General features: G+C 35.5%; 2 protein-coding genes across 3 annotated transcripts; both read right to left on the bottom strand.

The window, feature by feature from the left end:
• Positions 1–16967: 16967 nt before the first annotated feature.
• On the bottom strand, positions 16968–17951 carry LOC115521246 (securin-like). The gene has a single exon (XM_030326330.1). It carries the CDS (start codon positions 17637–17639, stop codon positions 17034–17036), a length of 606 nt encoding a protein of 201 aa, XP_030182190.1. The 5' UTR covers positions 17640–17951; the 3' UTR covers positions 16968–17033.
• A 16708-nt stretch (positions 17952–34659) lies between these two features.
• SPAG16 (sperm associated antigen 16) lies at positions 34660–141567 on the bottom strand. 2 transcript variants are annotated; one of them, XM_030326326.1, is made up of 10 exons: positions 141412–141567; positions 131261–131307; positions 129999–130094; positions 126726–126844; positions 120195–120332; positions 94596–94703; positions 87001–87118; positions 79610–79679; positions 74069–74178; positions 34660–36369 (listed from the first exon to the last, which is right to left on the bottom strand). In XM_030326326.1, the coding sequence occupies exons 1-10, from the start codon at positions 141536–141538 to the stop codon at positions 36133–36135; spliced, it is 1170 nt and encodes a 389-aa protein (XP_030182186.1). In that variant the 5' UTR covers positions 141539–141567; the 3' UTR covers positions 34660–36132. The 2 variants fall into 2 exon arrangements, with proteins under 2 accessions (XP_030182186.1, XP_030182187.1); XM_030326327.1 differs by lacking the exons at positions 34660–36369; positions 74069–74178; positions 79610–79679; positions 87001–87118; positions 94596–94703 and having other exon boundaries at positions 119949–120332.
• Positions 141568–144179: the final 2612 nt, after the last annotated feature.

The following is a 144179-nucleotide window of genomic DNA, read 5'->3' as shown; positions in this document are numbered from 1 at the left end:
GAATGTGTATTCTACTGTTTTAGGATGGAATGTTCTGAATAGTCTGTTAAGTCACTCTTGTTCAGTGTGCCCTTCAAAGCCATTGTTTTCTTGTTGATTTTCTGCTTAGATGATCTGTCTATTGTTGTATGTGGGGTATTAAAGTCCCTTACAATTACTGTATTATTTTCAATGAGTTTATTTACGTATTATTTAAGTATGTTATTAACTGATTTATATATTTTGCTTCTCCCAAGTTGGAAGCATAAAAATATTTACAATTATTAGATCCTCTTGATGGATAGACCCATTAATTATGACAAAATGCCCTCCTTCACCTCTTGTTTTAGTTTTTGGTTTAAAATCCAGTTTGTATAATGTAAGTGTAGCTACTCTGGCTTTCTTTTGGTGTCTACTGGCATGATAGATGCTCCATCCCATCACTTTCAATCTGCCAATGTCTTTAGGTCTAAAATGAGTCTCCTTTGGCAGTATATAGATGGGTCTTGTTTTTTTTATTCGTTCTGATACCCTGTGTCTTTTGATTGGAGCATTTGTCTATTTGCATTTAGGGTGAGTATTGAAACATCAGTTTAATGCAATTTTGTTACTTGTAAAGTTGGTGTTTCTGGTGATGTTAAGAGTCCCCCCCTTAAAATTTCTTACAAGGCTGGTTTAGTGGTCACAAGCTCCTTCGGTTTTTGTTTGTCTGGGAAACTCTGCATCTCTCCTTCTATTCTGAATGACAGTGTTCCTGGATAAAGAATTATTAGCTGCATATTTTTTTTTCCATTTAGCTCATTGAATATATGTTGCTATTCCCTTCTGGCCTGCCAAGTTTCTGTGGACAGATCTGCTATCAACCTGATCTGTCTTCCCATGTAAGTTAAGGATTTTTTTCCCCTTGCTGCTTTCATAATTCTTTCTTTGTCTGTGTATTTTGTGAATTTGACTATGGTATGCCTTGGCAAAGGCCAGCTTTTGTTGAATTTAATGGGAGTTCTCTGTGCTTCTTGGATTTTGATGTCTATGTCCTTTCCCAGATTAGGGAAGTTTTCAGCTATAATTTGCTCAAAAAAACCTTCTGCCACTTTTTCTCTCTGTCTTATGGAATTCCTATGATATAAATGTTATTCCATTTTAATAAGTCACTGAGTTCTCTGTCCCTTTTTGTTTCCCTCTTCTTTTCAGCTTCATTATTTTCTATAATGTTATCTTCTATATCACTAATTTATTCCTCTGCTTCATCCATACTTGCTGTCATGGCATCCATTTGGGTTTGCATCTCAGTTATAGCATTTTTAATTTCAGCTTGACTAGATTTTAGCTCTTTTATCTTTGCAGTAAATGATTCTCTAGTATCTTTTATGCTTTCTTCAAGCCCAGCTAGTATCCTTATAATTGTTTTAAACCCTAGTTCATATATCTTACTTATGTCTGTATTGATTAAACCCCTAGCCATCATTTCATCCTGTTCTTTCTTTTGGGGTAAATTCCTCTGTCTTGTAATTTTGGAGGGAAAATAATAATAATAAAATAAAAATAAGAAAGGAGGCTAGATCCTAGGTGTGTTTTGGTCTGCTTAAGGAAAGCTTGATAGAAAAAAGTAAAAAAAAAATGTGAAAAAAAAAACATTTAAAAAATAAAATAAAAAAATTGTTCTTTATATATACAAGAAAAAATAAAACAAAAACAGAAAGAAAACAAACAAAAACCCACAGGAAGCTGGATCATATTTCCCCTAGAGCTGAAGCTTTGCAGTACTCTATGATTAGTAGACAGCGCATGGGAGGGGTTTGTGCTGGTCTTCTGGAGAAAGAGCCTGAAGCTCTGATTCTCAGGCCAACTGGTCCTAATGAATGGAATGTGCTTGGAGGGCACGGGGCGGTGGGGGGGGGGGAGGGCAGGGGTTGGTGTAACAGCTCCATTCTGCACCTGGTGGTGTTGTTTACCTTACTGAAGTCAATCAGTGCTGGTGGGCTAGGGGTAAAAATGGTTTCATCCTGCTCTCTAGTCTCTGGAGCAGGAAGTTCATACCCTCATAGACGCACAGTCAATTACCCCTCCTGTGTCCCCAGCTTCCATCTGTTCCCCACCATCACCTTGTGTCCAAGTTATCTGCCAGGTGGTGCCACCCTCCTGGGTTTTATCTCAGGCATGGTTGTATTTCAAAACCCACACTTTAGAGGCCACCATGCTCAGACCTGTGCTGATCCTCTGGGGGAAGGTCTTGCTGCACTGTGGCCAATGCTGGTTTGTCCCAGGAAACAGTTGTTTAACTTCCCAATGGCAGTGGCTCAAAGTTTATGGTAAATCACAATACACCACTGACGCCAGGGTTTGCTGCCCTCAACTAGTGTCTTTGTTCCTATACTGGTGAATGGGGCAGCTCTATGGTGCTAGATGGTTCTTTTGCCTGCAGAGAGGCAATATAACCTCTACCAAACACTCCAAGCAGGAGAACTCCTTCTCCCCAGGCAACCCAGGAGATCCTCAGACTGAGCTGCCTGCTCCCAGGGCTCTGGAGGAAAAGCATCTTTAAATTGGAAATTTAAAAGTTAAAAGAAAATGGATTTAAAAAAATGAAAAAATAAGTTGAGTAAACTCAAGAAAATAATAGAAGAAACAGACAAAATTATCTCAGAAATGAGAAATAAATTACAAGACACCTAAGAGAAAACAGATTCAAGATAACATTTAATAAGAAACACTGAAGGGGCGCCTGGGTGGCTCAGTCCATTAAGCATCCAACTTCAGCTCAGGTCATGATCTCATGGTTTGTGGGTTCAAGCCCTGTGTCAGGCTCTGTGCTGACAGCTCAGAGCCTGGAGCCTGCTTCAGATTCTGTGTCTCCCTCTCTCTCTGTCCCTTCCCCACTCTCACTCTGTCTCTCTCTCAAAAATAAATAAACATTTTTTTAAAAAGTAACAGTGAAGAAAGGTAGAGAAACCACCCAAGAGATGAAAATGAGAGAAAGAAAGTAGTTCAACATTTCAAAGAATGTAGGGAAAATGGAAGACAGGCAAAGAAGGAATAACACTTGCATAAGTACAGTCTCTAGAGAAGTAAAATAAAAGAATAGAACAAATACTAGTTAAAACTAAAATTCAAAACAAATTTCCATAAACTTTAAAAAGGCTCAAACCTACATATTGAAAGGAGACCAATGAAAATTGAAATCAACCAATTAAAAATAAGTAGGAACAAATAATTTAAAATGCAATTAAACTGTTCTTCAAATATTAAGGCTGTATAAATACACTTTTAAACACAGAATTTAGGGAATTCTGTACCCATATGCCATTTTCAGGAATTTATTAGAGCTTCGTTCAACCAAGAGATGTATGGAAATGCTCCAGCAAAACAAGGGATGGTGATAATTTAATATATATAAGACTAAAAAGTGGGACAAGAGTGAATGACTGATATATAAATGGAATATATAATGACAAAGTAGAAATGAAGCAACCAAAAAATGAAGAAAGGGGACAGAAAGAAGATAATGGAAAAGCACACTGATTGCTGAATGGGATAGAAGTTCCCAAAGTTTCTCAGTTTGTGGCTGCTTCAGTGCCTCAGGAAATTTTTCAGGCATCTCTAGGCCACAAACACACACACACACACACACACACACACACACACATTATAGTATGTTTACTGAAAAGTTAGTTTTATCTTTTTTTTTGGGGGGGGGGGGACAGAGAGAGACAGAGCATGAACGGGGGAGGGGCAGAGAGAGAGGGAGACACAGAATCGGAAACAGGCTCCAGGCTCTGAGCCATCAGCCCAGAGCCTGACGTGGGGCTCGAACTCACGGACCGCGAGATTGTGACCTGGCTGAAGTCGGACGCTTAACCGACTGCGCCACCCAGGCACCCCAAAAAGTTAGTTTTAAACAACTCAATAAGTATTTATGTTTGAAAAAAATAATAGTACATTTGAGAAAAATACAGAGAGGCTAAAAAATATTTTTTTTTCATTCTTAAAAAATAACTATTACTTAATAATTGTATTCTGGGCCCATTGAGCAGAACACCACTTCTCAACCTTGGATCAGGTTGGATTCAACCACTCTCAGTTCCAGTTCCACAATGATTTTCATACAGTATTTGCCCTTTTGAATCTATCTTCACAAAGATACGATATCATTGAAGCGATGGTAGCACCATCTAAGGATAAACTATCTCATGTCAGCAGTTTGTGCAGCACCCAGGAAATGCCACTGTGTTTCCCTGAAAATTTAAAATACAGGACAGAGTCTCTGTGAGTTTACTGTGGTGCCCCAGATCATAGTTGGCTCTCAATTTGGGAACAGTGGGAATAGTAAGTAGAGAAAGTTAACGGATATAGTTAAAGAATAAAAGAAAAAGATAAGAACTTAAATGTGAAAATGGGAATAAGTGCATTTAAAAAGTTTTAAGTTCAAAGGTAACCACAGAACAAAATTACAAACTTCAAAAAAAATATTCTTTGAAAGAGAAAAATACACACCTTGTAAAGAAGAAAGAATAGCAACTTTCTTCTGCAGTTGAGACAAAACATAACAGAGTTGAGACAAAACATAACACCCATTTCAATAAATATAAGTGGGCTTAACTCTTACCTTAAAATATTTTTTTGACTTGGATCACAAGGCTAGATGCAACATTAACATAATATGCAATTACCACATCTAACATAAAGTGATTTAATAAAACTAAAAGAGGGGCGCCTGGGTGGCGCAGTCGGTTAAGCGTCCGACTTCAGCCAGGTCACGATCTCGCGGTCCGTGAGTTCGGGCCCCGCGTCGGGCTCTGGGCTGATGGCTCAGAGCCTGGAGCCTGTTTCCGATTCTGTGTCTCCCTCTCTCTCTGCCCCTCCCCCGTTCATGCTCTGTCTCTCTCTGTCCCAAAAATAAATAAACATTGAAAAAAAAAATTTAAAAAAAAAACAAAAAAACAAAAAAAACTAAAAGAGATGAACAATAAAAGAGATGAACTAAAATAGGCAAATTAAAAAATAAGAAAGCAGGAAAAATGATCATGATCAAAGTAAAATTTCAGTGAAAAACATTAAATGGAACAAAGAAAGGAACTTTTTAATACTAAAAGCCACAATTCACAGCAAAGATATAATAGTTACTTATATCTATGCACAAATTAACATAGCAGCTACTTTTATGAAGCAAAACTTTAAAATACACAAAGACTTTAAAATACACATAGAATCAAATGACATATTTAAAAATGCTCTTAGCAACATTATGTTTAATAGCCCCAAAGAGAAAATAATAAGATGCCTATCAAGAGAGGAATAGAAAAATAAATCCCAACATATTCGTATAATAAAATACTAAACTGCAGTCAAAGTACACATACTATAGTTACATGCAACATGGAAGAATCTCACAAACATATTTTTGAGTATGAGAAGCCAGATACAAAGGCATACATGCTATATATATTTCTACACGTTTCAAACATAGGAAAACATGACGCAGTGTTTGATGTCAGGATAGGGATAGGAAGTTAGTGTTAGTGTTAGGGAGTGTTAGGGAGAAGGAAAAAGATGGAAATTAGGAGGGGCCATGAGGAATTAGCTATAATTTTGTGTCTATTGTTCTGAATGGATATTATACCTCAATTTGAAAAGTATGCTTACAGTACTACCTTAAATAACAGTGGTGAGAGTGGACTCCCTGTCTTGCTTATGACCACACAGGAAAAGCTCCCAGTTTTTCTCCATTCAGGATGATATTAGCTGTGGGTTTTTCATATATGGTCTTTATTAAGGTTGTGCTATGTTCCCACTAAACCTACTTTGTTGATGGTTTTTCATCATGAATGGATGTTGTACCAGTCAAATGTTTGTTTTTTTCTGCATCTGTTGAAATGCTCATATGGTTCTTATACTTTCTTTTATTAATGTTGTATATCATATTGATTGATTTGTGAATATTGAGCCAACCCAAGGATAAATCCCACATGATCAAGGTGAATGACTTTCTTAATGCATTGTTGGATTCAGTTTGCTAGTATTTTATTGAGAATTTTTGCACCAATGTTCATCCATGTTCATTCACACTGGCCTATGGTTCTCTGTTTTAGTGGAGTCTTTATCTGGTTTTGGTATCTGGTCAATGCTTGCCTCATAGAATGAATTTGGAAGTTTTCCTTCCTTGTCTGTTTTTAGAATGGTTTGAAAAGAATAGGTATTGCCTCTTCTTTAAATGTTTGATAGAATTGACCTCTGAAGCCATCTGGATGCTTTGTTTGTTGGGAACTTTTTGATTACTGATTTAATTCTTTGCTGGAAGTCCTAGCCACAGCAATCAGACAACAAAAAGAAGTAAAAGGGATCCAAATCAAAAAGGAAGAAGTAAAACTTTCACTATTTGCAGATGACATAACACTGTATAGAAAACGTGAAAGACTCCAGCAAAAACTGATAGAATTGATAAATGAATTCAATAAAGTCTCAGGATACAAAATCAATATAGAGAAATCTGTTGCATTTCTATATAACCATAATGAAGCAGCAGAAAGAGAAATCATGGAATCCATCCCATTTACAAATGCACCAAAAACAATAAGATACCTAGGAATAAAACTAACCAAAGAACTGAAAGACCTATACTCTGAAAACTATAAAACAATTGATGAAAGAAAATGAAGATGACACAACGAAATGGAAGGACATTCCATACTCATGAATTGGAACAACAAATATTGTTAAAATGCCTGTACTACTCAAAGCAATGTACCCATTTAATGCAACCCCTATCAAAACACAAAAAGCATTTTTCACAGAGCTAGAGAAATTCTAAAATTTTTACACAACCAAAAAATACCCCAAATAGCCAAAGCAACTTTGAAAGAGAAAAACAAAGCTGGAGGTATCATAGTTCTGGAATTTAAGTTATATTATAAAGTTGTAGTGATAAAAACAGTGTGGTACTGGCACAAAAATTAACATACACCAATAGAATAGAATAGAAAACCAGTAATGGATCCACATTTTATGGTAAAGTAATCTTTGACAAGGAAGGAAAAAAAAATATCTGATGGAAAAATAATAAGTCTCTTCAACAAATGGTGTTGGGAAAACTGGACAATAAAAGAATGAGACTAGACCACTGTCTTACACCATACAAAAAATAAATTCAAAATACATGAAAGACCTAAATGTGAGGCCTGGAAACATAAAAATCCTAGAGAACACAGGCAGTAACTTCTCTGACATTGGCTGTAGCAACTTCTTTCTAGATATGTCTCCTGAGGTAAGGGAAACAAAAGTAAAAATTAACAATTGGAACTTCATCAAAATAAAAAGCTTCTGCACTGTGAAAGAAACAATCAACGAAACTAAAAGGCAGCATATGGAATGAGAGATGATATTTGAAAATGACATACTGGAAACGGTTAGTATCCAAATTCTATAAAGAACTTATCAAATGCAAGACCCCCCAAAAATGAATAATCCAGTTAAGAAGTGGGCAGAAAACATGGATAGACATTTTTCCAAAGAAGGCACACAGATGGCAACAGACACTGAAAAGGTGCTCAACATCACTCCTCATCAGGGAAATACAAATCAAAACTACAGTAAGGTATCACTTCACACTTTTCAGAATAGCTAAAATCAACAACACACACACACACACACACACACACACACACACACACACACAATAACAGATACTAAAGAGAGTGTGGAGAAAGGGGAACTTTCTTGCACTGTTGGTGGGAATGCAAATTGGTGCAGTCATTCTGGAAAACAGTATGGAAGTTCCTCAAAAAGTTAAAAGTAGAATACCCTATGATTCAGCAACTGCACTACTAGCTATTTACCCAAAGAATATAAAAATACAATTTCAAAGGGATACATGCACCTTGGTATTTATAGCAGCATTATCTACAGTACCCAAATTGTGAAAACAGCCAAAGTGTCTATTGACGGATGAATGGATAAAGAAAAGGTGGTGTGTATATATATTTTTTCAGCCAGAAAAATAATGAAATCTTGCCATATACAATGATTGGACGGAGCTAGAAAGTATTATGCTAAGTGAAATAAGTCAATCAGAGAAAAACAAATACCACATAATTCCACTCATGTGGAACTTAGGATACAAAACAAATCAGCAATGGAAAAAAAAGAGAGAGGGGGCAAACCAAGAAACAGACTCTTAACTAAGAGGACAAACTAATGGTTACCAGAGGGAAGGGGAATAGAGGGATGCAGGAATGGGTTAAATGGGTGAAGGGGATTGAGGAGTGCACTTGTAGTGATGAGACCGGGTGATGTATGGAATTTTTCAATCACTATATTGTATACCTGAAACTAATATTACACTGTATGTTAACTACCTGGAATTTAAATAAAAACTATTTTTTTTAAGTATGGTTATAAAAAAAAAGGTGGGGAAAAAGTCCACAATAGAGGTTACTGAGATCACTAAAATTATGAATAAGTAGTATCATAAACACTTGGATTTGCTCAGTCTCTTACTTCCGGAAATTCACCTTCCTCTTTTTCTGAGCCATAGAATCTTTTTAGCTTATTCTTTCCTGCTTCATCATTTTGATTATTTTCTTTAAACTTGTTCCTCTGCACAAACAGCCACCTTTCTTTTTTCACAAAATTTCTCCCTTACTTTCTAGAGCACCAAGTAGTTTTCTGTTTTTATATGGGGGTGTTTGCTAAAACGTCAAAGACAGACTTTGATTATAAAACAATGCACGGAAAAATTTGCTGAAAATTACTTGTATGATGTTAGTAAGATGAAATTTTGTAGGCATATGCATATGAGTATAGATATTTCAATTCTGAGGAATCTAAAAGACTTATGCTCACACATAAGATGATCTACCATGGCCCTTCCAACAAGGATCTTGGCGAGGGTGGATGTATGTCTGTTGCAGGTTGGGACAGAGAGAAAAGAAGGACTTCCTGTTGCCCATTTAAGGTTTAATCAGTATGACTTATTTTGAGGGGAAGGTTTTTAAAATTTTTTCATGATTTTCTGGAAACAATATTTATCCATTTATACTAAGATGTTTTGTTTTGTCTTTTCTGGTACTGTACCCAAATGTTCTTTCACACATTGTGGTGCATGAATAAAACGTGTTACACTTCTATAATAATCATTTGGCTTCAACCCATTTCTGACTTCAATATGAGAATCCCCATTCCCTCCCTGACCCATGCAAATGCATATTCTCCTTCCATTTACCAAATCGACTTCCTGGCCATTGATATTCTCAGTCACAGTGATTTCCCCAGTCACACATACTCAGTAATTCTCCCTTAGCAAAGTTTGGGATTAAAGTGTATACCATTGATTATTTGAGGTTTTCCAGGCTATATAGATCACAAATGGAGTAGAAGAGGTAAAGACTTTGGGGAACACTTGAAATGCAAGAAGAACATGATTTAAAAAGTACATAATTACAGAATTCAAACTCTTCCAAATATACGACCAGCAAAAGATGTGAAAAATCTTAATAACAATACTATTATGAAAAATAATATAATATTTTTTAAATGCCTTATGCAAAAAAGTACATTTAAATTTTTCATTTCCTCGGGTAATCTTTGGATTACAATAATAAGTTTTATCACATTCTTTAATAAATTTAATAAATCATAAGAGAACATCAAGGCTCTCTTTAGTTACTAAGATAAGAAAAATGGGTAAAAATTCAAATTTTGGACAAATTTTATTATCTAGCATTTGCTAAATAGGTAGGTCTGAAATCTAGATTTCAAAAAATAAAACATTGAAATGACTTTTTCCACTAAATTAGAATTACTTCTAGATGTTTTCATAGTCTTTAAAATGAGCCTGAAAGCTTACAACACAGAATCAGTCAAAACCATCAGAGATAGACAAAGTACAATTTAGACCTCTAAAAGAAGTGTGTCTCTAATATACAGGAAGAATATGTTTCAGAATAGAATGAAACCATAACTGATTAGTTGAATGCAATCTAATGAAGCAACTTGTACTTGGGTTACAAAATTTCATCCATTCTAATCAGGCAATAAAAAACAAGGTAATAAGAGATATGATTTAAACCCAGGGGTATGCAGAAGCTGACCACTCCATTTTTAGGTCTGGGTGTGCATTATATAGTAACTTTGAAAGAGATCAGCTTGTAATGAGACTTATGAGGAAAAACTGCCTTATGTGGTGGCAGTAACAAATCTTGCTACCTAGCCAGAATCAGGCTGCTCAGAAAGTCACTCCTAAGCAAAGTAATTGTCCACCTGACAAGCAAATATCTTTCATTCTAAGAAAAATGTGACTGCTAATAGAGACGAAGAAATAAATCTAACCTATGAAATGAATTTGGGGTCATATTCCAAAGATATTCTGAAGATATCACATCTAGAATACAAATACAGTGTCAACTTCAATCATATTAACTATTTTTAAGTATGTAGAAAGCAAAGTTATAAATTGCAAGACGATAATTTTGATACTTTTCTACAGAATAAAAGAAAAATATATATTAAAAACCAAAGGAAATAAATAATATTTAAAATGTTTAAGCATTAGGGGATCCTGGGTGGCTCAATCAGTTAGGCATCCAACTTCGGCTCAGGTCATGATCTCACGGTTTGTGAGTTCAAGCCCCACGTCAGACTCTGTGCTGACAGTTCAGAGCCTGGAGCCTGCTTTGGATTCTGTGTCTCCCTCCGTCTCTGTCCCTCCCCTGCCCGTGCTCTGTCTTTCTCTCTCTCTCAAAAATAAAATAAAAACACTTTAAAAATTTTAAATGTTTAAGAATTAGAATCTTGGAATGAAATATATACTATTATCTTAAAATAATAGACCAAAAACAAAGCATTGAAATTATTACAGAAAAACTTTTCTGGATTTTCTGTTACATAAAACTATTATAATAATCTACATAGTGAACAGAAAAAAAAACTGCAGATAATATGGCTATGACCTCAATTTCACTGGAAGACTACGGTTATGCATTTCCACATGCCATTAGGGAAGGGTATAGTGGGGATTCTTGCTGTGTATATTATTTTCATACTAAAGTATTAATAGTCACCATAAAGACATGAAGGGTAAGAGGGAGGAGGAAGAGAGGGATAGGAATAGGAAAGAGGGAAAGAGAGACAGATGCAGAGAGAATGAGAATAGATTTTAAATTCTGTCAGAAATCAACTCACTTTTTAATACAGAATCACTTCTGCTTCCTCCTGAGATGTTTTTGGATACAAGTGCAAACAACGTAAAATCTGCCTATATGTTTCCCCTGATGTGCTTATACTCTTCCTGTGGAACATAGGAATAATTGTCATTCACTCACTTTACCCATTCTACTTTGAGTCTGGGCCTGAAGAGTAAGATAAGTTCTTACTCTTCCCCTCAGTCCCCACCTGGTGCCTGAGTCCCTCAAATATCAGAGCCAGGGGCCTTTCTCTGCCCTCTGGCCTCTCAAACCCAGCCCCAACAGACAGATATCCACTGCCCCTATCCTTAAAGGTCTCATCCTTCAAAATTCTGCACATGCACCCACCATCTCACTCACCAAATTCCTATCTCATTAATATTACAAATTATAAAACAATGTGATTAAACTAAAAAGGCTAAAATTTCATACATTGATTTTGAGTATGTCCAGAAACAATATTACACATTGATTATGGTAATTTGTTATTATAATATGCTAAACATACACTGCCACTGCAGAATAGCTTTAGAGTCAGATCTAATTTTAAATCCCAGTTCTCTCACATAATAGTTCTTTATATTCATACACTCAAAAATCATTATTGTAGCCAGATACTATGATAGTATTGGATAGTATGATAGGTTGGAGAAAAAGCAACGAGCAAACAGATATCGGCTCTCTAGTCTTTCAGAGCTTAGAATGAGGGAAAGACACATTAATCAAGGATTTTACTAATAAATGAAGAATTATAAACTGAGATAATGTCCTAAGAAGAAAAGAAACAAGGGTGTAGGTTCTGTGAGGTAGAGAATAACCAAAGAACCTGACCTAGAGTGAATGATCAGGGAAAAATTTCCCTGAGGAAATGATGTTTGTGCTGATATCTAAAGGGAAATAGAATGAATTAATTAGAGCCTTTAAAGTTGTTAATTCAAAAAGATCTCTCCAAAAGGAAACTCAAATTTTAATATTTTATATATATATATGTATATGTATATATATATATAGCAATATATATATATATGTGTGTATATATATATATTGCTTACTAGATTGCTAGTTCATTAAAAGGGGTATTAAAGAATATGAATGAACTACCAGATGAAGAGATACCAAATGCAAGATATGCCTTTGGAGTTTGAGGCCTGGGATGAGGATGCATTCTGGTTCACCAACCTGAAGCTTCTGTGCTGTATTTTTTCATTTTACATAAATAATAATAGACAAAAAAAATTTATTTGGTGAATAAGTTCTACTGGGCTAGTTGACACAATATGCCACCTTTCAAAGGCAGGTGATTTTAAGTTGGGTAAGGACATATGCAAAGGCTTGTCACAAGGAGGGAAATGATATATAAGACCACCTGAAGAAGGACAATGGGAACTTGGTGAAAGATTTGGTAAGCAATGGTAGGGCCAGAACTTCTTACTAGCACATATCTGAAAATAAAACCGAATTGGGTCAGAGAGCCAAAAATTGAGATAGATTGAAAGATAAAGAGAGACAGAGATGCAGAGTTGAAGAGAGAAAAAAGCATGATAGCATTGCTTGAACCTTTCAGATTCAACTTCCTTAAATCCAGAACTGGCATGTGAGATTCTCAATCACATTAATGAATGATTTCCCATCTTTTAGGTAAAAACAGCTACTTGAGTTTTTATTCAAGCTAGTTTGAGATGGGTTCCCATCACTAGCAACCAAAAGAATGTGAACTGACAGTGATTGAAGGGCCCAAACTTTATACTGTATTAACTAATGAAAGCTAGATAACCATTCTGCATTAACATAAAGTGAGCAAGAAAGACAGCATGAGGAATAAGATAAAGTAACAGGCAGGGAAAACCCGTTGATATCAGTGTGCAATAAATCAAGATTTACCAAGCATCTGCCTAATTCAATCACTCAAATTTCTCCAAATATGCAAAATATATATATATTAAGGAATGACGGTGGGGTTGGGGTACAAACATATAGCTCAATGAAGTAGAACAAGTCAAGGACCTGTAAGATTGAAGTATTTATGGAGACACTGAAGTCACCCTTATTTTGACAGGATCTGTGGTAGAATAAATTGGGTTTAAGAAAGAACACAAAGCTTAAAAAGGGAAATGACAAAAATATTAAGAAATAATTTAAAAACATAGGTTCTTATTATATAGTAACAATAAAAGGCTTGCCATGTTCTGAGTTACTGACTAAATGCTATGCAGACACTTTAGTATTTAAATCTAATAAAAGTTATTAAAAGCGGGATATTATAATCCTGATTTTATAGATGATAAATTGAAGGTCAGAGAAATTAATTTCCTCAGGTCCCAAAGTTAGTAAGGGACAAGGCATGGACAACATGACTCTAAACCTCATACTAAACCTCATCAAAAAGCTTAAAGACTAAGAGTGTTAACCATTTTTGCATAGTATTTTGTTCTCTGCTGAGGATGAAAAGACTTCAAATCAAGAAATGTAAAAAATTTAGTCCAAGGGTGCCATTAGTGACTAGTAATGCAAATATTCCCATAAAAGAACCAAAACTTAATAGTATTTAAAGAGGAATTAAATGGTATTAGGAAAGGAAAGTCATTTCAGATAAAGATTTGCTGGTTATGGGTAACATGAAAAATTCAACGTATAATACAATACGACTAGTATTTTGACCCTCAAATAACTCATAAGCTACCTGAGTGAGTAAGACATTACATTTAATGGCATGATAAGAGTGAAGCAATCTAATAATACAATTTTATTAAAAAAATTTTATTTGTGTTAAATTATATAGATTCAATGATACAGTATCAGAAGTGTACAGTACTACACATTTTTCTAAGTGCCCAATGTGTTCATTGTTTGACATATGGGGCTCAAATAAATTTGACTGTTTTCAGAAGAAAGCAACACTGATCTTTTCTGTCATCTCCCTTCTTTCTCAAGGCCACCACTACCCACAGACATTTCCTCTCACTAGCTCAAGTATTAAAACCCCTAAAATTATTTTCAATTGCCACTCACATCCTACACATCACTGATGAAAAGCTGTAGCAAAATGTGTTTAAGTAATTTAAACAGCTGATAAATAACAGTTTGGACTAAAACTCAGGGCTTATGACTCAAAGACTTTCCGCTGTACTTTGAGCTACATCTGACTGACTGGAAATTTGAGAATGACTTAGGTCTCAAAACTCTAGTTCATCAGCACATAGGAATTAAAAGATACAAAGGATATAGGGAATAAAAGACATTTCTGCCTTTTATAGAAGGGAAAGAGGGTAATAAAGAGAAAGTTGAACTGGTTCCAAAGACTAGTGTTAAATTATTTGTCCAAGATTACAGAGCTTGCAAGTAGTACTAGGATTATTAAGAGAGCATGGACATACATCTTAAAGATTGCCTACTCTGGCCCTAAATATATATTGTATGACCTTGTTATTTGATGGAACACATTAAAATAAATAATTTGATATACTCAAGTGAGCTCAGGCTTGTTTTCAGTCCCAAGTGATTGGTGCAATGTGATACAATTCTGTCATTTTATTTTACTTTATTTTATTTTATTTTATTTTATTTTTCAAAATTTTGTTTAAATTCTAATTAGTTAACATATAGTATAATATTTGTATCAGGAGTAGAATTTATTGATTTATCACTTACATATAACACCTGGTACTCAACACAAGTGCCCTCCTTAATACCCAACACCATTTAGCCCATCCCCCACCCATCTCCTTTTTGAGAAAGGAAACCATCAAAATCATAGAGGACAACAAAGGCAGCAATCTCTTTGACCTTGGCCTAAGCAACCTCTTCACGAACATGTCTCCAGAGGAAAGGGAAACAGAAGCAAAATAAAGTATTGGTACTTCACCAAGATAAAAAGCTTCTGCACAGTGAAGGAAACAATTAACAAACCTAAAAGGCAGTGTAAGGAATGGGAGAAGATATCTGCAAATGACATATCTGATAAAGTGTTAGTATCTGAAATCTATAAAGAACTTATCAAACTCAACACACAAAAAATAAATAATCCGGTAAAAAAAAATGGGCAAAAGACATGAATAGATGTGGGGAATAAGTTTAGGATTTCCCCAGGCTTGCACTGATGGGTTAACAAGACATAAAGAATTAGAAAGCCATAGGATGTTCACACCCAAGTTTGGGTAAACAAGATTAGTGAATAGGTATAGAGAGGGCAGGGCAAAGGCCCCAATATAGAACAAAGGTATGTGAGATAAACAAGATTAGGTATTCAGGGTAGAAATGCCCCCCAACTTAGTACTATAAAAGAAAGCTGCTTTCACAGGAAGGAAGGACAAAATTAGGTAAACAGGTAAAATAGGGCTAGAGACCATTGGGGTGGAGGGGCAATTGCCCAGAGCAGAGCTGATTAGCAAAAGAAAGGTGCCTTATTGACCTTGAGATAGCATGTACTGTCTTTCTAGTCCCCTAGACAAGTTTAGGTAAACAGAGGTGGTGCCTCATGTCTGCTGTAAACAACTTCCCCCCAACCCCCACCCTCAACAGGATTTTGTTTTGTTTTAACCCAAACCCCTAACCCCACATATCTCTAAAACCTTTTTTCCCTCACTCCCATGAGTAAATGTTCACAGTTTCATTGTCTCTTTGCGCATGTCCATCACCATGTTTATAAGCCTTCTAATCCGAATAAAAACGGAGCAAAGACCTTTAATCAGCATTCTTGTCTTTTCCTGGACATTAGTCATCTCTCGAATTTTAATTCTTCATCCTGCTTTCTTGTTGGACAAGAAAGAAGTCTAGATGCAAAGTCTATGACAAATAGACACTTTTCCAAAGAAGACATCCATATGACCAACAGACAACGTGAAAAGATGCTCAACATCACTCATCATCAAGGAAATACAAATCAAAACCATGATGAAATACTATCTCACACTTGTTAGAATGACTAAAATTAACAGCAAAAGAAACAACACATGTTGTCAAGGATGTGGAGAAATGGGAACCCTCCCATATTGTATATTGGGAATGCAAACTGGTACAGCCACTCTAGAAAAGAGTATAGAGTTTACTCAAAAGTTAAAAATAGAACTACCCTATGAGCCAGAAATTGAACTATTATTTACCCAAAGGATACAAAATACTGATTCCAAGGGGTATATTCACCCTGATGTTTATAGCAGCATTATCAACAATAGCCTAATCATGGAAAGAACCCAAATGATGAAAGGATAAAGAAGAAGACATTGTGTGTGTGTGTGTGTGTGTGTGTGTATACACATATACATACAACGGAATATTACTTAGCCATCAAAAAGAATGGAATCTTGCCATTTGCAATGGCATGGATGGAGCTGGAGTGTATTATGCTAAGTGAAGTAAATCAGTCAGAGGAAGACAAATACCATATGAATTTAAGAAATAAAACAGATTAACACAGGGGGAGGGGAAAAAAAAGAGAGGGAAGCAAATCATAAGAGACTCTTAACCACAGAGATCAAACTGAGGATTGCTACAGGGGTGGTGGGTCGGGAATTCTCAGTCTTTTTAGATTTAATAAATATTAAATCAAATTATATTGAGTGCCATGTGCATGAAAAATAACCAAATAACTAAATTAAATAATCATTTATCACTAAGTACATTTTACCCCGTAGTTTTTCCATATCAGCTTTAATTATTTGCTTAATTTAACTGCATAATGAGACAGGGGCTTTTATTTTATGTTTGTTTCAAGTTTTTATTTAAATTAGATTTAGTTAACATATAGTGCAACATTGGTTTCAGGAGTACAATTTAGTAATTCATGACTTAAATATAACACTTAATTTTTTTTTTTTTAGGAAGAGTCTATTAAAGAATTTCTTTATTAATACAAAACATACAAACTATTAAGTGCTAAGAAATTTAAATATCTGAGTCATAGCAAACAGGTGGCAATTCAACATCCAGGGTCGACAGAACGCTTGGAGACTGCAACAGATTAGACTCCCATGGTTGAGAGGGCATCTTCAGAGGTGAAGGGGGGCCCAGGTGTAACAGCTTTTCAAGTTCCCTCTCCTCATCAAGGATCATGAGAGGCACTCCATTCAAGGGGAGGTGTGCAATCTGGTGCTCTTCAGGCAGGTCAAAACTCTCAAAATCTAAAGGATTGAAGGGAAAGAATTTTTCTATTTCAGGATAGGTGTCACCCGAGGCTGGAACAGTGCTTTTTGCTTTGACAGTCTTCTCTGTTACCTTTTTGGCAGAGAAGTTTGGCTGCTTCTGTTTGAGAGGTCCATTGTTCTTTACTGAATTTTCAGTGGCTCTGTTGACAGTTCCCAAAGCCTTTCTGGTAACTTTAGGCAAGGTTGCTTGAACATCCAACATTTTGCCTACTTGTGGTGTTGAAACCTGAGATCTCCCACCTAAAGTTTTGACTGGAGGCTTAGACCGCAGCTTCTGCCCGTCCCTGGGAGCCACACGGGTGCCCGGTTCTCCATTTTCCTTATCAACAAAGATCAGGGTAGCCATTCTGGATCAGGACCACTCGGTTCGCCCACGTAAGAGCCAACAATAGCATTACAAGTAGAGTTTTTATTTTCTGCTCAGCACTATTTCCCTCAAGATCACTATCTAGAAAATAAGATGCACCATTTCTTAGATGAATTTTATATCCAGCAAAGAAAGTTAGATTTGCACTGGATATTTTAATGTTAGCCATTTTCCAGAACAATCTTTCATGAACTATCATTAAAAATCACACAAGATATTCAGTTTTGACAACTAGAGTTGGGATACCCTGGAATATACTCTTATAATTTAATATAGCAATTATCTCTGAAGAGTAGCATCATTGTCCTTGCTTTTAATGCTTTGAGGAAACAAATCCAATATGAATTATTTGAAATTTAATCTTTAACTTCATTCATATTAAAAGGGGAAAAAAACTTTGGCCATTCATTCCAGGAACAAAATATCAAGCAAAATATTTTAATAAGCATGACCTTTTAATGGGTGTGGCATATACATATATGCCAATTCTAAACTTTTAAAGATCAGTTTATGGAGAAAATTTATGGAGTTAATGGTAATACAAGAGAAGGTTATAATATCTGCCTTCTAGAAAGAGAGTAAAAATATGGATAAAACATCATTATAGAAACTAGTCAGCAGTGCTAATATATAAGTCAAATTTTTGTGAACATTTTTTCTATATAAATTATAGATTTTCTAAATCTACAATCTAATGAAAAATGAGCCATAGGAAAGAAGAGAGCTGGATTTTAACCTCATACCAGATATGCCAAAATAAATTCCAGATAAACTAAAGATACAAATGTAAAATATAGGGGTGCTTGGGTGGTTCCATCAGGTAAGTCAGACTTCGGCTCGGGTCATGATCTCCCAATTCATGGGTTCGACTCCTGCACTGGGCTCCGTGATGACAGCTCAAAGCCTGGAGCCTGCTTCGGATTCTGGGTCTCCCTCTCTCTCTCTGCCCCTCCCCCACTCATGCCCTCTCTCTCTCTCTCTCTCTCTCTCTCTCTCTTTCAAAAATAAATAAACATTAAAAAATTTTAAAAAAGCAAATGTAAAATATAAAATTATAAAAGTATCTGCAGAAAATTTTGGTGATTATTATAGTATTTGAATGAAGAAGAACTTTTATGAAAATTTCAAGAAAAAATCCAATAAAATGACAGATGAATTTGACAAAATATTAAAATCTTCTTTGGTGAACACTATCATAATACAATTGAAAATAATAGTAGAAAACTGTCAATAAAATTATTTGCATTATACATAGAAGACAGGAGGTTAGTATCCTTATTCAATAACTAAAATTTATAAAATAGAAAGTAAATAAATGACGTGCAAATATTTCATTAAATATTAATTACAAATGGCCAATAAACATAAGAAAATGTTTAATTCACAAATAATCCAACATTTTTCTTTTGTCCTACTGCAAATTTGATAAACACATATTGGTTAGAACTGGAAAAATGAGCACTTCCTCCTTTTTAGGAGAAGTATATTTTCTGAGGTAAATTTTGCAGAGTATACATATTTTACATGAATATACTGCTGGACAGAGAAATTCCAGTTAGAGAAAGTTATACTATGATAATGTAGCAAAGGTCTTCATATTTGCCATTCAACTCCATTTCCCCTTGTCCTGGTCTCAGCAGTTATATTGTGCTTGAAGAAATTATTCCTGTATTAGCAAGCAGTCTTGGTTGGAGTCATCCAAGACATGGTACCTTCCAAGGACAGACCCAATTTAAGCTGGCAAGATACTTCTCTGTAGAAAGTTAACATTGAGCCAGTTGACATAAAAACTGAGAAAGAACAGAATTTAGTCATCCCAAGAGTACAATACTGTGGCTTCTCTTCTTTCAAACTTTTATTTGTATGACTTACTCATTTCCTTCCAATAAATTGTTATCCTTTCACTAAGTTGACTAAGTTTATGCTGCTTACAACCACAAAGCCATGACAAAGAAATCAATAATTGACTAAAGATATATGTGCAAGGGTTTTAGTGGCACTTATTTACAATGTCAAGGAAATATAGAAGAAAGCTTATATATTAAAGATTTATGTTCTTTTTTTTAATGTTTTTTTTTTTTTTTTTTTTTTTTTTTTTGAGAGAGACAGATCATGAGCAGGGGAGGTGCAGAAAGAGAGAGAGAGATGGAGATACAGAATTCAAAGCAGGCTCCAGGCTCTGAGCTATCAGCACAGAACCCAACATAGGGCTCAAACTCATGAACTGCAAGATAATGACCTCAGCTGAAGTCAGACATTTAACCAACTGAGCCACACAGGCACCCCTCAAAGATTTATGCTCTAAATAAATTATGCTACACCCAAATAATGTCATGCTAGGCAATTATTAAAGACAATTATGTGAAACAGCAGTGACTGACATGGAAGGATGTACTTCTATTACTTTGGAATTCTTCTACAATAAAGTGTTGTCCTTTCTCCTTTATATACTTATTTAGTCACCTGTTTAAGTTTATTGATAACAGTACTGACTCGTGTATATTTATTACTCTTGGAGTTATAAAACAATACCATGTTATTTGTCCAAACTGTTACAGCTTTGGTTACTGGTAGCTCCTTCAAGTTAACTTCTATTTCCTGTGTCCCTTTGATATGCCCACGTGTTTTTGTCCTTTGCTTTCTGGCAATACAGTATACTACAGTCTCATTATATATATGTTCCTGCTCCAACCCTAGCATCATTTCTCCAGAGAACCCTGTTCCCTTTCATTGATAAATGGATACCACCATTTTTTACACAGTAAAATAACATATAAGCATATAAAACAAGATTACAGATCTTTAAAACTCATTAATTAATGAGCTAAGAAATCATATAGAATGTTAACATAATAGTATATAGAATGTTAGTATTACAGTAAAAGTAGAGATATAGAACTTTTGCTGCAACAAGGTTAGACATCAACCACACATTCTCCTCCTGCCTTGAGTGTCTCCTTTATTTCTGACAAAAACACTAGACAAATTCCTGACCCCAAAGGCCACAATTCCTGCTTGTTTTCAAAGACTCTCTGAACTAACTATAAACGTTCCCCTAACCCATAGTAAGGAAATCAATAAAATTTGCAGGCCAGATTCCCAGCCTACCAGAAGTTTCCTTCCTAAGCAAAAAGCCAAGGAGGAAGACAAGCCCCTGAACAAGACCTCTAAAATCCCAGGTTCTCAAATGTCAATTTCTGTAAGGATGTCTTTAAAAAACTGAATAGTATAGTATCTCTAGAGTGGGTCTCCATCTGTGTAAACAGAATATCAGCCAGCTCATACTGGTATGTAAATGTGCCATGTATTTTCATATCATTAGAGTCATTTAGGTATCAGGAAATCAACATGTTCAAAGTTAAAGATTGGCTATTAAACAAAAAATAGAGAGGTATACTTTAAAATAAGCTATAGTATCTAAAAAATGATAACTCCTTCAGTAAATTAGCTATAAAGAGAAGACTGCTCATTTCATTAATTGAGGTTTTTTCAATAATGTATTTCAATATGACTCTGCTAATTCAAAGAACAATTGTGTCCATCTTGTCATATTAAGTCATAAAGTCAGGTTTTAAAATGAGTATGATTAAATGTAGATTGAAATTGTTGGGTCTATAATGGGTAAAATGACATATTCTTTCACAGAAACTATTTCATTTTTAAAAGACATTTCATCTTCTCTTGTGTCTGCTGATAATAATGACTTGGCCTAAAGTATCTTATGAAGCACCTAAGTGTTTTTGAGCCCTTCCTTTCCCATACTTCTTCCCACTTTTTGTTTTTTCCAATCTCTTTTCTCATGTTGCCCCTGCAAGGCTCAAAGCATTCACTATAGTACTGAGTGGACTTACTTTCCTCTAAAATAACCCCTTGCTCCATCTCCTTTTCTCACTATCTCTAGAGTAGGTATATAGGGAAATAAAGTTTTCCATGTGAAGTGCCCTTCAAGCTCCTTCATCATATCTTAAAATTTAATAACCTTTAAGGCTAATTCTGAATACAGGAAATGTACACAGCTAAAATGCTCTGTAAACATAAGGTATCTTTGATAATACTAGTTTTCACTAAGGACCTTCATTATAATAAGGCAAATGTGGGAAAACTGTAATGAGGAGAAAGCAAAGGCTTTCTTGAGGCAGTCTTGAATTTGAGCTTAGCTTTGCCCCATACTAATTGGATGATCTGGAAAAAATTAATAAAACTTCCTGGGCTTTAGTATCCTTATCTACAAAATGGAAATAACATCTCCTCTTTCAGGACTGTTGAAAGAACCAAAATTAAATAACATATTTAAAGTATCTGTATTGGAATTGCAATTTTAGTGATAACAGCTAACAACTGAGACAGAAACTGTTATAAAACAGTTTAAGCTTCACAACCACGATATGTGGTAGGTACAATTGTTAGCCCCTTTTCAGAGATGAAGATATGAAGTCACAGAGGATCTAGTTAATTGAACCAAGGCCACACAGCTATTATGTGAGCAATCTAGCATCTGAGTACAAGTACTATCACTCTCTCCAGAGTCTTTGATCTTCAAAACACTGCTATACTGTCATTAATTTTACGGCAACCTTGCCTTGTGTTGAAATATTTTAGTATAGTAAATAAATACTAAATATTTTAGTATTTATTGGGTACGTCTAATATTGGGAGTTGAACATAAAAAGAGTAAAGCTAGGTTTGGTCTATGTATGGGAATTTCCTTCTGCATATTCATTTCTATCCTTGGAGAAATAGGAGCTAAGACATTCAAGTTTTAGGTAGCAAGAATGTATTAGCTCAAAATGAAGCACAAAATAAAAGTCAATTTTGTTCTGGTCAACCAAACCCAGAGAGAAGAATGATCTATTTCCACAAATAGATGCTAAACCAATGGTAACTAAACTGTGATTCTTCAGCCTGAGTCTTGTGAGGAAATAGGTCACTAAAAGACACACCTGTCATATTTGAAGCAACAGCCTGGAGAAAGAAGTACTAGTAAGAAGATAGCCTTACTGTGATAGATAAGAGCTGAGGCAGGGAGGAGAAGTACTTAGAAAGTGTGAGCTGTTATAGACTGAGGCTGCTATTGGTGATGTTATTTCCACTTCTGGAGGCTAAGGCTCTGAGATCAAATGCTAGCCCTCAGGTTTGCACCAAGATGAGAAAGATGGTACACAGAGGGCTAACCTTTGATCTAGAGAAAACATTAACTCCATGACAGTCAAGGAGTAAAATACACAATCTACAGGAATCTTCTATATTGGGTCCGTAATTAGAAATGGCACACCAGGGTGTATGGGGGCAGTCATAGAAGAAAGTGGCACTGTGATATCTGGTACCATTTCATGTATTCCTATCCATGTACCAAATAAATAGCCAGGCGGTTCTCTGTGTATGTGAACAGGTATGCTTAGGGCTATTATTTCCTTTTTTTTTTCTAAGTGCTTTTAGAAAAGCATGATTAAATTTTGAAAAAGAATTTTTAAAAATGAACCAAAAGTTACCAAAGTTAACCCAGAAGACATTCTATAGCAAATATTTAATGCTTCTAGAAGCTCTAAAAGGGTATTAGGTTATTAAAAGAACTATAAGAGCCTTATGTAACAGAATAATACAATATATGGTTGCACAAAATAACCTTGGGAAACTTATTTAATTCTTTCAAGAGTATTAAGGCAACTCATATTCCTATATTCGCTCCTTCATTGCTGCATAAATTCTAAAATCCCTTCTTGGCGTTTGTCTTTTAAAATAAAAATATGTATATATGTCTTCCAGTTTACAATAACAATCTTGTGAGTGATAATGCACTCGTTTTGCTTCATATAGCACACCATTTTCTTCTGCTCTCTTTTTGTCATCTCAAAAATGGGCAATATCTGTCTCTGAAGAAAAATACAGCATATGAAGTATGAGCACACTCTCTAAGGATTATCTGACAATGTCTTGTGATAGATTATTCCAAACAATACATATAACTGCTCTTATCCTTCATCATCACATCAAATGCATCATTTATCTAGGGTTTATTTTTCCATGAAGAGTAAGTTCCAAAAGAAGGCAATAAACATCACTGCAATTTTGACATGCATTACAAATGTCAGCGGGAAATACGTCACGTGTTAGGCAACAATGGAACGAAGATATGGTATAAATGAAAATTTTAACTAATATATATTGCTTTTACTATTGTTTCATATTTGATAAAGTGTATGTATAATTTAACTTTATCCTGTATCAACTGAGAAGGCAATAATATCCTTAGGGATTACTATAAATGCAATATCATTTGTTAATATGCTTTAGGAGCAGGAAGAAAACTACATATTAGTAGTTGCCCTACTCCATTATTTCGAATGTGAAAATCTCACCTAGAGATCAAGTTACTGCAGTAGTTGAAATAAAATGTGTCCTTAATATGACTTGTTCACAGTGATCTCGTACATTATTAAATGATCATTTTGACGTTGAACATGTTTTAAATCACACTTTCAGTTCAAAACCTATAATCTAATGTACCAAACCACAAGGTAGTCCATATAACAATAAGCAGTAACAATTAGCATATACATAATGTAAATGGTTACTAGTGAACTAGGAATTTATCCAAAGGATACAGGAGTGCTGATTCAAAAGGGCACAAATACCCCAATGATTATAGCAGTGCTTTCAACAATAGCCAAATCATGGAAAGAGCCTAAATGTCCATCAACTGATGAATGGATAGAGAAGACGCAGTTTTATATACAATGGAATACTACTTGGCAATGAGAAAGAATGAAATCATGCCATTTGCAGCAACGTGGATGGAACTGGAAGGTATCGTGCTGAGTGAAATAAGTCAGAGAAAGACAGATATTCTGTTAAGTTTCTCAAGTTCCACATATATATTTTCACTCATATGTGGAACTTGAGAAACTTAACAGAAAACCATGGGTGAAGGAAAGGGGAAAAAATAGTTACAGAGAGGGAGGGAGGCAAACCATAAGAGACTTTTAAATACAGAGAACAAACTGAGGGTTAATTGGCAGGTGGGAAGAGGGGAAAATGGGTGATGGGCATTGAGGAGGGCACTTGCTGTGATGAGCACTGGATGTTGTATGTATGCAATGAACTATGGGAATCTACCCCCAAAACCAAAAGCACACTTTACACACTGTATGTTAGCCAATTGGACAATAAATTATATTAAAAAAAAATAGCCATGAGTGGCTTTAATGCACAATTATTTTAAAGGGAAAAACAATATTCATTCTAAAAAAAATGTGCACCTTTTAAATGTTATCGGACCTCATTGTTTCTTGAAGACCCGCCAGGTCACAAGCGCCATACAAATATTATAAAATTCAGAATATGATCCTTTTTTATAAATACCTTCCTTCTTGCCCTTATTTTTATTTGGCCTCAATTCATGCTACTAAAATAATCTTCTAAGTAAGAGCATATTAGGGAGAAAAATGGTGGTATAATGGGAAGGGCAATGGATAAAATATTTAATATAAAGAAAAATAAAAGGTATAATTCCACAAAGATAAAGAAAACAAAATGGAGAATCGAGAACAAGAAAGACTGATTGAAAAATACTGAGACAGGAAGCAAAGAAAGGGAACTTCAGCCTAGAATTCTCACAGAGGGGGTACAGTTCAAAGAGAACTACCTTGATCTACATATCCACAGAGAGACTGGGACTAGGAAAAAGCAAGCAAGCTTTAGAATAGCAGTGAGAAAAGGGGCTAAAAATATAGAGCTCACTGCTCTACACAGAACAATTAGCTCCTCTTTACTCCCATTTCTTATCTCTATTCCTACCCCTACCATACTATTACTGCATCATAGAATGATCAGCAGCTAGGTAATTAGATCTTGAGGGGAAAAGTGTTCTTTTCTAAAGAACTGATCAAAATGCTGGAAAAACTAAGAACTAAGTCAATCAATAATTAGTATAATTAATATAGATGTTGGTATCCCAAAGCAAAGCCCCCTGAATTCTGTCATTTAAAAGCCCTAGAGCAAATGATCAGCTGCTTACCCATGCATCCTATATCAAGTTTGCCAGTGGACAAACCCAACTAATCCACCAAGAGATCCGGCTGAGGTTTTATATTGAATCATTCTTAAAAGAAAACATACAATCAATAAACAGAAGCCACTTAAGAAGAGAATCCTGCACCATTACAGAAGGCAAAACATATTTAAAAAATAATAGCAAGATTCCAGATAAAAGAGTAGTGCCAGGGTCAAAAGATATTACCAAAAAATCTAATTATTGCATTCATTAAGAATACATTGCATTCATTAAGATCAAGTAAGCAAGAATAAGAGGTCATGGAAAAAATTCCAAAATAAGAAAGAACTACCTGAAATAAAATGCCTCATTCTCAAAATAAAAATTTTCAGTAGAAACTAAGATGTGAAATACAAAAGAACATATAAGTGAAACAGAGGATTAATACACAGGAAGACTAAAAACAACTAAGAGTTCCAACAAAAGAGAACAGATAAAAATATAAAAAGTATTTGTCAGACAAATGAATCTACAAAGTCGAATTGCCCTCCTAAGTGATAAATAAGTTGACTTAAAAAGGGAAAACAAAAACCCTAGCATCTAGACTTATAGTAAAATTTCTGAAAACCACAAGTCACAAAAGAAAAGAGGATTTGATTGGTTTCAGACTCACTATTAGCATCATTGGATGGTAGAACACAGCAGATCCATTCATTCAAAATTCTTTGCCAAAATTTTTCAGTCTGGAATTTCATCTTTGGCCAAAATTTAGATTAGCAAAAATTGCATATTTTCTTACAAAATTAAGAAAGTACATTAGCAAAATGCAAATGAACCCCAGTAAAAAGGAAACAAAATATCCACCCAAGAAAGCAGCAAATGGAAACACCAGGATGATATCTGAACAGCAGACCTAGGGAGTAACCACTCCTGACAGAACTGGAAGGAAGAAGATCTCCAGGAAAATGCTAAAGCCAGACAGTGTGAAGAGTAGATTTCATAAACAAATAATGATATGACTGAGAGTTTGCAAAAACTTTAGGACACAATAAAGGAACAGAATAAGAGGAAATACAAAGGCAAAGAGAAACTTTTAAAAAATGAAAATCTGCACTGGAAATTCAGCATCCAAATATAAATCAATCAATTGTTATTAGAACAGAAAATCAGTGGGCTTCAAAAGAAAAACGTAATATACTCCAGGTACTAGACATAAAAATTAGAAGTATGGAAAATAAGTATACATTTCTTCTTTCTACAGGAAACTATAAAGGTAATTACAGCTTTAAGTTGAAAAATCTATACCAAAAAAAAAAGCATGCTACAAATATGAAGAAAACTAATATCTGGCTTAATTTTGAGTATTCACTGGGGTGTGAAAAACAGGACACTATATACGTGGACATTCTATTTTGAGTATCCCCAAAGATCTGAAATGAAAGGAAAAAAATTTATTGTCAGAACTACTTGGCTCCATAAATATATTATATATATATATATATATATATATATATATATATATATATTATGACAGCAATAGAAGAGGAGTTCGCTACTGTTCAATTTTTAGAAACAACCTACAGACAGAGAACAAAAGTTGTAAAAATTGGTTGCAGATTAGAATGTAAATGTTATCAATCTTGAAAAAATAGAATATCGCTGCTAACAGATGTTAGGAAATGGAAGGGAGAATGAGAGGTAAAAGAATGGAGAGGAGCTGTAATAGTGTGATCTTACAAAGGAAAGACACAAGAAATACTATAGTTGCATGAATACAAAGATTTAAGTATGTCAGCTGTTATTAAGCATTTTATTCCATTTATAAGGAAAAATAGAGTGATATAACTATATCAAGAGAAGAACAAGAAGGTTAAAATAGTAAGTGATCTAAATTTTCAAACAACATAGTAGAAGTCAAGTAATTAATAATATCTGAAGTTAGTAAGTCAAAAAAAAAACACTAAATTGGAAGGAAAGATCATTGATTTAAATAAGAATCAAGGATACACTTTTTCATATGAAAACACAATAAGTGAAAAAGGTGTTTCCAAATTAGGCATAATATGGTCCCATTTTTGCGAAACCAAAATAAGCAATGCATATGTTAACAGTGCATTAACAATCGTGTACTTTTAACACATATATTGCCACCTAAATAAAGAGTGAACTATTTGCTCAAATGATAATAATAACTACCTCAGAGTTTCATCACACAAAGATCTGCCCCTAATGCATTTTGAGAATCTGCGTAAATAGCAGTGTATGGCTCACAGACAATTCATGTGTGTGTGACAGAATCAGGCAATACTCAAAGTCTCCCCCTCTTCTACAGACTAGAATGTTGGAAATATAACTTATTTAGATTCCTTGGAGAACTTAAAATCTTTCCCATACTCCACCCCACCCCACCACCCTACTCCCCCACTGAGTAAGGGGCTTCTGGTGCTTCTGTTTTCTGGAAACTTCAGGCCAGTAAACTCACTAAACATGGTGTCCTGAACATCCAGGTGACCATTCAAGATGTTTGACCCTTCTGGCTTTCTACTCTCTTGTCTCTTCATCTCATCTTCATACTCTTACATGTTTGATCAAACCTTTCCATTGCATGCTCAAATCATTCATATTCTGTGGTTAACACACTCCTCTGTTCTCAACATGTTCACAAAGTACTATCTTTAGCTTAATGGGAACCAGTTTCCATCCCACAGGCCCTCTTCTCTCATTGCAGTGGAGGGTCTTCATTTCCTCATACCACAAAAATTAAATTTCCAATGAGAGTAGATAAAATAATAAAGTAACTGCATGCAGTTTATAAACCTATTCTTCCACTACAAAGTTTCCACTATCTGACTCATGAGAAGAAGTAAAAAAATAATTTTTGGAAAATAGAAAACTACTGAAAAATGTGAGAAAATGGCAGTAGGTAGGAACAGGGATACCAAGGAAGAGGAAGAATCTTGGTTTTGAGGATTTTACATGCTAGATCAAATGGTTTTTATACTCAGGAAGATAAATAATTTTATCTATTTGATTCTAAACTGCCAACTTTGGCATGTAAATACAAATATATATATACTAATATATACTAATATATATACTAATATATACTAGTATACAATATATACTAATACTACATTATATACAAAATAGACTAATCCACTATTCTTTTGCCATTAGTTGAAAGAAGTTGAACTTAAGGCAAGCTCCCTTTTGATGACCTATAATTTTATTTAACATTGTGCCTCTTCTTATTATCTAAATCTAAAGTTCCTTTTTCATATTACTTCAACTCTTAGAGACTTTATACTAAGTAAATGTACTTCCCAAACTCATCTTTTTTTTTCTCCACTTATCCTTTCTAGGATAACTCTAATTAAAAGCTAATATTATCCATTGGATATAAAATATTTTAGTTCCAAATAAAACACTTAAATTTGTTATGATTTTCCTTCATAGATTAAAAATAGATAACCACTTACTTGTATTCTCTCAAAAGATATCAAATGGGAATCATAATTGCTAAATTAAATATTGGGCTTTTGACTGCAGCAATATATAACTAAATATTCTGAAGAATATTTCTACTAAAAAACTAAAAACTAAGTTAAAAAATACACACACACACACACACACACACACACACACACAATACACACATGTTAAGATGGGTTGCTAGGATGACAAATACCAAAACCAGAACTGCAATCCTGAGACTAAGCTTGAGGTCCACCATACTATAGAGAATCAGAATCTTAGGGACATTTAAAGAAATAAAAGAAATACAAACAAGTACAAGCAACAACAAACTAGCAATAATTATCAAGAATAGTCTTAAAAAAACCAATGTAGCTTTTATAAGTAAAAGGCAAACTGTTTACATATAAAAACATAAGGATAGAATTTAAAAGAAATTCAACATATATAGAGAACTAGAAGAATGAAGAAATTTCTGAGAATGCAGCACAGGAAGACACAAATACAAAATGTGTAAAAAAGCAGTTAAGAAATATAGAAGATAGAGTGAGACAGTATAACCTATATCTAATTGTATCCCTAGATAGAATGAATTTTTAAAAATGGAGGAAAAGCAATATTTACTGCAATAATACCCAAATACAGGAATCATAATATATTCCATGGAAAATGAAATAATATTATACCTGTTATGAACAAAGAAGACAAAGATGAAATAAATATATTAAGTTTAAAGCTAAAATAAAATAAAATAAAAATACAGATTTTTATCTCAAAGAGATTGAGATCATACCATGCAAACTTTCTGACCATAATGCTATGAAACTTGAAGTCATACATGAAAAAAAATTTGGAGAAACCACAAATATATGGAGGTTAAACAACATGCTACTAAACAATGAATGGGTCAGCCAGGCAATCAATTAATTAAAAAAAAATACATGGAAGGAAATTAAAATGAACACACAATGGTCCAAAACCTTTGAAATACAGCAAAAGCAGTCCTAAGAGGGAAATTTATAGCAATACAGGCCTACCTTAAGAAACAAGAATAATCTCAAATAATCAACATAACCTCATACCTAAAAGAGCTAGAAAAAGAACAACAAACAAAGCCTAAAGCCAGCAGAAGAAGGGAGCTAATAAAGATTAAAGCAGAAATAAATGATACAGAAGCTAAAAAGATAAAATAAAATAAAACAGATGAATGAAACCAGGAGCTGGTTCTTTTGAAAAATTAATAAAATTGATAAACCTCAGCCAGACTTATCAAAAAGAAAAGAGAAGGGGCCAAAACAAATAAAATCATAAAAGAGAGAGGAGAAATATCAATTGACACCATAGAAATATAAACAATTATTGAGAATATTATGAAAAACTACCAACAAATTGGATAACTTGAAAGAAATGGATAAAGCCCTACAAACATAAAAACATACCAAAACTGAAAAAAGAAGGAACAGAAAACTTGAACAGATAGATAACCAGCAATGAAATTGAATCAGTAATCAAAATTCTCCCAAGAAGTGAAAGTCCAGGGCCAGATGACTTCACAGAGAAATTTAAACATTTAAAGAAGAGTTAATACCTATTCTTTTCAAACTATTGCAAAAAAAAAATAATAATAATGGAAGGAAAACTTCCAAATTAATTATATGAGGCCAGCATTATCTCGATACCAAAACCAGATAAAGACCCCACTGAAAAAAAGGGAACAAGCCAATATTCCCAATAAACATAGATGCAAAAAAATCCCAATAAAATACTAGCAAACCAAATCCAACAGCATATTAAAAGATTCATTCACCAGGACCAAGAGAGATTTATTCTTGAGCTATAGGGGTGGTTTAATATTCACAAATTAATGAACATGATACACCACATTAATAAATAAAGGATAAGAGCCATATGATCCTTTCAATATATACAGAAAAAGCATTTGACCAAGTACCACATCCATTCATGATAGAAACCCTCACAGAGTAGGTTTAGAAGGTACATGCTTCAACATAAAAAAGATCATATATGAAAAACTCACAGCTAATGTCTTCTTTAGTGGGGAAAAACTAAGAGCTTTTCCTCTATGGTCAGGAACAAGACAGGGATGTCCACTCTGACAGTTATTTAACATAGCTCTGTAAGTCCCAGCCACAAAAATCAGACAACAAAAAGAAATAAAATAGACATCCAAAAGAGCAAGGAAGAAGGAAAACTTTCACTATTTGCAGATGACATGATATTCTATATAGAAAACCTGAAAGACTCCAGCAAAAACTGCTAGGACTGATAAACAAATTCAGTAAAGTCTCAGAATACAAAACCAACATACAGAAATCTGTTGCATTTCTATACACCATTAATGAAGAATTAGAAAGAGAAATCAAGGAATCAATCTCATTTACAATTGCACCAAAAAATATAAGATACCTAGGAATAAACCTAACCAAAGAGGTAAAAGATCTGTACTCTGAAAACTATAAAACCCTGATGAAAGAAACTGAAGATGACTAAAGAAATGGAAAGATATTCCATCCTTACGGTTTGGAAGAACAAATATTGTTAAAGTATTTGTATTACACAAAGCAATCTACACATTTAATACAATTCTTATCAAAATACCAACAGCATTTTTCACAGAAGTATAACAGATAATCCTAAAATTTCATAGAACCACAAAAGGCCTCTAATAGCCAATACAACCATGAAAAAGAAAAGCAAAGCTGGAGCTATCACAATTCTGGACTTCAAGTTATATTACAAAGCTATAGTGATCAAGACAGTATGGTACTCGCACAAAAATAGACACATAGATCAGTGGAACAGAATAGAAAACCCAGAAATGAATCTCACAATTGTATTACTAGGTATTTACCCAAAGAATACAAAATATACAAGTTCAAAGGGATACACACACCCCAATGTATATAGCAGCGTTATCAACAACAGTCAAATTATAGAGAGTCCAAATGTCCGTTGACTGATGAATGGATAAGAAGATGTGGTATATATATATATATATATATATATATATATATATATATATATATAATGGAATATTACTCATCCATAAAAAAAAATGAAATCTTGCCATTTGCAACGACATGGATGGAGCTAAAGAGTATTATCCTAAGCAAAGTAAGTCAAAGAAAGACAAATACTGTATGATTTCAGTCATATGTGAAATTTAAGAACAAATCAAATGATCATAGGGGAAAAAGAGACAGAGAGAAAAAAACAAGAAACAGACTCTTAACTAAGAGAACAAAATGATGGTTACCAGAGGGGAGGTGGGTGGGGAGATAGGTGAAATGAGTGATGGGGATTAAGGAATGCATTTGTGATGAGTACTGGGTGTTGTATAGAAGTGATGAATCACTAAATGCTACACCTGAAACTAATATTACACGAACTGGAATTTAAATTAAAAATAATAGTGATTAATTCTTTAAATTTTTTTTTTCCACGTTTATTTATTTTTGGGACAGAGAGAGACAGAGCATGAGCGGGGGAGGGGCAGAGAGAGAGGGAGACACAGAATCGGAAACAGGCTCCAGGCTCTGAGCCATCAGCCCAGAGCCCGACGCGGGGCTCGAACTCACGGACCGTGAGATCGTGACCTGGCTGAAGTCGGACGCTTAACCGACTGCGCCACCCAGGCGCCCCAATAGTGATTAATTCTTTAATTAATTGAAAATATTCCCCAAATGATTTAATTATACTAAAATTATTATAAAAAACATTGAGTAAAAAGAGAAATTGAAGGCCAGTTTTATTCATAAAATAGAAGCATCTTTTAAAAATAGTGAATTAAATCCAGTGATATATAAATCAGATAACAGATAATGAATAAATTTAGTTTTATTCCAAGAATGAAAGAGAATGTTTACATTAGAAAATCTATAATGTCACTTATCACATTAAAGTATTAAGGGAGAAAATAATTTCAAAATCAGAAAATTCAATATTCATTCATGATAAAATTAAACACTTGAACATGATAAAAAAATTCACAATTCATTTATTTTTACCAAAATCAACACTAATGCATGTTAAAGCACAAATAAACAAGCTTAGCAAACATGAAAATAAAGGTAACTTTTTTATACTGACAAAGAATATCTACCAAAGACTTAAAATAACTATCATTGCTCATGTTAAAATATCAGATTTGTTCCCTTTAAAATCCAGAATAGAATAAGAATGCCCACTCCAACCACCTTTACTCAACAACTTTCTAGAGGTCCTAGAAAATGCACACAGATAATAAATGTAAATAAAATTTTCCAGGCTTGGAAAAGGAAAATCACAACTATCATTACTCATAGATGATATCATTATAAGCAATAATTTTTTTTAAAGAGAAACTTGAAAGGGAGAGTTTAGAAAGGTCACTATATTTAAGTTCAACTTAGAGTAATCAATTTTAGGTCTGTAGCATGCCTAACAGCAACTAACATTGTTTTTCATTTTCACAAGTGAAATATTTACAGTATTTGTGAATGAAATATTCATCATAATGAAATCAAATACAAATATTTATAGATATTATTGCCAATCATGATTTTATACTGGGAATATATCAGTAAATAAAACAGATAAATATCCCTGCTTGCATGGAGCTCACATTCTAGTGGGGAAGAGGTACAATTAACAAGTTAATAATAAGTAAAACACAGATATGTAAGAGAAAGATATGTAAGACATGTACAGGGAAGGGGGAAGCAGAAAGAGACCAAGAAAGGATAATGGAATGAGGAAGCGCAGCATTAAAATTCAGATTGGTAACATTTAGATTGGGTGGGTATAGACAGTCTCTTTACAAGGATATATCTAATTAAAGCTCTAAAGGAAGTAAGAGCAAGAGCCACTTGGATTTCTGAAGGAAGACTGTGGGCAGAAGAAACCTCAAGTAAAAAGCTTAGAAACAGGGGCATGCCTAGAGTGTTCTCTAAATAGGTAGGTGGACAGTATGGCCACAATTGAGTAAAAAATAGGAAAGTAGCAGGAAATGAGGTCAGAGAGATAAAACAAGGCCATATCAAGTGATGCATCAAGTGCCATAACAACTTCACTTAAAATAGGAAGCCACTAGGGGCACTTGGGTGGCACAGTCGGTTATGTATCTGGCTCTTGGTTTCAGCTCAGGTCATGATCTCATGGTTTGTGAGTTGGAGCCCCACATCCGACTCTGTGCTGGCAGTGCAGAGCCTGCTTAAGATTCTCTCTTCCTCTTTCTCTGCCCCTCATTCATATTCTCTCTCTCTCTCTCTCAAAAATAAATAACTTAAAAAAATAGAAATTCACTAAAAAATTTTAAGCAGATAAATGTTATGGAAAGACTTATCTTCTGTTGTTGTTTCATTATTTTAAAAACATTTTATATGTATTAATTTTGAGAGAAACAGAGACAGAGTGCGAGCTGGGGAGGGGCAGAGAGAGGGGGAGACACAGAATCCGAAGCAGGCTCCAGGTTCTGAGCTGTCAGCACAGGGCCTGATGTGGGACTCGAACTCACTAATTGAGATCATGACCTGAGCCAAAGTTGAATACCCAACCGACTGAGCCACCCAGGTGCCCCAGAAAGACTTACGATTTAAGAAAATCACTTTGGCTTCTGTGTTCAAAGAAGACTGAAAGAAAACAAAGACAAAGCAGAGTGACCAGTTAGGACACTATTGTAATAGTTCAAACTAGAGGTGACGAAAACAAAAACAAAAACAAAATAACAGAGGGCAACAGTGTTAGTGGAAAGGAAAGATGGAACTTTCCTCCTAAGTAACTAGAAGAATGGAGTTCCCAGTAATTATGATGGAGGAAACTCCAAAAGATAGAGCTTGAGAGGGGAATTAATTATCTAATTGCATGTGTCGAGTATGCAGTTGGACATATAAAACAAGAGTTCAGAAAGAGATCTCAGTCTAAGATGTGAATTAAGGAGTTGTTAACACATGGGTAATTTAAAACCATGAGACTGGATGAGATCACCTAGAGAGTCATGGCAATAAATGGAAGAGGCCCAGAACTGAAGTCTGGAACACCTCAACATGCAGGGATTGGGAAGATGAGGTTCAAACAGCAAAAGAAATTAAAAATTATGGCAGCTCTTGCCAATATCAAGGCCTAGGAAATAACCATAAAGTGAGTGACTGAGAACAGAATAGGATCCCTAAAGGAGAGGCTATCAAGGAACTGAAAGTCCAGAGTCATGAAGAATTCTAGCAGGTATCATTCTTAAGAAAGTAACAATGTCACAGGGATTTAATTTACAAAAAAAAAAAAAAAAAAAAAACCTGAGAAGAAGTGCCTTATTAAAAAGTTATAGTGAGTAGGACAATCTGATGATATGAGAGTTAAGACAGAGTATTTTCATGAAGGAAGGAGAGGAAAGGGACTGAAAGCAGAAATGAGAAGCATAGGGGACACTTATCTTACCTCCAGGTCCAATGTTATAGTTGAGTGGAGAATAGAGAAAAGTTCCCCTTTAGAAGTGCCGCAGGCCAGGGTGAGCTGGAGCTGGCTCATATTAGCTCATGATTGTTGACTGTGGACATAACTTCCCAACTACACATTTGGTAAATTATGATGGTAGATGAATGGCTTTGATGTATTTATAGCACAGAAACTGGAAAACACTACAAATCAAGGTGTTTCTTCCAAAGAACTGATTGTTATATTTACTAGTAACCACTGTCTGCAGGAAAATTATAACTAGGGAAAAGCTAAATTCCCATTAGCACAGAAGGGGAAGGTAACATTCACAGTAGAAGTTAAAAATACAGAGGATTTTGCTGACCAGTTATCTTGAGTTGCAAACAGTACAGAGAAAAAGTTTCAGAGTCAGGAAAAGTAAGAAGAGATTGGATCAGAGAAAGTGATATAAGGAACTTTAGGGAGAATTAGTATTCTGGAGTAAATGACCTGGGAGTCCTGAGCTCCTCATAAAGACTAAAAAGCACACCGTTACAGAAAGAGAGGATTAGAGAAGAGCAGGACAGAAACATGTGTTGCTCAGAAGCTCTCATTTGGCTCCTGCTGACAAAACCATGTCCTGTATATGTGTGGTCTTATTCTATGTGCTCGGGTACTCTGTTGTCTCCTGCCAATGGTGTCCAGCAGAGGTGTGGTCTTACTCCAAGTTTGAGTGTTCTCTCTCCACTCCCGCTGATGGAAGAGGTATGGAGTCTGACAGAGTGTTGATCCTGCACTGAGCTCACAGGCTCCTTCTTGATTTCTGTTGAAGGAGGCCTCAAAGTCGACAAAGGGATAGGTTATTTATTTTAACTACTTGAAAATATTTATAATAGCATAAAATCATAAGGCATTTAGAATTACATTTAACAAAAACATGTACACGATCTGAATGAAGAAAGTCTAAAAATGTTATTGAAAGACATTAAAGAAAATATAAATATTTGGGCAGATAAACCCCATTCATTCAGGCTTCAAAACACTCAGTATGGTAAAATTGGCAATTATCACTACGATGATCTATAAAACCTAAGCTATTTCAATAAAAGTTCCTAGAAATTTTATTTTAGAAATTTAGGAAGATTATTTTAAAATGTATAGAGAATTATAGAATATGTAAAACTCTTCTAAATAATATAAATAAGATTCAGAAAACTTCCATAAGACATAACCAAACTTATTAAAAACTATAATAATTAATGGGGCACCTAGGTGACTCAGTCGGTTAAGTATCCAACTCTTGATTTTGGCTCAGGGCATGATCTCATGGTTTGTGAGACTGAGCCCCGTGTCAGGCTCTATGCTGACAGCACAGAACCAGCTTGGGATTTTCTCTCTCTTGCTCTCTCTCTGCCCCTCACCCATGCATACTCTGTCTCTCAAAATAAATAAATTTTTTTAATTATAATAATTAAAGTATGGTGCTGCCACAGGATAAACAAACTCACCAATGAAACATAATATAAAGCAAAGTCACATATTATCTAGAAATCCACAGAAAATAGTTAAATGGCAGAACTGATACCACAACCCATTGTGGGGGAAAAAAATAATAAATTGTGCTAGGACAAACAAATATCTTAATAAAACTAAGAAAAATTAGATTCCTATTACATTCCACATTTTTAAAAATCTGATTTCAAGGTAACTAAATATATTAAATTGGGAAGCAAAATTGTATGAAGAGATGTCCAGTCCAGATTAGACATGTAGATTCATCTCTTTTCTTGTTTTCCCTTGCTAAGTACAACTATAAACCCTAAAATAATGCAAGACACAACCAAAGTAGCACTCTGAAGAGTGGAAATAAGAATATAAACTGCTTAGAGATGCCAGGATTGGAGAAATAGTGCAGCAGCAGAATATTTTACTATCTCCAACACAAAGAAACAAGATGCCACAGATCTAACCCTAACCTATCGATAAAAGGTAATGTGTTCTCTGATCATAATCAAATCAAACTAGAAATCAATAGCAAAAAGATAAAAGGAAAATCTCTTAAACACATAGAAACTACAGAGCACACTTATAAATAATCCATGGGTCACAAAGGAAGTCTCAAAAGAAATAAAAAGAAAAATACATAGAATTGAATGAATATGAAAATAAAACATATCAAAATGCACGATGCAGCTAAGGCAGGCTGAGAGGGAAATTTATAGCACCATATGCTTACATTACAGAAAAAGAAATGTCTTGACTCAATAATCTAAGTTTCTACCTCAAGAAAGTAGAAAAGGAAGAGCCTTAAGAAACTCAAAACTAGAAAAAGAATAAAGGAAATACTGAATATGATAGCAGAAATCAATGAAATTGATATAGGAAGATACTTCAGAAAATCATGAAATAAAAAGCTAGTTCCTTTTTTTAAAAATGGCAGTGAAACTGATAAAGCTCTATAGACCAAACTGACAAAAATAAAAAGGGAGAAGACACAAATAACAAATATCAAGAATGGAACAAAGAATATCACTACAGATCCTGCAGTCATTAAAAACAGAATAAGGGAATACTATAAACAACGTTATGCATAGTCATAAATTTAACAGTTTATAAAGGACCAACAATTAAATAAATGGAATAGCCCTAAACTATTAAAGAAATTGAATTTATAATTAAAAATCTCCCAAAAAAGAAATCCCCAGGCCCACAGTGTTTCACTAGAGAATTCTGCCAAATATTTTTGAAAGAATTAGCAACTACTCAGCAATAAAAGAAAGGGAAAACAATTGATCCATGCAACAGCTTGGATGAATCTCAAGGGAATTATGCTAAGTGTAAAAATCAACCCCCAAATGTTAAATATCATAGTACATTCAAATAACAACCTTGAAGTGACAAAATTATAGTAATGGAGAACAAATTGTTGGTTGTCAAGAGTTGAGAACTGGGAGGGGGTAGGATGGAGGGAAATAGGAATGATTATAAAAGGGCAACACCAAGAAACTTTGTGGTGATGAAATTTTCCACACTTTGTTTGTATCAATGTGAATATCCAGATTGTGATATTGTACTTTGTTTTTTCAAGACGTTACCCTTGGGAGAAAGCAGATAAAGAGTGAAGAAGATCTCTTTATTATTTCTAACAAGTGTACACAAATCTATAACTATCTCAAAATAGAAAGGTTAGCCTAAAAAAATTACAGAGATATTAGTGGAACACAGTAAAATTTAAACATATTCTGTAGATTAAATAATAGAATGGCATAAATTTTGATTTCTTGATTTAAATAATTATATCGCATTAATGTAAGAGAGTGTCTATGTCTAATGTCGTAGACTCTAAGCTAAAGTTCTCTTTTGGCCAGCAAAAGAGCGGATGCAGGATTAAAGCCAGAGCTGGCCAATATCCAGGAAAAGACAAGAGCCCAGAATAAGGGTCCTTGCCCCGTTTTTATTAGGATCAGAAGGCTTACAAACATGGCGATGAACGTGCACAAAGGGATAATGAATCTTTGAACATTAATTTGTGGACGTGAGGGAAAGGGAGTCTTGAAGATATTTGGGATTAGGAGTTTGGGATAATACAAAACAAAATCCGGGCGCCGGCAGTCCCAAGGAAGGTTGTTTACAGCAGACAGGAGGCAGCACCTCCGTTTACCTTAGCTAGCCTAGAGAATGAGACAGGGGAAATAACCTCAGGGTTGACAAGGCACCTTTACTTTTGTTAATCTTCTCCACTTCAGGCTGCATGGTCTGCAGCACAGAGGTCCATAGTCCAACTCACCAATTTACTTAACCTGGCCCTATTCTCCTATGAAAGCAGCTTTCTGCTATAGTATTAAATTTGGGTGCTTTCACCCTGAATATCTAATCTTGTTATTCCTATGTATTGGGCACCTTTGCGCCATTTCTATTCCAAGCCTTTGCCTCTCTCTATTTTGGGGGGCTCTGCACCCCCTCCCTATTTTGGGGTGCCTTTGCACCTCCCTACTCCTGGCACCTTTGTTCCTCCCTATTCTCGGGGTGGCTTTACACCCCCCTATTCTTGGTGTGCCAATGTGGTTTACCCAAACTCGGGTGTGAGCATTTTATGACTTTGTATTTCTTTATGCCTTGTCAACCCATTGGTATAAGCCCCGGGCGATTCCTAAGCTTATCCCCCACAGTCTAGAAATTATGCTATAAAATATTTGGTAAAGGGAAAAATAAATAATATACAAAAATATATAAGCAAAGCATTCTGATCTTGGAACAGGAAAGGATCAGCAACTGTCAATAAGTTTTCCATAAAAGAAAGTATTAATAAATTTGACTACATTAAAATAAAAAACTTTTTGGCATCTTTTTAAAATAAACATTGTACATATTTAAGGAATAAAGCATGACAAAACTGAAGAACTATTCACTAAAAGACACTATAAAGAAATAAATGTAAGTCATCATCTGGGACAAGATATCTTCATTGAGATGACTGATAAGGAATTATTATCTAAGACATATTGCAAATATACTTAAGATAAACAACCTAATTGAAGAGCAGACATAATGTATGAACTGACATTTCACAGAAGCTAGTGTATGGATCGCCCATAAACAAAAGAGAAGATATTCAATTTAATTATTAATTAGAATAATTACGACCCAACAGGTAACATATTTTACTAATTAGATTGGGAAAAATTTAAGAACATTGGCAATATCAAGTGCTGGAAAGAAAAGAGTAATAGAAACTCTGTGTTTGGGTTTGTAAACATATTCAAACTAATTTGAAAAAGAATATAACACTATCTAATAATATCCTCATGTCCAATGACAAAAATCCCACTCCTATATTAGTATCTTACAGAAAATCTTTCACATGAGCACTTGGAAATATATAAGAATATTTGTGGAAACATTGGTTATTAGACCAAGACTTTGGAAAAAATTGAATATGAGTTAATAATAGGACATAAAAGTAAATATTGTGAAATGAACTATTAGTCACATATGACAACAAACTCCAAAAGAAAAGTCCAGGTGCAGAAGACTAGTACATAGTGTGTAATTTGCATTTATGTTATTTATATATTTGAAGTATATATTTACATATTATATTCAAATATACACATAAAATATTTAAATATAGTAAATATTACTTGACAAGACTTATTTTTTAAATTGTGGTATGTTTAATCAACATATATGAATGGAAATTCACAATTTTTAATGTGTTTTTTAAATACAGATAATGTAGATATTGACTAAAGTTTTCAAAATGCTGTAAAATCCTGAGCATTTTTTCATTGCAATCTCATTTTTGTATTTTCTAAATGATCCATGCTTATGCATAATTCAAAATAAACAGTATAGTTTAAAACCCGAGAATAATTAGTATTTTTAATTGCTTTTATTCTGATTCATATTTACTTCTTTTTATATAAACAGCATATATTTAGTGTAATAATGTACGTATTTCCATTTATTTGATTTTCTACTCAGAACAGAATTATAAACAAGTTGTCTTAATCCTTATGTATTTAACATAGCACAATATTATGAGTAAATATTTTGATTAATATATTTCCTCAGGGATTTTTAATGAATTATTTCAACTGTTGAAGACATTCAACATTATTATCAAATTATAGGCATTAAAATTCCCATTTGCACGTGGTTAATACCTTCCAATTTTCAAACTCTAAAGAAAATGCAAAACTAATTTTCTTTTTTAGCAACTTATGTCTGGTAAATAAACTGATTTAATATCCTAATGTAAGATTCACAATTACTGGTAAAACGTCAACCAGATCTTTGATTAATGCTAGAGTTATAATGATGCTTTAGGCAAAAAAAATAATGACTACTGTATAACAATATTCAAGAATACTATACAAAATGCAACTAAACTTGCTCCAATAAATTCAAAGTCTCCCTATGTAAGTACAACCAACTGCTCTTGAAATGCACCATTAGCATGCCCAGTGTGGCATAACACAAGATAATATACACTGTCATATCAGAGCTGAAGAAACCCTTTCTCTCCTTTTCACATTTTATCATTATATTTATTTTTTTTTTAAATTTTTTTTTTCAACGTTTATTTATTTTCAGGACAGAGAGAGACAGAGCATGAACAGGGGAGGGGCAGAGAGAGAGGGAGACACAGAATCGGAAACAGGCTCCAGGCTCTGAGCCATCAGCCCAGAGCCCGACGCGGGGCTCGAACTCGCGGACCGCGAGATCGTGACCTGGCTGAAGTCGGACGCTTAACCGACTGCGCCACCCAGGCGCCCCTTTTTTTTTTTTTTTTTTAATTTTTTTTTTCAACGTTTATTTATTTTCGGGACAGAGAGAGACAGAGCATGAACAGGGGAGGGGCAGAGAGAGAGGGAGACACAGAATCGGAAACAGGCTCCAGGCTCTGAGCCATCAGCCCAGAGCACATTTTATCATTATATTTAAACTATAATCATTGGCAGATGTCATGACAAAGATATGAATTAAGATCATTTTTTGATTAAGTGAATCAAAATATAGAATAGACCAGAAAGAAGTTGAAGTTGTGTAAAATTTTTATGGTCATACCAGCACTTTCAAATACGTAACAGGGAATATGCAAACAACAGAACATCAGAATTAGCCATCATTGTGCTATAATTTCCATACCTCTGTTTGTATATAATCTGAATTGGGGAAACCACGCTGATAATCATAGAAAGTCACTGCAAAATTATTCAAGTTTTTATATGATGAAATAACAAAAAATGCTTAAAAGGAATGAATCTGGAAGCCTTTAACAGACTTCTATTCAGTGTTACCATTATCATATCTAACATAAGAGAATAAAATAGTATTAATAATTATTATTTATCTCCTAGTAAATAACCTTTTCCAATGAAACACTATATTTTTATAAGTATCAATTCTGCAAAAGGTACAGTGCTAGATATATTACACATATTATTTAATTGAATCATCACAAAAACCCTTTGATGCATACATTATTCTTTCCAGTTTATAGAGATGGAAGCATAGAAGTTAAGTAATTTGCCCAGGTTTGTACAAGTAATAAGGGGGAGACCTGAATTAGAGACACAGGTTAGGCTTTAAAATAATTCATACTCTGCCAAAGTACATTCTACAGTGTGTTAACAGATGCCATACTGAAGGAAAAAGGATTACAATAGTTAACTTATGCAAGTATAGTTATAAAAGTACTAAACTAAGGCTAAAAAATTAATTTTTTGCTCCCTTAACAAAAGATATATATATATATCTCGATATATATATATCGAGATATATATATATCGATATATATATAGATATATAGATATATAATTTCTGAAGATGTAAAAGAAGTTAAGATAATTAGGAAAATATGAAAACTCATCCATAGCTTATGAGAAAGTAGTTTAATAGCTACATTGGTAGTATAAGCTAAGTTATGGAAAGCCATTCTTAGATAGCATATATTATTGGTTAATAAACTTATAAAATCAAACAATTAGCTAAACAAAATACATCAGAGAAAGACAATTACTATATGATTTGACTCATAAGTGGAATTTAAGAAACAAGTCAGATGAACATAAGGGAAAGGAGAAAAAAGAAAGGGAAACAAAACAAAGAGACTCTTTTTTTTTTAATTTTGTTAATGTTTATTTATTTTTGAGACAATGCGAGAGACAGGAACAAGTTAGTAGTTTCTTACTTTCTTAATTTGCTCCCATTTTCTTGAAATACTTTCAATGGTATTGTTTTTGTTTTACTTTGTATTTCATTTTTCCTGCATGATCACTGAGTACATAGGTCAGGACACAAGATAAGTGATAGGTTTTTAATACATAGGAATTGTAATATATAAAAACTTTAATTGCAAGCTTTAAATTTAACTCTTCAGGAAGTCATTAAAACAACAGATTTGAACTTTATTGGATGCCATATAATTCGTTTTCCCCTCCACAATGAAAAATAAATTCTACACATAAATATTACCTTTCAAAATTTCCAAATCTATATGGAATTGTTCCATTCTGCTTCTCTTTAATAAATATGTTGGCACACTGAAAGTTTCATATGTATAATGACCAAAGTTTCAATAAACCAGTAATTTTTTATCTTAAATGTGACTTATGTGTTTGCAAAGTATCCCATTAATTGCAAAATGCCTCTTACTTCCTTTAGGGTAAAATATATTTCACAGATAGAAGGAAATTATGTTATAATGTATAGTTATCTTTACAAAAACTATCCCATGGACTATTTTAGTAACCCACTGATTACCTTAAAAACAGGAGAAAACTGTTTTCCCAGTATTGACTCAATTTTTTCCTTATTTCAAGAAAAATAGTTTAAACCATAAGAATTAGTTTCAAAATATAATCTCATATTAACTTTATAGAACGGATTTTATAATGTTATAGAAATATATGATATAATTAATATGGCATATCAGGAAGTCACATACCTAACTAGTTTGAGAAGTAAACAAATACAATTGTCTAAGGAAGATCAGTATACAGTGGCTAGTTTCTGAAATACTTAATGCCACACAGAGTAGACTATTGGAAAACAATCTAGGAGGCTGCTAAGGTAGTCCATGAAGACCAGTTTTATAAGGGTGGGAATAAAAATTAAAAGGAAAAAGAAGCAATTAAATTTGTGGTTTGGGGTGGTTTTAAAAGGAAGCGCCTCATAATCTCCACCAGATCCCCCAAATCCAACCAGCATTTAACTTAAGTAAATTTGTTCCACAAATGAAACTTCTAGATAAGTTCCTTAGGCCCTTTCCAACAAGATTTTAACCCCTACCTCTCTCACACCTCTCCCCGTCATTTAGAAATTCAGAACTTATAATGTAAAAAAGCCATAATGACAGCTTGAGAGACACCAGAAGGATCAAAGATGATGCCATAATTTTGAACTGAATGAATTGGTAGAATGGAGACACTATTAAAAGCCATTTCAAAAATGAAGAAATTAGCCTATTTGGGAACTAAGATGAGATTTGTAAATTAAGTCATGTTAATTTTGAGGTAATGGTAATAGTTCAAAATGGAAATTCCTGTAGATAGCTAAATTATTGCTGTAAAGCTACAATATGGTAATACGAGTGTTTGAAAATCATTGGCAAAGAAGTTATATTGAAAATAGATTATAAATTAGGAAAGTCATTTTAGGAAAACCAACTCTAATTATAAAACAGATTTTATGGAGAAAATTTATCCTGAGTTCCAAAAAGAGTTTCAGAATACAACCCAATTTCATTTGAAGCCATCTATAGTATTTGTGAAATAATTTTCTTTTTTAAAGTTTTATTTTGATAGCAAAAGCACAATTTTGTTGAAAAGCATGGGGAAAAACATTTATAATAGATAGAGATACTATGGAGAAATCTGAGATTTGAAAATCTTGAGTCTTCAGATTTCCCTGAACTCTCTGGACCTGCAAACAAACAAATAAACAAACAACAACAACAACAAAACAAAAAACTGTTCTTCCCTGTTAAAGGCTAGCATGACTTCCTTGATCAAAGGCAATTCTATCCTCTACCTTGAAAGACAAGTCCTGCCCCTCTTACAATATATTCCCTACTTCTTCCCTGGCTAACTTAACAAATTCCATTTAAGTCACAATAAAACCTAGCCAGGGAAGTATTGACGCTGTTCCCAAAGGAACTGCAGGAACTAGCCAGCATGTACCTGGGAGTGCCAGGAGAGTACATGTAGGTCTGTATCCTGAGGCTTTTGAAACAAGGAAGGTAGAACATATAGTTGGACAAGGGAGAGTTTATTAATATTTAAGCATTCTCCTATGAATTAGTATCCTGTCAAGGACCCCATGTTAATATGATGCTAGGATGGCTCTTACAAACTGAAAAAATGATGGCCTAAATGAAGAGACCTGCCAAAATTACCAAGACAAATAATGCAAGAAGGATCAAAAGAAAGAAGTGAGCATGCAGGAGTGGACATACCATGAAACCTGAAGAGCCCACAAGATAACCACTGAAGGAGCAGAAGACGCACCAATTACGAAAGCCTTAAGGATTGTAACTGTAAGAGGAACAGCAACATCACTGAGTAGCTCAGTTGTGGCTCTCCTCTAGTGTGATGGTAGATATTATGAGAGAATGAGGCTCCTTAAAAGCAACTGGGATGATAGGAGCCCTGATAAAAGAGGGGCCAGTTGGGAGCACTTACATGTCAAAAGCATGGTAGCCACACTTATGGAAAAGAGCAGAGTAGCTGCCAGGAGAGCTGATCAACAGAGAGCTAGGGAGATATTTAATAGAACATAATACCATTAAAGGCCAGGAAGATGGGAAGCCAATAAGGGTAATTCCAATCTTTACAACCAGATGAAATCAAGGATGAAAGGTCAGCCACTCCATAAAAAGTCACAATCTCTTTCCTGACCCAGTTTCCCAGACATTGAACCTACTGACTCAAGGAATGACCAGGTCTCCAGTAAGAAGTACCCTGCAACACCATGGTGGCAGGTATGTAATAATTTATTCAGGTAACTATATACTAAGGCAGAAGGAACACCCAAACATTTTGAGACCACTGACATAGGTTCTAGCATGGTATTGATACTCAGGGACTTTCAGTGTCATGATGCCCCCCGTCAGTAGAATTGAGGAATATGGGCACCAGATAATAAGTGGAGTATTGGCCTAGGTCTGGCTCACAGTGAGATGGGATTCATTAATCCATCTGGTGGTCAAATAAGTAATTGAAACAGACATACTTGGTAGTTTGACAAACTCTCGCATTAGTTCTTGACCTGTGGGATAAGACTTATTATAGTGGGAAATGCCTGGTAAAATCTTCTGAAACTGCTTCTTTCTCTAGTCAAGATAACCAAAAATAAGACTGCAAACTGGAAAGCAGGGAGGGGGCGTGTTATCAGAGATTAGCCAAAAGATGTAGATGTAGCAGTTTCTCATATTCCCATTTGATTCTCTAGTCTAGTCCCTATAAAAACAGTGATCATATATATTAGGTACCTAGATTGGCCAAATTCATAGAAACAGAAAGTAGAAAGGCGGGGTTTTCAGAAACTAGGAGGAGGGGATTATGGGGAGTTAGTGCTTAACGGGTACATAGTTTCAGTTTGGGAAGATGAAAAAGTTCAAAAGTTAAAAGACGTGATGGTTGCACAACAATGTGAATGTACTTAATGACACTAAACCGTACACTTAAAGTGGTAAATTTTATGTTTTGTATATTTCATCACCATGAAAACAACAAGGTGCTGTTCCTAGTTAAACTTAAAAAAAAAACACAGAGATCTTAGAGGATGGCACTGGACGACTGCAAACTCAAGCAAATAGCAGCCTAAACTGCAAGTGCAGCTGTTTTGCCTTATGTGGTATTTTTGCAAAAGCAGATTAACATGTTCCCAGGCACACAGTGTATCCCTGTTTTGTACCATCAGAAAAGAAAGAAGGTTCAGAAAAGATCAGTAAAGATAAAAAACAAGTTGCCTTTACATGGCAAAGACAGCAGTACAACTTAACTCCTCTGCCTCAGGGTCATGTAAATTCTGCTTTCTATCAAAATATAGGAATACAGAAAATAATCCTAATCATCTTCACATTCCACTATACTACTGAAATCACCCTAAATGGGCCTGATAAGCAGAAAGTGGTAAATATCCCAGATATCCTAATAAGACACATAAGTGCCAGAGAAAAATAAACACTAAGAAAATTCTGATGTCTGGAGCATGTTAAGACAGTAATTCTAAGTAAAAAGTTGCTACATATTATATCATCCATCATGAAGAGAGAACATTGTTTAAACAATGTTTGGATGAAGCTAAGTTTTGCAACAGGTCCAGAGCACAATGTAAGACATCATACCTGCCTTGGTCTTACAGCCCAACAGATCCAATAAGGATTCTGTAACCGATAATAAGCTACAATAGAAGAACTACAGTAGTGACCTCTACACTCCCACAGAATAGTCACGCCCATCTCTGTTGATAACTATTCCTAAATTCTCCTGTTAGGAGTCAGCTCTAGTATGCTCATGAGCCCTAGTAGAGAATAAGGACTTATAATACAAAGTGACTATATGACCTGTGCTGTTCACTATGAACCAGGAATGCTATCTGTCCTTAAAGCCATGATTCTGGACATGCAAAAAATATTTCATCTTTAAAAGAAATAATTATAGGGTGCCTGGGTGGCTCAGTTGGTTAAGCATCCAAGTCTTCATTTTGGCTCAGGTCATGATCTCAAAACTTGTGAGACTAGCCCTGTGTCAGACTCCATATGCTGACAGCATGGAGCCTGCTTGGGATTCTCTTTCTCCCTCTCTCTTTGCCTCTCCCCCATTCACACTGCTCACTTGCTCTCTCTCTCTCAAAATAAACTTTAAAAAATAAAATAATAGGAACAATTATAATTGAAACTGTGCTTGAATACATCAGTGAAACACAAGTAAATTGCATGAACAAGTGGCTTAGAATTCCAAACTTCTATTTATTATTAATTTTTTTAATTTCTAATTATTTTTATTTGAATGTATTTGACACACAATGTTACATTAGTTTCATGTACACAACACAGTGATCCAACAACTCTTTTATGCTATGCTCACCATAAGTATAGCTATTATCTGATACCATACAACACTATCACAATATCATTGACTATATTCCTGTGCTGAACCTTTTATTTCCATGACTTACTCATTCTGTAAGTGGAAGCTTGTATCTTCCACTTCTTTTCACCCATTTTGTCCATCTACCTACCCCCTCCTTACATTTTAGAGTGGTTAGTGATTTGTTTTCACTGAACAAAATATATATTCATTATACCATGCAGGATTCACTCAGGAAAACCAAAACCTGACTGTAAATCTTTCTTCAAACCTTCCCCAAAAGGACAGCAAGAATATACACAGGCAACTCTTTTACCTCAGACCTTTTAAAGATTAATTAAACATTAGCTGTGAATGTATGCCCTTTCCTTGGGATGCAAAAAACACATCCAACAGTTAAAATAGAGGCTAATGACAGCCTCATGATAAGTGATGTTTTCGCGCATGTCTGTTTCACAAGACCAGTGGGTTTATGGACCCATCCCCTGGTCATTTCCCTAGTCTCTACTGTATAATTGGACTAAAGGTACTAGTCAATTACTAAAATCTAGTCATTAGCTCCCTGATTTATAAGACAGTAGAAAGTATTGAGTGGTTGATCCTAGAAATTGACTGTTTAGCTATGAATATTTTTGTTACATATATATTAATTAACGATTTTTTGCTTATACTTCCCTAGGTATTATGTGATAGAAGTTCCTTCTCTCATACTCTATCTTCCTTCCCTTGTTTCAACTCCTAATAGGCAGCCTCCTACTTAATAGTCCTCCTATCAGATTCCGGATTCTAGTAACACTGTTCTCCCATGATGCCTCCAACATAAAAGATGGTGACACTGTCCTGTTGTTGACAATCTCTGAGTTGTCTCTCTGTCCCCTATTTGACATCTCAGTTCTTCTATCACCTATGTAACCAATTCCATGTATTAAAGTTATTTTGTTCAGAAGATCTAAAGTAGTTCTTTCCTACTTAAATCTAAATGCTTTCCTGACTTTTTCTGAATGAAGAAGCAAAACATCAGAAAAATGCATTATATAACTGCTTTCAGAATTGCAAAGGTAAAGAAATCATTCTTCTGTCTATATTTCTTCCTCACTTTTATACAGAGGATACATGATAAGGCTTCTGCATGTAGACTAAAACCAAAGAACTGCTCCCAAAGTAGGCAAACAATCTTGGAAGATATACACATGTGTGTTAGAACTGAAGGGAAAATCAAAGCTTGGAATAACACTAGAATAACCTCCCCACCTCCTAACACATACACAAAGATCTGGCCACTTACCATGGAAAAGAGGATGTTAGGATATGAGTGTAGGATGAGGGAGAGGAAATGCAGCCTCAGTAAAATATACTAATTTGTATCAACCCCAACCCCCAAATTGCTCTATCAACTTTGGCCACTGTTGGTCCTGAACCCTGTCCAGCTTTCGTGCCTCCTCTACTCCAATGTCTCTGGCAGCTGACTCTGTCACCCATGTGCAGAGAGCCCACAATCAGCCCTAACACTTCTATCAATCCAGAACAAACTCATGCAAGTTTGGAATTTTGATTACAACACAGAATTAAAATCTTTAATTACTGACCTGAGACAACTGTATAATTTAATCTAGTCCCTAATTAATAAATAAGAATTTTAAACCAAGGATCCCTAGTCATTTGAATAAAAAATAGAAATAGTAAAATAAAACATAAGATAAGGAAGAAGACAGAATGTGGAAAAAATAAAGAAAAATATTCAAAGATCACAAATCGTGCTTTAAAAAGTCTATTTTCTTTAAAGAGATGGAAATAAAATTATATCTATGGATGAATAATAGACTTCTATGAGAATGGACTAACTGTAGAATAAGAAATAATCCTGGAGGTGGAGAATAGAATTTTCAAAATAACAAATCCAGTGGATTGATGATGATAAATCAGATAAAGTCATTTCCTAAGCAGTTGAGAAGGCAAAGTTTAGAAGATGTGTCAGAATGCAAAACAGACAAAGAAATGGAAAATATGCATGGCGGAAAACTTAAGATTTATGCAGTATTTAATAATAAGTCTAAACTTATCTATTAGGAATTTCAGAAAAGGCAAAAAGAAAACAATGGTTTAAACAAACAATAAAAAAGAAATTCCCATTCTGGAGAAGATAGTGGTATAGGAGGACGCTGGGCTCACCACATCCTGATGATCACTCAGATTCCACCCACATCTGCCTCAATAAGCCAGAAAACCGCCAGAAGACTAGCAGAATGGACTCTCTGGAGCTAAGCTAGGCTAAGAGGTCCACAGAAGAGTGTAGGAAGGGCAGAGAGGTGGTGTGTGCTACACAGACTGGCGGGAGAGAACCGGAGCAGTGGAGGGGCAGCCCGCCTGGCAAGGCAGAGCCCCCGAGTCTGGCTTGCAAAAGCGGAGGGGCCAGACTGTGTGAGTTCTGACAGCCAGCGGGACTAACATGTGAAATGTTATATGTCAACAGCTCTGCTCGGAGAGCTACAGGGTGAGAGGACACCTGGATGGAGAGTCTTGAGCCCTGGAAGACAGAGCTTAGCCTGGCAGGATACAAAGGCGCTGGCCAGAGCCATCTCCTTCTCCCATCCCCCAGCTGAAATCCCAAAGGGAACCATTTCCTGTCACCGAACTTGCTTGCACTGCACAAACACCCAACGCTGTGCTTCTGTGGATCCATCCCTCTGACGGGTCTGCCTGACTCCCTCCTGGTCCTGCAGGGCCCCTCCCGCAAGGGACCACAGAGGGCAAAGCGAGCTAAGCCTGCCCCTCTCACCCCTGTGCACCTTGCAGATTCACCCCAGCTAATATGCCAGATCCCATCAAAGCAGCACCACAAGCCTGGCAGTGTGCAAGTAGCCCAGAAAGGGGCCACACCACTGCACAGGGAGTCCTGCCCCTGGGAGAGGGGAAGATAAGGTACACACCAGTCTGACTGTGGCCCCAGCGGTGCGCTAGGGACAGACATCAGGTCTGACTGCAGCCCGCCCACCAACACAAGTTACTCCAGACAGCACAGGAGAAGTGCCCTGCAGTTCCACACCACTCCAGGGACTATCCAAAATGACAAAACAGAAGAATTCTCCTCAAAAGAAACTCCAGGAAGTAGCGACAGCTAACGAATTGATAAAAAACGATTTAAGCAATATAATGGAACAAGAATTTAGAATAATAGTCATAAAATTAATCGCTGGGCTTGAAAAAAGTATAGAGGACAGCAGAGAATCTATTGCTACAGAGATCAAGGGACAAAGAAACATCATGAGAAGCTAAAAAATGCTATAAATGAGGTGCAAAATAAAATGGAGGCGAACACAGCTCAGATTGAAGAGGCAGAGGAGAGAATAGGTGAATTAGAAGATAAAATTATGGAAAATGAGGAAGCTGAGAAAAGCAGAGATTAAAAAAATCCAGGAGTATGAGCGGAGAATTAGAGAACTAAATGATGCAATGAAATGGAACAAAATCCATATAATAGGAATTCCAGAAGAGGAAGAGAGAAACAGGCTGAAGGTGTATTTGAACAAATCACAGCTGAGAACTTCCCTGATCTGCGGAAGGAAAAAGCCATTGAAATCCAAGAGGCACAGAGAACTCCCTTCAGAAAATTCTGAAAGCAGCTAGGGATAAACACACTCTAACATATAAAGGGAGACCAATAAGACTAGTGGCAGACCTATCTACTGAAATTTGGCAGGCCAGAAAGGAATGGCAGGAAATCTTCACTGTGATGAACAGAAAAAATATGCACCCGAGAATCCTTTATCCAGCAAGTCTGTTATTCAGAATAGAAAGAGAGATAAAGGTATTCCCAAACAAACAAAAACAGAAGGAATTCATCACCACTAAACCAGCCCTACAACACATCCTAAGGGGGAGTCTGTGAGTGAAATGTTGCAACGACCACAAAGGACCAGAGACATCACTACAAGCAGGAAACCTACAGATATCACAATGTCTCTAAACCCATATCTTTCTATAATAACACTGAATGTAAATGGACTAAATGCTCCAACTGAAAGACATAGGGTATCAGAATGGATAAAAAAGCAAGACCCATCTATTTGCTGTCTATAAGAGACTCATTTTAGACCTGAGGACAACGTTAGATTGAAAGTGAGGGGATGGAGAACTATCTATCATGCTACTGGAAGTCAAAAGAAAGCTGGAGTAGCCATACTTATATCAGACAAACTAGACTTTAAATTAAAGGCTGTAACAAGAGATGAAGAAGGGCATTATATAATAATTACGGAGTCTATCCATCAGGAAGAGCTAACAATTACAAATGTCTATGTGCCAAATACGGGAGCCCCCAAATATATAAAACAATTACTCACAAACATAAGCAACCTTATTGAAAAGAATGTGGTAATTGCAGGGGACTTTAATACTCCACTTACAACAATGGATAGATCATCTAGACACAGGATCAATAAAGAAACAAGGGCCCTGAATGAGACATTGGATCAGATGGACTTGACAGATATATTTAGAACTCTGCATCCCAAAGCAGCAGAATATACCTTCTTCTCAAGTGCACATGGAACATTCTCCAAGAGAGATCACAAAACAGCCCTTCATAAGTATAAAAGAATTGAGGTCATACCATGCATACTTTCAGACCACAGTGCTATGAAGCTTGAAATCAACCACAGGAAAAAGTCTGGAAAACCTCCAAAAGCATGGAGGTTAGAGAACACCCTACTAAAGAATGAATGAGTCAACCAGGCAATTAGAGAAGAAATTAAAAACATATATGGAAACAAACGAAAATGAAAATACAACAATCCAAATGCTTTGGGATGCAGTGAAGGCAGTCCTGAGAGGAAAATACATTGCAATCCAGGCCTATCTCAAGAAACAAGAAAAATCCCAAATACAAAATCTAACAACACACCTAAAGGAATTAGAAGAACAGCAAAGACACCCTAAACCCAGCAGAAGAAGAGAAATAATAAAGATCAGAGCAGAAATAAACAATATAGAATCTAAAAAACTGTAGAGCAGATCAATGAAACCAAGAGTTGGTTTTTTGAAAAAATAAACAAAATTGATAAACCTCTAGCCAGGCTTCTCAAAAAGAAAAGGGTGATGACCCAAGTAGATAAAAGCATGAATGAAAATGGAATTATTACAACCAATCCCTCAGAAATACAAGCAATTATCAGGGAATACTATGAAATATATACCAACAAACTGGACAACCTGGAGGAAATGGACAAATTCCTAAACACCCACACACTTCCAAAACTCAATCAGGAAGAAATAGAAAACTTGAACAGACCCATAACCAGTGAAGAAATTGAATCGTTTATCAAAAATCCCCCAACAAATAAGAGTCCAGGACCAGATGGCTTCCCAGGGGAGTTCTACCAGACATTTAAAGTAGAGATAATACCCATCCTTCTAAAGCTGTTCCAAAAAATGGAAAGGGAAGGAAAACTTGCAGACTCATTCTATGAAGCCAGCATTACTTTGATTCATAAACCAGACAGAGACCCAGCAAAAAAAGAGAACTATAGGCCAATATCCCTGATGAATATGGATGCAAAAATTCTCAAAAAGATACTATCAAATCAAAATCAAAATCATATAGAAAGAATTATACACCATGATCAAGTGGGATTCATTCCTGGGATGCAAGGCTGGTTCAACATTCACAAATCAATCAACGTGATACATCACATTAATAAAAGAAAAGATAAGAACCATATGATCCTGTCAATTGATGCAGAAAAAGCATTTGACAAATTCAGTACCCTTTCTTAATAAAAACCCTCAGGAAAGTCGGGATAGAAGGAACATGCTTAAACATCATAAAAGCCATTTATGAAAAGCCCACAGCTAATATCATCCTCAATGGGGAAAAACAGCTTTCTCCCTGAGATCAGGAACACGACAGGGATGTCCACTCTCAATGCTGATGTTTAACATAGTGTTGGAAGTGCTAGCATCAGCAATCAGACAACAAAAGGAAATCAAAGGCATCAAAATTGGCAGTTATGAAGTCAAGCTTTCACTTTTTGCAGATGACATGATATTATACATGGAAAACCCAATAGACTCCACCAAAACTCTGCTAGAACTGATACATGAATTCAGCAAAGTTGTAGGATACAAAATCAATGTACAGAAATCACTTGCATTCTTATACACTAATAATGAAGCAACAAAAAGACAAATAAAGAAACTGATCCCATTCACAACTGCACAAAGAAGCATAAAATACCTAGGAATAAACCTAACCAAAGATGTAAAAGATCTGTATGCTGAAAACTATAGAAAGCCTATGAAGGAAATTGAAGAAGATATAAAGAAATGGAAAAACATTCCATGCTCATGGATTGGAAGAATAAATATTGTTAAAATGTCAATACTACCCAAAGCTATCTACACATTCAATGCAATCCTAATCAAAATTGCACCAGCATTCCTCTCAAGGGTAGAACAAGCAATCCTAAAATTTGTATGGAACTGCAAAAGGCCCCGAAGAGCCAAAGTAATATTGAAGAAGAAGACCAAAGTGGGAGGCATCACAATCCCAGACTTTAGCCTCTACTAGAAAGCTGTAATCATCAAGACAGCATGGTATTGGCACAAAAACTGACACATAGACCAATGGAATAGAATAGAATCCCCAGAATTAAGACCCACAAAAGTATGGCAAATTAATCTTTGACAAGGCAGGAAAGAATATCCAATGGAAAAAAGGCAGTCTCTTTAACAAATGGTGCTGGGAGAACTGGACAGCAACATGCAGAAGAATGAAACTAGACCACTTTCTCACAACATTCACAAAAATAAACTCAAAATGGATGAGAGACCTAATGTGAGATAGGAAACCATCAAAACCCTAGAGGAGAAAGCAGGAAAAGACCTCTCTGACCTCAGCCACAGCAATTTCTTACTTGACACATCCCCAAAGGCAAGGGAATTAAAAGCAAAAATGAACTATTGGGACCTCATGAAGACAAAAAGCTTCTGCACAGCAAAGGAAACAATCAACAAAACTAAAAGGCAACCAATGGAATGGGAAAAGATATTTGCAAATGACATATCGGACAAAGGGCTAGTACCCAAAATCTATAAAGAGCTCACCAAACTCCACACCCAAAAAAACAAATAATCCAGTGAAGAAGTGGGCAGAAAACATGAATAGACACTTCTCTAAAGAAGGCATCCAGATGGCCAACAGGCACATGAAAAGATGCTCAACGTCACTCCTCATCAGGGAAATACAAATCAAAACCACACTGAGATACCACCTCATGCCAGTCAGAGTGGCTAAAATGAACAAATCAGGAGACTATAGGTGATGGCGAGGTTGTGAGAAACGGGAACCCTCTTGCACTGTTGGTGGGAATGCAAATTGGTGCAGCCGCTCTGGAAAACCCTGTGGAGTTTCCTCAAAAAATTAAAAATAGATCTACCCTATGACCCAGCAATAGTACTGCTAGGAATTGACCCAAGGGGTAAAGGAGTACTGATGCATAGGGGCACTTGTACCCCAATGTTTATAGCAGCACTCTCAACAACAGCCAAATTATGGAAAGAGCCTAAATGTCCATCAACTGATGAATGGATAAAGAAATTGTGGTTTATGTACACAACGTAATACTACATGGCAATGAGAAAGAATGAAATATGGCCTTTTGTAGCAACGTGGATGGAAATGGAGAGTGTTGTGCTAAGTGTAATAAGTCATACAGAGAAAGACAGATGCCATATGTTTTCACTCTTATGTGGATCCTGAGAAACTTAACAGAAGACCATGGGGGGGAGGGGAAGGAAAAAAAACCAAAAGAGGTTAGAGAGGGAGGGAGCCAAACCATAAGAGACTCTTAAAACCTGACAACAAACTGAGGGTTGATGGGAGGGTGGGTGATGGGTATTGAGGAGGGCACCTGTTTGCATGAGCACTGGGTGTTGTATGGAAACCAATTTGACAATAAATTTCATATTAAAAAAAAAAAGAAATTCCCTGAGCTAAAGGACAACACCACTCTTAGACTGAAAAATTCTTCTATGTTATATAAGATATGAAAAACAAACACAAATAAATAAAAGCTTCATCTATGTTCAGCTGAAATTTGACAACTCTTAAATAATAAAAATACTTAAAAGATTATATGGAAAAGAATGATGAGATATTAAATTACAAGTTTCATAAAAGCACCATCATTCTGGGGCGCCTGGGTGGCGCAGTCGGTTAAGCGTCCGACTTCAGCCAGGTCACGATCTCACGGTCCGTGAGCTCGAGCCCCGCGTCGGGCTCTGGGCTGATGGCTCAGAGCCTGGAGCCTGTTTCCGATTCTGTGTCTCCCTCTCTCTCTGCCCCTCCCCCGCTCATGCTCTGTCTCTCTCTGTCCCAAAAATAAATAAACGTGGAAAAAAAATTTAAAAAAAAAAAAAAAAAAAAAAGCACCATCATTCTATACTTTCTATTGTCTAATGGAAGTATTAGCCCATTTGCAAAAATTTTAAAAGATTTAACTAAAAACAGTTGACACTTTTCAACCTTTTACACACATTAAATATATAGGATGGTTAAAAGTATGGAGAGTATGTTTGAGGAGGATTTCCTTAGAGAAAGTCTTCATGTGTGTCCTACCTCTTCAAGAGGGATACAGGGCAGGAATATCATAGGGATCAGAATGTGATACTAGTAGAAATATTGACCTAAAATTGTTTTTTAAAATATCTAAAGGGCAGCCTGATAGGGAAAATAAACTCAAGTAGAGAGAAACTATAAAGTGTACCACTAGGGGGAATATGGAGGCTGGCCCAAGGAGAAGCACTGGCTCAAGAAAGGAAGTTCCTTAGAGGACTTGGGAGGGCAGCTGGAAGAATTCATGATAGTACCCATGAGAGCAACAGCTTTGCATAGATGCCAGATTCAAAGAACCTGAAGCCATCATAAAGTGGATTGAGTCAAATAATAACTTTTCTATTCCTCTACAGTTCCTCCCTTTTCCAACTTCAACCTTACAAGTTAACAAACTGGAAAAGAAAAAGGAAAAGAAAATGGAAAGAAATAGGAAGGACCACATGCAACTAATATCACATCTGTCCCCCTCTGAAAGTATCTAGACCAAAGCAGGGCCAGCTGGAAGATGATTTAACTTATATGTGGAGCTTTGATATTACACAAAGCTTTTAATGAGAGAGAGAGAAAGACAGAAAGAGAGAATCTTAAGCAGGTACCACGCTCAGTGCAGTGCCCGACCCAGGGCTTGATCACACAACCCTGGGATCATGACATGAGCTGAAATCAAGAGTTGGATGCCCAACCAAGGCACCCAGGTGCCCTGGAAATCTGCATATCTTTAATTACTGATTTTAGGCTTATGTTTTGCAACCTAAAGTCAACACAGAATTAACTAATAATGCTAATGAAGACTACACTAAATTTTCATTCAGAGATAAGAGGAATTACCTCCACTAAGTAGTTTTAAAGGACTGCAGGTCACATAAATAAAGTTGCTTTTATGATTACACTCCAAAGGTCTCTTATTTTGAAATAATACAATAAAAACTATTTCTAACCTGAAGGCAGCTAGTAAAGACTGAAAGAGGTGATTGCTACTTCAAATGTGAAAACAGCAATGCAAAACTTCAAGGAACATGAAGAATCAAGAAAACGTGACATCACCAAAAGAACACTATACTCTTCAAGTAACAAAAACCAAAGATACTGAGATCTGCAATTCACCCTAAAGAATTCAAAATAGCTATTTTGAGAAAACTTAATGAGTTCACAAAACAAAGACAATTCAACAAAAGTCAGAAAACCAATATATAAACATAAATGAGAAATTTAACAAAGTGATAGAAACAAACAAACAATACAAATTCTGGAGCTAAAGAATTAAATGAATGAATAAAATAAAAAAAATTCAACAGAGAACATCAACATCAGAATAAATCAAATAGAAGAAAAATAGACGAGTTAGAGAATAAGAATTTTTAAATAACCAAGTCAGAGAAGAACAAAGAGAAAAGAATGAGTGAGAGTGAAGAAAGTATACATGACTTATTGAATGCCATGAATAAAAGCACCAATATCAGAATTATTGGAGTTCCAGAAGAAGAGAGGGAGAAGGGGACAGAAAGTTTATTTAAAGAAATAATAGCTGAGAACTTACCAAACCTGGGGAAAAAAAACATGCACATCAAAGTTCATGGAGCTAATAGACCCTCCCACTATTTCAATTCAAAATAGTCTTCTCTAAGATACATTATAATGAAAATGTCAAAAATCAAAATCAGAGAATCCTGAAAGTAGCAAGAGAAAATAATATGACTACAAAGGCACCTCCATTAAGCTATATGTGGATTTCTCGGCAGAAATCTTATAGAACAATCAAAAGAGGAATTATTCAGTTAAAGTGCTACAAAAAAAAACCTGCCAGCTAAAAACACTGTATCCAGCTATCTTTTGAAAGGAAGAAGAAATACTTTTCCAAACAAGTAAAAGCTGAGGGAGTTCATCACCACATAACATGGTTTACAAGAAATCCTGAAAGGAGATCTTCAAGCTGAAGTAAAAAGACACTAATTAGTAACACAAAAACTTCTCAAAAGAAAACACACTGGTAAAGGCAAATATACAGTCAGATTTAGAATACTCTAATTCTGTAATATGATGATGTAGTAACCAGTTAACTGTATTAAAAAAGTTAAAGGAAAAGAGTATTAAAAGCAACTATGGCTACTATAATTTCTTAACAAATACACAACACAAAAAAGAAATAAACTGTGACATCAAAAACATAAAGGGGTGGGAGGTAAAAGGGTCAAGGTTTTGTATGCAACTGAAGTTAAGGTTCTATCAACATATAATGGACTATTATACCTATATGACATTTTATGTCAGCCTCATGATAACCATGAAGCAAAAACTTATAGCAGATCCACAGAGATAAAGACAAGGGAATCAGATAATACCCTCATAGGACAGCACCAATTCACAAAGGTAGGCAGCAAGAAAAGGAAAAAAGGTATAAAACTACAAAACAGCCAAAAAATAATTAATTAGGAGATACTAGTAAGTTCTTACATACCAATAATTACTCCAAATGTAAATGGAGTAAATGACTGAATTCTCCAATCAGAAGATACACAGTAGATCAATGATAAAGAAAAAAACTATACGCTGTCTATAAGAGGCTCACCTCAACTTTAAGTAAATACATAGGCTCAGAGTAAAAGGATGGGAAAAGATATCACATGCAAGTAGAAACCAAAAGAAAGCAAGAAGACACTTATATCAGACAAAATGGAATTTAAGCCAAAAATGGTAGAGATGGCCATTATATAGTGATAAAGATATCAGTTTATCAAGATTTAACAATTGCAAATATGTGCACAGCCATTATCAAATTACCTAAACATACCAAGTGAAAATCAACAGATGTGAAGAACAAACAGACCACAATAAAATAAGGGACTTCAATATCCTACTTTTAGCAATGGATAGATAATCCAGACAGAAAATAAAAAGGGAAACATTAGACTTGAATTATACTTTAGACCAAATGGACCTAAAACACATAAAGAGAACATTCCATCCAAAACACATTCTTCTCAAATGCACAAAGAACATTCTCCAGGATAGATCACAGAGTAAGACACAAAACAAGTCAGCAAATTTAAAAAGACTGAAATAATACCAACTATCTTTTCTGATCACAATATTATGAAATGGGAAATCAACAAAAGGAAAGCCAGAAAATTTAAAAACATGTAGAAACTAAACACACCCTTAAACAACCAATGGGTTGAAAAATAAATCAAAAGTGAAATAAAACAAAATCTTTAAACAAACAAAAATTGAAACACAATACACCCAAACCTAGAGGATGCTAATAAAGCTGCTCTTAGGGGGAAGTTTATAGTGACAAATGCATTTATTAAGAAAAAAGAAATATCTCAAATTACCGAGCTAACTTTATACCTCAAAGAACTAGAAAAAGAAGAAAAATTAAGACCAAAAAGAGGAGAAGGAAGAAAATAAAAGGATCAGAAAAGAAATAAATGAAACAGAAACCATAAAAACAATGGAAAAGATAAGAATTTACAGTGTTTTTTTCAAAATACAAACAAAATTGACCAACCTTTAGTTAGACTAAGACAAAAAAAAGAGATGATGAATATATAAAATCAGAATTGAAAGAAGAGATACAACTAAGCACAGAAATACATATAACCATAGAGACTGCAATGAACAATTACATGCAAAGTGTATACCCTAGAAGAAATAGATAAATTTCAAGAAACATACAACCTACCAAGATTAAATCATGAAATGAAAAATCTGAACAGACTAATAACAATTAAGGAGACTGAATCAGTAACCAAAAACCTCCCAACACAGAAACGGCCAGGACCAAATGGCTTCATTGATGAATCCTACCAAATATTTAAAGAAAAAATAATGATAATCCTTCTCAAACTCTTCCAAAAAATTAAAGAGGATGGTGCACTTCTAACTCATCTTTCAAGGCCAGCATTACCCTGCTACAAAAACCAGAATACAATACTACAAGAAAACTATAGATCAATATCCCTGATGAAGAAAGGTGCAAATATTTGCAACAAAACACTAGTAAACTGGCTTCGCAACAATGCATTAAAACAATCATACACCGTGATCAAGTGAAATTTATTCCTGAGATGCAAGGCTGGTTCAACATTAGCAAATCAACAAATATGATAACATTCAATTAAATAATGAAAGATAAGGGAGGGGGGCAAGATGATGGAACAGCGTGGAAGATTTTTTTGCATCTCTCATCCCTGAAATACAGCCAGATCAACACTAAACCATCCAGTTGGCCCAGAAAACGGACTTGAGAATCAATACAACAATCTGCACAACCTGAACCAGCGACTCAGCAGGTACATGGCACAGAGAGGTGAACTGGGGGAGAAAGCCACAGAGGGCAAGGAGCTGTTTTTGCTGGCAGAGAAAGGACGGAGATTGGGGGAGAGTACAGAAAGCATCACCCCCGCCCAAAAGCAGCTAGAGAGAAAATAAAGAGCACATAAGGGACTGAACAAAAAAGGGAAAAAGGAGAAAGGAGAGGGTTTAAATTCCATCAAGACTCTATAAACAGGAGGAGCACAGAGTCTGAAACTCCACAGCTTGATACCTGGCAGTCTTCTGGTGGGAATGGTGAATCCCCAGGAGCAGAGAATGAGGTCCTCGGGGGTCCTCGGGCCACTTGGGAGAAGTGGTTCCCTTGCTGGGAGGACATTTTGTAGAAGCTGTGCAGCCCCCACAGGCAAAGGTCCCAGTAGACCCCAGAAAACAATCACATTCACTGGTGCTGGAACAAGGATATTAAGGGAGAAGCCTGGCACCAGTTGTGTGTTGTGATTTTCCACAATACCTGAAATGCTGCTGCTACACAGTTGCATGAACTTTTTCTGAGGTGGGCTGGCACCTAGCCACAGTCTCTGGACATCAGCAGCAGCGTGGTCTCTTGAATGTTTCTGGGGGCGGGCCAGCACCTGGCAATTGCTCAGTGAGACCCTCCCCCAGAAGGTCTGAGCGAGTCAAAGTTGCAGTCGTTCAGAAGTGTGGGGTTGGGAAACACAGCTGCATATGAGATAAAACTCAGGAGGGAGGTGCCACTTGGCAACCTGATGGGTTAGCCATGTATGATATAAAAGCAGGGAGTGTACAGAAGCTGGAGACAAAGGAGGGGTGTATGATTGCTGGTCAGGGAGAGCAAAGTTCTGATACTAGAGATGGGGTAGCTGGGTGATGCCATTTTCACCTCTCCTGTGCATGTGCAAAAACACCTACAGACACCACAACAATTCACCACAGTAAGCTAAACAGCACCATCTAGTGGAGAATGGAGCCATTACACTAAGCTCCATGCAAATGGGCCAACATCTCTCTTCAGGAACAACATAAGTCTCTCCACCTGCTTAGTTTACAGACTATAATGTGCTTCATAGTTCGACTTCTAGGGGAAACTGATGTAATTTCAATCATACTTCAGTCTGTTTGCTGGGTTTTTTTTTCTTTTCTTATTCTTGAATACAGAAAGAGAAAATGTTTATTTTTATTTTCCATTTCTATTAAAAATATTTTTATTTTTTTTCTACTCTATTTTTACCTTTTGGTAAATTTTTCAAATTCTATTTTTTTACTTCCATCATTTCATTTTTTTCTATTTCATTGTAATCATTTTTTCAAATTTTCAAACATTTTCCTTTTTTTTTTTTTTTTTTGCTTTTATCTTTCCCTTTTTTCTCTGATCTATCAAGCTCCTTTCAACAACCAGACCAGAACACACCTAGGATCTAGCATCCTTTATTTGATTTTTTGTGTTGTTTTTAGTTTTTTAATTTTTCTTTTACTGTATTAATTCCTTTTCTTCCTTTGAAGTGATGAAATGAAGGAATTCACCCCAAAAGAAAGAACAGGAAGAAATGACAGCCAGGGATTTAATCAACACAGATATAAGCAATACATCTGAACCAGAATTTAGAATCACGAGAATAAGAATACTAGCTGGGTTTGAAAACAGATTAGAATCCCTTTCTGTGGAGATAAAAGCTAGTCAGGATGAAATAAAAAATGCTATAACTGAGCTGCAATCTCGAATAGATACCACAGCGACAAGGATGGATGAGGCAGAGGAGTGAATCAGTGATATAAAAGACAAACTTATGGAGAACAATGAAGCAGAGAAAAAGAGGGAGATAAGGCAAAAGAGCACAATTTAAGAATTAGAGAAATCATTGACTTATTAAAAAGGAACAACATCAGAATCATAGGGGTTCCAGAAGATGAAGAGACAGAAAAAGGGGTGGAAGAGTTATGTGAGCAAATCATAGCAGAAAACTTTCCTAACATGGGGAAAGACACGGACATCAAAATCCAGGAAGGACAGAGGACTCCTATTAGATTCAACAAAAACTGACAATCAACAAGGCATATCATAGTCAAATTCACAAAATACCCAGGCAAGGAAAGAATCATGAAAACAGCAAGGTAAAAAAAAGTCCTTAACCTACAAGGAAAGACAGATTAGGTCTGCAGCAGACCTATCCACAGAAACTTGGCAGGCCAGAAAGGAGTGTCAGGATATATTCATTGTGCTGAATCAGAAAAATATGCAGCCAAGAATTCTTTATCCAGAAAGTCTGTCATTCAAAATAGAAGGAGAGATTAAAAGCTTCCCAGACAAACAAAAATTAAAGGAGTTCATGACCACTTTTAAGGGGGACTCTCTAAGAGGAGAAAACATGGGGGAAAAAAAGACCAAAAGCAACAATAACTAGAAAGGACCAGAGAACACCACCAGAAACTTCAACTCTACAAGCAACATAATGGCGATAAATTCATATCCTTCACCACTCACTCTAAATGTCAATGGACTCAATGCTCCAATCAAAAGACATAGGGTAACAGAATGGATAAGAAAATAAGATCCATCTATATGCTATTTACAAGATACCCACTTTAGATCTAAAGACACCTTCAGATTGAAAGTAAGGGGATGGAGAACCATCTATCAAGCTAATGGTCACCAAAAGAAAGCCAGAATAGCCACACTTCTATCAAACAATGTAGACTTTAAAAACTGTAACAAGAGATTGAGACTGGAATTATATCATAATTAAGGGGTCTATGCACAAAGAAGATCTAACAATTGTAAACATTTATGCTCTAAATGTGAAAGCACACAAATGTATAAACAAATTAATCACAAACATAAAGAAACTCATTGATAATAATACCATATTAGTAGGGGACTTCAACACCCCACTTACAACAATGGACAGATCATCTAAACAGAAAATCAACAAGGAAACAATGGCTTAGAATGACACATTGGACCAGATGGACTTAAAAGATATATTCAGAACATTTCATCCTAAAGTAGTGGAATACACATTCTTCTCCAGTGCACATGAAATGCTCTCCAGAATAGATCACATACTGCGACAGAAATCAACCTTCAACAAGTACAAAAAGATCGAGATCATACCATGAATATTTTCAGACCACAATGCTATGAAACTTGAAATCAACCACAAGACAAAAATGTGGAAAGATAACAAATACTTGGAGACTAAAACATTCTACTAAAGAATGAAAAGGCTAACCAAAAAGTTAAGGAGGAAATTAAAAAGGACATAGAAGCTAATGAAAATAATAACACCACAACCCAAAACCTCTGGGATGGAGCAAAGGCGGTCATAAGAGGAAGTATATAGCAATCCAGGCCTTCCTTAAGAAGGAAGAAAGGTCACCGATATACAACCTGACTTTACACCTTAAATAGCTGGAAAAAGAACAGCAAATAAAACCCCAAACCAGCAGAAGATAGGAAATAATAAAGATTAGAGCAGAAATCAATGTTATCAAAACCAAAAAAAAAAAAAAAACACACAAAAAACAACAACAACAACAACAAAAGTAGAATAGATCAATGAAACAAGAAGCTGGTTCTTTGAAAGAATTAATAAAATTGATAAACCACTAGCCAGTTTGGTCAAAAACCAAAAGGAAAGGACCCAAACAAACAAATAAAATCAAGAATAAAAGAGGAGAGATCACAACCAACACAGAAAAAATACAAATAATAATAAGAGGATATTATGAACAATTAAACGCCAATAAAATGGGCAATCTGGAAGAAATGGACAAATTCCTAGAAACATATAAACTACCAAAACTGAAACAGGAAGAAATAGAAAATTTGAACAGATCCATAACCAGTAAAGAAATTGAGGTAGTAATCAAAAATCTCCCCAAAAACAAGAGTCCAGGACCAGATGGCTTTCCAGAGGAATTCTACCAAACATTTAAAGAAGATTTAACACCTATTCTCTTGAAGCTGTACCAAAACATAGAAATGGAAGGAAAACTTCCAAACTCTATGAAGCCAGCATTACCTTGATTCCAAAACCAGACAGAGATCCCACAAAAAGGAGAACTATAGACCAATTTCCCTGATGAACATGGACACAAAAATCCTCAACAAGATACTAGCCAACAAGATCCAACAATACATTAAAAAAATTATTCACCATGACCAAGTGGGATTTATACTTGGGATGCAGGTCTGGTTCAATATCTGCAAAATAATCAATGTGATACATTGCATCAATAAAAAAAAAAGGACAAGAACCACATGATCCTCTCAATAGATTCAGAGAAAGTATTTTGACAAAATACAGCACTCTTTCTTGATAAAAATCCCTCAAGAAAGTAGGGATAGAAGGATCATTCTTCGAGATCATAAAAGCCATATATGAAAGACCCACTGCTAATATCATCCTCAATGGGGAAAAACTGAGAGATTTCCCCTTACGGTCAGGAACAAAACAGGGATGTCCACCCTCACCACTGTTATTCAACATAGTATTGGAAGTCTTAGCCTCAGCCATCAGACAACACAAAGAAATAAAATGTATCCAAATCAGCCAAGAGGAAGTCAAACTTACACTCTTTGTAGATGACATGATACTCTATATGGAAAACCCAAAAGATTCCACCAAAAAACTGCTGGAACTGATCCATGAATTCAGCAAAGTTGCAGGATATAAAATCAATGCATAGAAATTGGTTGCATTCCTATATACCAGTAATGAAGCAACAGAAAGAAAAATCAAGAAATAGATCCCATTTATAATTGCACCAAAAACCATAAAATACCCAGGAATAAATCTAACCAAAGAGGTAAAAAATCTATATACTGAAAACTATAGAAAGCTTATGAAAGAAATTGAAAAAGACACAAAAAAATGGAAAAATAGTCCATGCTCCTGGATAAAAAGAAAAAATACTATTAAAATGTCAATACTACCCAAAGCAATCTACATATACAATGCAATACCTACCAAAATAATACCAGCATTCTTCACAGAGCTAGAATAATCTTAAAATTTGTATGAAACCAGAAAAGACCTTGAATAGCCATAGCAATCTTGCAAAAGAAAACCAAAGCTGGAAGCAACACAATCCCAGATTTCAAGATTTGTTACAAAGCTGTAATCATCAAGACAGTATGGCACAAAAACAGACACTCAGATCAATGGAACAGAATAGAGAACCCAGAAATGGACCCACAAACATATGGCCAGCTAATCTTTGACAAAGCAGGAAAGATACCCAATGGAATAAAGAAAGTCTCTTCAGCAAATGGTGCTGGGAAAACTGGACAGCAACATGCAGAAGAATGAACCCTGGAAAACTTTCTTACACCATACACAAAAGTAAATTCACAATGGATGAAAGACCTAAATGTAAGACAGAAAACCATCAAAATCCTCAAGGAGAAAGCAGGCAAAAACCTCTTTCCCCTCAGTCACAGCAACCTCTTACTCAACACATCTCTGGAGGCAAGGGAAACCAAAGCCAAAATGAACTATTAGGACCTCATCAAAATAATAAGTTTCTTCACAGCAAAGGAAACAATCAGCAAAACTAAAAGGAAACCAAAGGAATGGGAGAAAATATTTGCAAGAGACATATCAGATAAAGGGTTAGTATCCAAAATCTATAGAGAACTTATCAAACTCCACACCCAAAAAACAAATAATCCATTGAAGAAATGGGCAAAAGACATGAATAGACACTTCTCCAAAGAAGACATCCAGATGGCTAACAGACACATGAAAAAATGCTCAACATCACTCATCATCAGGGAAATACAAATCAAAACCACAATGAGATACCACCTCACGCCTGTCAGAATGACTAACATTAACAACTCAGGCAACAACAGATGTTGGAGAGGATGAGGAGAAAGAGTATCTCTTTTGCACTACTGGTGGGAATGCAAACTGGTGCAGCCCCTCGGAAAACAGTATGGAGCTTCCTCAAGAAATTAAAAGTAGAACTACCCTATGACCCAGCAATTGCACTACTAGGTATTTATCCAAGGGATACAGGTATGTTGTTTTGAAGGGACACATGCACCCCAATGTTTATAGCAGCACTATCAACAATAGCCAAAGTATGGAAAGAGCCCAAATGTCCATTAATGGATGAATGGATAAAGAAGATGTGGTATATGTATATACAATGGGGTATTACTCAGCAATCAAAAAGAATGAAATCTTGCCATTTGCAACCACGTGGATGGAACTAGAGGGTATTATGCTGAGCAAAATTAGTCAGAGAAAGACAAAAATCATATGACTTCACTCATATGAGGACTTTAAGATATAAAACAGATGAACAAAAGGGAAGCAAAAATAATATAAAACCAGAGAGGGAGGCAAAACATAAGAGACTCTTAAATACAGAGAACAAACAGGGTTGTTGGAGGGTTCGTGGGACGGGGGATGGGCTAAATGGGTAAGAGGCTTAAGGAATCTCATCCTGAAATCATTGTTGCACCATGTGCTAACTAACTTGGATGTAAATTATAAAAAATAAATAAATTATAGAAAGAAAAGAAAAATAAAAAAAAGAATGAAGGATAAAAATCATGATGATCTCAAAAGATGTAACAAAAGCACTTAACAAGGCTCAACATCCTTTCATGAAAAAAAATCAATTGGGTAGAGAAAAAATATACCTCAACATAATAAAAGCCATACACAAGAAACCCACAGTTAACATCAGACTAAATTGTGAAAGGTTGAAGGTTTTCTTCTAATATCAGGAACCAGGCAAGGCTGCCCACTCCCATCACTCTTATTCAACATAGTACTGGTGGTCCTAGCTAGAGCAATCAGGCAAGATCAAGAAATAAAAAGCACCAAATGGATTCCTTCTTTCACTGATCAGAGAAGGGGGTTAAGAGTGGAAAGAGACTAGCCTTAGTCCCCAAGCTTCTAGAAAGTCCTTCCACATCCTGAACTTTTCTTACTCCCCCCAGAATACCAGCCCTGCTGTATATATATGTGGGGCACCTGAGTGGCTCAGTTGGTTAAGCGTACAATTCTTGGTTTCAGCTCAGGTCATGATTTCACAGTTTCCTGAGTTCCAACTCTGCATCTCAACCCTACTTGAGATTTTCTGTCTCTTTCTCTCTCTGCTTCCCCCCACTTGTATTCTCTCTGTCTTTCTCAAAATAAATAAACCTTAAAAAAAAAAAAGATGTGTACTGCCATCTAAATATTTGACTCATTTACTAAAGGTAAAGAGACAAGAGACCCTCTGTCTCTTGGCAACACCTCATTTCTTCCTTTTGCTTTTGCCTCCCCCTACAACCCGCCCTTGGTTTAATCCTATTCTGCAATTCAAATTTCTATTTTTGTGTTGAGCTTGCTCCTTTCTTTCATATTGAAAAGATGACATTGCCCCCAAAGCCAAAAGTAAATGAGAATTGAAAAGCATCCAAATAGGAAAAAAAAAATAAAATTACCTTATTTGCAGGTGAAATGATCTTATTTACATATAAACCCAAAAGACTCAATGAAAAACACTGTTAGAACTAATCAACAAGTTCAGTAAAGATTCAGAATATAAAATCAAAATACAAAAAGTCAATTGTGTCTCTATACACAAACAATAAAATGAATAAAAAAGAAATAAAGAATGCAATCCCATTCACAATAGCATAACAAGAAATAAAATACTTAGGAATAAATTTAATCAAGGAAGTGAAAGATCTGTACAATGAAAACTACAAAACGTTGATGAAAGAAACTAAGGAAGACACAGATATTCTGTTCCCAAGTACTGAGAAGAATTAATATTGTTAAAATGCCCATACTACCCAAAGCCATCTATAGATTCAATATAACCTCTATCAAAATTCTAACAGCATTTTTCACAGAAATAGAAAAAAAATCCTAAAATTTGTATAAAACTGCAATGATGCAAATAGCCACAGCAATCCCAAGAATAAAAGAACAAAGCTGAAGGTATCACACTTTTGATTTCAAAGCATACTACAAAGCTACAGTAATCAAAACAGTATAGTACTGACATAAAAATAGACACATAGACTAAAGGAACAGAATAGAGAACCTAGAAATAAACTCCCATATATGCAATCAACTAGCATTTCACAAGGAACCCAAGAATATTCAATGGGGAAAAAAAGTCTCTTTAATAAATGGTTTTAGGAAAACTGGATAACCACATACAGGAAATTAAACTGTATACTCATCTGACACTATTCATAAAAACTAACTCAAAATTGATTAAACTTCAGACCTGAAACCATGAAACTCCCAGAGAAAACATAAGAAAAAGCTTCTTAACATTGGTCTTGCCAATGATTTTTTGGATATGACATCAAAAGCACAATAAACAAAAGCAAAATCAAGTGAGACTACATTAAAAAGCCTCTGAACAGCAAAATACAATCAACAAAATGAAAAGGCAACCTGTGGAATGGAAGAAAATATTCACAAGCCACATATCTGATAAAGGGTAAATATCTAAATATATGAAGAACTCATACAGCTCAGTTACAAAAATAAATAAATAACTCAATTAAAATGTGGGCAAATGTATGGAATATATATTTTTCCAAAGAACACATACAAATAGCCAACAGGTACATGAAAAGATTCTCAACATCATTAATCACCAGGAAAATGGAGATCAAAACCACAATGCAATACCATCTCCTACTTGTTACAATGGCTATCACCAAGAATACAACAGACAATAATTGTTAGTAAGGATTTGGAGAAAAGGGAACACTTGTGCACTGTGGATGAGAATGTAAACTGGTGCAGCCACTATGAAAAATAGGATGAAAATTTCTTCAAAAAAATACAAATAGGGGCGCCTGGGTGGCTCAGTCGGTTAAGTGACCAACCTCGGCCCAGGTCATGATCTCATGGTTTGTGAATTCGAGCCCCACATCGGGCTCTGTGCTGACAGCTCAGAGCCTGGAACCTGCATCTGATTCTGTGTCTCCCTCTCTCTCTGCCCCTCCCCCACTCATGCTCTGTCTCTCTTTGTCTCAGAAATAAATAAACATAAAAATTTTAAAAATAAAATAAAAACAGAACTACCATATGAAGCAACAACTCTACTTCTGACATATACCAAAAGGAAATGAAAACAAGATCTTGAAAAGATACCTGCACTCCCTGTTCATTACAGCATTTTTCATAATAGGTAAGGTATGAAAACAACCTAGGCCTCTGTCAATAGATTAATGAATAAACAAGATGTGGTGTACACACACACCCACACACTCACACACACACACACGCAATGGATTAGCATTCAGATATAAGAGAGGAGGACATTCTGCCATTTGTCACAACATAGATGGGTCTTGAGAAAATCATGCTAAGTGAAATAAATCAGACAGAAAAAAAATACTGTATGATATAATTTATATGTGTGAATCTAAAAAATAAAAAAACTCATAGAAGCAAAGAGTAGAATGGTCTTTGGGGCTGGAGGTAGGGACATTGGGGAGATGTTGATCAAAGAAAGGGTACAAACTTACAGGGAAAAAATTAAGAGAAATACTAGTAAAAAGGAATTCACTTTATTCTGCACTTTAGCATTTTTGTAAGACCCAAATTTTCTATCATGTTGTAGGTATTATGTTAAAAATTTTAATGCACTTAAAAAGAATATACTATGCATAAATATTTAATGTATTTGTCCTATATTTTAGTAGCTTTTTCTCATACAAAAAGTCAACCCTGCTAATGTAGTCTTACAAGCCATAAGCACTTAGTGAATGAATCAACAAATCATTTTTAAGTATAACTACTACCTTAAAGAGAATGCTTATGCCATTAGAAGATGAAAATGTTGGGGCACTGGGTGGCTCAGTCAGTTGAGCGACTGACTTCGGCTCAGGTCATGACCTCATGGTTTGTGAGTTCAAGCCCCGTGTCGGGCTCTGTGCTGACAGCTCAGATCCTGGAGCCTGCTTCCGATTCTCTGTCTCCCTCTCTCTCTGCCCCTCCCCACTCATGCTCTGTTTCTCTGTGTCTCAGAAATAAATAAATATTAAAAAATTTTTTTAAAAGAAAATGTTCCCTTATCCATGAATTCAGCAAAGTCACAGGATATAAAATCAATGCACAGAAATCAGTTGCACTTCTATACACCAATAATGAAGCAATGGAAAGAGAAATCAAGGAATAGATCCCATTTACAATTGCACCAAAAACCATAAAATACCTAGGAATAAACCTAATTAAAGAGGTGACAAATCTATACACTGAAGACTAGAGAAAGCCTATGAAAGAAACTGAAGACACATACACAAAAAAGGAAAAATATTCCATTCTCATGAATTGGAAGAATAAATATTGTTAAAATGTCAATATTACCCAAAGCAATCGATATATTTAATGCAACCTCTATCAGAATATCACCAGCATTCTTCACAGAGCTAGAATAAACAATCCTAAAATATGTATGGAACCAGAAAATACCCCCAAATAGCCAAAGCTATCCTGAAAAAGAAAACCAAAGCTGGAGGCATCACAATCTTGGACTTCAAGCTGTATTACAAAGCTGTAATCATCAAGAAAGTACGGTACTGGCATAGATACTTAGGTCAATGGAACAGAATAGAGAATCTAGAAATGGACCCAGAAACGTAAGGCCAACTAATCTTTGACAAAGTAGGCAAGAATATCCAATGGAATAAAGACAGTCTCTTCAGCAAATGGTGCTGGGAAAACTGGACAGCAACATGCAGAAAAATGTGCCTGGACCACTTTCTTACACCATACACAAAAATAAACTCAAAATGGATGAAAGATCTAAATGTAATACAGAAAGCCATCAAAATCCTAAAGAAAGCAGGCAAAAACCTCTTTGACCTCAGCCACAGCAACTTCTTACTCAACATGTCTCCGGAGGCAAGGGAAACAAAAGCAAAAATAAACTATTGGGACTTCATCAAGATAAAAAGCTTCTACACAGCGAAGGAAACAATCAGCAAAACTAATCAGCAAAAAAAAAAAAAAAAAAAAAAAAAAAAGTAAACCAAAGGAATGGGAGAAAATATTTGCAAGTGACATATCAGATAAAGGGTTAGTGTCCAAAATCTATAGAGAACTTATCAAACTCAACACTCAAAAAACATATAATCCACTGAAGAAATGGCCAAGAGACATGAGTAGACACTTCTCCAAAGAAGACATTCACATGCTAACAGACACATGAAAAAATGCTCAACATCACTCATCATCAGGGAAATACAAATCAAAACCACAATGAGATACCACCTCACACCTGTCAGAATGACTAACATTAACAACAGATGTTGGCGAGGATGTGGAGAAAGGGGAACCCTTTGCACTGCGGGTGGGAATGCAAACAAGTGCAGTCACTCTGGAAAACAGTATGGAGGTTCCCCAAAAAACTAAAAATAGAACTACCCTATGACCCAGCAATTGCACTACTAGGTATTTATCCAAGGGATACGGGTATGTTGTTTTGAAGGGACACATGCACCCCAATGTTTATAGCAGCACTATCAACAACAATAGCCAAAGTATGGAAAGAGCCCAAACGTCCATCAATGGATGAATGGATAAAGAAGATGTGCATATATATACAATGGAGTATTACTTGGCAATCAAAAAGAATGAAATCTTGCCATTTACAACTACATGGATGGAACTAGAATGTATTATGCTAAGAAAAATTAGTCAGAGAAAGGCAAATATCATATGACTTCACTCATATGTGGAATTTAAGATACAAAAGAGATGAACATAAGGTAAGGGAAACAATATGAAAACAGGGAGGGGGACAAAACATAAGAGACTCTAAATATAGAGAACAAACTGAGGGTTGCTGGAGAGGTTGTGGGTTTGGGGATGGGCTAAATAGGCAAGGGCATTAAGGAGGACACTTGTTGGGATGAGCACTGGGTGTCTGTTATATGTAGGGGATGAATCACTGGATTGTACTGGAATCATTATTGCACTATATGCTAACTAACTCGGATATAAATTTAAAAAAATAAATGAAAGGAAAAAAAAAGACGTAAATGTTCCTGATGACAAGCACCACCATCATACTGAAAATCCTGAATCCTAATTTATTTTTCTTTATTCAGGTGCTTTATATGAACCCAGACCTAACAATCTCTGTAGAGATAAACAAAGGTCACCCAAATGAGAAGAATAACTACTTATCGACAGCAAGAGAGTCATCCACCACCACTGCTTGCATTTGGCAGAGATTCAAAGGCAGGTAGAGGAGTGGGAAAGCTTTATGGTGGCAAAAAGGGAAGGTCCATCCCAATGGGAACTTGTCATATATTTTAGAACTCAAAGGTAACAATGATGTACTTTGTAAGAAAATTCATTACGTCAGCTAGAATTTCATGCAATTTTCATGACAAGAAATTAAACTCCTTACAGGTTTTATGTACTTTTCTCTCTTCCTCATTTTTGATCTCTTTGACCAGATACTTTTTTCCATTTATTATTATTTTTTTTCATTTAAATACAGGTTAGTGAACATATAGTGTACTAATGGTTTCAGGAATAGAATTTAGTGATTTACCACTTACCCATAACACCCAGTGCTCATCCTGACAAGTGCCATTTTTCTTCAATCATTACAGAAGTTTTTCACTATCAGCCCAATTGCAAAGCAAAGGCACTCAGATCTAAGGAGACTCCTAAATGGGGCATAATTCTTTACATTCTACATTCTACTTTTAAAGAAGACTAAGTAAAGTTTAAAGTTATACTATTAGGGAAGAAATAAGGGACGATGTGGGAGTTATTTCTTTGGACAGAGTAAGCAGAAAACTGACTAGGTAAGCGCACATGCCTGTGATTATATTGGGGTGCGTGGCAGCAGTCACTGAGTTGTCTCTGCCACCAGTAAGCATATGTCCCTCACATATTAGTAACATTTAAAAACTTTGGGGCTTGATATACATAACCTCTAAATTCCTCTTCCAGTAAAATAATGATACCACATGAGTTCATGGATCTGAAGATCTGAGAGTTAAGTATGATTTAATGGAAATAACAACAAAAAGCCATACCTTTGTATTATCTTTTATCTTTGTGTTACTTTTGTTTTTCTCCCTGGCTTCACGAAGACCTTTCTGAGTAGGACCTTCCAGTGCATTTTCTTTTTCATGGTTAGGAACAACTACAAGATAACACAATTTATTCTTAGTATCTATACTGTCTTGCAATGATAAATACAATTTTAATCAAAATATGAAAGCCAAAGTCATAATGATACATGTGTTTTTTAAAGTATTGTACTAGTAATATTGAAATAATACCAAAGTGTTCTTTTAATTTTTTTTAATGTTTCATTTATTCTTAGAGCACAAGTGGCGGAGGGGCAGAGTGAGAGAGGGACCCAGAATCAGAAGCAGGCTCCAGGATCTGAGCTGTCAGCACAGAGCCCGACATGGGGCTTGAACTCACAAGCCATGAGATCATGACCTAGGCCAAAGTCAGATGCTTTACCAACTGAGCCACCCAGGTGTCCCATTACCAAAATGTTTTAAGTCAAGTGTCAAATTCATTTCCCCAAAATTCAGGGTGTGATTACTACAAGGTCAGTTAAATGGCATGATAAACCAGTTAGAGAGCATAGTAGCCAATCTCCAGTTACATTATTTCCAAATTCCTGTCATGAGATTTCACGTGTATATGAATAAAGTTGAAGAGGGTCAAAGGAGTGAATGGTAAACAATGACAAAATATCCTTTGTGGAATTGGGTAATAAATAACAGATTTTTAGAAGAATATTGTATTAACAAAATATTATTCTTCATGCTTCTCAAGTTGAAAAAAAAACAGAAAGGAAAATAATTGGGTAATTTTCCAATGTAGTTGTAACATTAGTCTCCAAACTCTCCTGGACATAAAGAGAACAGTCCTAAAAAAAACCACCTGGGGCAAAAATAAAAGTGACAGGGAAAGTCTCTTTCTTTTATACATCTTTCCATATACATATACATATTTACATATACATAATTTCTCCCTATATTTTTAAACAGGAAAATGACTGCAAATAAATTAATACAGTTACAATCATTAACTCATAACTAAAAGAAATAACTAAGTGTTCTAAATTATAACACTAGATTTATAACAGAGAAAAGATGAACACAAAAATATCTGGATGAGTCAAGGCTCTCAAAGAATTCTTAAGGCAAGGAAGCACAGAGCTGGCATTTAGATTCTTTCCTGATATAATTCTTTCTACTCAGTACCACTTTCAGACAAAGGAGAAAATCTCCAAAGCAACTTGGACAATAACCTAAAAACAGAATATTGAATAACATAGTTCTACATGAAACCACTAAAAAGACTTCAAAACACTTGAGTATCCAGACTGCCTGTTCTCCCTGATGGTGCTAAAAGTTAGAGCCCCATCTGGGAAGTGTAAGTGGGGGGTTGGGGGAGGGATGGGGGAGGGGCAGAAGGGAAGGCAGCAATTATGGCTCACTGACATTAAGGAAAATTTTTCACTTCCAGTTCTCTTTTATTGTATTTTCCTTTTCAACACCCAAGAATGACATCCTGATCATGATAATAATTTAAAATAATAATAATTAGCATTTATGCTTCACTGATCTTCTACTATATGACAGCCACTGGTCTAAACAATTTGCATGTATTATTTCATAATACAAGTTGATCAGGCAATCAGAGAGGTGACAGAGTCTGCCATGACACTGCCAAATGCTAAGACCAGAAGCTTAGAGAAAGGTACTGAAAGCCCCATATCTAAAACTAGAATGCATGTTTATGAACAGTGTAAAATTATTCAGTACAGAATATAAGGAATTAACTTTATTCAGGTAGTTGGGATTATACAATTAAAAGAAAGTATTTCATCATGTGGTGTTGAAATTTATTCCTTTTTTACCAAAAGCCACTTATCACGTATCAAAATATAAACAAACTTGGTCTTCAAAGTAACTTAGAAAAACATGCACCGTGTTCATTTACAAATTAGGTTAAATAGCAGAATATAATTTCATAAAGAAGTTATCAGTAAACCATGAGTTTATTTTAATAGAGATGCCAAGGATAAAGAACACAAACTGTTAGAGTAGAATGGAGTATTAGAGATTAATTGTTATAACTATCAACTCAGTGCACGAAATTCCTCAACCTTTAAGCCGTCTTATATATATTGGTCTTCACACATTTTAGTCATTTGGGAAGTTAGAGTTCCTGAGGCTGTGATAGTCTGACACTATCCCTTCATATTTATAACTGACTGCATTCTTAAAAGTTATTTACAGATGGAAACAAGTAATTTTTTTAATTTTTTAATGTTTTCTTTGTTTTTGAGACAGCGAGAGAAAGACAGAGACAGCACAAGCAGGGAGGGGCAGAGAGAGAGGGAGACACAGAATCTGAAGCAGGTTCCAGGCTCTGAGTTGTCAGCACAGAGCCCCACATAGGGCTTAAATCCATAAACCATGAGATTATACATGACCTGAGCTGAAATCAGATGCTTAACTGACTGAGCCACCCAGACACCCTGGAAACAAGTAATTTTATCTTAACAAAAATATATATCCTTTGTAAAAAAAAAAAAAATGCAATAAGAAAAAAATGTAGAAAAAAATCACATCATGCAAATTATGTATATATTTTGGTGTGCATCATTTTTATTTGCATATATTTAATAGCTATGACCTTTTACTATATAAATGTTCTTATTTTTTTAACATTTTATTAACTTTATGATGTGAGCATTTTCTTATGCATGATTTTTAAAGACTTTCTAGTTGCATGATCAGCCATATTTAAACATTCACCTGTGGTTAATAAGATTGTTTGCACTGTTTTTTTACTATAAATATGACTACAATAAACATCTTTGTTCATAGTATCTTTAGGAATCATTGAGCATAGCTAATATTTCTTTAACTTAAAATATTTGAAAGGAACTACTGAATCAAGGCTAAGAAAAAAAATTTCAAATATGAGAATGCTATTTCTTTCTCTTAAGCTTTAACCATTGAACACAATGAATAGTCATCTGTAAATAATAGGATGTCATATTTATTAAGAAAATTCACTGTTTTGCAGTCTTTCTATATTTCAGAGTTTCCATCATTTTTTAAAATCAAATTTACTGAGGTACAATTTACATACAATAAAATGAACACATTTTAAATATAGAATTGGGTAAGTTTTGACAAAGATAAACCAGCATATAACCACCACCAAAACAGAGATATAGAACATTTGCACCACTCCCAAAATTATTTTCTTATGTTAGCATTACCATTTATAAGGTATGTACAATAATTTTTGTTTTTATAAGGCATTTTTCTTTTAAGGAAATTAAAAATAAAAAATATATATCTTAACCAGAATTTAACATTCCTAAATCTCTGTATTCAATCCCAGAGATCTGAGTTTTCTTCTGACCAAGGAAAGTCCTTTAGTATTTCCCACACGTTAGAATGATTTGCAACAAAATCTTTTAGCTTTCATTTAAATTAAAATGTCTGTATGTCTTTATTTTACCCTATTTTTTGAGGATATTTTACTGGACATAGCATTCTGAATTAAAAATTTTCCACATTTGAAAACTGTCATTTCTTTGTTTCTAGCCTCTAATATCTCTGACAAGAAATCAGCCTTTATTACATTACTGTTCTCTTGTATGTAATATGATTTTTTTCTCTTGCTGCTTTAGAGATTGTCTCACTTAAATTTTTTTTTTTTTAATTTTTTTTTTCAACGTTTATTTATTTTTGGGACAGAGAGAGACAGAGCATGAACGGGGGAGGCGCAGAGAGAGAGGGAGACACAGAATCGGAAGCAGGCTCCAGGCTCTGAGCCATCAGCCCAGAGCCCAACGCGGGGCTCGAACTCACGGACCGCGAGATCGTGACCTGGCTGAAGTCGGACGTTTAACCGACTGCGCCACCCAGGCGCCCCATGTCTCACTTAAATTTTAAGGTTTGAATATGATGCATCCAGGATTGATTCTCTTTGGGTTTACAGTTAGCTGCTTTTGGGGGAGTTGATGTTATCAAATTTAGAAAAATTTAGGTCATCTTTTGTTTAAATATTTTGTGTCCCATTCGTGTTCTTTTCTCCTTTGGGACTGCAATTTCACATCTGTTAAATAGGCATATTTCCCTTTAATTTTTTTCTCTAGTCATCAGACTAAGTTTTAACTGATGTCTCTTAAATTCACTGACATTTCTGTCATCTTCAATCTGTTGTGAACTATAAAATTTCCATTTAAATTATCATATTTCTCAATACTAGAATTTAATTTTTTTTTTTTTGGTTTCCATGTAGCTGCTAAAATTTCCTATCTCTTCACTTATTAATGTCATATTTTTCTTTAATTCCTTGATAATATTCAAAATAGTTGCTCTAGCATTTTTATCAGCCAAATTCAACATCTGGGCCATCCTGGTGTACGTTTCCATTTACTGATTTTTATCTTGATTGTGGGCCACCTTTTCTTGTCTCTATAATATACATAGAAAACTTAAATTACATACCGGGCAGTATAGATGACAGGTTATCAAGGCTCAGGACAACTGCCTTCCTTTAAAGGGTATTCATTTTTGTTCTAGCACGCAGTTTAGTTTTTTGATGATCACCTTGAAATTCTAGACTTAATTTCCTACTTTGTTAAGGTGGATCCATGGAAAGCCCTACATTTTCCCCAAGGCTCTCTAACTTACAAGATTCAAACTCAAACTCTATCTCCCTTAGAAATTCTATGTAAGCTTTGTTTGCGGTTTTATAATAAAGGGCAGTACAAGTGTTATGTTAATATGGTTAATACGTTAATATGATTATGTTAAACATTAATATGGTATTAACAAGGAGTTAAAGAGTAAAGAGGTCTCTTCATCCAGATATGACCAGAACTCCAATGTCACCATACCTGTTTGATTTCTAGAATCCTTTTTCCCCTCTTAGACCTTTAAAATCTCCTCACAGTTAAGTCTTGGGTATTCTTACATGTATAACCCGCTATCAACTAAAAGACTCAATAAACTCCCTCATAAATTGGGTCACTGCTTATTGCAGCTCCCTTTTTATCTGGTACACTTTCCTGGCACAGTGTGAACTATGTATAATCTTTGCCTTTTCAGTTCTTCAGGACTGGCATGCTCTTCTTGACCTCTACCTGCATGGAATTTGGTTTGGAAACTGCCCCAGGCACAAAGCCATAGTCATAGCAGATCTCAACTTATAAATTTTTCTTCTATCACTTCTTATCTCCTTCTGTGACTTGTGCTGTTTCCCAAAGGCTAAAAGTAGCTGCCCTATAAATAGTCTAGTTGAAGAGTTTTTTCATTAAAAGAAGGTTAGTCTGGTACCAGCTACAGCATCATGGTCAGAAACACAAGCCCTCTCATTATAGTTTCCTCATATTTTTATCTGAAATTAGTTATACAGTACCATATCCATATTCCCTCTTGATCTTGTCATTAACATTTTAATTTGTGAAATAGTTACCATATCATTTATTCACTTTTAATTATCTCCAGAATTTTGAGCTCTGATAAGATTAAAAAATCACCAACTGATATTAAATTAGTTTTATTACATTTTATTTTTACCTCTAATTTCAGAAGCATGGTAATTATGCCCTATTTCCATATTCTTCAATGTTGCTTGAAGCCCAGAAATCTAAAAAATGAAATCCAAAGATATGGGGTTATATCTTTGTATATACACAAAATGACTCAAAAAGAGTTGAATAAAATACAGTGTTTAAATATTGCCTGAAAGATATAAAAATATTAATTTCTCTTGGATTAATTCCTATATATTTAAATAATTAAACATGAATTATAACAAAAGAAAAATATAATTTTAAATTCAATTCAGTGGGTAATTATTAGGTATCCATTATAAATAAACAACTGAAACATTTATTTCATAGCATAGTTTCCTGAATCAAGAATACTCATTCCACACTTTGAATGATAATTATTCAGTACTCTACTTTGAGAGAAATTTCTTCTCTGTTGAAATTGCTTCACAACAACTTAATTCATCTTTCTGTGTATAAAAGATGAGGTAAGTATTAGTTGAGAAGTAAAATATGAAGAGACTATTGTTTTTCTTGAAACTCTTAACTCATTTTCCACCCACAGACATTCCTTGTTTTATTAAACATGTTTCATAATTAAGAAAATTTGTTAATTTGGAGGCATATAATCTACCTATATTTCCTGAACAATATATTTGAATTAAAAATTCAACCTTAAAGAGCTTTCTTGTCCCTCATTGAATATGATTATATCAACACAAAATACCATCTATTTAATTATATGCAGATACACATATTTTTCCTACTATTACTGAGTAATAATATTTCTTTAATAGAAAACAGCAGATAATCGTAATCTATAAATTAGTGCTCATAAAATGCCTGGCTGAAATAAAAAGGTAAAAAAATGTGTATCTATTCTTGAATGCCAAATGGATTATTAAGTTTTTAAATACACTTACTTGGAATAGTATAGGATTTACATAAAAGTTGCAATGTAATAGAGAGCTCTTATATACCCTGCACCCTATTTCCCATTAACATCATACATTACCATAGTATGTTTGTCACAAGTAATGAGACAATATTGATACATTATTATTAACAGAATTACATATTGTGTTCTAATTTCATTATGGTTTTTCAAATACATGTTTTCTATTCCAAGAGCTTATACAGGACACTTTACATTTAGTCATCATGTCTTATTTGCTTCCTCTGGACTAGTACAGTTTCTCAGACTTTCCCTCACTTTGATGATCTTGACAATTTTGAGGAGTACTGATCAGGTAATATTTTGGAGAATATCCATTCTTTTGGGGTTGTCTAATGTTTTCTCATGGTTAGGAGTTAATGGGTTTTGAAGAGGAAGACTGCAGAGTAGAAGTGTCATTATTAGCTCATTATTTACCAACATGGTTAAAGATTAACAATGTTATTCTTGATCACTTTCCTGAAATGGTATTGTCTAGGTTTCCCCATTGTAAAATTACTTTTTCTTCCATTTCCACTGTACTTGTGGAAGCAAGTCATTGTGTATAGGCAACAACAGATGAGGTGTTAAGCTCTACCTCCTTGAGGAAAAGATTATTTACATGTCATTTGGGATTCCTCTTTGAGAGAAATATTTTTCTTCTCCATTTACATACTCATCCATTTATTTATATTACTATGAACTCACAGATAATTATTTTATACTCTGTGTTATAATCTATTTTGTTGCTCAAATTGTTCAAAATTTGACCGTTGGGAGATCTTTCAGGATGATTCATGTAATGACTATGACTCCATTTGTTGATGTTTGACTGCCAACAGTTTTTAATCCTTACTTCCTACTTCCCTTAGTGCCCTACATCTTAGAAAACTGATATCAAAGCCTGGATGCTTCCTCCTTTGGCACTGATGGGAGATTCAAACCATATAATCCCATTATCCCACATAAGGACCCTCATCCTACTTCCAAACCCTAACCACAACAAAAACCCTAAGCCAGTCTCCTTCCTTTTACTCTCTGAAGACATTTCAGACCTGCATGGTAAGGCATTTGCTGCTTTCCCTAGAGAGCTCAATTATGTAAGTAATAAAAGTTTTCATACCCTCTGTGTGTGCTGTGTGTATAGCACAATCAGTTTCAACATCCAAACCAAATTTGGTTCTTGGTCCATTTACTTCCAGAGGTGCCCACAACAGTAACAGTTTCTTTGTCCCTTGACATACCCCATTGTTATGTTAAGTATTTTCTTTCTCTCTCTTCTTTCTCTCTTTTTTCCTTCTTTCTTTCTCTCCCTCCCTCTCTCTTTCTTTTCTTTTTTTCCTTGTTTCTTTTTTCTTTTCTTTTCTTTTCCTTTCTTTCACCTTCTGATCATTTCCTAACATTCTAGCTCAACAACATGGGCCAAATGTTCCAGGTGCATTTCGTATTTTCCCTGCCCAGCCCTACTTCCATCTGTTGGAGGATGGTATCAAAACAGATATTTAGGGGTGCCTGGATTGTTCAGTCCATTAAGTGTCCAACGTCAGCTCTGGTCACGATCTCATGGTTCATAAGTTTGGGCCCCACGTCAGGCTCTGTGCTGACAGCTCAGAGCCTGGAACCCACTTCAGAATCTGTGTGTGTGTGTGTGTGTGTGTGTGTGTCTCTCTCTCTCTCTGCCCCTCCCCCCCTCATGCACACATACACTCTCTCTCTCTCTCAAAAGTAAATAAACATTAAAACATCTTTTAAAAAGAAATAGATATCAATGCACTGGGTATACTCATTTGCTATTGGAGTCTCATTACTTCTAGATCCTCTCAGCAAGCAGACCTAAAAACATATACATTTATTTTATATAATATCTCCTGATATTATATTATATTACATTAATATTATAGTAAATATAAATATTAATATATTTACTTTTACTCTATTAAATGTTATTTATAATATATTTATATTGTTATATCATAATAAATATAAATAATAATATGTTATATATTATATTACAGCCCTATGAACCAAAAAAAGATAAAATGCAACTTATTTTACATATATACTAACAAATTATATTTTATATATTTTCAATCATGGGACTGTAATTCAGAATTTTGAACATTTTCAAGTAATTTTATAAAACAAAACAATTAAATTAGAAGTTTTTCCGTAAGATTTCAATAAATTTAAAATAGTTGCTATATTATAACCTGAAGAATTTGAGAACACATATTTATTAGATTTTTGTCATCTCACAGTATACTTTTACTCCTTTATATACAAACTGAATATCATTAAAAAATTCTAAATTCTAATCCTTCTTGCAAAGTATTACAGAGCTCTATATGTTTAAAGAGAAAGATAGTGAGCTAAATGTTCACTAAGATAAGGTTTTTAAGAAAGTGATGATTAGGAATCCAGATAAAAATTGTAACATACTTCTTACTGCTCTAAGCTCACATCCTAAGTTTTGGTTAGAATGACTTCTCAGAGCATCACTGAAATAAAGCAGACACTGAAAATAAAGACATAACCAAAAAGTAAGCATAAAAGTTGATGCATCTTCCATGTTAGATCATAGAGGAACTTTGTATACATTTTAATATATGTTTATTTTCAAATATTTTTAATAAATTCATTCTACAACCTCATGACACACTAATAGATTCAAGTTAAAAGGTTAATCCAATTGAGGTGCCTGGGTGGCACAGTCAGCTGAGCGTCCGACTTCGGCTCAGGCTGTGATCTCACAGCTCGTGAGTCCGAGTCCCGCATCGGGCTCTGTGCTGACAGTTCAGAGCCTGGAGCCTGCTTCAGATTCTGTGTCTCCCTCTCTCTCTCTCTGCCCCTCCCCCACTCAAGCCATGTCTCTGTCTCTCAAAAATAAATAAACATTAAAAAAAATTTTTTTAAAGGTTAATCCAAGGCTCTATACCCCAAGGTATACCTGATAGGAATATTCCAACAGGAAAAAAAAACAAAAACAAAAACAAAGACTTGTGGATAATAAATCATTTTCTTGAGGAAACATTCCCAAAAAGGTTCAGCTCATTAAATAGTAACCTTGGATCATTCTCCAAGGAGAAAGATGATAAAACTGAGACTATATTGTCTGTTCTAATTTGGAGAATGTGTTAATTGATCCTAGGACTAGACTGGTGTAAGAAATATCTGACAGTCATTTTGGTGACTCAGCACCTTGCATTCATAAATTGTGTGTCCATCTTTCTCTATAGATAGCAAATATTCATCCTTTCTTATAACTAGGATACTAACAATACTGCATAGGCTCCATCAATCACGTCCCATTTTGGATCTTGAAAAAAATCTGATTATTAATGATACCTTATGATAACAGGTATAGATTGGACTGCTTAGGACAAATGAGGATACAGAGTAACCAATAAAGTAGAAGAGGACAGGATTCATCCCTACCACTCCCAATCCTTGTTCATCCAATAGAACAAGGAAGTATAAAAGTATCTATGCCTGAGAGGGAGAAGTAAGAATTCACATATGAGTGACCTATTTCACCTATCAAGCTACAAATCCAAGTGTGGCTAATTGGAAGAAAAGGACACTGAAAGCCAGATAATTCAAAGATACTCCAAGTACAGACTAAATTTGCTCCTTGCTTCTCAGAGAATAATCTAGGAAAATTGACAGTCCCTTAAAAAGACCTTCATATTTTGAATGGTGATGTAGAAACAGAATATTCTTCAGGTAGTGTCTGAAAGTTGATTGAAGATGGTATGTCTATGTACGCGGACCTTAAGTGGTTTCCAGATTGCCCACAGTTTGAATTAGCAGAATAGGGAAATCAGAAGTCTCAACTTGTCTCAGTGAGATACATGAAAATGTTACCATTTGAAGCATGTAACCAGAAAAAAGATGAGAGTCATGACAATGAGGCTATAGATGTTAAGGATCTCACAGATGCTGTGGCAGAGGTCATGGATTTAGCAAGGTATGTTAGGTTCACACTTTAAAGAACCACATAGAACCATGCACCTCAACACCAGCAGTATGACCAAAACCAGTAACACAACACTAGCAAGTGAAGGCCAAGCATGTAGTCTTCACGTCATATGGATACATAATGTCCCTTGTTGTAGGAGCCATCTTGCGAAGAATGAGGAGATGTGATTTGAAGACAAAAAAAATTAACACTGATAAGTTTCAGCTGAACAATTAATATACCATTCAGATACTGTGTGGTAAATCCAAAGAGACTATTTTAACCCAGGAAGATCTGGATAGTCTTTAATAGCAGGTTCTTTTTTCTTTGTCTATAGTAGGAGTAGGAGTTCAGAGACAAAATAAAATAGCTTGCAGATAATACAGTTCTTTGCTAATATGAACAGTGTTGTGGAAAATTGAACCCTGCCTCATTAGGGATAGTGATTTAATTTTTTAAACAAGTTTTCACTTTAGATACATATCAAACATAAGGCAAGTAATTTGATCTCTGTTTAATAGGTAAGAAAAATAGGTAAGATATAGAAGTAAAATAACCTAAATGTTCACATGGCTACTGTGCAGCACAGATGGGACTCATCCCTACCACTCCCAATCCTTAATTCTTCTAACTAAACCAGTAAGAAACAATCTGAAACTTAAAGAGTATATGTGGCCTGAATATGTCCTCAAAATGGCCTTTGATCTAAACTCAGAAATTCATCTCATATTTATTTTTTATAAAATTTGGGTTTTTCCTGCATGGAGCCAGACACTGGGCTCGATCTCATGACTATGAGATGATGACCTAAGCCAAAATCAAGAGTCAGATGAGCCACCCAGGTGCCCCCAAATTCATCTCGTATTAAAGATAGGGGAATTGATGGCCTCTTCAGGAGGATAACTTAGCCCTAATTACACGTAAGTGTAGATCCAGGGCTGGACAGGTTGCAGATGTAGAAATTAACAATCTAGAAAACAGTGTAGGCACTTGCCAGCATGGATGTCTGGAAGGCCCTGGTATCCTTGAATGATGAAATTCAGTATGAATGGTCTGTCAGAGGTGTCAAAATATACATGGTCTCTTGGAAATATATGGCCAGATCACTGATGGATCCCCCACCCAGAGAAGGATAATAGTGAGATAAACATGAGAAGAGGGAATAAGGAGAGTCAGATGAGTAAATCTAATTTGAACCTGTGGCAGGATAAGAAGTAGAAGCAACCAAATCTAGCTTGAAGTACTCCAAGATGTAGACTTGTGCCTTTTATCGGGAGGCTGAGGAGAAAGGTTAAATGTAAAGGAGCAAGGAGATAAAATTCTGAAGGTTTTACATATAATGCCATAAAAATGTAAATTATATGAAACTCCTTTTATGCAATATTACCAATAATACAATTCAGACATTCAAGAATACAAAATTAAAATTCAAGCACAAAGAAGCATGGAGACACAAGTAGTGTTTTGCATTTTAGTAGCTAAGAATTACACTCAAGAACAGAAAAAATACAACTCGATTAAATCATGTCTTAACAATAAAATCATTCAAGGAATAATATAACCATCATACAAGCTATTGTAGCTTCTGAAAGTTTGGCCAAAAATGAAAATCTCCAGAAAACAATAAAAGAATGTTAAGCATAGTTGCACTTCTATATTTTCTAATAAACTGTTACATATTTTTTAAGTGGCCCATAAACATTTTGTTTTATCTTTCTTGAATTCTATACCAGACATTCCTATCACTGTCCCAGGCCTGTGTAAAAACCCCACCAGGAAGAATGAAAAAGGATGTCAATAGTAGAAATCACTAAAAATTGAGTCAGCAACCAGGTGTGTCAAATATTCACTTGGGGGTAAATTCCAGGGAGTTTTTATTCATTATCTCATATAAGTTTAACAACAATATTTTTAAAAGGCAGATCATTGTGGCTATACTTTATATATAAGAAATCTGAGTTGAAAGCATCTAAGGTCCGTATTCATAATGTCAAAGTTGGCATTTAAATCCAAGTTTGACTACATTGGCTGAGTTTCTTCCTCTAACCATACTTTAATAATCTCCTATAAATTTATTTTAATTCAGTAAAGTTTCGGGGCACCTAGGTGGCTCAGTCGGTTAAGCGTTCAACTTTGGCTCAGGTCATGATCTCATGGTTCTTGAGTCTGAGTACCACGTCAAGCTCTGTGCTGACAGCCTAGAGCCTGAAGCCTGTTTCAGATTCTGTGTCTCCCTCTCTCTCTGCCCCTCCCCCACTCATACTGTCTCTCTCTCTCTCTCTCTCTCAAAAATAAAAAAATAAACATTAAATTTAAACAAAAATAATGTTTAGCTTAATAATAATCTTTATAGGTTTAAAACAAACAAAATAACTTTTATGAATATTGCCAAATGAATCTTTTTTACAACATAATTGTTGAAGAAAACCTTTTTAAATTTATCTCAGAAACCAATATTCCTCCTTATATTATTGAAAACTAAATGGTTAAAATCATTTTGAGGTAGTTTTGATGGCTTCTTTACCTGCCCAACTGCTCTGTCTCTTTCCAGAGAGGTCAGCATTTTCTGCTTCAGTAAAGTGTGGTGCTTCTCATGTAACACCCTTATAGTTGGTTCATAAGATGCATAATGTAACTTCAACCTATGAAAAATAAAGGGCATTTAAAGGGTAATTGAGTAAATCAGTGATTTCCATCTAACATCTAAACCTTTCTCTCTCTCTCTCTGCTTTTACAGTAGGATAAAAAATGAATAACCATATAAAGGTCAACACAAGCCAAAAAGTGCCAGAAATATTACTTGGTATGCAGCCCTTAAACATGGTGGGAATAGGGAAGTCAGATTTCTTTTGAGTTAACTACTTTTCTATTTCCTACCAGAAGTTTTACTATATTCAAGCATGTACTCAGAAGATTGCTGCTATTTGTTGAGATAAAAATCTGCAGTTTGCTTAATCAATTCAGAAACAGTTGTCAAAAAGACAAGGGCTGCAAACAATGGAAGATTAAACAGAAAGTATCATTCACATCAAAATAAACTAAAGGATGGTTTTGAAAACAAGTTTGAGTAATTCATATTAAGAAAATTAAGTATAAAATATTTTGAAAGCTCATAGGAGAAATAGTTCAACTCAATATATGATATAAATACCTTTAATAATATTTTTAATTTGAAAATGCCTTCAAAATACTATTTTTTACTTATTATTGAAGTGTAATTTACCTGGAGTAAAATATACAGATCTTAAATGTTATAGTTCAGAGTTTTCAGAAATATGCATGCCCAGGGAGTCCACAATGTTATCAAAATATAGAGCATTTCTAACATCTCAGGAGATTCTAGAACTTCATATATTTGGAATCATACAATATGAATGTAACAACCAACATCATAGGAATACAACCAATTATAAGAGATTTTTGGGCGCCTGGGTGGCGCAGTCGGTTAAGCGTCCGACTTCAGCCAGGTCACGATCTCGCGGTCCGTGAGTTCGAGCCCCGCGCCAGGCTCTGGGCTGATGGCTCGGAGCCTGGAGCCTGTTTCCGATTCTGTGTCTCCCTCTCTCTCTGCCCCTCCCCCGTTCATGCTCTGTCTCTCTCTGTCCCAAAAATAAATAAAAACGTTGAAAAAAAAATTTAAAAAAAAAAACTATATGCCAACAAATTGGGTAACGTGGAGGAAATAAATTACTGGAAACATATAACTACCAAAACTGAAACAAGAAGTAGAAAACTTGAACAGATAGATAGCCAGCAAAGAAACTGAGTCAGTAATAAAAAACTACCAACAAACAAAAGTCCAGGACCAGATGGCTTCCCAGGTGAATTCTACCAAACATTTAAAGAAAAACTAATACCTATTCTCTCAAACTATTCCAAAAAAACAGAAAAGGAAGGAAACCCTCCAAATTCATTCCATGATACCAGAAACTGGCTTCTTTCACTCAACACAATGTTTTTTAGATTCTTCCATGTTGTTGTGTATATCACTAATTCATTTCTTTTTACTGTGAGTCACATTCCTTTGTATGTATATTCTACAATGTGTTTATTGAATATTTCACTGATAAAGAACTGATTTGTTTTTAGCTTGGGGCTATAATGAATAAGGTTGCTATAAGCAGACTGACACAAATCATATGAGATATTTTTTGGTTCTATCTCTTCATTTCTCTTAGGAAAAATACCTATGAGTTGAATTGCTGAGTTGTAATTTACATTTCCCACAGCAATATTTGACAGCCTTGGCCACTCTACCTCATTGCCAACATTTGGTGATTAGTCTATCTAGTTTTGTCAATTTTATTATAAATTTTATCACTTTTATTATATTTTCAAACAATCAACATATGATTTTGTTGATTTTTTCTTATGTTTGTCCCTTTGCTAGTTTATTGGTTTCTGATCTTTTTATTTCTATTTCTTCTCTTTATTTTTTCTTTTTTTATCAACGAAGTATAATATTAGATTACTGATATAGAATTTTCTTCTTTGCTCATATAAGCATTTAAAACTATCAATTTTACTTTAAGAACTGCTTTGGCTGCATCCCACAATTTTTAATATGCTGCCTTTCAATCATTCAGATTGAAATATTTTTTCATTTCCTTCATTGACTCAGGGACTACTTAGAACTATGCTACTTCATTTCCAGATATTTGGGAATATTCCAGAGAGCTTTTTGTCATTGATTTTAATTTAATTTGATTGTGGTCAGAGAACATATTTTGTATGACATCAGTTCTGTGAAATGTATAAAGACTTGTTTTATGGTTAAGCATATGACCTATTTTGTGCACATAAAAAGTCCAAAGTAGAATTCAAGAAATATCAATTACACTCAATTAGTTGATGTCTTATTCTATAGACTTAGAGAAATTGTGCCTATTTTTCTAATGATTGCCAAAAGAGGAGTGTTAAAATCTCCAATTATAACTGTGGATATATCTATTTTTCCTTTATATTTTATCAGGTTTTGCTTCATATATCAGACTCTTATATCACAGTCATGCATAATATGTCATCCAGATAAAATGACATCTTGCTGAAATGACCTCTTTTTCCCAAATTCTCAGGATGACTATAAGGATGTTGTTTGTGTATCCCTTTTCCTTAGGCCCTGTGGGCATGCAGGGGTGGCTCTCCTTCCCTAGAAAGAGCTGACACTTCAGATGTGCTGCAAGCCGCTGTACAGGCCTCTTCCCCACAAGGTAAAAGGTACCCTCCTGGAGTTGGCCCTACTTCCTCCTCTCCTGACTGCCAAGCTAATGGTTTGGTAAGGGAGAAAAGAGACTATATATCCAAACTAGTATAAGAATTAATCAGCATATACTAACAGGAACCAAAAAAGCACCCCAGAGATTGGATTTTGAGATACTAACCTAAGAATGGATAAACAATAATTCACCTTTTTGAAACAGTGGATTTCACAAGTACTGAAACAAGCACTCCAATGGCTGCAGTAAAGTCACTGCTGAGGTGGCTCTTAGCAAGTTGGAAAAAGTAATGGTTAATACTCAAAAAGATGAAAATGCCTGAGCTGCCTCTCCTGGCAGACAGTAGAGGAGGAGCTCCATAACACCACAGCAATGATGGACTGTGATGACAACCTCAGTCTTTCCACAAAACCTGTAGGCGTGACTAAGTACTGGGAAAAATATTTTCAGGAGTCGTCATTAATATCCAGAAATCCACAGTGACATCACAGCCCCTATATTACAAAGGAGATTTACAGAGGCCAGAGAATAAGTAGGGTCATGGCTAAAGTCTGGCTCAAAGTGGGCTTATTTGGTCTATGCACCCACCCCATGATTAATCCAAGATTCCCTGCATAAATAATTTTAACTGATTTACCAGATTGTTGGAGTAAGCTATCAGAGTTGAGAAGGCCACTCCAGTGTCTTCCTCTGACTTGTGACAGACAATTTGAAATTGCCTCACAGGCACAATTTGGTTTATTTTTTTAGCCTTTTCTTGTGAGGCTCTGTTAATTCTTTTCAGCTTTTTCCCTTAGTAAATTTTTTTGAAAATACATTTTTCAGTTTGAGAACTTCCATTTGGTTCTTTGTTTATATTTCTCATTTCACTTCTGCAATTTCTCAACTGTTCACTCATTATATTCATTATTTTCTTTAAAATTCTGAACATTTCATAAGCGCTACTAATTCTGTTATTTCTTTCATTTCTGAGTCTGTTTCTATTTGTTCCTGGCTATGGGACACATTTTCCTGCTTCTATATATGTTACATATTTTTTTGTATGTTGGACATACATTTATCTGAATTTTATTATCTTCCTTTAAAAGAGTTTTGTTCTGGCAGATAGTTAATTTAATGGTTGACAGTTTGAACTTTCCAAAGTTTACTTTTAATCTTTTATTAGGGCAAGTCAAAGTAGTTCCCTCTCCAAGGCTAGAATAACTCTTCTCCTATGGCATGTCTTACCTAGGGTCTTAACTGAATGCTCAGAATTTTCAGTGAGGTTCATCCATTGAGCTGGTCAGAATTTCTACATCTTTAACCTCTGGAATCTCCATTTAGCTCAGTTTCCCATGAGCTGTTCTTTGGAGGCATCATTTTTTTTCACTTTTCCATAACTTAGTATTTGGTCAAAGACTAAAGGGAACTACTACAAATATTTCTTAAATTCCTTTCATGCACCTCCCTCCTTTTGTGATCCTATCCTGCAAATTCCAGTCCCCTCAGTAGCACTGCACTCAGATCTCTGCCTCATCAGTTAATCAAAGACTACTGCACCCCGTGCTCTACTTTGTAACACTATTGTCTGAATAGTACTTCTGTGCAAAAATCTGGGGTGATCATGCTGCTCACTTTGAATAGTTCCCTTTTCTTAGGCATCACAGTCCTACTCTGCCAATTTTCCAACATCTGAAAAAACAACTGCCAAAAGTTCTGTTCAGTTTTGTAGTTCATTGCAGTTGAAGAGCTAATCTATTTCCAGTTAGAGAGCTAGTTCAGTTCTATTCAAACATGGCCCCAAGCATAAGAGCCCCAAAATAATTTTAAATGTTTTTCTATTAAAAAATAAAAGAGTAATCCTTGTTTTGTGCATTTTCAAGAAATTATTTATAAAAGTCATTGACTTGTAAGTCATGTTTCTCTTAACATAATTTATGATTATATTTCATTGCCAGCAGCAATAAAACATAAGCACTAGAGTTAAGTTACATATATATAATGTGTATCAAAATTCAACTATATTCAGCAAAGCAAGAGAGAGTAACAAAATAAAAATATAACAAATATGTACAATCCTATCCCCCATTCCATTAATGTGCTTAGCATATATATATATATATATACATATATATATATATACACTTTGCTGTATATTGCACACTTCCCTAAAGTTATATATATTTATAAGCACATATTCAGGTACAGAGTTATATACACAAAAATGTGTGCTGTAATTTGTGGAAAATTGAAGGATTATTATTATTGATGGTACAGTTTTTCTTTTATTTACTGACTTTAGTACCTAACTCATTCATGGGATATGACTTGATAATCCTCTGCCCAAAGAATTACCATTATGTAGAATATAACAAGGAAACAACATTAAAAAAATACCTGTTTAGTCAATCTGAAAGAGTATGTCTGTTTTGTAAATTCCATAAGTACCTCATAATTCATCTGCTTCTATGCTCTAACTTTGAGGGACCGCTAGGTGGCTCAGTCGGTTAAGCGTCTGACTTCAGCTAAGGTCATAATATCACTGTTTATGGGTTCAAGCCCCACATCGGGCTCTGTGCTGACAGCTCAGAACATGAAGCCTGCTTTCTACTTTGGATTCTGTGTCTCCCTCACTCTCTGCCCCTCCCCCGCTCATGCTCTGTCTCTCTCTCTCAAAAATAAATATCAAAAAAATTTAAGTTCTAACTTTGATATTAATAATTCTAAAAATGAATACATTCGTAATAAGACACTCACATTAAATGAGAACTACTGTAAAGCTGATAGTAAAATCAACTAATTATCGATTTAAACAATTTACAGAAAGAAATTAAGAGTGACCTTTTGTAGTTTACAATGAGAAAAAACATAAATATATAACTGAAATATTTGGGTAAAATATTAACATAGAGAAGTTAGACTCTAATTTAGCCTGGCATCAAAAAACATTCTTCCTGAGTGCCTCAGTCGGTTAAGCGTCGGACTTCGGCTCAGGTCATGATCTCAGAGTCCGTGAGCTTGAGCCCCATGTCGGACTCTGTGCTGGCAGCTCAGAGCCTGGAGCCTGTGTCTTCCTCTCTTCAGATTCTGTGTCTTCCTCTCTCTCTGTCCCTCCCCCCTTCATGCTCTGTCTCTCCCTGTCTCAAAAATAAATAAACGTTAAAAAAAAAAAAAACGAAAACATTCTTCCTTGGGGCACCTGGGTGGCTCAGTCAGTTAAGCATCCGACTTTGGCTCAGGTCATGATCTCAGAGTCTACCAGCTCGAGCACCGCCTCAGGCTCTGTGCTGGCAGCTCAGAGCCTGGAGCCTGCTTCAGATTCTGTGTCTCCCTCTCTCTGACCCTCCCCCATCCATGGTCTGTCTTTCTCTGTCTCAAAAATAAATAAATATTAAAAAAAATTAAAAAAAATTCTTCCTTATAGCTGCTTTATTATGCATGTTTAGTTGCTGGTTGTTTTTTTTTATTAATGACTCTGATGATATCACTGAATTTTTGTTTTAGGTACTTAGAAAACACATATTATCGATTCATCCAAATGGTTAAATGGAGACAGTATCCTTAATAATTAAATGTGGGAATAAAGGCTAGCTGAAAACAAAAGTTGTAGTTATATTACAGTGTAATGTGAGTTTCTTCACCAGGGCATCTGAGGATTACAAAAAGTATAATCTGACATTGCTGAATTTTTATAAGAAATGAATTATAATAGTATTCCCTTTAAACATACTAGGAAATATAACAAGTATGATCTATTTTTAAACATAGGCTAGACACTCAATGAAAAAAAAAGCAACTAAAAAAATTCAATTTACCGAAGAGTAGAATATCCAGGCAGTGACAGTGAACAACATATTTCAGCTGCCACAACTGGATACAAACATGCTCTTAGACTGTCACATATCCAAGTAACTGAAGTACTGAAGTACTGAAACCTGTTTGTATTAGCACAGAAAGTGAGAATAGAATCAAACCTGAGATCTTTCCCATGAAAGAATGTGCTGTGATTCAAACTCACTTAACCGTACATGTGGCTGTGTATGCACATTCACACACACACACACACATACACATACACATACACATACACACAATTAAAATACCTTTCTGCTTTTCCTCTGGGTAAATGGGTGGCTCACCCTAATGAAGGCACAACAATTATTTATCTTTAGACAAAAAAAGCTTAGCTACCTTTAAAGGATGTCCACATGACCAGTAGGAGCCACAGACCCCTATATGGTCCTGAGTATAGAACAATTCCCAAATTTAAAGAATGTACTTTGAAAACAAAATACAACCTACAGTTCTGAAAAAGACCTGTATAAAAATGCAAAAGGGAATATTTTTGGAAGTAAGAGAGGAAGAGAGGAGGGAAAATAAATCTGAATATATACTATTTCTAAAAACCTTAGGATAAATTCAAGGTCATTCAGTATATGCCCCCTCCACCTCACCCTTGTCAAGTAGGCTTTATACTTTGTTCTCTATGGGTACAATATGGTGAATATGCCATGTTCTTTCATGACTTGGTGCCTTTGCAGGGTATGTACCATCTGCCCAAAGCGCCCTGCTCCCTCACTCTGTTAACCTACACTCCAGAATTCCTCTGGAAATAGGTCCTTGAAACCCTCTCACACCCAGTCTGGTTGAGGTGACTGCCCTTGGTTGGCATAGCAACAATGCAGAATATTTCAGTTTAACTCCTCCCCCATCACACATCCCATTAGTCTCTGAGAACCATTACAGCAAGGACCTTAACTTATTCATCTCTGTATTTCAAACACATAGTATAGTATCTGGCATACAGTAAATACCAATAAATGTTGAATGATTATTTTACATGAAAACTTCTAACGAGGCCAAGTTACTTAACAGTAATTAAATAACTCCTTAATAAATATACCGACAAATATTAGCAGCTTACCCTTTGAGGTCATTAATTAACTTGTTTTTTTCCTGGACTATTCGCTTGTGGTGCATTCGATGAAAATCACGTTCTTTTTGAGTTTTCAGCAGGTCTTCTCTAGCCTTGCTAAAAAATAATAATAATTTTAAAAATCACTAACTCCAAAAAAGTATCTGACAAAGTACAACATCCATTCATGGTAAAAAAAAAAAAAAAAAAAAACACCTCTCAACAAAGTAGGTTTAGAGGATACATCAAGTCAATATAATAAAGGCCATATATGAAAATCCACAGTTAATATTATCCTCAATGGAGGAAAATTAAAAGCTTTTCCTCTATAGTCAGGAACAAGACAGGGATGTCCTCTCTCACCACTTTTATTCAACAAGTACTGAAAGTCCTAGCCATAGCAATCAGAAAATAAAAAGAAATAAAGGATACTGCAATTGGCAAGGAAGAAGTCAAACTTTCACTATTTCAGGTGACATGATATATATGTAAAACTCAAAAGACAGCACCAAAAAAATATTAGAACTGATAAACAAATACAGTAAATTCGCAGGATCCAAAATCAACATACAGAAATCTGCTGCATATCCACACACTAATAATGAAGCAGCAGAAAGAGAAAATGAGGAATCAATCCCATTTACAAGAGCACCAAAAACATTAAGATGCCTAGGAATAAACCTAACCAAAGAGGTGAAAGACCTGTACTCTGAAAACTATAAAACACTAATGAAAGAAATTGAAGATGACACAAAGAAATGGAAAGACATTCCATGCATTGATGGATTAGAAGAACAAATATGCTAAAATGTGTATACTACCCAAAGCAATCTACACATTTAATGCAATCCCTACCAAAATACCACCATCATTGTTCACAGAAAAAAAAATTCTAAAATTTGTACAGAACCACAAAAGATCCCAAATAGCCAAAGCAACTTTGAAAAAGAAAAGCAAAGCTGGAGGCATCATAATTCTCCACTTCAAGTTATATTAAATCTTGTAGCAATCAAAACAGTATGGTACTTGGCACAAAAACAGACATATAGACCAATGGAATAGAATAGAAACCCCACAACTAGACCCACAAACATATAGCCAACTAATCTTTGACAAAGCAGGAAAGAACATCCAATGGAAAAAAGACAGTCTCTTTAACAAATGGTGCTGGGAGAATTGGACAGCAACATGCAGAAGAATGAAACTAGACCACTTTCTCACAACATTCACAAAAATAAACTCAAAATGGATAAAGGACCTAAATGTGAGACAAGAAACCATCAAAACCCTAAAGGAGAAAGCAGGAAAAGACCTCTCTGACCTCAGCCATAGCAATTTCTTACTTGACACATCCCCAAAGGCAAGGGAATTAAAAGCAAAAATGAACTACTGGGACCTTATGAAGATAAAAAGCTTCTGCACAGCAAAGGAAACAACCAACAAAACTAAAAGGCAACCAACGGAATGGGAAAAGATATTTGCAAATGACATATCAGACAAAGGGCTAGTATCCAAAATCTATAAAGAGCTCACCAAACTCCACACCCAAAAAACAAATAACCCAGTGAAGAAATGGGCAGAAAACATGAATAGACACTTCTCTAAAGAAGACATCCGGATGGCCAACAGGCACATGAAAAGATGCTCAATGTCGCTCCTCATCAGGGAAATACAAATCAAAACCACACTCAGATATCACCGCATGCCAGTCAGAGTGGCCAAAATGAACAAATCAGGAGACTCTAGATGCTGGAGAGGATGTGGAGAAATGGGAACCCTCTTGCACTGTTGGTGGGAATGCAAATTGGTGGAGCCACTCTGGAAAACAGTGTGGAGGTTCCTCAAAAAATTAAAAATAGACCTACCCTATGACCCAGCAATAGCACTGCTAGGAATTGACCCAAGGGATACAGGAGTACTGATGCACAGGGGCACTTGTACCCCAATGTTTATAGCAGCACTCTCAACAAGAGCCAAATTATGGAAAGAGCCTAAATGTCCATCAACTGATGAATGGATAAAGAAATTGTGGTTTATATACACAATGGAGTACTACATGGCAATGAGAAAGAATGAAATACGGCCCTTTGTAGCAACATGGATGGAACTTGAGAGTGTGATGCTAAGTGAAATAAGCCATACAGAGAAAGACAGATACCATATGGTTTCACTCTTATGTGGATCCTAAGAAACTTAACAGAAACTCATGGGGGAGGGGAAGGAAAAAAAAAAAAAAAGAGGTTAGAGTGGAAGAGAGCCAAAGCATAAGAGACTCTTAAAAACTGAGAACAAACTGAGGGTTGATGGGGGGTGGGGGGGAGGGGAGGGTGGGTGATGGGTATTGAGGAGGACACCTTTTGGGATGAGCACTGGGTGTTGTATAGAAACCAATTTGACAATAAACTTCACATATTGAAAAAAAAACAGTATGGTACTGGGTGGCTCAGTCATTTAAGTGTCCAACTCTTGATTTTGGCTTAGGTTGTAATCCCACAAAAGTGAGATCAAGCCCCAAGTCAGACTCCATGCAGGGCATGCAGCCTGCTTAAGATTCTCTCTCCCTCTTCCCCCTACCCCTGCTCTCTGTATCTCTCTCAAAAATAATTAATTAATTAATTAATTAATTAATTTTTAAAATAAAAAGAATCACTTAAAAAACACTATGGTACTGGCACAAAAATAGACACATATATCAGTAGAACAGAATAGAAAGCCCAGAAATGAACCCCTAATTTTATGGTCAATTAATCTCCAACACATCAGGAAAGAATATCCAATGGGAAAGAGACTGTCTCTTTGACAAATGGTGTTTGGAACAGGACAATTACATGCAAAAGAATAAAACTGGACCACTTTCTTATGCCATACACAAAAATAAATTCGAAATGGATTAAAGACCTAAATGTGAGGCCAGAAACCATAAAATTCCTATAGAGAACACAGGCAGTAACCTCCTTGACATTGGCTATAGCAACTTCTTTCAAGGTGTCTCCTGAGGAAAGGGAAAGAAAAGCAAAAATAAACTATTGGGACTTCATCAAAGTAAAAAGCTTCTGCACAGCAAAGGAAACAGCAAAACTAAAAGGCAAACAACAGAAAGGGAGAAGATATTTGCAAATGACATATCTGAAAAAGGGCTAGTATTCAAAATGTATAAAAAATTTATAAAACTCAAAATCCAAAAATACATAATCAAGTTAAAAATGAGCAGGAGACATATTTTTCCAAAGAAGACATCCAGATGGCCACAGACACATGAATAGATGCTCAATATCACTGATGATCAAGGAAATACAAATCAAAACTACAATGAGGGGGCACCTTGGTGGCTCAGTCAGTTAAGTGTCCAACTTCAGTTCATGTCATGATCTCACAGTACATGGCTCAAGCCCCACATGGGATTCTGCGTTGATGGCTCAGAGTCTGGAGACTGCTTCTGTGTCTCCTTCTCTCTGTCTCTCTGCTCCCCCCACTTATGTTCTCTCTCAAAAATAAATAAACTTAAAAAAGAAACTATAATGAGATATCACCTTACACCTGTCAGAATGGCTAAAATCAACAACACAAGAAAACAACAGATGTTGGTGAGGATATGGAGAAAGGGGAACCCTCTTGCACTATCAGTAGGAATGAAAACTGGTACAGCCTACTATGGAAAACAGTATGCAGGTTTCTCAAAAAGTTAAAAATAGAACTACCTTATGATCCAGCAATTGTACTACTAGTGTTTACCTAAAGTATACAAAACTACTAATTCAAATGGATACATGCACCCTGATGTGTATAACAGCATTATCTACAATAGTCAAATTATGGAAACAGCCCAAGCATCCATCGATTAGTAAATACATAAAGAAGATGCAATATATACATACAATGGAATATTACTCAGCCCTAAACACGAATGAAATCTTGCCATTCACAACAACACGAATGGAGCTAGGTGAAATAAGTCAGAGAAAGACAAATACCATATGATTTCACTCATGTGAAATTTAAGAGATAAAACAAAGGAGCAAAGGGGAAAAAAGAGTCATGTAACTATAAAGATCAAACTGATGGTTACCAGAAAGGAAGTCGTTGGGGATGGGTTAAATAGTGATGGAGATTAAGGAGGGTAGTTGTAATAAATACCGGGTGTTATATGAAAGTGCTGAATCTCTATATTATACACCTAAAATTAATATCACACTATATATTAACTGGAATTTAAATTAAAACATCTAAAAATATCACTGCTAATTCCTTCCTGAAAAAAAAAAACTATTTAGTAATCAGTTCAAATCCAGTATTGAGCAATTCTAAAGATAATTAAAGAAATAAAGATTCCATTATAATTCACATTGAAGGATTCTCACCAACATAGTGTATATAGGGTTGGGAGATGAACCGGCCACCACCTATAGCTTCAAGAAGAGTCATTCACATTTCATTTAAGTAAAAGAAAATTAAATGTATGCTGCCAAAATAATTTACAATTCATCTACTTACAAAAAGAATTGGTTTACAGAATTGAAATACATATTTAAAACAGGATAATTCAAAATAATTACAAATAAAATATTTTACCAAATTTAATTCTAAATGTGCTTGAATATATGGTTAAAAGACAATGGTATTCGGCTACTTAGTTCTGATAATTGTGAAAAAGAAAGCATATATGTTCTGGAAAACCAAGATTTTATTCTGGAAGTGCATATAAGACATATATACCACCTGCAGATCATTTTAGTAAAATAATTGGTAACTTGATAAAAAAGGCTCTTTAGGGGCGCCTGGGTGGCTCAGTCGGTTAAGCATCCGACTTCAGCTCAGGTCACGATCTCGTGGTCCATGAGTTCGAGCCCCGCGTCGGGCTCTGGGCTGATGGCTCAGAGCCTGGAGCCTGCTTCCAATTCTGTGTCTCCCTCTCTCTCTGCCCCTCCCCCGTTCATGCTCTGTCTCTCTCTGTCTCAAAAATAAATAAACGTTAAAAAAAAATTTAAAAAAAAAAAAAGGCTCTTTAGTATCAGTATTATAATAAGAAACATTCTTCAACTGGATATACCTTCTGCAAACCTGTGATAGAAAGCAAGCAAGACTATTCTTTCTAAGCCTGGGCTGTAGGTAAAAAATTAATAGGAATATTTCACCTACCTCGATAATACATTAGTTTCAATCTGATAATGTAAAATATAATTATAATGAAAAAGTAGCTAACAGTCTTAGTTAACTGAAAAACTAACCTAGTTAACTACTGCACTGAGATTCCCATGTTCTGAAGAATGGGTGGACTGAATTAGAGTTCTTACAATGCACTAAAGGTCAGAATGTAATAAATCTACTTCTTTGTCTCACAGAATTTCCAAATTCAGATTCACATAAAATAAATGCAAAAAGATAGATTTCTGCATTAAGAGCTATGTCAGAGCAATCACTGAGGAGCAGTTACTGGGATGCTGCCCAAGAAATGGGATGAGCTTAGGTTTTCAGGCTCCTGATAGGGCAAATTATGATCAGTGAGACCTTACTTAAAGATCAAGTCACATATGGCATATGGTGAAAGTGTCTCATGCATACTTCCAAGTTATTTCTTTTTCCTCAAACCCTCAAACCTCCCCCCTTTTGACATGATCTTTTCCTTGACATGTTCTTTATTTTACCACAAATGTTGTAGTTTTTATCACAAGTAGTGTGTCACAGTACTTATTGTCTATTCCCACCATCTAACCCTCCACTTCATTTCCATGTCAATAACCTTGAAGTTGATTGAAATATTCAGTCTCGAAAAAAATTCTGAGGAATATGTCAATTATCAGATGAAAAAAACAATTTATTTTGTCCAGATTTTAACCCTCAGTGTGAATTAAGATGGACCAAAAATGAGAGAATCCCTCTGCCATCATATGCCTAATGAATAGTGGATGAAGAGGAGAGAGAGAGTTTGAGTAGAGTGACTAAAAAAGGCTAAGTTGATTTTTTTGTTGTGAAAACACAAGAACATCACTGGAATTCTCATTCATTTAGAAGAAAACTATGTAAAGTGACTTATATACCATCTTGCACATAAAAATACTCAATAAATTTTACTGTTACCACAACTACCAGATACACTCAATTCCTCTAACAGCAAGATTTATTTACCTAAAATAGGGGGCATGCCAGTAGATAAATATCTTCTAATGGACAAAATATCAGGATACACGATTATTAGTAACACTATATATCTTTATAAAAGAATTTAAACTTTTATGAATCTCTATTTTGAGTCTAAGAAAGCTGTTTTACTTTCAACAACTTCATGAATTATATAAAAGAGCAAATGTTTTTTTTATCTTACCTGAAATGTAAACCCATAATAGGTTAAAAAATACTTAGAAAAATAATGCCAAGTTTCTTAAGCTGAACTATAAATGTGCAGCATTGCATCAACTCCCTTTTTAAATACACATTTGCAGGCCTATTTGTACTTATCCCAGGAAAGAAAGCATAGGAATTGATTAAAGTATTAGACCTTAAAGTTTTTCTGACCATTAAATTGGTTTTCAGGGACTTGCTTTCTATTTGCACAAATGAAGTTTACTCAGTAAAACAATTTAAATTCATTTCATGGTGATGCTTCTGTTATGACCTTCCTACTGCCCATATGCTTAATAAAAAGAAAATAAAAGTTGTACTAAAAAATAAAATGTATAATATTTGTATCAACAATTAATATTTTAAACTATATAATATTTTCTCATTACATTAATACAGCATCATTGTGGTTTTAAAACAAATCTTTTACTAAGACACCAGATTCTATTTAAAGTACAGTAAAGTAAAAGTTATTCAGTGAAACATTCTATTTACATTTGTGTATCATAAAGAACACACATCTTACATTTTTTTTCTTTTTTTATATTCTATTTATTTATTCATTCAAACTTTTATTAAAATTCAGCTAACATATAGTGTAATATTAGTTTCAGAAGTAGAATTTAGGGGTCCCTGGGTGGCTCAGTTGGTTAACCATCCAACTTCTGCTCAGGTCATGATCTCACAGCTCGTGAGTTCAAGCCCCGCGTTGGGCTCTGTGCTGACAGCTCAGAGCCTGGAACTTGCTTCAGATTCTGTGTCTCTTTCTCTCTCTGACCCTCCCCTGCTCATGCTCTGTCTCCCTCAAAAATAAATAAACATTTTAAAAAAGTGGAATTTAGTGATTCATCAGTTACATATAACACCCATTGCTCAACACAAGTGCCCTCCTTAATACCCATCACCCATTTAGCCCATCTCCCACTTACCATCAATCCTGTTTGTTCTCTATAGTTAAGAGTCTTTTATGGTTTGCTTCCCTCTTTCTTTTCCCCTTCCCCTATGTTCATTTGTTTTGTTTCTTAAATCCCACATATGAGTGAAATCATATGGTATTTGTGTTTCTCTGACTTATTTCACTTAACATAATACACCCTAGCTCCATCCACGTTGATCCAAATGGCAAGATTTCATTCTTTTTGATGGCTAAGTAATATTATATTATATGTATATACCACTTCTTTTTTATCCCTTCATCAGTCTATGGACATTTGGGCTCTTTCCATAATTTTGCCATTATTGTAATGCTGATATATGAACATCGGGGATGTGTGTCCAATCAAACCAGTATCTTTGTATCCTTTAGGTAAATACCTAGCAGTGCAATTGCTGGGTATTAGGGTAGTTTTATTTTTAACCTTTTGAGAAACTCACCTCCTATTTTCTAGAGTGGCTGTACCAGTTTGCATTCCCACCAGTAGTGTAAGATGGTTTCCCTTTCTCCACATCTTCACCAACATCCATTGTTTCCTGTCTTATTAATTTTAGCCATTCTGACAAGTGTGAGGTGGTATCATGATTGTGATTTGTATTTCCCTGATGATGTTATTGAACATCTTTTCATGTGTCTGTTGGCCATCTGGATGTCTTCCTTAAAAAAATACTGATTGATTCCTATCTTCTGCCCATTTAACTGGATTATTTGTTTTGGGGGTTTTGAGTTTGATAAGTTTATATATTTTAGATACTAATTCTTTATCAGATATGTCATTTGCATGCTTTTTCTTAATGAAATGGCAGAATGACTATCTAATTTCCCCATTTCAAGAAACCAGCATATCAAAATCTATAATTAAAATATAAACTATTAAGATACTCACATTTGTATCATACTATAAAAGTACTGTCCCCAAATCTCCATGTTTCAAATTATAAATGTGATTTAATAGTGTGCTCTTAAAAATTATTTTTAAGTGAATGCCCCCAGTAAAATAATTTTATTAACTAGTTTTAATGAAGTATTTGGAACAACCATTTAATAATAGATTTATTGGGTTATTTTGTTAAACAATTTGACAAAAGGAAGCATACATTTACTTGTTTATCTGCACCAAAGTAGGCCATCTTTGTCATGTATTTTTCTCATGCATAAACAAAAAGCAAATTAACTTGTGGTAACAGTATTACATTATTTCCAATTACAGTATTACCAATTATTTCATTATTTTCAACTGGTTGTAAGTTCATTTAACCCACTAATATTAATACTGGAATAATTGTTGGATAGCCAAAATGGGTTCAACCATATTAGAGGAAAAATTTCATTATATTCTTAACCAAAAAAGAAAGGGGTATACCCATGTCCAGAAAAAATACCTTCTTAATTTAACAAGCAATTACCTAAACACTAAACCATAAAATTTTATGGGCCTCATTATTATCTTTATTTCCACAGTGTTTGTTTCTGAATGTCATTAAATTAAATGGTTCTTCAGAAAAGCTGGATACTCTCTGACCTTCTATAGAAGTGAATTTTGTAAGTGAAGTTAGGGCTGCTTACTAAAGCATCTAATTTTTCTTCAATATTAACTGCCATTTAATTTTAATTTTCTTTGTTTATATTTTCAGGCAGAAGGTTAAAAAAGGTATTTCATTATTTTTAAAATGATACATTTTAATCTTCTAATTTGCAATTCCTAGTCAGTTTTTCTTTTCTGTCAAACCTTTAGTACACTCAATAAAACTTTTCTGGTCTGCATTATATTTCTTTAATGTAAAGCCCAGCAAAGGACCACAGTACTCTAAATGGGGCAAGACTTAACTTTACAGTTCATTGTTAAAATTTCCATCATGAAGGGAAAATGATACCTACTCTAAAGGAATGGTATAAAAAAGGGGCAAAATCATCAATTAATTACTCTAAAAATTACTTTTAAGTTTGTTTGTTTACTTATTTATTTAGAGCACAAGCTGGGGAGGGGCAGAGAGAGAAGGGGACAGAGTATCCAAAGCAGGCTCTGTGTTGACAGCAGAGAGCTGGATGCACGGTGCAAACTCACAAACTGTGCGATCATGACTGGAGCCAAAGTTGGACGCTTAACCCACTGAGCCACCCAGGCGCTCTAAAAATTATTAAAAGCTTAACAAAGCTTAACAAAAGCTTAACAAAAAGTCAAAATGTTAACAGCACACATTCACTTAAGTCCCTCCTATTTGTCACACATAGGCCCTGGGGCTACACTCTCTATGATATGGAGTTCACAAAATAACAACAAACTATATGCATTAGATAACTAGATGCAAAAGGTATAAATTTCAATCTCCCTCATAAATATACAGTATTAAGTTAAGGATAGTCTAAATAAATGAAGGGATATACCATGTAAATAGAAGACTAAAATTTATAAAATACATCAATCCTTAAAACTATATATGAATATGTAAATATATGTGTATGTACATAGACACACACTCACACACACACACACACACACACACACACTCATTCTTCCCAATTCATGTTATAAATTCAACTCAATATCAAACCCCCACCTTTCTACCGAAATTAACAAAGTGACTCTAAAATTTATATGGAAATACAAAGGACCTAGAATAGCCAAATTATCTTTAAATAAGAACAAAGCTAAGAACTACTAAGAACAAGTAGTTTGATAACTACTTGACCTCAAGAACTTACCTAAAGCTACAGTAATCAGGAGTGTGGTAACAGAATAAAGACAAATAAGTAGATAAATGGAACAGAAAAGAATCTAGAAATAGACCCACAATTATAGGGTCAAGTAATTTTCAATAAATATGCCAAAGAAATTCAGGGATGGATGAAAATTTTTTAAGAATGGTGCTGGAACAATTGGATATTCTTATAAAAAAGAAAATTAACCTGTAGCTCCTGCCTTACACCATATACAAAAATGAATGATAGATATAAGCTGAAATAAAAAATTCTAAATCTTTAAAGGTTTTAGAAGCACAGAATAATATCTTTCAGACCTGGGAGTAGGCATTGGTATCGCAGACAAAATATTAAAAGCAATACTATAAAAAAATTAATTAGACTTCATCAAAATTTAAAACTTCTGCTCACCCAAAGACACCATAAAGAAATTAAGTGAAGCCACAAACTGGGAGAAAATATTCACAATATTCTGATAAAAGATTTGTATGCATAATATGTAAAGAACATTTACAACTCAACAATAAGACAAACAATTCAACTAAAAATGGGCAGGACTTACACAGAAAGCAGGAGAAATGAACAGCCAATAAGTACACACACACACACACACACACACACACACACACATTCAACACCATTAGGTATTGGGAAGTACATATCAAAACCATAAAAAGCCGCTACTATACAATTACAAAAATGGCTAAAATAAAAAACCTTAATGAAACTTAATGTTGGTGACAATGTGGAGCAACTAGAACTCTCATATATTGCTACTGAGAATTTAAAATGATCCAACTGAATGTTGGAACATGGACTGTCGATTTCTTATAAATATGCACTTATCCTAGACCAAGTCTAGAAATCCCACGCCTAAGTTTTTAACCAAAAGAAGAAGACACAATCCCATAAGAAGACATACACAAATCTTCATAGTAGTATTATTCACTAGGGACCACATTTGAAAACGATCCAGTAGAAAAAGAGTAAACAAAATGTGGTATATATCACACAAAAGAATACTACATAGCAATAAAAGGGGAAAAATTACTGATAAATTCAAAAATCATACATATATTTTACAGAGTTTATGCTGAGTATAAGATACCAAACACAAATAAATGCGCATTCTATGATTCCATTTATGAAATTCTCAAACAGGCAAACTGGTCAAATATCAGAATACTGATATATCAAAACACTGATTGCAGGGGCAGAGATGCAAGGGACATGGAGAAAGGACACAGAAATCTCTGGGTAGATAGGAATGTTCTATATTAAGATGGGTATGGAGGAAAGTGAAGGGAAGATGGCGGCGTAGGAGGACGCTGGGCTCACCGCGCGTCCTGCTGATCACTTAGATTCCACCTACACCTGCCTAAATAACCCAGAAAACCGCCAGAGGATTAGCAGAACGGAGTCGCCAGACCCAAGCGCAGACGAGAGGCCCACGGAAGAGGGTAGGAAGGGCGACGAGGCGGTGCGCGCTCCACGGACTGGCGGGAGGGAGCCGGGGCGGAGAGGCGGCTCGCCGGCCAAGCAGAGCCCCCGAGTCCGGCTTGCAAAAGCGGAGGGGCCTGACGGACTGTGTTCCGACAGCAAGCGCGACTTAGCGTCTGGGAGGTCATAAATTAACAGCTCTGCTCGGGAAGCGGGAAGGCTGGAGGACAAAGGGAGGGAGAGCTGCGGAGCCCCCGGACGACAGAGCTCAGTTTGGTGGGGAACAAAGGCGCTCGCCAGCGCCATCTCCCCCGCCCATCCCCAGCCAAAATCCCAAAGGGAACCGGTTCCTACCAGGGAAATTGCTCGCTCCGCGCAAACACCCAACTCTGTGCTTCTGCGGAGCCAAACCTCCGGCAGCGGATCTGACTCCCTCCGGCTGCCACAGGGCCCCTCCTGAAGTGGATCACCTAAGGAGAAGCGAGCTAAGCCTGCCCCCCCTGCCGCCGTGCACCTTGCCTACCCACCCCAGCTACCAGGAGAGGGGAAGAGAAGGCACACACCAGTCTGACTGTGGCCCCAGCGGTGGGCTGGGGGCAGACATCAGGACTGACTGCGGCCCCGCCCACCAACTCCAGTTATACACCACAGCACAGGGGAAGTGCCCTGCAGGTCCTCACCACACCAGGGACTATCCAAAATGACCAAGCGGAAGAATTCCCCTCAGAAGAATCTCCAGGAAATAACAACAGCTAATGAGCTGATCAAAAAGGATTTAAATAATATAACAGAAAGTGAATTTAGAATAATAGTCATAAAATTAATCGCTGGGCTGGAAAACAGTATACAGGACAGCAGAGAATCTCTTGCTATAGAGATCAAGGGACTAAGGAACAGTCACGAGGAGCTGAAAAACACTTTAAAGGAAATGCAAAACAAAATGCAAACCACCACGGCTCGGATGGAAGAGGCAGAGGAGAGAATAGGTGAACTAGAAGATAAAGTTATGGAAAAAGAGGAAGCTGAGAAAAAGAGAGATAAAAAAATCCAGGAGTATGAGGGGAAAATTAGAGAACTAAGTGATACACTAAAAAGAAATAATATACGCATAATTGGTATCCCAGAGGAGGAAGAGAGAGGGAAAGGTGCTGAAGGGGTACTTGAAGAAATAATAGCTGAGAACTTCCCCGAACTGGGGAAGGAAAAAGGCATTGAAATCCAAGAGGCACAGAGAACTCCCTTCAGACGTAACTTGAATCGATCTTCTGCACGACATATCATAGTGAAACTGGCAAAATACAAGGATAAAGAGAAAATTCTGAAAGCAGCAAGGGGTAAACGTGCCCTCACATATAAAGGGAGACCTATAAGACTCGTGACTGATCTCTCTTTTGAAACTTGGCAGGCCAGAAAGAATTGGCACGAGATTTTCAGTGTGCTAGACAGAAAAAATATGCAGCCGACAATCCTTTATCCAGCAAGTCTGTCATTTAGAATAGAAGGAGAGATAAAGGTCTTCCCAAACAAACAAAAACTGAAGGAATTTGTCACCACTAAACCAGCCCTACAAGAGATCCTAAGGGGGACCCTGTGAGACAAAGTACCAGAGACATCACTACAAGCATAAAACAGACAGACATCACAATGACTCTAAACCCGTATCTTTCTATAATAACACTGAATGTAAACGGATTAAATGCGCCAACCAAAAGACATAGGGTATCAGAATGGATAAAAAAACAAGACCCATCTATTTGCTGTCTACAAGAGACTCATTTTAGACCTGAGGACACCTTTAGATTCAGAGTGAGGGGATGGAGAACTATTTATCATGCTACTGGAAGCCAAAAGAAAGCTGGAGTAGCCATACTTATATCAGACAAACTAGACTTTAAATTAAAGGCTGTAACAAGAGATGAAGAAGGACATTATATAATAGTTACAGGGTCTATCCATCAGGAAGAGCTAACAATTATAAATGTCTATGCGCCGAATACCGGAGCCCCCAAATATATAAAACAATTACTCATAAACAGAAGCAACCTTATTGATAATAATGTGGTAATTGCTGGGGACTTTAACACCCCACTTACAGAAATGGATAGATCATCTAGACACACGGTCAATAAAGAAACAAGGGCCCTGAATGAGACATTGGATCAGATGGACTTGACAGATATATTTAGAACTCTGCATCCCAAAGCAACAGAATATACTTTCTTCTCGAGTGCACATGGAACATTCTCCAAGATAGATCATATACTGGGTCACAAAACAGCCCTTCATAAGTTTACAAGAATAGAAATTATACCATGCATACTTTCAGACCACAATGCTATGAAGCTTGAAATCAACCACAGGAAAAAGTCTGGAAAACCTCCAAAAGCATGGAGGTTAAAGAACACCCTACTAACGAATGAGTGGGTCAACCAGGCAATTAGAGAAGAAATTAAAAAATATATGGAAACAAACGAAAATGAAAATACAACAATCCAAACGCTTTGGGACGCAGCGAAGGCAGTCCTGAGAGGAAAATACATTGCAATCCAGGCCTATCTCAAGAAACAAGAAAAATCCCAAATACAGAATCTAACAGCACACCTAAAGGAAATAGAAGCAGAGCAGCAAAGGCAGCCTAAACCCAGCAGAAGAAGAGAAATAATAAAGATCAGAGCAGAAATCAACAATATAGAATCTAAAAAAACTGTAGAGCAGATCAACGAAACCAAGAGTTGGTTTTTTGAAAAAATAAACAAAATTGACAAACCGCTAGCCAGGCTTCTCAAAAAGAAAAGGGAGATGACCCAAATAGATAAAATCATGAATGAAAATGGAATTATTACAACCAATCCCTCAGAGATACAAACAATTATCAGGGAATACTATGAAAAATTATATGCCAACAAATTGGACAACCTGGAAGAAATGGACAAATTCCTGAACACCCACACTCTTCCGAAACTCAATCAGGAGGAAATAGAAAGCTTGAACAGACCCATAACCAGCGAAGAAATTGAATCGGTTATCAAAAATCTCCCAACAAATAAGAGTCCAGGACCAGATGGCTTCCCAGGGGAGTTCTACCAGACGTTTAAAGCAGAGATAATACCTATCCTTCTCAAGCTATTCCAAGAAATAGAAAGGGAAGGAAAACTTCCAGACTCATTCTATGAAGCCAGTATTACTTTGATTCCTAAACCAGACAGAGACCCAGTAAAAAAAGAGAACTACAGGCCAATATCCCTGATGAATATGGATGCAAAAATTCTCAATAAGATACTAGCAAATCGAATTCAACAGCATATAAAAAGAATTATTCACCATGATCAAGTGGGATTCATTCCTGGGATGCAGGGCTGGTTCAACATTCGCAAATCAATCAACGTGATAAATTACATTAACAAAAAAAAAGAGAAGAACCATATGATCCTGTCAATCGATGCAGAAAAGGCCTTTGACAAAATCCAGCACCCTTTCTTAATAAAAACCCTTGAGAAAGTCGGGATAGAAGGAACATACTTAAAGATCATAAAAGCCATTTATGAAAAGCCCACAGCTAACATCATCCTCAACGGGGAAAAACTGAGAGCTTTTTCCCTGAGATCAGGAACACGACAGGGATGCCCACTCTCACCGCTGTTGTTTAACATAGTGCTGGAAGTTCTAGCATCAGCAATCAGACAACAAAAGGAAATCAAAGGCATCAAAATTGGCAAAGATGAAGTCAAGCTTTCGCTTTTTGCAGATGACATGATATTATACATGGAAAATCCGATAGACTCCACCAAAAGTCTGCTAGAACTGATACATGAATTCAGCAAAGTTGCAGGATACAAAATCAATGTACAGAAATCAGTTGCATTCTTATACACTAACAACGAAGCAACAGAAAGACAAAGAAACTGATCCCATTCACAATTGCACCAAGAAGCATAAAATACCTAGGAATAAATCTAACCAAAGATGTAAAGGATCTGTATGCTGAAAACTATAGAAAACTTATGAAGGTAATTGAAGAAGATTTAAAGAAATGGAAAGACATTCCCTGCTCATGGATTGGAAAAATAAATATTGTCAAAATGTCAATACTACCCAAAGCTATCTACACATTCAATGCAATCCCAATCAAAATTGTACCAGCATTCTTCTCAAAACTAGAACAAGCAATCCTAAAATTCATATGGAACCACAAAAGGCCCCGAATAGCCAAAGGAATTTTGAAGAAGAAGACCAAAGCAGGAGGCATCACAATCCCAGACTTCAGCCTCTACTACAAAGCTGTCATCATCAAGACAGCATGGTATTGGCACAAAAACAGACACACAGACCAATGGAATAGAATAGAAACCCCAGAACTAGACCCACAAACATATGGCCAACTCATCTTTGACAAAGCAGGAAAGAATATCCAATGGAAAAAAGACAGCCTCTTTAACAAATGGTGCTGGGAGAATTGGACAGCAACATGCAGAAGGTTGAAACTAGACCACTTTCTCACACCATTTACAAAAATAAACTCAAAATGGATAAAGGACCTAAATGTGAGACAGGAAACCATCAAAACCTTAGAGGAGAAAGCAGGAAAAGACCTCTCTGACCTCAGCCGTAGCAATCTCTTCCTCGACACATCCCCAAAGGCAAGGGAATTAAAAGCAAAAGTGAATTACTGGGACCTTATGAAGATAAAAAGCTTCTGCACAGCAAAGGAAACAACCAACAAAACTAAAAGGCAACCAACGGAATGGGAAAAGATATTTGCAAATGACATATCGGACAAAGAGCTAGTATCCAAAATCTATAAAGAGCTCACCAAACTCCACACCCGAAAAACAAATAACCCAGTGAAGAAATGGGCAGAAAACATGAATAGACACTTCTCTAAAGAAGACATCCAGATGGCCAACAGGCACATGAAAAGATGTTCAGCGTCGCTCCTTATCAGGGAAATACAAATCAAAACCACACTCAGGTATCACCTCACGCCAGTCAGAGTGGCCAAAATGAACAAATCAGGAGACTATAGATGCTGGAGAGGATGTGGAGAAACGGGAACCCTCTTGCACTGTTGGTGGGAATGCAAATTGGTGCAGCCGCTCTGGAAAGCAGTGTGGAGGTTCCTCAGAAAATTAAAAATAGACCTACCCTATGACCCAGCAATAGCACTGCTAGGAATTTATCCAAGGGATACAGGAGTACTGATGCATAGGGGCACTTGTACCCCAATGTTCATAGCAGCACTCTCAACAATAGCCAAATTATGGAAAGAGCCTAAATGTCCATCAACTGATGAATGGATAAAGAAATTGTGGTTTATATACACAATGGAATACTACGTGGCAATGAGAAAAAATGAAATATGGCCCTTTGTAGCAACGTGGATGGAACTGGAGAGTGTTATGCTAAGTGAAATAAGCCATACAGAGAAAGACAGATACCATATGGTTTCACTCTTATGTGGATCCTGAGAAACTTAACAGGAACCCATGGGGGAGGGGAAGGAAAAAAAAAAAAAAAGAGGTTAGAGTGGGAGAGAGCCAAAGCATAGGAGACTGTTAAAAACTGAGAACAAACTGAGGGTTGATGGGGGGTGGGAGGGAGGGGAGGGTGGGTGATGGGTATTGAGGAGGGCACCTTTTGGGATGAGCACTGGGTGTTGTATGGAAACCAATATGTCAATAAATTTCATATATATAAAAAAAAAAAAGATGGGTATGGAGGTCACAAAACTATGTGCCAAAATTCTGTAGCTACGACTTGTACATTTTGATTTATGTAAATTGTAACTCAAAAAAAGAATTGTAAAAAGGAAGATATTAAGTGGGTGCAGGGTGGGGTGTGGGGAGGGAGAGAGATAAAATAACAACAGCAGAAAGATGCTAAGTGTTGAAACTAAGAGGCCCATGAGGTTCATTATTCTATCTTGACTTTCTAAATGCTTGATATTTTTTCAGAATTAGAAGGTTATTATATGTAAATAAATAAATTGCTGTGTACCAGCCTTCTGGAAGAAATCCCACTTTTGGTTGTTTATTCAGTGTTGCTGCTATTGCTAATAAGGTTGACAAAGATAATGATGATGATGCTATTCTACCTACTTAATATATATCGTATACCAGGTACTATGTTCATTATCCTATAATGGGTAAGTCAGGTACAATTGTTGCCTTCATCAAGTTTACAGGAGTATTGAGAAAATTAACAAGGAAATATAATATAATATACAATACAAACTCAGATAGCCATAAACTGTAGTGAATGTTATGAAAGAAAGAAAGGGTGCTGTCATGCAGAATACTGGTTTAATCTTTATTGAGCACTGACCATGTAATAGGCATTGTGCGAAACACTTTAAAATTATTCCCCTCAGGGAAAGATAATATCAATCCATTTACCCAAGAGGAAAATGACTGATAATTATATTATTATATCTAATAAAGGGTAGAGCATCATATATTTGTGTTGCTCTATTCACAATACCTGATCTGATATCAATGTCTGTTCTAAACCAAAATCTGAGTGGGGTTAGTAATGCTGAGTTTGATAACAGCAAATACTGTACTTTCAAGAACCTAAATGTACCATAAAATTTTGTTTGATTTCATTATTGTTCTGCTGTAGCCAGATAAGTCAACCTACAAGAAAGTTATGCAGGGTATAATGTATTCCCTATTTCCATCATGTCCCTCCATCCAGTCTATTTTCCAACAAAAACAAGCTCACATGCTTTTCTTCAAAACTATCCATCAGCCTCACATCTCACTCAGAGGGGAAAAAGCAAAGTTCTAACAAAGGCCTCTACCAATTGCCCCTGGTTCTAGTCACTACGGTCTCCTTACTAGTCCCCTAACAAACCAAGCCGTGCTCACCATAGGTTCTCTGTACTTCCTCTTCTCTCTGCCTGAAATTCCCTTTTCCCAAGTTTAGACATGACCTTCTCCCTCAGTTTCTTCAGATATCAGACAGGACTTCCCTCACCACACTATTTAAAACTGCACCCCATTTATCTCAACCAGATTTACCCATGTTACTTTTCTTCATGGAGTTTACCATCACATGTTATATGTGTTACAATACACATGTAGTTAGTGGCTATCTTATTAGACAGAACAGCCTTAGAGAGTATTAGTAGTGCAGAGATAGGAAATGGCGGCGGGGGGCGGCGGGGAGGAAGCCTCTCATTGAGTGAGTAGAAGAGGTAGAACATCATGCTGTCACAGAAAGTGAAGGAATAGAAGAATGAAATAGGATGAGTAGGATAGGTGTGGTGGAAGTCAGACTACAGGATATTAAAGTACAAGTACAATGAGGCTTTAGGAGTAAACCATCCAACTGAGAATATTTTCAATGTCTACATTATGAGAAGGTGACATAAAGCACCAGTCAAGATACAAAACAAGATTAAGCAAACAGGTTCTTAATTAATAAAACTCGTAATAGCTTTTGTGGACCTCAGACTGAGGTGAATATTGTAGCATGTCAACTACCAGGTAAAACAAGGTTTATGAAATAGTGTCAACTGTAAATGATATGATAATTCCAAGTGATGCTTTCTAGTTTTCATTCAATGATCAACAACTCCTTAAATGTGTGGCAGGTTGCTTAAATTCTACCTCTGCATTTAAAATGACAATTGGAATTACATCAAAATAAACTATTGAATAAACTACATCAAAATAAAAAGGTTTGCACAGTGAAAGAAACCATCAACAACAACAAAAAAAGCAATCAACTGAAATGGAGAAGATATTTGCAAATGATATATCCAATAGGAGGTTAATATCCAAAATATATGAAGACCTTATACAACTCAACACCAATTTTAAAATGAGTAGACAAGCTGACATTTTTCCGAAAAAGACATACAAATGTCCAACAGACATGTGAAAAGATGATCTACATCACTAATCATCTGGGAAATTCAAATCAAAATTACAATGAGATATCTATTACCTCACACCTGTCAGAATGGCTAGTATGAAAAACAAAAGAAACAAATGTTGGCAAGGATGTAGAAAAAAAGGAATCCTCATGCACTGTTGGTGTAAATGTAAATTGGTGCAGCCACTATGGAAAAGAGTATAGAGGGTTCTCAAAAACTAAAAATTGAAATACTATATGATCCACTAATTCCACTACTGAGTATTTACCCAAAGAAAATGAAAACACTAATTCAAAAAAATAAATATACCCCTATGTTTACTGCAGCATTACAATAGCCAAGATATGGAAGCAACCTAAAGTGTCCATTGATAGACAAATGGATAAGGAAGATGTGATATTCTCTCTCTCTCTCTCTCTCTCTCTCTCTCTCTCTCTCTCTCTCACACACACACACACACACACACACACACACACACACACACACAAATATTATGCAGCCATAAAAAGGATGAGATCTTGCTCTTTGCAGCAACATGAATGGATCTAGAGGGTATTCTGCGAAGTGAAATAAGTCAGACAGAGAATGAAAAACACCATATGATTTCACTCATATGTGGAATCTAAAAAACAAGACAAATGAATAAACAAAAAGTATAATTAGACCTATAAATACAGAGAACAAATTGATGGTTGCCAGAAGTTAAGGAAGGTGGAGGGGAGGGGAGGGGAGGATGGACAAAATAGATGAAAGAAAGTGGTAGATACAGGCTCCCAGTTATGGGATGAATAAGTCACACAAATAAAAGGCACAGCATAGGGCATAAAGTCAATGATATAATGGCAACAGATGGAGGCTACATTTGTGGTGAACATAGCATAACATATAGAGGTTGAATCACTATGCTGGTTCAGGTGAATCACACCTGAAAATAACGTAACAGTGTGTGTCACAAATAAAAAAAATATTTAAAAATTTAGCAATCTAGAACCATGAATTAAAGCTCATTTGAGAAAATAAAAACTTTTCCCTATGTTCTTGTAGCTAAAAACACCTGCAGATTAAAAGTGAAGGGATGGAGAAACATTTATCCGCAAATAGATGTCCAAACAAAGCCAGAGTAGCAATGCTTAATATCAGACAAACTCGACTGATTTGTTCTTGTATTGTTTTTATCCTGCTTTGGTATCAGGGTAGTACTGGTCTCACGGAACGATTTGGAATGTGTTCCCTCTATTCTGTTATTGTAAGATTTTGATAAAGATTGTCATTAATTTTTTTTTTAATGTTTGGTAGAATTCACCAACGAAACCAACCAAGTGGCCTTGCAGTTTTCTTTGCTGGGAAATTTTTGATTCCTAATTCAACTTTCATTCTTGTTTTTAGTCTAAGAAGATTTCCTACTTCTTGGATACAAGATTCATGATTGAATCATGGTAACTTGTTTGTTTTTGTAGGAACTATTTTTTTTCCATAAGTTATTTAAATCGTTAGTATATAATTGTTTGTAGGAATCTTTATCACAGTGCACATTTCTGTGATTAACTCTTGTATTGTTTTCTATTCCATTTCTCATTTTGGTTTTTGAGTCTTTTTTTTTTTTCTTAGTTAATACAGTTAAAGCATTGCCAATTTTGTTTTTGTTTTTTTTTTAGAAAAACTGGTCATTACTTTCAATGTTATATTATTATTTATTCTGGTCTCTATTTTATTTATTTCTGATTTTTGTTATTTCCTTCTACTAAATTTCAGCTAAGTTTCTTCTTTTTCTAGTTCCTTGTGGTGTAATGTTGCTTATTTGAACTTTTTTTCTTAATACAAACATTTATAGCATAAATTTCACTCCAACATCTGCTTTTGCTGCATCCCATAGATTTTGGAATATTGTGTTTTCTTTTTCTTTTGTTTTGAGAAATATTTTGATATGCCATTTGTTTTATTTGCCCCATTGTTTGTGCAGTACTGTGTTAATATTTACATATTAAATATTTAATATTTACATTGTAGATTTCCCAGCTTTGTTTTATTGTTGTACCATTGTAGTTGAAAAATATACTTGTGATGATTTCAGTCTTCTCAAATTTGTAATATTTATTATGTTTCTTTTTAATGTGATTTAACCAGGGGATTTTTCTGTGTGTATTTGAAGAAAATGCGTATTTCTATTTTTCTTGGAGGGAATGTTTTATATATATCCTATAGAACCATGTATTCTGAAGTATTCAAGTAAAAAAAAAAGCTCTCGTTGAAAAAAAGTAATCATTACTTTAACTGAGGGTACACATTGAAAATAAAGCATTATCAGAGGGGAGGTGAGTGGGGGATGGGTGAAAGAGATGAAGCAGATTATGAGTACACGTATCATGATTAGCACTGAGTAATGGTGTACAGAATTGTTGAGTGACTATATTGTATACCTGAAACCAACATAACACTGTATATTAACTACACTGGAATTAAAATTAAAAACTTAATTAAAAAAAATATTAGAGGGGTGCCTGGGTTGCTCAGTCTGTTAAGCATCCGACTTCAGCTCAGGTCATGGTCTCACAGTTCATGAGTTCGAGCCCCGCGTTGGGCTCTGTGCTGACAGTCAAAGTCTGGAGCCTCCTTCGGATTCTGTGTCTCCCTCTCTCTCTGCCCCTCTGCCGCTCATACTCTGTCTCTCTCAAAAATAAATAAAGCATTAAAAAGAAAATTTAAATAATAATAAGTTTCAAATAATGAGTTTCAAAATATGTTTAAGCAAGTGTAATAGTAGTAATTGTGTAAGAAATTGCATTTGGATGTTTTGCCTATTCTTAAACGTGTTTGAAGTGGTCATAATAACCAAACACATGTAATTTAGAAAAAACTTTTAATGAAACTTAACTGATTGCAATATCTGTCAAAAGTTACAAAACAAAAGGATTTTTACAAGTTTATCTTATGTTTTTAATTTTTAAATTGAGTATTAAAATATATGTGCAATAAATATAAAAAATAAAATGACAAGTGGTCCGTACTTTAATATAAAAGTACAGTTATATTCTCCTTTTTCAAGAAAGATTGTCAAACTACTATTTATATTATTACCCTAGTGTAGCTAGTATATACTTTTACCCTTAATGTAACTATAAATACTTTTTAATAGTACATTTTCCCCTTTAAAACATCTCTGTGTAAAGAAATTTTCCAGCTATTTCTAAAACTTTTTTTTATCAAGGTATAATTTGTACATAACATTGTACCAGTTTCAGGTGTACAACACAATGATTCATATTTGTATATAGTGTAAAACAACCACAATAAGTATAGTTAACATTCATCACCATACATACATATATATACCATACATGAAACTATATTTTATATGACAATCCGCATTTGTAGCAAGATAGGGAAAACCTCAGTTCTAAAATTGGAATTGCTTACAACAGAGAAAAAGACCATTTTTTTTAGGTATAGCAATTCAAATGATATTTTAGAGTGAAATATTTCCCTTCTCATGTCTTCCTTTATGCTTCATCATTACCGAATTTCAAAAATATTAATGATGTGATGATTAAAAAAATCCAAGGATGACAGCCTTTAGAGATATTGATAATAATAACTGACATTTTCAAAGTACTTTGTGATTTACACAGTTCTTTAATATAGATTGTCTCATTTAATTATCACATCACTCCCTAGGAGTTAATAATATTATGTATAATTACTCCCAGTTTAACATTAAGAAAACTGAGTTAATAAGTAGCAGAATAATGGAAGCCAGGTATTTGAACCTTAAGTTTGATACTCTGTCCATGGCAACTCTCTTCTCCAGATAAATATTAACCTTATAGCTACATGATTTCTCTAACTTTTCTAGATACATCATTAAATGCTACCAGTATTATCAGGACAATATATAACATATCTGTAAGCCCAACTCTTTTTACATACTAAATATTCTTATTAGAAAAAAATATTTAACATCTACACTTACCTTGCCTCAAAAAATAGCTTTAAGGGGCGCCTGGTGGCTCAGTAGGTTGAGTGCCTGGCTCTTGACTTCAGCTTAGGTCATGATCTCATGGTTTGTGAGACTGAGTCCTGTGTTGGGCTTTGCACTGTGAGCACAGAGTATGCTTGGTATTCTCCCTCTCCTTCTCCCCACCCCATCCCCTCGCCCCTCCTCTCTCTCAAAGTAAATAAAAACATTTTTAAAAAATCTTTAAAAAATAAGTTAAAAGAAAGAAGTAGCTTTAATCCTGAAAAGGAAAACTTTAGGGTAAATTCTATAAAGGGAATCCCACATTTATTACTAATTCCTATTGGAAAAATACCTTCAAAAGTCAAATTGAAAAACCTGTGTGATAAAACATTACAATTTGGGGCAAACTTGTAGTAAGACAGTAGTAGTTGGTAATATTTACAAAACATTTTCTAAGAATATATCCAAAAATTAGGTGCCATGAAAGTACAAAGTACTTAATATTCACTCAATGACATAAATATTAGGAATCTACTAAGGGTCAGGCAACTTTCCTTCAAATTTTTCATGTCAAGTAGATTAAAGCAAATAAATATTTTTCTTTTTTAATCTGTTAAAGTTTAATTATATCAAATAAGATAGATTTGAGAGAGAATCAGAAGCCATTGAAACTAAAATTACACTTTAATAAATATAGCAAATCTTATATACATTTAGTAATCTGATATTTTAGTAAACACAAACAAGAAACAGATTTCATTTGAGTGATATCTGTTTAGATTATGAGCTAATAATTTGCAAAGGTAATAGTTTATATGGTTTTGATTATAGCTATTAAATATGATATTCAATAATAAACCAGTGATCAACAATGGTTATTTAATGTCACTATGGCAAAACTCATTGAACAAAGAGATTCTATCTATTCAAAGGAACATTAGCAAACTCAAGCAATAATTCAAAGGAGATCAGGAACTGAAACAGTATGCCAAGCATCACTCTGAAAAATTTGCTGTGTCAAATTCCCAGTGCATCCATTAGGTGTCTATACAATAACACAGTGAGCAGCAGGGCCAATAGTGCAAACCACTTCTGAGAAATGAACTAAGAATAGAGAGAATGCTGGTTCTAGTGACTTATCATTCCATGGATCATCATACACTTCTCTCTAAAACATAAAATATCAAAGTATACCCATAGATAGTATGAAATTTGTACAATGTGTAACAACTTTCTATGAGTGTAAATACTAAGTGAATAAATGATCATACAAATTATCTTTTATTCTTTTATTCACCACGACCTTTTTTTTATTTTATTTATTTATTTACTTTGAGAGAGAGAAAGAAAGAAAGAACATGACCAGGGAAGGGGGAGAGAGAGAGGGAGAGGGAGAGAATCCCAAGCTGGTCCACACACGACACAGGGCTCGAACTCACAAACCATGAGATCATGACCTAAGCCAAGAGTCATATGCTTAACCAACTGAGCAACGCAGGCACCCCTCACCACCACCTTTTTAAAAGTAGCTTATCTTAAAAATTTTCCTCACTTTGCAATACAAAGTTTTGTTTCTTTAAACTTTTTTACAAAGATTTTAAAATATTATGTTCCTGTATGGTAGTTCTACTTATCTAATGTTTGGTTTTAGTATGATTCTTTAACAGAGAAAACTGTATGTTTAATTAAAAAATGAACAAAGCATGAACTTTCTCTACTTCATATCTAAGCATTGATTTTCCATCTAATATCATCTTAGATGAGTAGATTCATCCCTAGTCAACACATTCACGTATGTATCTTTGCCAGAATAACAGTGCTTATCTAAATTTGTTCGCCAAAACTGCATGTCTTCCTATAATTTTAGAAAGAAAGATTTGGCTTCTGTCAAGTTTCTTCTCTATGCATAAATTCACGCTAGGAGATTATAAAATAGCAGTTTCCTTTGGGGAATTTTCAAATACTAAAATTTCTCTAGCGAGAAATACACTATCTCCCTCCTTCCTCTCTGCCTTCTATAAATTTACTATAATTTCAGAGATTAGCTTATCCTCATAGGGGAAGATTTCACAAACCATGAAAAGACTATGAAAAACTTAAGAAAGTAAATGGCACATAATAAATTAACATCTCCTATACAACTCCCTGCATTCAACTCTTGCTAGTGGGTTGCAATTGTGAGAGTTCTGATCATCAGTTCAATTAACTTGCTAGTGAAGCCTGTCACATTCTTTCTAACTAGAATTTAAATAGAATTCAGTTCAGAATTAAAGCTCTGGTACATTAACCACGTGTTAGCTTCATTCAGCTCTTTACTTCTATTTGGCCAAAAGAAAAAAAAAAGTCATTTAAAAATTAACATACTCAGCTGCCTGTTTGTAGTGTTTCAAGTCTTTCTTCAAATTTTTGTTCTCATTTTCTAAAAGCATATTCTGGGTGTAGACATCTGGAACATTCCCAAGATCTCTAAGTTCAGTTAGTCCCTTCTGTATTAACTCATACCTAGGATAAAATCAAACAAAAGGTTTTATGTTGTTGCTTTCTACTAAATTGGTTTAATTTATGTACAATTCAAAAAGTTCTCCTAGGGGATATTTACAGAATTGATTTGTGGCTTTAACTTTATAAATTAAAATGTCCACATTTACAATATATATTTAAAATAACAAATAATTAGTTGCTAGGTACTCATATCATCATAGTACATAAAATATAACCAAACATCTCATATGTTCCAGGCACTAATTCACTAATTCACTAACACTGGTGAAATTAACAAAATGGTCCAAGCCCCCATCTGTTCTAGTGTGGATAGTGATATGTTCCATGAAGTAAAATAAAGCAGGATAAGAGGGATAGAGAGACTAAGGTAGAGACTGATGGGGGTGTTTGTGCTATTTTACATAGGATGAACACAGAACGTATGATTGGTAAAGTGATATTTGAGCAGAGAACTAAAAGAAATAAAGGACTAAGTCATGTAGATATGAAGGGGAAGAGCATTATTGGCTGACAGAAGAGTAAATGTAAAGCCCTGAGAAAATGAGATGCTTGACATGTACCTTAAAAAGCAAAAAGCCAGAGCAAGGGAGAGAGTGGTGAAAAATGGGTCAGGAAGACAGCAGGGAGCCAGAGAGAAAAATATGATTTTACTTGAATCAGATTGAAGCCATTGGAAGGCTTTGAGAAACAAGTTACACTGATCAGATTTATGTTTAAAAGGATTAGTCTGGCATCTCTTTGAAGAAACTAACTCTACAGGAGCAAGACTAGAATCAGAGATGCTGGTTAGGAGCCTGTTGCAATAGTTCAAAAGAGCAACAACAGTGGCATGAACAAAGTTGGTAGCAGTAGAGATTATGAGAAACAGGTCCCTTCTGAACAGGGTGTAAAACCAGGGCCAACTTATTGGTGAAGCCAAAAAAAATTTTTCTTATGAATCAGCTGCCAAGCATTGGTTAAAAAAGTGGTCAAAGATGATTCCATGGTTTCTGGTGGAACAACAAACATCCATTTATGAAGATGGGAATGAATGCAGTAGGAATTGGGTGATTGGAGAAATAAAGGAATTGCTTTTATTCATATTAAATGCAATATGAATATATTGCAAGTGAAGATAAATACTGGGAATAAATGTCAAGAGTTCAGGGGAAAAGTCAGGACATGGAATTCAAACGTGGGAATCATCAGTAAAGAGATACTATTTAAAGTTATAAGACTGTTGTTGAAAGTGCTGCTATAAACACTGGAGTACAAGTGCCCCTATGCATCAGTACTCCTGTATCCCTTGGGGCAATTCCTAACAGTGCTATTGCTGGGTCATAGGGGAGATCTATTTTTAATTTTTTGAGGACCTCCACACTGTTTTCCAGAGCGGCTGCACCAGTTTGCATTTCCACCAACAGTGCAAGAGGGTTCCTGTTTCTCCACATCCTCTACAGCATCTATAGCCTCCTGATTTGTTCATTTTAGCCACTCTGAATGGGGTGAGGTGATATCTCAGTGTGGTTTTGACTTGCATTTCCCTGATGAGGAGTGACATTGAGAGGGAGGGAACTAAACCATAAGAGACTCTTAAAAACTGAGAATAAACTGAGGGTTGATGGGGGCGGGAGGGAGGGGAAAGTGGGTGATGGGCATTGAGGAGGGCACCTGTTGGGATGATGAGCACTGGATGTTGTATGGAAACCAACTGGACAATAAATTTCATATAAAAAAATAATAAAGAAAGAAAGAAAGAAAGAAAGAAAGAAAGAAAGAAAGAAAGAAAGAAGATTTAAAAAAATAAAGTCATAAGACTGGACAAGGCCAGCTAGGGCATGACTATAAACAGAGAAGTAAAGAAGTCCCTGGACTGTTTCAAGATTAGGAAGAGAAAGAAAGACTACCAACTAGAGACTAAGACAGACAAGGGCTAGTGAAGTAGTGGGTTAATATGAGAGCACTGTGGCTCTCAAACCAAGTGAATAAAGTGTTCCAAGAAGGAAGAAATGAACAACAGTGACAAATGCTGAAAACAGACTGAATAGAGAGGAGTGCTAAGAATCAGTCACTGAATTTGGCAATGTGCAGCACTGAAAAAACTTTCAGCACAGTCATGGAGACAATAGTGCACCCAGAGTAGGTATAAGACTAGGACATGAGGAACTGGTAATAAACTCTTTCAAGGAGATATACTGTAAAGTGGAGCCTAGGAAATCAAGATTATCCTATAAAAAGGATGTGGAGTTCAGGGTGTTTTTTGTCTTCCACTTTTTTAAAAATATAAAAAATATTATTGGACATCTATATGCTTATGGGAATGATCCAGCAGAGAGGGAAAAAGTTTACAATACAGAAAACAGAGGGGACAATTGCTGAAGCAAGGTCCTTGAGCAGCTAAGAGGATCTGGGCTCCAGTGGACAAGTGGAGGGTTGGCCTTAGATGACAGTGTGCATGGCTCAGCTTCTGTGACAGGTGAGAAGAATGCCTGAGAACACAGGTGGCAAGCTAGTAAGTAGAGAGGGAGGCAGAGGTCATAGAACGTCTATTTTCTCAGTGACATAAGGAACATCAGAGAATCATTTACAGATTTTTAAATAATTATAATTTTAATTATATGTATACATGTAGCAATTAATAAAGCTAAATAAAAAAGTATAAACACAGAAAAACATTTCAGTAATAAAGTTATTAACAAAGAAATACCTACAAAGCTTGCTATATAGATGAGTTAAACATTTGTTTAAAAATGTTTAATTATCAGCACTTTTATGTTATAGAAGCCCTGAAGAATACCCAAAGGGTTAAGATAATAGAATCAATATTAAGTCGCTCAAGTGTCTGACTTCATCTCAGGTTATGATCTCACGACTTGTGAGTTCAAGCCCTGTATCAGGCTCTGTGCTGACAGCTGTCTGTCTCTCTCAAAAATAAATAAACATTAAAATTTTCTTTAAAAAAAAGAATCAATATTAAGTAGTATTTGCCACAATTTATAAAACAACAAAACAGATAACAATTTAATCATAAATTCACTACTTCATATGTATTTAGAATGTGATTTATACTTATCTCCAAAGAGAAGATATAAGGGTTGATTGAAGTATTAGCCCATGAAGTTTTTCTGACCATAAAATTGGTTTTCAGCAATTTGCTTTATTTAACGCAGAAAAAAATCTTAAAGAAATCATTTCAGTAAGAAAAAAAGTGGTATATAGTCCTTTTCTACATTAAGTGTTATGTAAATAAATTAATATGTGGTAAAATAAATACAAATAAAGCATAATACATCATAACACATACTATATCATATATATCTTAGGACATTCAAAAATAATTTATCATGACAAATTTCTGTAATCTATATAAAAATGTCAAAGATGATTTAAACTCACTAATACTATTCTAATACTATAAGATCACTAGGAATCTTAATCTACAAACTCTAGAAATATATTTCTCAGTAAAACAAGCATTTTGTATATAAGTTATTTTGTTTTTGTTTCAGATGTGTGTGTGTGTGTGTGTGTGTTAAAGAAATATCCTGGCCTTTTTATTTCTTCCTCTTTATTCACTCACACTTAGAACAAGACTGAAAAGTGTCCAGATGGGGAAAAAAGATTGTTACATAACTATTAGGAACTGGAAATAAAATTGCCAACAGAACTGCCAAAAAAATTACTACCAGTAAAATTACATCAATGGTCTTCACATTTACCATTAAGTCCATAAACTACTTAGAATTATATAGAAGTGGAGAATGTGCATGTATTTCAGGAAGAAAGTACATAGACTTTCATACAATTTGTCCATGGTGTAAGGCCCACTGTCACAAATGAGAAATAGTATGACAGAATTTCAGTAAACACATCAATAGTGTCATAAGAGTAAAGTTAGTTTTCCTTCATGATGGCACCCAAGGCATAGGATATAAAAGACAGGAAAACAGTAACCTAGATAATAACAAGCATCAAATGACAATTTTTCCTCCATGTTTTCAGGGACAGTTACAGAAAATACCTACCAACAAAGACAAAATTCCATTAGCTACTGCTAACCCACAGTGCAAACATTTTTTGAGTTTCATATAAAAAAATCACTACTACACACACATACATACACAATCTTTTTTTGTGTGTGAACAGCCAGAAAATCGTTTAGAATTTGCAGAAAAAAAAAAGCTTTCTGGGCCATGTGTTCTCCACTGTGCTGTGACTAACAAACTGTGCCATAGCATGAAAGCAGCCATACATAATACCTAAAAGAAAGGTCATGGCTATGTGCCAACAAAATTTTATTTACAAAACAGGGGCAGGCCAGATTTGTTTGCTGACCTTGGATTTAAAGAATTTACTGCAATTACTGTTTGAGGATTAAAAGGCCACAAGCCAAATTTTACTCCCAGGTTTTTTGGTGACTTTAAGGGTTTTTTGTGTTACAAACTAACAGTGAGGGAACCTTGTTTTGTCAACTTTTGTAAGATTAAATGAATTCAGAGCAATGAATACTACAAACATTTTTATCCATAATAAAAATGATAAAAAATATACTTAGTATTCTTATAGTCCTACTATTGCAGAATAGGTAAAAGTTTCTGATCAAAGTAAAAAATGTTTCATGTGAAGAAAAAATATCCAAGACTGTAATCTTATCACAAACAGCTTGTAAACTCATTACAAACTGACATCTAGGAATAAGGACACAATTATTTGAACCACAGTATCACTAAACAATATAATAAAGAGATATTTCATAAGAATCTTACTTTAAGATTGTAGTATTATACTAAATGGCACGCTTACACAGGGGTTCTATGCGTCCTAATTATATTGTAGTTTCCTAAAATTTCATCTCAATTCAAATTGCTAAATCTAAAACGATTATATGACACAACAAGCACTTAACTGTTAAGAGTATACTTGGCTACAGATTTCTCAAAGGGAATCATTTCACACTTTGGCCTAGACAAACGTGCAAGTACTATGTCCTAACACATATTCTTGGGAGAAAAAAAGGAACTGAGCCACATTAATTTTTCATTTCATTAGTACTACAAATTAATCATCTACCTACTTTTACAAAAATGTATTTTCTAATACATTTGTAATTATTTCATAGGGGCATTTTTATAAATATTACTCATGTAATTTCTAAATTTATTTTTTTTTTTAATTTTTTTTTTCAACGTTTTTATTTATTTTTGGGACAGAGAGAGACAGAGCATGAACGGGGGAGGGGCAGAGAGAGAGGGAGACACAGAATCGGAAACAGGCTCCAGGCTCCGAGCCATCAGCCCAGAGCCTGACGCGGGGCTCGAACTCACAGACCGTGAGATCGTGACCTGGCTGAAGTCGGACGCTTAACCGACTGCGCCACCCAGGCGCCCCCGTAATTTCTAAATTTAACAGGAACACTATTTTTCTACCATCAAACTTGCTGTTTCTTTAACTGTATTAATGAAAAATGGTTCTTTTCATTAAATGTATCAACTTTAGATATGCAATTTAAAATAATAAAACTAATTTCTTCTATCTACATGATCTCCATAGATCAGAACCAAAAAAAGCAGCAAATAAAAACTGCATCACAGTTGGATTAGTAGAAATTACAAATTGCCCCATATATTTATTTAAAATTAGGATTTAGCCCCCAAACACTATAAACATCTTTATTTATCATAGTATTCCCTTTTCATGATATGCAATGGCTTTTAAAGTTCAAACATATTTTTATATCCAATTATTTAATAATATTTCATTAAGGAATGTTAGGACTCTGAACACATGCCTGGTGACATTACTGCTGTAGAAAGGAATAAAGACAGCATGCCTGATGATTTTCATACCCAATAAGTTATTAAAATTGTCAATTATAACAAGAAAATCTGCATTTAGACATCATGTGAAAATATAATTCTGCTTATTTCCAAATGAAGAAATATTTATATAAAAAGAATCAATCAGTTGTGTGAGTAGAGAAAGGCAGGTCATCATACTATAAGGAAAACAAACAAAGTAGTACTCTTGGTAGGATATCTTAGTGCAGAAAATAATACCCTTAATAATTATGCAGAACATACTAGAAAACTATTTAATAAAAGACCTTGTTTTGTACAACCCAAGGAAATATTCCTTTTTCTTGATTTTTGAAAATCACCCAAATAGAAGAAAGATGTTTAATAAAAATCTCTTTTAAATTAATACCCTAATTATGTGAATGTGTGTGAATATGTGTGTGTGTGTGTGTGTGTGTGTGTGTGTGTGTAAGTCTACTGGTTTCGTTGGTGAAGCTGGGAAAAGTTTCCATCCATTTCAACCATTTTGCATAAGCTGAGCAACTTCAAGTCCTTTAAGACACTTAAAAGTGGATGTGTTAGCATTTCTAGAGAACTATTTATCCACATAATTGTTTACCATTCAGACTGAAAACAATCAAGAGTTCTGGTCATTCCCATTTTGATTAGGAAATTGCAGAGAAAGTCTTCTATTACTTCAGGTACTGGTTGCTTTGAAGGAAGGACTGTTTTCTGCTCCTGAAATTTAAATGTACAATTATTTATTTTGAAAATATAAAATCATCACTAAGCTTTTGTTAAGTTCATTGATTTTCTTTTTTTAAATGTTTATTTACTTTTGAGAGAAAGAGAGAGAGAGAGAGACAGAGCATGAAGTGGGGAAGGTGCAGAGAGAGAGGGAGACAGAATCCAAAGTAGGCTCCAGGTTCAGGGCTGTCAGCACAGAGCCCAACACGAGGCTGAAACCTACAAACCATGAGACCATGACCTGAGCCAAAGTCAGACAATTAACCGACTGAGCCACCCAAGCACCCCTGTTTATTTTGAGAGAGAGAGAGAGAGAGAGGACGTGCCCACAGGTGCTAGAAGGAGAGGGGCAGAGAGAGAGGGAGAGAGAAAATCCCAACCAGGTTCTACATTCAACAGGGAGCCTGACATGGGGCTGGATCCTACAACCCTGGGATTGTGACCAGAGCAAAAATCAAGAGTCAGATGCTCAACTGACTGAGCCACCTAGGCACCCCTTTCAATAAGCTTTGATTACTGGTACTGAAAGGCTGTTAATTTATTCATTCACTTGTTCATTTTTTCATCTAATTTTTTTTTGCGTGTTATGCTCCAGGGACTATTTTAATCACTAAGAATAAAGCAGTAATGAAACTAGATAAGACTCAGTGTTCATACCTAATGGTCAAGTAGATGAAGACAGAAAATGAAAAACTAAATTAAAAATATATAATATGGCAGATGGCACTAAGTGCCTGGGAGAAAAAAAGCAGAGGACTGAAGGGCGGGAGAACCAAATGTATTAGAACACAGCCATGCTCATTTTTTACATATTGTCTATGGATGCTTTCATACACATGACAGAGGTGAATTGCAACAGAGATCTTACGGCCATCAAAATCTAAAATATTTACTATATGATCCCAGAGAACATGTTTGCAAACCCCTAAACTAGAAAAGTGGAGATATTTCAGCAAGTGAGATATGAAATTAGAACAGCCATAAAAACTATTATGTCACATAAGCCCATGTATAAAATAAGACAAATAATGGGTAAATTCTTAAAAATATCAACAGTATGGTTGCCCCCCGAGGGCATTCATTTTCTTTTCATTGGCAAGAATTTATTAATCTAACTGCCAATCATTTAGACAGACAGATCTATTTTCATATATAGAAACCCAGAAGTAGACTTTCCTTCTTCATTGTCCTTCTTAACCTGGTCTTGATTACATACCAGGTAAATGTTACATACCTAGTAATAGTTACATAGAAATGCAGTGAGGAAAGAATCTCTGTTTCCCTAAAAATTTCTTTTCTTTTTTTAAATTTTTTAAGTTTATTTATTTATTTTGAGAGAGAAAGAGAAAGAGAGTGCGTGCAAGCAGGGGAGGGACAGAGACAGAGGGAGAGAGAGAGAATCCCAGGCAGGCTCGTTATTGTCAGCACAGAGCCCGATGTAGGGCTCAATCCCATGACCCGCGAGATCATGACCTGAGCTGAAGTCAAGAGTCAGACACTTAACCAACTGAGCCACCCAGGTGCCCCTAAAAAGTGCTTTTCAAAAGAGCTATACATAACTTACTGCTAATCTTAATTACTAGTTGCCACAACCTTCAAACAGTGATCAGTTGAAGCAAATTTGGTGGGCTACAGAAATTTCCTGACAAATGAATAGGGTTTTAAAATGAATTTTTTTAAAGCTCAAGCAGAATAATTTGTAATATCTTTCCTAAGGTCATTTTAAAAGATATTATATAACAGTGTTGATTATATGCAGGACCCTACATCACACATGGAAGATGTCAAAGCAGCAGAATACAGCATCCCTGTCTTCAAGTCTTTGCATTACGGTGGAAATTTATATATAACTACTGGGTAAGGGTATAACACTGATGGAAGTAGACATTCATTTTACAATAATAAATGCCACCTTGGCACTTTTGGTCAATAAATTTGAAAATGATATTTAGAATGAGATGGAGGATAGCTGAAGGAATTGCGAACTAGGAGGAAAAGGACAGAGAGACTGTACCTAATCTAGTTTCTAAAGATGTCTGTGAGCTCATGTTTGTATGTACATTTGTATGTATGGTCTGGTAGACTCCTGCCTTCTCGAATAGTATTTTCTTTCTATTTCTTCCTGAATACATCTGATACATATACTTTGAAACAGCCAAAGCAGAAATCCAACCACCTTAAAATGCCATGTTTCCTATACATGGAGACTTACAATCCTATCAACATATTATACACACATGCATACACATACATGTTCTAAGCTATAATGTGATCATAAATGTTTCTTTTAACTTTACATATAATATTCACTCAACATATATTTGCTGAATGTCTCCCACATGCCAGGCACCATGAGAGGTGCTAGGTATTAAATTTGAATGAGATACTTCCCTATCTCAAGGAATGAAAGACTAGTTGAATAAAAACAACATATCCCCAGAGCACCTGGGTGGCTCAGTTGGTTAAGTGTTTGACTCTTTACTTTGGCTCAGGTCATCATCTCACAGTTTGTGAGATGCAGCTCCACAACAGTCTCCCTCTCTCTCTGCCCCTCCCCCCATTCACATCTCTCTCTCTCTCTCTCTCTCTCTCTCTCTCTCTCTCTCTCTCTCTCTCCCTCCCTCTCTCTCCCCCCACTCTCTCCAAATAAATAACTTAAAAAAATTCCCCTACCACATTCTTTAGTAAAATAGCTCATAAGAAAAAAAGTTGTAACATATTAAGCATCCCTATCAGATAAATATTTCCATGAAAAAAACCCACAGAATTTTGCAAAAATACATTTTAGTATCTGTATCCAATACCAAATTCTGTACATTAGAATTTAAAATCCTTGTTTTAATATCTGGTGAGATTAAACAGGCAGAGTTCTGAGGGAAGGTGTCATTTGTCATAAAGTTATGTAAGAGTAACCATGATGCGGAAAATGACAATCCAAAAAAGAAGAAATATGACTACTTACTTAAAGTTACGGTGTGATGATAAAATTACAAGAGAAAAAGGCACAGCAAGGGATAGGACTGTATTTACTAAGTAAAGTACTTAAAGTTTAAATGAATTTCCAAATTTCACATAAAAGTCTCACTGCTAAGCTACAGGCTGTGTTCAAACTACACAAACTATAGGTTGTGTTCAAAATTCTCACCAAAATCTGAGTATCTGTAGCCTGTTCTTGGACCATCTGAATTGCTTTTGCCAGATCTTCTTCACCTTCTGGAATGCTAAAATTGTCATCTGGTATCTAAATCAGAGAAAGAGTATAGAAAGAGTAAGCAGGAATATAAAAGTAACTTACTTCATTTCAGAAATAATTTTTCCTCATAAAATAAAGGATTACAAAAATAGACACCTTATGTAAGATGCCATGTAATTCTGAAGTTCTGTGACAAATGGATAACCAAGCAGGAAGCTTTCTGACTTCCTTGTAAACATCATCAATGTCACTTCTGATAAACTCGAGATCAGTTTATGGGCATCTGCTCTTATCTATAATGACAAATATAGTCTAACAACTCTGCTGAGAAAAAATGTAAGACCATTTCTTTTTCATAACTACAAGTAACTGCAAATCTCTAGTTTATTAAAAAAAACAAAACAAAATAAAATGAAGCTCACTGCCTGAATGTTATGCTCTTGGAAAAATGCAACAGACTCTAACTATGATAATCATGATGGTTAACATTCACTGTGTGCTTCTTACATGCTGATGAGTTTTATGTATCTTACATTAACTCCTTCAGTAATTTCATATGGCACATATTCATTTTATCTCTATTTTACTAGTATAATAAAAAGTTATCTACTGTTTGTCCTTTTACTTGCTCAGGCCACAAATCGCCAGGCTTGCTTCCACAATTTCACTTGCAGTGCCTATCCTTTAGGAGTGACTCTAGGTGCCACATCTCAGAAGGAACGATAGGTCCTATCCAAACAGTGAATGAAAGGAAAAATTTGAGGCAGGAACTACATTACACACAGAATTAGAGTTAAGCTGAAAGGAAGCAGGGGATCTGACCTACAGCCAGTAGTGGGAATCTGGAAAACCCATCCAAGAGCAGAATGGATGTTTGGGAAGGAATGCCTGCTGGACAGGCAAACTGTAGTAAGGATCCACAAGGCAGGGGATAAGGAGTTAACTTTGAAGCACAATTAACAGGAAACCAAAAGAACCAGATGGATTAACCAATCTAAACTTTTAAACAGAACTTTCACACTTCACTCTTAACTAGCTGATATTAGCTAAATTCAGTTGAAAAACTAACATCTCTTAAGGAAAACAAAAAATAAAATAAAATAAAATAAAATAATAAAATAAAATAAAATAAAATAAAATAAAATAAAATAAAATGAATATTTCATAAGAATGACAATGAATTTACAAGTAAATACTTAAAATGAAAAAATTACCTCTTCATATTCATAATCATCTTCAGATGCCTCAGTTACGGTGACGTCTGAAATCATGTCAAGTTTCAATCTCAAGATATATGGGATAAAATGATTCGTTTAAAATTGATTTGACATTAAAATTCGGTATTAGATCCATTTATCTCACCGAGTTGGTAAATATAATATAAACTCTTTAAAATTTCTCTTCCCCATATAACCTACAAATATAGATATCTTAAAACAAAATATTTTTATTATTATTTTAAAGCATTGCTCTATAGAACCCAAACCTATAAAAAACTACATTCCCATACATCTATTTACTATCTAATGAGTTCCAACTTGATTGTAAGGCTTACAAAAATGTACATGGTATATATAATAAGATAGTATAGATTAGAAAGAGAAAAGAAAACTTATGGACATGAAAACTATGACAGTCAATTTTTTAATTTATCTCAAACTAATTTAAATTCTCAGAGCTCCAGAGTCATTCACAGTGCATCGTGACTTCTTAAAGTATTACGAATTTCCAAAAAGCACACCAATATCCATATATAAGTAAAAAACAGATTTCAATGTTTTCATAATAAAAATTACTTAAATATCTTCTTATTTATTATATATTTCAATTTTAAAATTAAATTTCATTCACAGGAAAGGCAGCCTAATTAAAGCAAAGTATACAGTAATCATAATTCAATGGTCCATAAAGTATCAAGAAATAAGCATTAAAATATCAATGGAAATGACTAGTAAAAAATTCTAACAGCATTGCTGTAAGACTTTCAAAAATCATAAGTTACTTTAATTATAAATGAAAACTTCAAGATAATGCTTAATTTTGAAAGAAATCAAAACATATACCATTAACATTTTGTTGGTTGGTGGGTTTACATTTCTCTCCATATGTACAGATGGGATTATGCCAAGTTCATTCAAAATGTATGAAATTAAACACTTTAATGTACAGTAATGGTTACAAAAATTAAAGACGAGATTAGCCTAGCTTTTGTTTTGCTGCTGGTTATGAGAAATTATCTTCCAAGAGTTAGCTAAAAGTGTATATAACAACTCATGCTGTTTGTAATAAGAACTGATATCACTTATACAGTATTTAAGAGAAGCAGACAGGGGCGCCTGGGTGGCGCAGTCGGTTAAGCGTCTGACTTCAGCCAGGTCACGATCTCGCGGTCCATGAGTTCGAGCCCCGCGTCAGGCTCTGGGCTGATGGCTCAGAGCCTGGAGCCTGTTTCCGATTCTGTGTCTCCCTCTTTCTCTGCCCCTCCCCCGTTCGTGCTCTGTCTCTCTCTGTCCCAAAAATAAATAAACGTTGAAAAAAAAAAAAAAAAAAGAGAAGCAGACACTGTCCCTCATTCTCATCCTACCTGCAAGCTATAATCATCTCCATTTTACAGATCAGGACTCACAAGCACAAGGTTACACAGCTAGGACCTAACACAGTTGGTGATCAGCCCCGGAAGTACAGGTTTCACTATGCTATACTTAAACCTCTCTTGTTATTCCATATTCATCTTCTATGCTATGTAAACACTTGAAGTGTTTGCCAATTATCTTCCACACAGTTCTAAACCTCTAAAAGATGGGTTATACAGCTTTGTTACTCAGTTCCATCATAAGCAGTAACTCTTCACTGTTTATCAACTGGAAAGTCACTTAAGCCTATTTCAGTTACGAACAATTCTTAGGAACCAGATACCATCAAAAGGCCAGTATTTCATTGTCAAACAAGTTTATCTCCCAATAATATGGTGAAAAGTAATTTGGCTCAAAAATAACTACTTAATTTAACTAATTAAATAAGTAAGTAAAGTAACTAATAACTAATTAAAAACTAACATGGTAGATTAAACTACTACAGAAAAAAAAAAAAAAAAGATGCAAACCTGCAGCTGATCCTATAATACCCATACTGGGTAATTTACCCATATGAACTTCATATGGCAAATTTACCCATACTGGGCACCAGGAGTGAAGGACCTACCTATATTAGTTAATCTACTACCATGGAACAGTTTCCAATAGCACTTGCCTCACTCTCTAGTCCCTTGCCAGCAGCCTTCTTAAGAGACCACCAGGCTTCCACTAACAGTCTGATCAAAGTATTTAGTTTTCACTAACATCCTACTTAAAGAAATTCTAACATCTGTCCTATTTCAGTTCCAGAGCCACTCTAATACTTTAAAGGATTTCTTATGTTAGAATCCCACTTTCAGGTGCCAAAATCTGTACTTTTTATTATTATTGCTTAACAAACTCCCCAAACCTTCAGGCTTAACAATAAGCATCCATTACCTCATAGTTTCTGTGTTCAAGAATTCAGTAGTGGCTTAGCTTGTGGATTTTGATTTGGGGTCTCTCGTGAGACCTCAGTGAAGATAGCAGCTAGGGCTGCAGTCCTCTGAAGGTTCGGTGGAGGCAACAGGATCCATTTCAAAGATGGCTCTAACATTATTGGCTAAAGGTTTCAACTCCTCCCCATGTGGGTCTCTCCACAGGCGTCTTTAGCATTCTCAAGACATAGCGGCTAGCTACCCCCAGAATAAGCAATATAAGAAAACAAAGTGGGGGCGCCTGGGTGGCGCAGTCGGTTAAGCGTCCGACTTCAGCCAGGTCACGATCTCGCGGTCCGTGAGTTCGAGCCCCGCGTTGGGCTCTGGGCTGATGGCTCAGAGCCTGGAGCCTGTTTCCGATTCTGTGTCTCCCTCTCTCCCTGACCCTCCCCCGTTCATGCTGTCTCTCTCTGTCCCAAAAATAAATAAACATTGAAAAAAAAAATTAAAAAAAAAAAAAAAAGAAAAAGAAAAAAAAGTGGAAGCCACAATGTCTTTTATGACCAAGCCTCAGAAGTCACATCATTGGTTACATAGGTCAACCCTATTCAGTGCCTAAGGGAGCTAAATAAGAGCATGAGTATCAGGATGTGGGAATCACTATGGAAGCTGGCTACCACAGATAAATTGAGGAGTTTCAAGATTATTAAGAGTTAATGCATGTAAATCACTTAGAATGGTGCTAGCTTATAGTATATGCTATGCAAGTATTTGTTATTATTTTCCTTGTTCTAGAAAGAGAGGAGTACCTGTGGAGAAGTCTCATAAGTCTCTCATGGCCTAGTTCCCCCAGGCTTTAAAATGAATGGATTAATAAAATTTATTCTAAATCTTCTTCCTTTCTAAGTTTAGATTTTTCTGATACATTTTCACTTTTTTCAATAAAATTTCCAGAAGTTCAGCTACAGGAAATCAGTCTCCTTTCTATGGAAAAGTATACTAAAACTTGGTTTTGTAAGAAGTCACTTGTCTTTAAGTCTCCAGAAAAGCTATGTCATTCTTCATCACTGCTCATACCATAATAAATTTCACAAAGAAGTAAATATTCTAAAATCATTTAGACAGACTTTAAAATTGTAAATTAGCCAACTGATAAGATTAATGTGAGGAAGAAACATCAAAGCATAGGTTGTTAAACATAGCAATACACAGAGAGAAAAAAAAGATTTGTCCTCAAAGCTTTGGAAATATCAAACAACACCTGCCATACTGCTACCCAGAAAATATCTGAGGCAACAGCTTTTGAACCCTAATAATATAGTTTCCCCAAAATCAAAACAGTAAGTGGAAAAATAACTACCATTTCATAAAGCTTAAAAGTTTTGTCATATGGATCATTATCATATTTATTCTCACAACAATCCTCTGACATTGAATAACACAGATATAATCATTTCTACATAAAAAAATAAAAGAAACTTAATCAAGGAGATTAAGAAATCTTCCAAAAATCATATACCTATAAGTGACAAAGACAAATTTCTTGAATAAAAATATCAGGAATTTTATACATTATCATATTGTGTCTACAGTGACACAACAAGAATGTGCAATTTTTACCAAAATCCTAGGTACTTACTTTCCAAACTTTCTAGTGTTATATCATCAACAGCTAAATCAAACCATTTAAATAGCTCAATTTGACCCTAAAGGAAAGAGAAGTATAAAAGAGGGCAAACATACCAACCCAAAGATTAAATTAGCCAAGGGCAAGAGATTAATGAGACAAAAGGTCAGGAAGAGGATAAACATCCAAAATAGGAACCGCTATTTTCCTTGACTGGTATTTTCAGTATCCACAAAAATGATCCGTACATAAAATCTTCCCAAGAGCAACTGAGTTGAAATGTGACATTGAGGTGCTACCGAAGAAATAAATGTACTTTGGCATGTGCGTTGGTATGCATCTGTCTGGCTGAGCTGGCTAGCAACACATGGACAAATGCACAAATGAATCCCCAAATGATTGTGTGGCAGTTTACAAATACGCATATAGTACAAAATATAAAAATAAGTAAGTATGGAAATTCAAAGAGAAAGAACAGAAATAAGATAAAGGTAAAGATACAGTACATGCCATAAAGTCTCACGAACTCTGTCAAACATAAGCTACAGATTTGACCCAAAGCTTCCCAGCAGTCTGGGTAAAGAAGGGAATGTAATCAGATACGAATTCCGTAACCATCCAACAAAAACAGATGAGTTTCTCAGCAGATGTACAGCAATTTCTGGTTGTGAAGCCCAAGAGAAATTACTCTCTCCCATTCTCATAAAGAGAACACTGTGGATTGTACCGATATTAATTCCCTTGGCCATCGGGACAGCCAGAAAGACTGAGTGAAGCAGGATCTGATGGAATACCATGTGTAAAAAAAGGTTGGAAAGACTGCTTTAGAAGCAATGTTGCCAGAATAGGAATAAGCAATTGACCAAGAATTGCCTGAATGATAAAAACCCTCTACTCTCATTCTACTTTTACTGGACAACTTTCTCATGGGTAATTTAATCTCTAAGGTGACCCTATTCTGCAGGAAATGTCCATACAATTAAACTGGTCACAGTTCTCAGGCAAAGTGATTTTTTTTCCATTGCAGAATAAACCAGAATTCTGGCTCAAAATCAGTTTCTTAATGCCAAGAAAAACCCTCTTCTTATTATCTGTCTAGTATTCCTTCAAAGAACATTGTTAAACTCCATTTCCGAAATTCATTTTTCCCTCCTTTCTATTCTCTTTAGGTCTAGCTATTGCCTTTCTGCCTGCTTAATGCTAAGTTGACATGTAATATTGTGCCTAGTGTTCTAGTCTCCTCTTGCCCAGGGTAAAGTCGGTGATTCCACTTCCTCTCTGACCTGCAGCCACAGCCCTTAGCACCACCCATTTCTAGGCCACATTCAGTATCCCAGAATCAGAGCCTACACCCAGACTAAGGGTCCCACTCCACATCTCCCCTTGCTCTGAAAGAAATTTAGTAATACTTGTGATTTGCATATAATTTGCATATTATATATCAGTTCCCTGATGGCACTTGGTCACCATGGGTGAACTGACTGGCAGTTTCTGCACTGGCAGAATCTGTACCAGATCTCGACCTTGTAGATCCTATCAGAAAATAGGACAATATACGCAGAAACTGTCAGGAAACCCTAAATCCATCACAGTACTACAGAAGACCCGACTGCAAGAAGCCTCAAAGCATTTCAGCTGGCATAATGGAGTCGAGCTTGAGGTGACAGTTGATATGATGGGGTCAAAAACAAGGCTCTACAAATGAACCACAGCCAGAAAACTATAAATGATTTTTAGATGTGAACACCATACAAAGTGCTCCTCACAAGCTCGTCTCTTCCCAGTGCTGCACTGGAGGTGCATCACTGCCAGCAGCAGCATCTTTACAAGGAACTGGAATGAAACACGCAGTTAATTATATTTTACATGATTTCCCAAAGCTACTATAGACAGAAACTGCTTTGTAATCTTTGCCGTCACTGCAGAGCCAATGTACATAAAGGCAATCTAAAATCTAGCCTGGATCCTTCATGACCAACATTTTACTTACCAAATTGAAATAAAAGTACTGTAAATGGCAAACATCACAGCCATGGTTCCCTTTCTTAGGAATGCCAGTTTGAATAATATAACTTAACTGAATAATAGACACCGAAGATGGCAGATAACTGGCTACCACTTGCTACCACTTTCTCCACTGTTATTTGTTTTCTGCAGTCTTTCCCACCAAGTCTTCAGGAGGTCTCAGAATCTTATTAACACCACATACCAGGGAGCCACTACCAATTCAACAGACACGGCAAGAGTGGAAATTTATTGGCTACCCCTGCCCCAGACACCATTGCACATCTTCTGCCTCAGAAGGTGGAAAATAACTTTCTTTTCAAAATATAAGGCTCACTGTTCTCATAGCGGGTGGTGGTTTAAGTTTTTCCAACTTTATGCCAGGAGATCCAAAGATACGGGCTCTATAACTAAAAATATAGATATACCTCTATCTGAAAATATGATGGCTAGCAGTTAAGAAATTTGTTTACAGCCTTATTATTCCAATTATATTCTTTAGACCAGCAGCACCAGCAACACCTGGGAGCTTATTAGCAATGCAGAATTTCAGCCCTCACTAGAACTTACTGAATTAGTCTTCATTTAAAGATCTGTATCTTTGATTCATATGCACATTAAAGTTTGCCCAGACTAGAGGACACACAACAAATTCTTTCTTTCTTTCCAAATAGCCTATGATTTTCATGCATGTAAAATTCAGCACTCCAGGCTTAGTAACATGCCTTTTGGTCTAGATTCTACATTCAGACTGTCTATCCTTGTATTTGAATATATGTAAGGTGCAACTAAGATGCCATGGACAAATTAATTTTCCCAATGATAATAAGAAATAGATGACTTGAGTACCTAACGATTATTAAGGATTTTACAAATATCTGCTCACTCAATACTACAAAGATTCCAGAGAAGTAACATAAGAGATGGGAAAAATCACTAAATGTTAAAAATAATGAATAAAAAGACTGTTAAATGATAAAAATTCAATTTTAATTAAAGTTATCAGTGAACATTACTATTACAATGAACAATTGTCTAGGGATATAATTTAAGAAAACAAGCATGCATCTTAGATGAGGTGTCTAAGTGTGTTCGCCATATTTCAGTTGACTAGTTTAATGGAATCTTTAATTTTGCACTTTCAGAAATAGTTGACTTTGGGACTGAATCCAGAGTTGATCAGCTTCAAAAGACTGGTTTAAACTCATTCAACTCTCAGAAATTGCTGGTGGGGCCAGAGCAAACCTCTTCAGTGGTCAGCAAACTTATCTCCATGATCTAAGAAGCCAAATTCTTAGCATTGGAATGCGTTGAAAGATAAAATAATCAAAATCCAGCTAGAGGAGCAGAGAATCAGTGCAAAACGAGGGAGATATCAAAGACAATACCTTGGGGGCTCCAGTCCATGTATTCCAATATTCTTCCTTGAACATTTCTTTTGACATGTAGCAACAAAATCAATTAAACACTAGCTTTCTTAGTACAATTCATTCCAGCTTGCATCTCCCAATTGGACTGGGCATTCCCATATGTCCCTAGCCATACATTAACTGTAGTTCCTACTCCATATGGAAAACCTTACCCAAGCTGTCCTGATTTCTAATAGAGAATTCATTCATAAGAGAACAATCAGCTTTCTTTACATACACTCGACCCTTTACAAAGCACATAGTTAAAATCTGGTCTTATGTTTTACAGCATTGCAAGTATCTTTCTAATGAGGAGTTCTCCAGAGGATTCATGTGCTTTTATAAACAGATTTCTTCAAAGCTCTGGATATAGCTAAGAAAGGAACAATGTACATGTATGTTTGTATCTTGTGCAGAAGTTTAAACATAAAAGCAATGATATCGTGAATTGCTTCAGAAGAGAAACAGATAACACCTGCCTTTACAGGTAGTAGGTTACAAAGAAGAGGTGTTGCAGGGGTAAGAATTATTTTTCCTGCATACATTCTCTAAACTTACAAAGAAAACGGGGACTTTACTTAATGAAGCCATTCCCCTCATGGTGGATCCTGGCTGTTTTCGGTTTGGGCCCTAATAATTTGTACATGTTCTTTATGTTTGAATGTTTAACAGCAAAGAAAAGGGTGACTTCCTGAAGAATTACAGTCAACCTCTTTTAAAGATTTAATATTGATATCTAGTTGTCTAGTATTCTAAGGAGCATCTGTTCAGTCATAAATAAGCGAAGCCCAAGACCAAATGCAGTAGAAGTGATTAAGTATATGTGCAAAGTAGAGAACATCAGATTTCTGATTCATTTGTGCATATTATAACTTTTATTTACCCACTGCAATAGCTCAATTAAATTACCTGAGAGCTAAAGACTTTAAACCCAAGAAAGTCTCACTTCAGCAACTATCATAATTGCCTTAAGAAACAATGTCAAATAACATTATACAGTCATCTCTTAATTATGCATGTTAAGAGAGCCCAGGGATACAAGGATAATTGGCATTCAAAAGTAATCCTCAAACTTCATTTTAACTAAGAGTTAAAGCCTCACTTATGACTGAACTTCCCACCTAAACAATGAATGTAGGAAAACTAGCTATCTGTGTAGTTCTGCTCTCCCTGGACTACCCTTTGGTTGAAATCCAAAACAGTAGTCAACTAAAGGGAGATGGAAGAAAAGCAAAAAGGCAAGATAATTCATAAACCGGATAATAAAATCCTAAAAAGTTAGAGTTGCTTATATTTACAAATGTGATTATTTGGAGAAATCTTTGTCAGGCAGGTTTTTTTTTTTGCAGACTGCTATACGTTTGCAGTTGTAACCCAGTGATCGCCTGGAAAATTAAGTAAACCGAAAAGCTGTACTATATGGGAGTCCACCATTTATTCCACAGGGGTATCTGCAAAAAAGTTAACCCATTGTGTTGGCCTCGTGTTCACAAACCATGTGTTACAGAAATCATCTTAATGTAAACAAAAATAAGATGCTGGTTACCATTCACTACCAGGGACACTGAAAAACTTTATACTTGATGCAGTTAAGTTCTGTAAGAATTGTTGGCTCATTTTCGAATTTAAAAAGGAATTTTACTGGGAAAAGTAGCTATTTAGAGCTCTGAAAATAGTACAATGCCTCATTTAAGACACTAAGGCACCTACATATTTCCTTTAAATTGATTTTGAACTATTGAAGCTTATATTCCTATAAAGATCATGTTTGCATTGAAGAAAATACCACATATTCTCTTTGATCTTTTCAACTAAGTTCTTCAAAGCTCCCTGAAGCACCGGTGTGTACAGAGCCTGAGTCAGGACAGGTGAACCAGTTTGCCAAAGCCCACAAAACCAATCATTGCCGAATCTCTGAAGTCTTGAATTAAAGCCGGGGGATTCAAAGTTGGACAAAGAAATAATAAACCAGATTTTGGAGTTTCCTTGATATCTTTAAGAATAAAACAGATAACCCTCTCTCTCCTACCTGCCTTAAAAAAGGCACCTTTTTCTCATGAACTCTCCTTATCTCTCCAGTACAATTACTCTACATGCCCAGCGGAGGTGAGCTCAAAGGCCTTACCAAGAAATAGTGAACCTAATTATTCACATATGGCTATTCCATTTTTCTGGTATTTCCATTGATAATTGCTCATCACTGCCTGGTTTCTTCCTAACATCTCTGAGCCTTTTCAGCTCACCGGGTCATCATTTAGTTGCTTTAAAAAAAAATGTAATAATTATTATTAAGTAGCCAAAATTGCAACTACCAAGGAAGTTGACGCTACCACAACAAATCATTTAAGCATTGGTCAACTGAACCATCTACAGAATCACAGGTTGAATATTCTGAGCTTCAGCTCCTTAAAACGCAAAGGCCGAAGTCTTTCCCGGTCTCCTAACTTTCCCTACTGAATTGGTTCCCACGGTATTCCGTAGGTTTAGGGTTTATTTAGGAAAATCACTAAGCGAAAGGGGGGTTGAATCAATCTGTTGTACCACCTTAACATAAAACTTCCATCCAAAGTTTGCAAAGTGGTGACTAAGTACCAGATTCCTGAAGGTTCTTCCAACAGGAATGCGGCAGCCTAACACTCCGAAAAGGGGAAAAATTTAGTGGGTAGCTATCAGGGGAACACGGTGCGGGAGACGCCACCATGAGGTCCAAATGGCGTCTCGGCCGGCTTGGTAGCCACAAGCCTCAGAGGGCGCCCCCAGTGGGAAGCCCGCGCCCTCGTCCCCAACCCGTTACCAAGGGCAGCGCCTGGAGGCCGCGCCTACACTTAAGGATACGCTCCAGGTAGTAGGCGCCCTCGGCGGCCACCGCCTCCGCGGTGTCCCGAGCAGCCGTCAAGCCCATGCCCATCGCTTCTTCCAGGACCCGCAGGGCCAAGGTGGGCAGTCCTTGCTTAGCAGCCATCCGAGGCGGAACGGCCGGCTGCCTCCCTAAGAGCAACTGCGAAGACGCCTGCCCGAGACCGCAGGCAGCTCTCGCGAGACTCTGACACCCTCACGGCTTCCACCCAGCCAGTTCCGCGCACCTAAGGGTTGCTGCAGCCCAAAGCTTTAGGGCCCTCTGAGCTTCACTGGTTACCATGGCAATGTCGTTGCCTAGTTACCCTAGGACGCAGCTCCTGGAGTGGATGAGATAAAACGCAAGAAACAGTCGGCTTGGATTATATACATTTTGTTGCCGAGCCAGCTTGGGGTTTGCTTTGGTTTGGTTTTCATTTTAACCCTAGCATTTCTTTCTCACTTGGTTGGCTTCCCTAAGTTGTCCTTCTCCAGGTTCTTGCATGCCCATCATCAGCTACCTAATTTTAGATGTGTGGAGAGCCCCCATTATCCACAGGGAAAACTCCTGGAAAAGAGGAAGAACCTCAGTGCCAAGAGGGAAAAAAAATTTTTGTAGAAAGCATAATTGAGAGATTAACTCAGGGGAACTACCAGCCTCAGACGCTGAGCAACAAAAAACTAGGATAGGGGCGCCTGGGTGGCTCAGTTGGTTAAGCGTTCAACTTCATCTCGGGTCATGATCTCAGTTTGTGGGTTCGAGCCCCGCGTGAGGCTCTGTGCTGATAGCTCGGAGCCTGGAGCGTGCTTTGGATTGTGTCTCCCCCCCCACCCCCACCCCTCTCTCTCTGCCCCTCTCATGCAGAGGTCTCAGATAGAGGTCTCTGTCTCTCAATAATAAAAAATAAAAAATAACTAGGATAGTCACCTTAGTCAATTTCCTTCTTGGTTCCTTTAAAACGTTTATCTGAATATCTGTTTTGACTTAGGTTTCATACACTGGGACTTGGAAGAACATTTGTAGCGTTGACCCTTGCCAAGAGAAAGCCACTTTCATAAGAAATATGAGGTACAAATAGTCCTAACATAATGTATTATAAATGATATTTGTCCAATCATGTGCACTCCTTTTGCAATGACAGAATCTTCCTCAGGTTGTATTGTGTATATATCAGAAGCACGTACTGAGCCTTTTTCTTTGCAGATTCTTTTTCAGTCTATGTTTTTTGATGAAAACTGAATGCCAAACAGCAATTCATTATAAAAGCTCCAATTTACTACCAAAACAAAACAAACAAAAAAGCAATAGTAGTAAGCATCCTAATGAGGTGATTGAGAGCCTGGGTGTTGGAACGAGAGGCTGCATTCAGATCCTGGCTCCACCACTTACCAGCTCTGAAACCTTGGGCAAGCCACTTAATCCAGGCCTCAGTTTCCTCATCTGTAAAATGGCCATAATAATATTACCTACCTACAACAAAGCATTGTTGCAAGGGGTAAAACATAAAGAATTAAGAACTTGCCAGACAAAAGTAGACACTAAGAAATAGTTGTTATTTCTATTGAAGTTAATTGCTTAGTTTTGTTTTGTTTTCAGAATAATCAAAACTCACAATTAGAAATAATACTCCTTCGTTTCTCATACCTATTCTTTTAAAAACTTACTCTTTGGGGGCGCCTGGGTGGCCCAGTCAGTTAAGCAACTAACTCTTGATTTTGGTTCATGCCATGATCTCACAGTTCGTGAGATTGAGCCCCACATCAGGCTCTGTGATATTCTCTCTCCCTCTCTCTGCCCCTCGTTCTCTCAATAAATGAATAAATAAACATCTAAAGAAAACTTACTCTTTGTCCTTGATGTTTCCCAACAAGCACATCCTCAGTGCTTATTAAATTCAAGGAACAATTACTAAGAGGCTGAAAATGAAAATAAAGGAGAGGAACTCTGAAATTGGGGGATCCACTCCTTTTATAGAAAGTCTGCTGTTTGTTTCAAAGGGAGGCATTACCTTATTCCTCAAGTTTGTTTTCTGTAAACACATGTCTGAGAAATGGCCCAGGTAAGGAGTGGTCAGGGCTTTGCACCCCCAGCAAAGCATGATGGAGCATGAGAAAGCCATGAAGGAGAGTCTCTCTGAATAATTAATGTTTACATTGATCTTTTTTTTTTTTTTGTCTGTTACATCAGCTGTTCTCTTCCTTAGATTTTAGATGTAGTATGTCATGTTCTACACATAGGTTTGAATTCTAGCTCTTCTGTATGATCTTAATTAATTTAAGCTCTTTGAGCCTTAGTTTCCTCTTATCTAAAAGAGATATTTTAATACCTATATTACCAAAATACAGTGAATGAAATGTCTTCTTTGGGAAAATGTCTATTCATGTCTTCTCCCCATTTCTTAACTGGATTTGTTTTTTGGATATTGAGTTTGCTAAGTTCTTTATAGATATTGGATACTAACCTATTATCAGATATGTTATTTGCAAATATCTTCTCCCATTCCTTACACTGCCTTTTAGTTTTGTTGATTGTTTCCTTTGCTGTGCAGAAGCTTTTATTTTGATGATGCCCCAATAGTTTATTTTTATTTTTGTTTCCTTGCCTCAGGAGACATATCTAGAAAGAAGTTGCTATGGCTGATGTCAAAGAAATTACTACCTGTATTCTCCTCTAGGATTTTTTGTGGTTTTTGGTCTCACATTTAGGTTTTTAATCCACTTTGAATTTATTTTTGTGTTTAGTATAAGACAGTGGTCCAGTCTCATTC

This window comes from Lynx canadensis, chromosome C1 (genome assembly GCF_007474595.2).
Source record: "Lynx canadensis isolate LIC74 chromosome C1, mLynCan4.pri.v2, whole genome shotgun sequence".
Lineage (NCBI taxonomy): Eukaryota > Metazoa > Chordata > Mammalia > Carnivora > Felidae > Lynx > Lynx canadensis.
Note: the sequence above shows the minus strand (reverse complement) of the source record. Positions and strands in the feature narration are given on the sequence as shown.

Bases quoted from the DNA above. Each gene is read 5' to 3' on its own strand.
- LOC115521246 (XM_030326330.1), bottom strand. From the start codon at position 17,639: ATGGCTACCCTGATCTTTGTTGATAAGGAAAATGGAGAACCGGGCACC.
- SPAG16 (XM_030326326.1), bottom strand. From the start codon at position 141,538: ATGGCTGCTAAGCAAGGACTGCCCACCTTGGCCCTGCGGGTCCTGGAA. The intron at 130,095-131,260 runs GTAATTTTTTCA...TCTCTGATTTAG, and splicing joins ATGATTATGAATATGAAGAG to ATACCAGATGACAATTTTAG. The intron at 120,333-126,725 runs GTAAACAATTAT...ATTTTATCCTAG, and splicing joins GATTGTTTTCAGTCTGAATG to GTATGAGTTAATACAGAAGG.